Below are 144,179 nucleotides of genomic sequence, written 5' to 3' on the forward strand. Positions count from 1 at the left end.
GCCACCAAGAAAGGGGTGGGGTCCACTTAGAGAGGGAATAGTGAACATCAGTCAAAGAGAAAATGATGGCACATCAATACCGTGTGCCAGGCAAGAGCCCCTTATATATTCTCGAAGTGGTTTCTTTTTTTTTTCTTTTCTTTTCTTTTTTTTTCGGAGCTGAGGACCTAACCCAGGGTTGCTAGGCAAGCACTCTACCACTGAGCTAAATCCCTAACCCTTCAAAGTGGTTTCTTCATTGGACTTCCTGTTCTGTAGATTTTTATTTTAACTTTGTTGTTTCTATTGTTGGACATGTAGATTTAGTCCTGCTTGTCCTCTGTATTTTGTTTTATTTTTTTTGTACTTTGAAGGTCCTGATATCTATCTATCTATCTATCTATCTATCTATCTATCTATCTATCTATGTATCATCTATCTATCTATCTATCTATCTATCTATCTATCTATCTATCATCTATTATCTATCATCTATCTATCTATCTATCTATCTATCATCTATCTATCTATCTATCTATCTATCTATCTATCATCTATTATCTATCTTCTATCTATCTATTTATCTATCTATCTATCATCTATCTATTATCTATCTATATCTACTTATCTATCTATCTATCTATCATCTAGCTATGTATCTATCTATATCTATCTACTTATCTATCAATCACCATCTATCACTATCTACCTATTATCATCACCATTTATCTATTAATCATCTTTGTATCTATCAATCATCTATCTATCTATCATCTATTATCTATCATCTATCATCTATCTATTATCTATCAATCTATCTATCTATCTATCATCTATCTATCATCTATTATCTATCTATCTATCTATCTATCTATCATCTATCTATCTGTCTATCATCTATCTATCATCTATCTATTATCTATCTATCATCTATGTTTCTATATTTCTATCTATCATCTATGTTTCTATGTTTCTATCTATCATCTATGTTTCTATGTTTCTATCTATCTATCTATCTATCTATCTATCTATCTATCTATCATCTATGTTTCTATGTTTCTATCTATCTATACGAAAACATCTGCATTTCTGTAGTTGACGTACCTACCAGTCATCAAGTCACATCTGGCTACCCTCTACCTCACTCACTCAATGCCACTGATTTCACCCATACCGGAGGCTAACAAACATATATCACCCTTTTCTTTTCTTTTTTTTTTTTGGCTCTGCATTGGGATGGCTCAGATCTGCATGAAAGCGTCCATCCCTCTCCTTTCCTTGGAACGCTACTGCTCTGTGTGGAATAGTTGGGGACTTACTCCCTCCAATGAGTGAGCTCTGCACACACAGGACCTCAGATCCCTTCATCTAATCATTACCTGTTTCTGGGGGACAAATGAGGTCAACCGTTCTGGTGGTTGAGAAAGATTTAGTTATATATTAGCCAGTGCAGATGATGCCTCAGTCTTACAGTACAATGGAGAAAGGCACTGGAAAAATCCAAACCATATCCAGGTACTTGATTTAGAGTCAGGATAGGAGATCTTCAAGAAAACCTTGCAAGTCAGTGGCATTTGGGTGACAGGTTATGAGTGGGGTGATGACTTTAGTCTAGAGGAATCGATAAGAATTTTGGCTGAGGAAGTAATACTTTTTCTGAAGCTTAAAATGCACAGTTGGGACACAGCGAGAAAAGTGAATGGAAAGGCAGAGTGCTTTCGCACAGGTGCAAATGTCCTGTAGCAGAAAGAGGCTTGGGCATTTTGAAGAACTGGAAGAGGGCAGCTGTAGTTGAGTGATCAGCAAAGAAAGAGGCATGGACAAGCCAGAGAAGTGGGCAAAGACTGTGATACAAGACCTTCTATATCAGCTTGTGCCAACTTCATAATAGCAATAGAAAAAAATGTCGGAAGGATTTCAGTAAGACAATTATGGACAAGCAGGTACATTTCCCAAAGATTGTTTCACTGATTTTGAAAATGTCTTGATGTGAGGCACAGTGGGTGGGAGGAGTCTTGCTAGTGAGGGTGTTTTAGCTGTACCAAGGTAACGTGTTCTCTTTCTAGTTCTGAAGAGAAAGCAGCAGGGAGTTGGGAGATTCAGGGACTTAGAAGGCATACACCGAAAGTGTTGTTTCGGCCACAACAGAAAGTGCTGTGACACTAGAGAAGGAGTAATGGGGAGACTAATGTGGTTATGAAATGAGGAAAGAAACTTAGAGGCAAGCATGAGGTTCAGTTTCAATACTACTGAGAAACTTATGAAGAACCCAGGTAGTAAAGCCTTCTGGGATATGTAGTTTTGTTATTCAAAACGTAGGTAAGATAAGAAGGATGAACTCTGGCTGGTGGTAGAAATTAACAGCACCATCTCTCAAAAGTAGGCTGAAGAGTGATCTCAAAGGGGAACAGAATCTTCATTGCCTGAGGAAGTGCTGGTTTTGAAGGTCAGAGAAGAAGGAACTGAGAAATGGTCACCAGTAACATGGGAGAGAACCAGGGAGTTTTCCCTACTTAAGCATCTACTCAGCAGTGGAGACAACCAGGGAAGGGAGAAGCTGCTGTTTTTAACAGCGGTAAGGGTTTTGAAAAGCCTGCTTCAGGAAGTTGTGAAGGAAACAGGAAGGTAAAGTTAACATACACTGAAGGGGGCAGGAGTACAATGTAGGGAGAAAATCTGGCCTTAATGTCACAAGCTCCTTAAAAACACAGAGGAAGGGAGAAATGGTCTCCATCTGTTATGTGAGTCCAGCATTAACCTGTTAACCAAAGTGGATAGTGAATAGAAATAGAAATCCCCAATAAAATGCAAACAAATTGGACTCAGCAATCATATATAAAGACTATCATATATGAAGGTGTGCTAAATGTATATAATTCAAAGTAATAATATTATTGGTAAAGAGGTACTTTATCTTATGATCCTTAATATATAAAAGTCTGATATCCTTCCAAAATGAAAACCCAAAGGTAGGAATTGAACTCCCTCAATAGGAAGATGGTATCTGCAAAGAAATAGAAACAAAACAATCAATTAAAACAAAACATGCAAACAAAACTAAAACATAAACCAACAAGAATAACAACAACAGCAACAACCTGAGAAACTAGACTGCCTAAGGCCCTTGCCTAACACTTCCATTCAACATTGTAGTAGAGGTGCTACCTAAGTGATCTTGACACTTTGGAGTCTCCTATATTGGAAAGGAGGTCCCTTATCATAGACATTCATTCCCCATCTCTGTGCTTGACCTAACGCCTCTGTGACTAACAGGTAGATTGTTTAGAAATTCACTAAGAGACTACTAGTGTCCACCACACCTGGTTGATCTGACACTTGGTGCGTGGAAAAGGCTGGGTTGGAACTAATTTCCAGAGATTGTTCCTCCTGTGCCTTTCGAATGCTGGGAGTAAAGGCATGTACCATCACGCCCAATCGTATTTACATTTTTGATGTTCCACTTTAAGTAGTTTTCAAATCGTATATCATCTAACAATTAAGGTTGTGATTATTATCACAAATACTTTTTGCCTGGGTGCTTTTGCATCGAAGCCGTGAGGACTTGCCACGTGCTGCCGTCAGGAATGTGACCCTCTAACTTTATAACAAGCTGAGCACTTTTACTCCTGCTCTCCTTCCATTGTAAGGAATTCCCTTCACCGTTCCTTGTAACGAGCATCTCAGGGTCATGAACCTAGTTAGCTTTATGTATCTGGGAAAGTGTTTTTCCTCTCTACTTATAGAATATTGAGAGGAGAAAATATGTGTGAGTTTACATTAGGCTCAGGAAAAGAAACATTTGCATGACAAAAATCTGAAGAGAATGCATCTGTTTAGAAGTGAATCGTCACAGTCAAATTAGTTTGCAACTTTTAAGACCAGGTTCACAGGCTTTGGTGTATTTCGGTGGTAGAGTGGCTAGTTATTTAGTCCTAGATTTTATCGTCAGCAATTCATACACACATACATGTACACACACATATGCACATACACACATACATGCACACTCACAAACATGCACACACACCTGCACACATGGACACATTCGCACATTCACACATGTGTGCACATACATGCATGCACACATGTATGCAGAGGCACCCACACATGCACACACACACATATACATAGACATAAATACTTATTTACACGGGCACCAACAATGAAGGAAAATAACAAAAATTATCTTCAGATTTAGGAATCCTCATGAATTTTACATTAAAGTTTAGAATACATTTTTATACTTAAATATAAATGTAATAAAAGATAAAAGTATATCTCACAGACCTTTATATTTAATATTTACCCATGTCTGGCCAATATGGCACATGCCTGTAATTCCATCACTTACAGACAGAGACAAGTGAATATATGAGTTCAAGACCAGCCTAGCCTACACAACAAGTTAGAGGCTAACCAGAGCAACATTACTACATGCATGTATATTTTAAAGTTTTCATTTAAATTTAAGAGTCATAAGGTGAATACATTTTAAAGCTATTTACATTTAACTTTATGATTTCTTGTGACAATCACTCAGAACTCTAAACTTTCAATTATTAGTTTAATTTCGATGAGTTTATTTTGTATCTTATTGTTTTCTTTCTTTTAGCATTTATCTTGGAATTACACATTCTAAAGCCATATTTGTGTTTCCTCTCAACACCAAATGGTACTGATGACTATTTTTGATATTTATAATATTTTAAAAATAGACTTCTAAAATAGTTCTAATAACCCGTAAGTAAATGATGACTAATGTGAAGTGTATTTGAATGATGATTTTGAAACACAGTAGTGTTGTAAGACAGCAGGATCAAACTTTAAAGGTCTTGATCATTCTTAAACTTTGAGATTTTAATAATAAACAAAGAATTATAGTCACTCTTTTGACTCCTTTATCTTTGTAACCAGAAACAAGGTTGGGGGTTATTATGTCATTTTATTTCTTTTCGATTTCCTGGAAATGCAGCTCTTTCTTTACACATCAAGCATGTTCTCATTCATTTTCTCTTCAGTTGATGGAAATCCTTTTATAGAGGGATAGAAATGGCTAGGATGTCTCTGGGAACCTTTTCAGTTTAGAGGTAGAGGCAGGCATATAAACATACATTAGTAATGAAAGAGGAAGGGACTATGACATTTGATATATATAGTCCAAAGGGTCATGACATTTGATATATACAGTCCAAAGGGTCAAGAAATGTCACAACTTGGAGTAAGATGAATAACACTAAAGTCTTGGCATGGGTGGCATTGAGCAGAGGATTCTGACACAATCAGGGAAGTTGGACAGAGAACAGAGCACGCCAGCCAGCCGGCAATGTGTCAGCAACACTTTAATGCAGAAAGAGTAACAGACATACATTTTCAAGAGTGCCAACTAGAAAATGAACCTGTGAAAGAACACAGAGGAACACACGCAGATATCCAAATGGGTAGTTCAGACTTATTCATGAAAATATCAAAGGAACTGCATAGGAAAAAAATTATGTTTACTCAATTTGAATCTTGATGTGCCCTCTGTCCCTTAGGAGAAGTAAATGCCAAGACCAGAGGTCATTACAGCATCACTGGGGCCATTAAATCAGAATTCAGGATATAATGAAATACTCTGACTTAAAATAAAATAAAACCATATCAATTAAGGCGAGTATTAAAGAGAGTAATTGATGGGACATCTGCCAGCAATGAATTAATTAAATTGAGCCTTGATTTAAGAAAGTGCTGCTCGAAGCAGAAAGAGCCCATCTCTTTACTGAGGCAGAGCATTTAAAACCTGAGCTTTTTCCAACTTTCTTTTTCTTCGGGTGGGTTAAGAATGCAATGGTGTTTGTGCTACTAGTAAGAAAATAATCGCTTTTCTTAAAATATGACAAATTGGTCCCACTTTTACCATCTTTCTATGTTCTCAACCTTAGCATTGTAAGGATCTCAGGACAAGTAATCCTATATAATGAGGAAAATAAACAAAAGTTTATGGTTGGCCAACGTACACTTTCTATTTCCCGAGTAACTGCTTTGGACTTGTGCATGTGTTTGATTGTGTGAGTCTGCATGAGAATGTCTGCATTTAGTGAAATGGGCAGGTACGAGATGTATCGATCTGGCTCTTCCTGCCATTGAATGTGTAGCCAATCCATCACTTCTCCGGACAGTGAATCATGTTGACAGGATGCATTACATTTTATAAATGTCTTCCCTTATCTAGAAGACTCATAACTGAAGCACACTCGCTTTTTAAAGGCCGGCTTTGCTGCACTCCACAGCCATTGAACTATCTGTCTTGACTTGAAAATTTGGTTTCTCTGTTAGGACTGGAAGAGATTTTTAACATGAAGTTCTTCTCCACCTCTCTCTGCTTTGGACTCCTGGCTTTGTTGTCTGTGATGAACCTTTTACATTCTGTACGTGGACGGCCGCATCTGAGCTCAGGTACGTGTGCCTGCTTTGAAAGCCTTACAGGTGGGTGAATAATCCTTTGTCTGTTTATTTCATTTATTTTTCTGCCATTAGTGAAATAACTCCATAACGCAGTAATGGAAGTTAATCACTGAATTCTCCTTAAGTAGCTGATGTTGTGAAGTGAGCTTACTCTCTGAAGCTTTTCTGGTAAATTGTGCCAAATTGGTCCAATATAATACTATAGGAACTTCAGTTCTATTTTTTCTAGTCATGAGTATATATTTTATATTTGTCCTATATGGTTAGGGATTTGAATGGGGAACAAGCTGTAGTCAGCCATGTTCCAGGAGTACCTTGGAGAGAGGAAAAGGCTTCGGTCATGTGAGATTATAAGTTTTGCTGCCCATGAAAGGAACATTTCAGAGAAAGTAGAAAACAGCAATGTGTTTGCAGAACTGTGGGCAGCTAACCCAATGGGTTGGCAATGGGTGCCAACCCTGGAATTAGATATTTATATTTCACGTATGCATGAAGCCAGAGTTACAATGACCAGTGATACATGCGATTGTTAGGAAGTGCACCACAGATCACAACAGTTTCTCCCATACGTTTATGATCTGCCAGAATGACGAGAAATCACCCTATTTTGCAGAGAGAACAATAGATCCTTCTCTGCCATAGAGCAGTACAAAGGCAGTGCCTCTGTGTCACTTTTTGTCTGTGTCACTGCATTCAGAGTAGGCACACTAAGTAAATGATTTTTAACTGTGGTGTCATTACAAATATACCAGTTTTAGAATGAGCAAAAGTGGCTTTCTGTGCTTACTATATTATAACACATTCTACTTTGAAATGTCACTGCACTGTATACAAGCATCCTTTTCTCAACTTACGTGGAGTGCTTGTTTATTAGGCAACCGAGTTAACTTGTGATACTTTTGTACTTGTCCTTGTTTTAAAAGGAGTGACTGAAAATACTGCTCTTAAGACAGTATTTCTTTCTGCTTGAAACTGTGGGGTTTTCTTTTCTTTTATCTAACCTACCTCCTGGTCAGGAAGGAACTAGACATTTTATCATACACAGCTGAAAGTCGGAGGGGATTTAATTAATGTTATGTGACCTGAAGGTAAGAAAAAAAGATCAGGTTTCTCACATCTGGATCTAATTCACCTTTACTCGACCTTGTTACCCCTAATGTGGATTTAAAAGCAAACGAAATCAAAGTTGTGTTCTGGCTATAGAAAGGAAATTATAAAGCTTACTAATGAAGATTTTCCTATTGACAGATGAGTGCTATCAGAAAAGTCAGTTCAAGGGTGGGACGTACACATTCTGTCTTCTATTCACAGCACTCAAATTTGTTCTCTCCCTCTGAGGCACTGCCTTTGTATGGCTCTAAGGCAGAGAGGGTCCTATTGCTCTCTCTGCAAAGTAAGGGGATTTCTGATGGTTCTGGCAGAGCAAAAACATATGAGCAAAACTGTTGTGATCTGTGGTACACTTGGTAACAGTCATATGTAATACTGGTCATTGTCACTCTGGCTTCATGCATATGTGAAATATAAACATACACGCATGGCTCTAAAGCATTGATAAGATTTATAAATCACACATATAACCTCAGGATTCCACAGGGTATCTTTAGCTGCATAGTGGAAAGGCAAGGCACCGTGACTCTCTTTGATCTCAGGATCATTGAACATTCAAGAAGTTGCTTAATTTTTAAGTAGAGTTTATTTTCTGTTGTAAATATTTCAAGGGTAAAATGAGCTTTTTGCCTATGCACATTAAATATCCATAACAACCAGAACAATAATGCTAGCTTTTATTCATGGGGCAAATATTAAACCACGCCTCAGGGAAAGGTGTAGAAGTGGGAAACAGGTTCCCAGAAGAGCAATGATGGACAAAAATCCAGGATAGCTACGGAGGGATTATTTTGTTACATTACTATCTGAGACCTTTGTAGGCTTCCTTTTGGAAGAATTTCTTGTTTCTGTTTATTAGAAGTTTCACATGTTCCCATGAGCAAGACACGAGCTGTTTTTAGTCCTGACCCCATGAGTAGCCATGAATGCGTGCTTTTTGTGCCTTTGTTTACCATTCATTCTCTCCACCCATACAGTTTATCCTCCTTTCTTCATCTACATTCAGATGTTTAATATGCCTCATCCACTGAGCAAGAGACAGAAAGTGTATTTTTTAAGAGAGAGAGAGAGAGAGAGAGAGAGAGAGAGAGAGAGAGAGAGAGATTGATTCAGAGGTCAGCATCAAATCCCCCAGAGTTGGAATTACAGGAGCTCATAAGAAGATTCATGTGTGTGCTAGAACTGAACATGGGTCTTTTTCAAGAGCAGCATGTATGTAGCCATTGAATTCTCACTCCAGCCCCCAAGAGCTTTAAGCTGCATGTGCAGGACCATGGTCAGGATTCAGATTGCCCCCAAAATACTTTATTCAAAGTGACAACAGGTTCATGAAGGTTTTTTTCTTTTTAAATTTACTTCTTACAATATTTTTAAAAAGTATGTTACATAAAATCAATCTCTCTCTCTCTCTCTCTCTCTCTCTCTCTCTCTCTCTCTCTCTCTCTGGAACTATAACACTAAATTACATTTTCAGCGACTGAGGTCAGCCCAGTTAGCAATCTACTGCAGAGAACCCTTATCAATCTACTTCTGCCCACACAGTAACAATGACATTTGGGAGATGGGGGTGGGGGGAGATGGACTGGAGAGGATATAAGAAACAACTTTTTATTTTTTTTAGGCTCTCATTTAAGTTCATTGTATGATACTAATTACTACTCTGATGGCATCATTGTTGTTAACCAAAAAGGGTTTGAATAGTCATAGTTCACAGATTGAATGAAGTCTGCTCTCCCAATTTATAGTTTAGAGTCTAACATTTATAATGCTGAGGCATGTGGAGAGCTAAGTCCTAAATGCCTGTGGGGTAAATCAAGGACAGTGAGAAGAAGTAGACACACAAGTAGGCAGCTTTCTAACCCTTCCTTGAGGTCTTTAAAGTGAAGCCTGTAGAACAGATTGTCTCATATTTAAATACAACGTATCAACTGTAATCACAAAATGAAAGGCTATGTTTCTCTTTTAAATCTTACTTTAGTTTGTACTTCTTGTGTCCAAAGCAATTGCAGATACTGAACAATTAAACCCACACAAAAGAAAGTGAAACGCCCCTGCAATCCCTCCACCTCTCAGGTGTATCTCTCAGAATGCTTGTACACATCCACTTGGCTTTAGAATAGCTTGTCTTTTGAATCATATACTTCCCTTTCCCTCCGACATTGGTGAATGTATACATTAAGAGTTGACTGCCAATCCCAATGACCGAGAAGCATTCAATGACTCACTAAACATGTCCATGTCGCATTTGTTTATTACAGGACATGAGTTATTTCCAGCTGAAGAACACACGACTCAGGAGAAACTACGGCTGGGTCTGCTGACCCGAAACCCTGGTTTCCAGAGGCCCGCCCACGCTGGTGAGTCATGAGCAAGGCATACCACGTCTGTTAAAAACAATAGGACCACAGTCTCTCAGGAGACTCCGATTCTCCAGCTCTTACAGTATTTCTGCCCCTCTGACACACTTCCCTGTGTCTTAGACTTGGATTTGTGTTGTAGGAATATCCATGGCGATTGGGCTTCACAACTCTACATTGGTTGTTTTCTGTGGTAGACTTCACCTATTACAACAAGAAGTTTCCTTGTTGAGGAGTGAGGACTGACTTATCTATGGTATAAAGACAAATACTTCCAATGTGGTTAGTAATTATGCTGGGTTGGTAAAGTGAGAATTTGTAAGTTTTCCTCCAAGATCCATGACTTCACTAGAACATATTTGATATACAAAAGTCTTCAATTAAAGATCAATGTTATACATTCATGATACAAGTCATGGAGTTATTTACAATATTAAAAGCGTATTTTATTTCATATGAGAGTTCTAACAGGTTGGTAAATGCTGAGGAAAAGAACATTTATCCTACTTCATATTACTCTTCCCCATGTGTGATTCTCCAGGTACTATTTTCTACATGAAACATTTTGAGAGTATTCTGTCCATAGGTTTCCACTAAGAATTTCACCAATTAACTGAAGTTCTGTGCTGTGTTCCTTTGATTTCTGAAATGGAAACAGAGATTACAAGTTGATCATCTAGGCTGCATCAACAGGGACACAATAGTCCTTTGAGCAACAAGATATGATCCCATAAACTGTCAAGATCCTGTCATAAATATAGAGAGGACAACCCATGAGAAAGCATGATGGCTGACACAGTGGTGCCTTCTCAGACATCATCTGACACATTGTTTTAAAAAGTGTTTATATTGGTTGGATAAAATATTGGTTTAAAAATATATACAGAGTGGGGATATTTCTTAGATCTTGTGCTTAGCACACCCAAGTACATGGCTTGAGCTTTTGCCAGAGCTTTAAAACAAACAAACAACAAACACAAAACCCTCAGAAAGTATTAATTCATTTAAAAAGCTGATTACACAAACATTACACAATTAAAAGACATTATTATTTGAGAAATAAGTAAAATTATAAATTGGAGAAAAATCCATACCCAAGAAGAAAAAACTTGGAGATTGACCATTAATTTTTTTTTAATTTTTCTTTCTTGCTTCAGATTTTATGAAGAATTTTTGTTTTGTCTTTTTCTTTATTTTACATCGTTTCATGATGTCCCTATGTCAATAAAATATTATGATTTATTTTTAAACATACATGATGATAGAGCTATAGTGTACTTTAAAAAGAACTTTCTGCTTGTTGATGGACATAGGTACTTTCTCATGATATAGATTATCAGTATTTGAGCATTAGAAATACATTCAGTGTTCAGCATTAGTAAATGGAGGGCAGCCTCAAATCATATGAGAAAGGTGTGAGAGAATAAATGCATATTCTGAAGTCAATTAAACACTGCCCTTGGTGTGTTTTTCACTTACCAATGTCTCTTACAGGTGTAGATTTGCCCAGCAAACTGGAAGAACTTAGACAGGTAAGAGTGCAAAATAGTTCAATACTCTAGTGAACTATTATTGGATAAATCTTTGACACATTATTTTCAATGAGTATTAATATTACAGTGTAAAACTTCAGATTCTGCTGGAGAAAGAATAAAGTGCTTCTCCAATAACAGAAAACAAACTAACTGGCACACACACACACACACACACACACACACACAGAAGTCAAGGTGATACATGATTGGACAGTAGAGAGTGGAGTGGGATAGGGACAGAGTTTGTGTAAGACAGGAGAGAGGGGATCAAGAGGGAGTCTACTGAGGAAGATGGTTCAGATTTAGGTGAACTGGATCGATTTTATCTCGTCTAGGTGGGCGGTTTATATCTTTATCAATTGGCAGTGAATTTATTGTGTGGATGAATTGTGGATTGAGAATTTAACATGTAAATCTAATGGCTAAATTACAAGTTTCTGGAACTTTGATTCTACCGGGCTAAAGAGGACAGCGGTGTGAAAGAAATGGCTGAGAGGCAGTTGGAGCGTGCGGATGTGGTTCTGTTGTCTGTGCAGAGTGAAACTATGCAGGACCCCCAGAACGAGATATGTGTGTGTGTGTGTGTGTGTGTGTGTGTGTGTGTGTCTGTGTGTCTGTGTGTCTGTGTGTCTGTGTGTCTGGTGTGGTAACTACTGCCTAGGGGACCACACGAAGAGGGCAGCTAAAAGGGAGACAGCCGGGAGTGGGCAGCTTGCAGACTGAGTGGATGAGTAGCAGCCAGAACAAGCAGATCCGCTTCTCGGAAACTGATAGCACAGGATCCTTTCTCATTTTTACCACAACACACACACACACACACACACACACACACACACACACACACACACACACACACACACCCCATAGCAAATGTGATACTAGTGACATCATCTGACAGTTAAGTGGTTTCAGAAAAGGAAACTCGTAAGAATGCAGCCAGTTGGCTTCAAGCAGCTGGCTTGAAGAGAGTGAAGATCCGCCATTTTGACAGGGAGCCCCCATCTTCTCCATCAGCCTCATGTTCTCTACTCCTAAATATCCTAATATCTCATAAAAGCATTTTAATGTCTGGGTTATACGATGTCTAAACTCTTTCAAATACAACATGGCGGTGTTCCATCATTGTGCAAGCAGGTTGGCCACTTGGCAACAGAATTAGGCCCGTCATTCTCTTTTGAGGAGCAGGAACATGGGGTATGCAACAGGCAGGCCAACCCTACCTTGATAGAGGTGGTTTGTCGGGGTTAGATAGTTGGGGAGCTCGTGAAATCTTAAGGTTGTGTGGAATAATGAGCAAAATATAGAGAACCTGAGACACTTTTTGTCTTCTAGGAAATAAAAGGACTCCTGGAAGTCCAAGTAACCGCATAGTTCTCTGGCGTTTATTTGAGGAGACTGATCGTATGGGGGGCCATAATGTTAAGCCTAGCTACCTAGGCTATACCCAAGGTGACTCGGTTTGTAAATGATGTGTGTCTGAATTACAGTTCTATTGCTATGAAGAGATACCATGACTAAAGCAACTTATAGAAGGAAGCATTTAGTATGGGGTTTAGTTGAGAGGGTGATTGGTTAATTGGGGGCCTGGTTAGGAGGGTCCATGAACATTATGTCAGGGAGTGTGTTAGCAGGCAGGCCGGCAGGCAGGAGGCAGGCAGGCAGGCAGGCAGGCAGGCAGGCGTGGCACTGGGATGGTAGCTGAGAGCTGACTTCTGATTCATAAACAGGAGGCAGACAGAGAGTAAGACTAGGCCGGGCATGGGCTTTGAAATCTCAAAGTCTACCCCCAAGGGGCACCCCTTCTCCAATGTCACGCCTACTAATATTGGTGCTTTTTTGTGTTTATTTTTTCTTTTAGCTCTTCTTTTTTTTTTTTTTTTTTTTTTTTTTTTTTTTTTTTTTGAGCTGGGGACCCGAACCCAGGGCCTTGTGCTTGCTAGGCAAGTGCTCTACCACTGAGCTAAATCCCCAACCCCAGCTCTTCTTTTCTAAACTTACTTTCCTTCCTCCCTCCCTCCCTCCTCCCTCCCTCCTCCCTCCTCCTTCCTTCCTTCCTTCCTTCCCTCCTTTCTTTGTTCACTGTCTTTCTGTTCTTTAATTCCTTATAGCTAAAGAAGCTGAGAGAATGGTTTATGGAGGCAAAGAGTGCTGAGCTGTCCAACGCTTTAGACAAGCTATCCTCTTCCCACCCTAATAAACGAGGTAAGTTTTTTTTTTTTTCAAATCTCATTCTCTTTAATTCTTTTTTTTTTTTTTTATTAACTTGCATATTTCTTATATACATTTCGAGTGTTATTCCCTTTCCCGGTTTCCGGGCAAACATCCCCCTCCCCCCTCCCCTTCCTTATGGGTGTTCCCCTCCCCACCCTCCCCCCATTGCCGCCCTCCCCCCAACAGTCTAGTTCACTGGGGGTTCAGTATTAGCAGGACCCAGGGCTTCCCCTTCCACTGGTGCTCTTACTAGGATATTCATTGCTACCTATGAGGTCAGAGTCCAGGGTCAGTCCATGTATAGTCTTTAGGTAATGGCTTAGTCCCTGGAAGCTCTGGTTGCTTGGCATTGTTGTACATATGGGGTCTCGAGCCCCTTCAAGCTCTTCCAGTTCTTTCTCTGATTCCTTCAACGGGGGTCCTATTCTCAGTTCAGTGGTTTGCTGCTGACATTCGCCTCTGTATTTGCTGTATTCTGGCTGTGTCTCTCAGGAGCGATCTACACTTCTGCACTTCTTTGCTTCATCCATCTTGTCTAATTGGGTGGCTGTATATATATGGGCCACATGTGGGGCAGGCTCTGAATGGGTGTTCCTTCAGTCTCTGTTTTAATCTTTGCCTCTCTCTTCCCTGCCAAGGGTATTCTTGTTCCCCTTTTAAAGAAGGAGTGAAGCCTTCACATTTTGATCATCCGTCTTGAGTTTCATTTGTTCTAGGCATCTAGGGTAATTCAGGCATTTGGGCTAATAGCCACTTATCAATGAGTGCATACCATGTATGTCTTTCTGTGATTGGGTTAGCTCACTCAGGATGATATTTTCAGTTCAACCACTTGCCTCACAATTTCATAAACTTCGTTGTTTTTGATAGCTGAGTAATATTCCATTGTGTAGATGTACCACATTTCTGTATCCATTCCTCTGTTGAAGGGCATCTGGGTTCTTTCCAGCTTCTGGCTATTATAAATAAGGCTGCTATGAACATAGTGGAGCACGTGTCTTTTTTATATGTTGGGGCATCTTTTGGGTATATGCCCAAGAGAGGTATAGCTGGGTCCTCAGGCAGTTTAATGTCCAATTTTCTGAGGAACCTCCAGACTGATTTTCAGAATGGTTGTACCAGTCTGCAATCCCACCAACAATGGAGGAGTGTTCCTCTTTACGAGGTAAGTTTTAACTTTAGTTGTAAAACTTATTTTTAAAGGGCTCTTTTGGTAAATTTCTCTATGAATAAAGGGATGATATTGAATCTTTTCAGTCCTCGGGTTAAGGTAAAATAAAAAATTACGGTTTTTGTTTTTTGAGAAGTATTGCAGGACCAATGTACCTGAGGCACTAATGATGTCAACTGTGGTTAACTAACTCAAACTTTCCAGTTTGAAAGGAAAGACATCCTCAGTGATTAAAACTTCCGTCTACCCATCTACTCTCCAATTTTTGACCTAAAGATTGAAACCAGAAGGATGGAAGTAGAAATAACCAAGTTTTAAAAAAGTTAATATTTTACTTTACACAAATACTCTTAGGAAATTAATCTTTGAATGGCTAGTTTCCATAGTTTTATAATATTTTCTTGTTTTCTGACTTTTTCTTTTTTTATTAGATATATCTCTTTACTTACATTTCGAATGTTATTCCTTTTCCTGGTTTCCTGTCTATAAGCTCCCCTTCCCTCCCCCATACAGGTAATTCCCCCATCCATCCTCTTTACTGCCCCCCCCATACTCCCCTGTTCTGGGGGTCCAACTTGGCAGGACCCAGGGCTTCCCCTTCCACTGGTGCCCCAACAAGGCTATTCTCTGCTACATATGCAGTTGGAGCCCAGGGTCAGTCCATGTATAGTCTTTGGGTAGTGGTTTAGTCCCTGGAAGCTCTGGTTGGCATTGTTGTTCTTATGGGGTTGCAAGCTCCTTCAACTCTTTCAATTACTTCCTCTAATTCCCACTAGGGGGGTCCTGTTCATTTTAATATTTGACGGTCAAACCTTAAAGCTCTAGATGGCTCGATTTCAAATATTAACTGATAATTCCTATCTCTGTGACCACAGACAAGAAATTTCTTATGAATTGGATTTTTGTCCATATGTATAATTATATTTAATATATATTAAAGATAATTTTATGTTTTTTAAAAACTAAATTAATCTAAGTCACAATGCTACACAACATATGATAACTACTCTATGAACTTCACATTTCAGTAATTGTCCCATAATTATTATTTTATTCTTTAGTATTGCTATGCCTATTTTACATAGGAAAAAACTGTATCTTATAGAAACGAGATCACATATCCCAAATAACACAACTAGTAATGAAGGTAAAATGAAAAGTAGTATGGGGTGGAGGAAGGATAGAAAGGAAGGTAACCTTAACTTTTTAAAAGATTGTTACAGGGGCTAGAGGGATGGCTCAGTGGTTAAGAGCACTGACTGCTCTTCCAGAGGTCCTGAGTTCAAATCCCAGCAACCACATGGTGGCTCACAACCATCTATAAAGCAATCAGATGCCTTCTTCTGGTGTGTCTGAAGACAGCTACAGAGTACTCATATAAATAAATTAATATTTAAAAGATTGTTACAATACTCCTTTCTAGTTCACATCACAGAAAATAACGGAAAATTCTGAGAAAATCAGTGATTACTTATGATACGAATGCAACAGAACCATTCTTGGTGTCACGTGTTATATGTCCCCCAAAATAGGAACAGAAGGGAAGCAGAGAACAGACGGAGGCTCCTCTGTGGCGATTCCTACCACACGTTTGGGAGAAGCAAATTACAAAGGGATTAAACGATGCATACGCATTGAGCAGTATATCAAGAAAGCTTTTGGTGAAATTACATCCAAGGTGTAAATAAAAATGCTGGGTATTCAAATGACCCTACAGGTGCCTATCTGAGAAAGTAGGAAATGAGGCTACTTTACATTTAACAAGCCAATGAGAGGTTAAGGAAGAGAAAGCATGGAAGAGGAAAATATTGAAAACGTAGAAGTGGAGATTGGCTGGACTCTTCCTTAAGGCAATTTAGACTGTGCTATGTATCTGGTGGTAATCTAAGTCTCAGATACGTAGTGTCATGATGTTCAATGCATATAGTTTCGTACCTTCGTATTTTGCCACTATATCAGCTATAAATATTTTACCTGCTTCCAGGGTGGTCATGGCAGAGTAGGGACTCGGAAGAGTGTTTGGGTTATGAACCACCTCGGTTCCAAGGTTACACCTACCACTTCTACTGGCAGGGTTAGTTACAGGCTCTCACCAACACACTGACACTTCAAGATGGTAAATACCGGGAAGTCCCCAGGTTACCTGGTTAGCACACCAGCAGATCCTTGTCTTTCTTTAAAATAGAGACAGCATTCATCCCATTCCCGAAAGGATCGCAGAGCCCTAACTCCAGTAACCCAAAGTATACACAACTGGATTTCCTAGGAATGTCTGGTCAGGAGCAACGTAGTAACTCTTTGTATTATTTTAAATCTCGAAATAAAAAAACCAAGTTACTCACCTGATACTAACCTTCATAATTGCTAGAGGAAGAGGGAAATGATAAATGCCACCACCTGTCCCCTTATTGAAGATAAATAGGAGACAGTGACATCTGGAATGATATTCCTAGTAAGAAAAGAAAATGAAAAGAAAGAAAGGAAGAGAGTAAGAAGGAAAAGAAAAGAAATCAAGACACTCGAAATGTAAATAAGAAATACTCAAGTTAATAAAAAAAAAAGAAAAGAAATCAAGGAAACTTATCAGTTATTTTTACGTACAAATATTTCCTTAAAATATTTTAACTATTTTTTATTATCATCTACAACTAATATCAACTTCCTTGAAAATAGCTGAAATATTCCTTAAAGTCCATATTCTGGGTTTGATTTCTTCCATGAGCTATTTATTACATCTGTTACTTAATACAACTTTAAAACCTACTTATTTCACTTAAAACGATGATCTCCAGTTTCATCCATTTATGTGGAAATGATGGAATTTTCACATTTATGGCTAAATACAATTGTGTATTCGCTTTCTTCCTCTCCTTCCATCGCCGTGTGTGTGTGTGTGTGTGTGTGTGTGTGTGTGTGTGTGTGTGTGTGTGTGAGAGAGAGAGAGAGAGAGAGAGAGCAAGTACTTAATTTGATTTATGAAGTGAAAACCTCAGCTGACTCCATAATTGGTATCTCGTGAGCATTGCAGTGATACACAAAGGTTTATAAGCCTTTCTAGAGTATGCTGAGTTTGATGTTTTGAATGTGGACTTAGAAGCGATATAGCTGTATCATATGATATATCTATATGCATTTTTTAAATTACCCTGTGTACATGCTTGAGTCTCTCTGTGACTGTTCAGGGAACTGCAGGTACCCACAGTTCAAAAGGGGATACCAAATCCATAAGATCTCAACTTATAAGGGATTGTAAGCTTTACAGGCTCAGGTATTTTTTAAGAACACCGCTCTTAATTGCTAAACCTTCTGCAGCCCTTAACTTTAATTTTTGAGGAAGCGCCATAATGGTTTCCATAGGAAGCAGACTGACTTATACCCTCAGCCATGAATAAGAATTCCTCCCCCCTTTTTTGCATCCAAAATGATTGTTTGTTATTTTTGTTTCTTTGATGATACCTCTTCTGACTAGGATGGGATTCGGTAAGGGACCCACATGATTTCTCTGTAGTGATTTCCAACTTTCTTGAAAATCAAAACTTGCTCTAACACAAAATGCTCATTTAAAAGGCTCAGACAAAGCATCCCAGTTTGTCATGTTTGGCCTCCAGAGCGTTAGCTTCATCAATGTGTTATGCGTGACACAGTGTCCAGTGACCTCATAATAGGATAGGAAAAGGCAAAGGAGGGCGGCAGGTGTTTTCATTTAGAACCTATTATCGAGTGGCCCTGATTCTGACGGAATGAGGTTGTGTACAGTCGAGAACATCAAGGAACATGAGCGACAGACGGAGAGTCTCTGCCACTGATACTTTGGCCTTATTATTATTATATGGATAGCAAATGCGTGCTGATAGCGATTTCAGTGAATAAATAAATTTCAGAAAAGCAGCTCAAATGGAACTTATAAATTTGAAATTTACCAACAAATTCACATGTGGCATTTTGATGAGACCATCCATAGAGTGATTCTGTATATATATCAGGAAACTATTCAAGGGTTGAGTTATAGACCAGTTAAAGAGCAATGCTGTGAGTATGGGGAAGAATTAGTAACGAGGGTTGAGAAGAAGCAGATACCAAGGAAGGAAACATTATGAAACGAGTTCAAGGAAGCCAAGGACAAAGACATTTCAAGCAACTTCACAGCATCTGAGCTATGAAAGCATCAGTAAGGAGAGAGCCAAGACCTGCTGAGTAAACCCAGTCACAAAACATTATTCATAAGTGGGTCAGCATTTTATGAAAAGGGTTATGATTAAACAATTGGAACCACAGATAGCAGGCATGTCTTATGTGTATTCGTTTGTATGTGTATCTGTGTATGAGTGTATGTAGATAAAAGGCCAGAGGACAATTTCAGTTGTCATTTCCTCAGACACTGTCAACCCTATTTTTGATACAATGTCTCTCACTGGGGTGCAAGTTTGCCCATTAGGCAAGTCAGCCATGTGTTGAATTCTGCCTGTAAGACAGTTCTTTCATTGAACACTTTTCTGATGAAGCACATGCCATTAACTAGAATGGTTTAATCATCAAGGAAAGGTTTTTTGTTGTTTTTTTTTTTTTAAAGATATGAAAGCATGCTCCTATGTGGTAGCAGCTAAAAGGTTCTTTAACAATGGCTACATGAGGTAGTCAGCAAGGTTGGCTCATGAAACAATGCATATTCCTCATGACGTCAGGATTATTGACACCTAAAAAGTAATCATCATAAACAAGCACGTATGAAGGCGAAATGCACCCCCATCCAGCTGACGGCAGTAAGACTCTTCCTTTACTGACATAATCTTCCTTATAAATGTAACACAGTCTGTAGATAGCTGCTCTAAACCGAAGTGCACGGTATTGAACACGAGTGTGAGTTAGGCAGACATCCAGGGCAGCAGCAGTCGAGCTGGCTTCCTGAAGCTGAAAGATGATTTGTATGCTTGGGAGGAACCAACTCTATTTTGCAGTCCCACACATGGTTAGTCCCTTTCAACCAGGCCCAAAATATATCTTCAAGCTATATTCTACTGCACACTTAACTGCTCATGCGATGGAAATCTTGCCTCCGTGTCAGCTTTTATTTTTGTGCCAGACAGCGATATCCAAAGATATCTGAAGGAACAAACTGCACGATGATGAGACGGAGTTTCCATAACAAACTATTAAAGGAAGACTGGACTCAAGGGACACGTTCTCAGCTCAGATCTGGAAATAGACCGCAGCCTTCACAGGAGTTGAACACGATACTTCAGAAGGAGGGTTACAGCTCCCCTTACTGAAGGTTTACCGTGACTCACCGATGCATCTGAAGACTGTAATGCTGCCACATTTGCCTTGTGTTTTTCTGAAGGAGTGTAATGTGATCAGAATATTAAGGTTCAATACAATGAAGACTGATTTACCTAATATCATTGGGTAGTTTGCAAGGTGATAGTTAAGCTTCCTTTTTATTCCCAGCATAAATAGAAGATCATTAGCTCCTCTCTTTTATATACATAACCGCCTCTTTAGCATTTCAGTTCCACAAAATGTAAAATGCAAGTGCGAGTCTCCTCGGTCAGCCCCTGTGGTCCTCAGACTGTAAGCAATACATTATAATGCACAGGAGTGCTGTCCAATGAACTTGTATAATGGGACTGCTCTCTAATTCACACTGCCCATAGTCTCTGTCCTCGGGTGCTTTGGGAATCTTACATGTGGCTAGATAGTATGATGAAGAATTTGAATGATTTACTTATGTAATTTTAAGTACACATAAAGCCAGCAGCTCAATACAGGACATAGTTTTTTTTTTTTTATTTTAAGGAAATGGTTTCTATTTCTTATTCAAGAACATAGAATGTTTTATTCAAATGCAAGATTTAACATAATTCTAACAATTTGCTTTGTTTTCTTCTTTAGCTTGCTTTTGGAAATACTGTGTCTGAGACTTTTCTGAATATACCGAAGAAAGGAACACCAAAAAATTACATGTGTATACACGTATATTATATGTATACATATATGTATACATATATACATATTGAAGTTTACGTTTGCTTCAAGTGTTAAGAAACTGGCCTTTGTTCTGCACATCATTTTCTCATGTTGTGAGCCTGCGCCCGCCTGGTTATGGCTTGCTTAATGCTTGTATGGTGAACAATGACACTGGCTGAACTCTGGAATGGAACTGAGAACTGCGTGTCAAAATGGCTTTGGTGCCGAAACTGGGTGGTTTGATCTGTTGTATGCTTGCCTGAAGTCCGCCGTCCTCTCTCAATGTTTTGTTGTTGGCTGTCAATAAAAATATTTTGAAAAATAATCTTAGAGAGTTAAAATAAACCACACGGTCTCAACTCACGAGGAAAATGTGCGTTATGCTTCTTTCTCATTTTTACGACTGCACTTTGCATTTTTTTTTTGTATTAATTAGGACAGTTGCCATTGACAGCACTAAGAATGGGTACATTACTGAGGAACAGAGATGCATAGTTTATCTAGATATGGAAGAAAGTGATACTAGATTTCCAAGACATAGTATGTGAAGAGAATATTAATAAAATGACTTGTTATGGGGGTTCGTATTTCTCACATTTGCCTCCTTCAGAGGGTTAAGAACTCTTTGACACACGCCTCAAACAGACGAGACTCGGAATGCTCAGAAACAAAACTCCTCAGAGAAGCATTGGATTTCCCTTGTATGTTTTAGTTTCCCGTTGCTGTATTGTTTGTCTTGTCTTGTTTTCTTATAGCTGCATAAGCCTCAGAGTTTAAACTTAGTTTTGCCCGACATCCATACTGGCACAGAAGCATTCTCAAAGTAACTTTAGAGTTAAATGCTGATGACGGCACTGTTATGTAGTCCACATGACACTCTTTTTCTATATAATATCGAGAAGTGTCCTTTTTATCTCTCTGCTTGTGTGGTGTTTAATCGTAAAGGACAGGGTGGTAGCATACAAAGCCCTGTGATAAGAGTGAAAGCGCGGGAGTAGTAAGGACCACTTGTAGCCTAGAAACCCGAGCAAGTCCACTGCAGATCATGACAAAGAACATTATCACGAGTACAGGTAGGATAGAGGAACTCAGCTTACTGTACGCCAATATGTCTGCGGTCCTTCCAAAATGTGACATTTTTGGGGGCTGAATTCTGTGAGGGTCATGCACGGTGTTTGAAGAAAAGGAGTAATCCCTCAAGGTGCTGGAGGAAAGGGGACGTTCAAAAATTTCAAAATATTTCAAAACGGCATATTCAAAAGCCAAGGTAGGAAGAACCTGGCATCCTCGCAAAAAAAAAAAAAAAAAAAAAAAAAAAAAAAAAAAAAAAAAGAATCAGTATGCTTGGGTTCAATGAGCAAAACTAAAAAGTGCACTAATTAGGCAGAAGGGTTATAGAGCACTAGGCAAAGATAACATGCTGGATTTAAATCTAAACAAACAAACATCTCTGATGGATGCTAAGCAGAGCAAGGTCTGCACAAGCTACAGATCGTTGAGACAGTGTTTTCCACTCTGGAAACACAAAGAATGTGGTTTTCCTTCATCCATCACCAAAGACAAGCTATGGTGCACAAACTAGGTCCGTTTCATCACAGCGCACTTATTCTCCCCCCATTTGCCCTGGAATGGGCTTGGCTCCATTCCAGAGAACAATGTTCAATGTTTATTAACCAAGTGTTTAGGTAGAAGATTTACCCATAAATGGTGCTGTTTTATTAAAACTCTCAAAAACCTGGAAATGCAGATAACAGATTGGATTAAAGGTAGATTCCATGTTGAAAAGAGGGGAGAGTGAGAAGAAAACCAACTTAGCAGCTTACGCGCCATGCCTATGGTGTCTGTGTGCCCTTCCTTGGCAGCCGAAAAATGCACAGGAATTAGCCTGAGGGACAAGAACTGAGGATGCTCCTGTGTACAAGACTGAACGTGAGCACCAACTCCACGCTTAAAAAGACTAAAACCCCTACTTACCTTTTCTCAGATTTATTTTCTTTGGAAGAATTGAATGATATTTTCATACATCGAGACATAGGCATTCCATAGAATGCCATTGGTACTTTTCAGAAGATTCCATTCAGCTTTTAATAATTTAAGAAATTTAATTTCCAAGTAATACGAGGATAAAAAGTACAATTTGGTAAATTTTGTGTAGTATAAACTTTAAGGTACTGTAGCCTAGATTGCACCCTCATATGCAATGGTTATGTAGTTAACGGTAGAACTCTGAAATTCATATTTACATATTCATTTGTTCTAGGATCTCTAGAAACAAAGAGGAAAAGGGTAATACATATTTTTAAAATCATAACCATTAAAATTGATGGTTTCCCAGGGACATAGAGTTTAATTTACTGATACATTGGATTAAAAATAAAGAGATAGGACATCTTATTATTAACATAACTGATGTCTTAATTTATGTGTAAGAAGACCCCCATTTCAACTAGAATATTGCTATTTATTTTTCTATTCTTTCCAACGTGGTGGTAAAAACTAACATATATGAATTGAAGTACCTTTAAGTTGGACAGGTGTTTTTCTCTTTTTCTTCATTAGAGACAGGAGACAAATGCACGCACTGCACAGAATGGAGCTCAGATCAAAATGTAGTGTGATCTCTTTAAACTGTGATATGATTGCATAACTGTCTTCTTTTTCCTCCCTCCCTCCCTCCCTCTCTCCCTTCCCCTCTCTTCTTTTCCTTCCTTCCTTCCTTCCTTCCTTCCTTCCTTCCTTCCCTCCTTCCTTCCTTCCTTCCTTCCTTCCCTCCTTCCTTTTCTTTCTTTTGTTCCATGTTTCTTTTCTCCTTTTGAAACAGAAGACTCAAGTTGCTAGGCCTGACCTCAAATCTTCTACTTAGCTGAGGGAGGCCTTGATTTCCTGATCCTCCTGCCCTTCCCTCCAAGGGCTGGGATGACAGGCACGAGCCACCGTACCAATTATACAGGAAGTGTATCTTTTTCATGTTAGGCAGGCATTGTACTGTTGATCTGGATTCCTTGCCCTCATAGCTTAATTCTAATTAAAATAACGCAGAAAATCTGTGTGTCAAGCTAAATTTCAAACTTTGAATATGAGAGATTGTAGACTAATATTGATTTTAATACCTTTTTAAAAACACAAAGCACTATTTGGTTGGGATTTTAGCTTAAAATCACTGAAGGCTGAAAAAAAGAAAAAAGAGAAAAGCTGCTAGCGAGGAAACATTTGCACAATTCACACTTAGGCTAGTAAAAATAAACAAGAGAGGCAGTAACTTCTTTTCAAATGAGTCCTTTAAATTCAGAGCTTGTCAGAATATTACACACGGGGCAATTATGTAGCTTTCCCTATATTAACATTTAATTATTAGTTACTAAAAAACACAAATGCTCAGGTTTCTCAAAATTTATTTGTCTTTGCTGTAGCCTTCTGTCACAGTTGAAGCAAACACTCATTTACTGTCTCTTTTCTAAGCTTGGAGTTGAAGTTTTCAACAATTTGACAAACTTCAGAAAAACTAAAAAAAAAAATCCGATATAAATCACTATGTGTTCATTTCTTATTTCTTTACATCATCAGACCTTTAAACACTAGGTTACTAGAAAGCACATTGGATAACTGAAATGTGAAAATATTAATGGCAAGAAAATACATTATATTTGACTGCTGTTTTAAAAAGTAGGATCGAGGGCCATGTTACAATGTGTGAATCATGGAAAAATACGTTCAAAGGTATCCATGCACAACTCAGTTGAATAGCAACACCAGGACATGACGGGCTGAGGAGGATCAGGCTTTGGGAAGGTTTGCAGAAGGCAGTTCCTTGACAAAAGGGGTAGGAAAGAACTTCACTGAAGTGTCTTCTATCCTTCGGTGGCATCTCACGCAAGTGAGTCATATCTGTAAAAGTGAAATTGGAAGGTGTTAGAAGTGTTCTTGCACTTGGTAGATCATAGGAAAACTCACAACATTAACAGAGATGCAGTCTTTTCACCACATGCACTTCATGGTAGCTTTTAGTTACACAGCATATTTTATACCGTAATATAAATAGTAATTTCAAATACTAATGAGTTTAAAGAGCATTTGTGATATATATAGCTAAAAGCCTAGGTTCAAGTTTTAGTGAAAATTCTATTTGTTAGTTTTTCAGATATCAACTTTATCTAATTTCTTTTTTTTTTTTTTTCTTTTTTTTTCGGAGCTGGGGACTGAACCCAGGGCCTTGTGCTTGCTAGGCAAGCGCTCTACCACTGAGCTAAATCCCCAACCCTAATTTCTTTTAGTTTTATATCTTAGTTAAAAGGAGGTTGTCAAGAAAAAACAAAAGGAAGACAAGGCAAGATTGACCAATGCTTGCTTAATTTTTGGATACACATTGATAACCGTACTTTGCTCCTTAAAACAAGAATTTGTGAGATTCATGTTGCATTTCAGAGTTCTATCATCAACAACATCCTATGATAAAATTATCAATTTAAAACAGTGATATGTGAGTCACATAATTGAAGAAAGTCATAATTCAGGTCCTAGCAAGAGACGGCTGCATCAAGGCTGTTTCTAATGTCATCAATCCTGAATTCAATCCCGAAGTTTCTAATTCCACCTACAAAAGCTTTGAATGTGAGTTGCTTAAGCCAAGGCTTCTACGATCTTAAAACTTTAGCATGATGCAGTGCTTGTAGGGATCAAAACATATAAATATCAGACGATATTCCTTTCCGAAATACAACAGAGAAGCAATTGGTATTTCCCCGGGAAAATTTGTTAGTTCCTAGCAGCAGTATGTTGCCTTGGCCTTAAACCAAGATATTTTTCTTTGACTAGAGAGCAGTTTCGCTTTTAGTGTGTGAACTCAAAGTGAAACCCAGAAGGTCAAAACACATAGCCAAGCCTCTTGCAAGGGAAAGCACCTCAGCCCTACCGGAAGTGTAGCCGACGGTTCGAGCATACTTTCTCTGTGGCTTGCCGCCATTACAGGTTAGGGCTGGAGGTATAGCTAAGGGGCATTACACTTGCCCGGTATGAGAAAGACATTTGGCTTGATCCCATTTACCAACTGAATGTTAAAAAACATGACCAGTGAGGCTTACAACCAACGTCAATAGCTAGGAACCAAGAAAACTTGATGAACTGCACAGAAAACATTAACCCAGAGTGCAGAACACCTGATGTCTCCATCGTGCTACGAACAAGATCTATAAAATGTCATTTACACCAATATCCAGCAACAACTGTAATTTTTAAACTGTTTGGGTTAAAAAGACTTCACGTCCTTAAACCTGTAATTAATTGTCTGTGTGAACGTCATTTAACAATGCTTGCTTGTCAATACCATGCTGTGCAAGTTACTCTCATTCAATTCAAAGGTATACGGCAACAATAAGAAAAATGGATTAGAAATGAGAGAAGTTTAAATAAAAATGATGTTATTTTATAGGTTTTGTTATCCACTCAAGTGTCAAATGTTCACACGGGGAAATAAATGTCTGGGAAATATTAGTGGCAATGCTGGGAAATTACAAAGACACAAGAACTAAGCAGGTGGACCCATGGACTCATGGATAAGAGAGAAATGTGTCATATCAAAGTTTCCTTTTAAACCTTCTCTTCTGGTATCATTGTCTCCAGGTCTGACTAGTACGGACCATACTTGCGAAGACACAGGCTGGGTTTTGTTAAGTGTACACTAAGTGGACGTGGTAACAGTTGAGCTGTCTTCTTTCTGTCCAGAGGTCTAGTGTGTTAATGTTCATATGAAAATGAGTTTCTTATGTTGGCTGTCATGTACAGTTTGGGGGGAATTCAGAACTACAAAAGCATGTGATATGGCAACGCAGAGTGGAATAGATAGAAATCAGTGAGATTTCTATCAGTCTCTGGGCCATGAGAATGTATCAGGAAGTTGGAGGATGTGCCCTTGTTTCCAGGAAGTACTTGGCTTTTTATAGGCATTACTAATTCCCACTCAAATATAAATGCGGGAGTTCTTAGCAGACCCAAGGAGTGGTCGCATTTAGTCTATTTCTAGATATGAGAGAAGCAGCTTCAGGCGGGTTTGAAGGTGGTGCTGTTCAAAAGGCAGTGCTCCTCCTTGCAGTCAGCACAGACTGATTTGTATGCGTACTCAATGTCTTGTGCTTGCAGAACATCAACTTCAACAGACTCATGGGCATCTGTAATTCTCTTAGCTAAGTCATTATCAGAAAATATTGACCCTCATAATAAGTTTGGAGTATTTGAGGGGAAAGAAAAATATTATAATTTAAACTATGAAAGGTCAATGTCATGAAAAAAAGTAGAAAACACAACTCTTATGTCTCCGTATGTAGATGGTGAGAGAGGTCGCAGGTCGCTAGAACTATTTGCGGGGAAGGATGGAATTTCATAAGCTTTACTGGAAGAAAGCGTTGTGCTTAGATTTCAAAGTTAACGAACAATTTGCCATTTTTATGGCATATTTTAAGGAAATAAAAGGGCTTTATTGTGCTCTTCTGTTTTCCTCCTATTGCTGTCTGACCAAAAGAGACTGGAGAAGACTTGGCTTTTACTTCCAGCTCACAGGCCATCACTGAGGGAAGGTAGGGCAGGAACTCCAGGCAGGAAGCTGGAGGTTGAAACCGAGACAAGCTGTTTGCTGGCCCATGTCTGGCTCGCTCCCATGCTCGCACTTACCTAATTTTCTTATAAAGTCCAAGCCCTGAGGGATGTTTTTGCTCACCGTAGACTTGGACCTCATGCATCATTTAACAGACAAGACAGTCACCCACGCACATGCCCACAGGTCAATCTGATTCAGGCCGTTTCTCAGCCAGGTTTTCCTCTCAAAATAGTTTTGTACTATGCCAGGTTAACAATTCAAGTTGACTAGGACATGTGTTAATTAGAATCTTAACCTATACATGCATATGAACGGATAATTGCACAGGATTATGTGAAAACAGCTACATTTATTTTATAAAGCATTGGAATGAGTGACTTTTCTATTTGAAAGATAAAACCTAGTTGTTTCTCAAGTGTTTCCAAGCACAGCCTTTGACTTGGGGTATCTATGAATGCAGCCCAATACAAACTGTAAACTTGCTTCAACTATTATAAGATTGTGTGTGTGTGTGTGTGTGTGTGTGTGTGTGAATTTTTAAAACTTGATTGTATGTTGATTGTGAACTTTGCAGATAGGTAAAAATATCATGTTGCAATCTTGAAAGTTTCGGCACTCTTGGTAGGACTATTTCCTGTCTAATGGTCTCTTGAATGATTTAACATGAATATGTTAACTGACTAAAGAAATATTTGCCAATGTGTATTATATAAACTAAAAAAAATCCCCAAATAAACATTTGCAAGTAGACACGAGTCTATTCAGCTAGTGTAAAATCTTTTTGGGCACTTGCCCATAGTACACTTGTTGGGACTGTACTCACAATGAGAATCCATCAGCCCCTGGAACTGGAGAGACGGTTTCTACCAATTCGATCCATGGGAATACCAAATCGCTTTTTTGAATGATCAACTACTCTCCTGTAACAAACCATAAAGAACATTTTAAACCAACGTCCAAGTTATCAACCATTGCTCTTGTTTTTGATGTAATGCTGGGCTTTCTTCAGAAGTAGAAGCAAAACATGATAGATATTATTTACCAGTTGCCATTCTCATCTCTGCCCATATGTTAAGAAAATTAAAATTGGAGAGGCTGATTCAAATCAGTTGGATCCCATAAAAACCCAGGTCTTGTCAGCATATTAAACTGTCAATGATCCAGTTGATAAATCCTGCTCCCTTAGCGGGTTTCATTCTCTTGTTGGTCTTATGCCTCTAAATGGATCCTGTTAAAACCCGTTTATATTTCAGCAAGGATAATGGTTGGAGAAAGGAAAATGTACAGATGTTAAAATTGAAGTGGTGGAAGCCTGCCTCTCATGCCTTCTCCTAGAGATCTAGGACCAAGTCACCATCTACGTCTGCTTTGGTGTTTTCTATGTTAAGTATTGGTTGAAGGAATGAACTGTAATGATACAGTAACTTTTGTATTAGTTGCTTTTCTATTGCTGTGAGAAAAAACCATGGTGAAGGCAACTTGTAGAAGGAAGGGTTTATTTGGGATTAGGGTTCCAGAAGGATAAGAATTTATCACCACACAGCAGTGAGCAGGCATGTCACCTGGAGAGGCAAGCCGCGAGTTTACAAGCTGTACCTCAAGCAGTTAGAATGGGCTAGGAATGGTGGGAGGTTTTGAACCTCAAAGCCCATCCTCAGCAAAACCATACTTCCTAGACCTACCCAAGCAGCAGTGTCACCGACTGGGGACTAAAACGCCACCATTTGAGTCCATGGGGCACACTCTCTTTCAAGCTATCGTTACTTCTGTGAGGTGAAGTGAATTCCCTTATGTGACGACTCTCAGTGTTCAACAACTCAGAACAGTAAACAAAGGTTTGCTTCACAATGTCTTCTGTCTTAGTTAGGGTATCATTGCTCTGAAGAGACACTATGACCATGGTGTCTCTTATAAAGAAAAGCATTTGATTGGGGCTGGCTTTTAGAGGTTTGGTCCCTTATCATCATGTCAGAAAGCATGGCGGCATGGTGCTGGAGGAGCTGTGGGCTCTACAATTGATCTTCAGGCAGGAGACGGAGGCTGTGTGCCATACTAGGCTTAGCTTGAGCATGAGATCTTAAAGTCCACCTCCACAGGGGCACACTTCCTCCAACAAGGCCACACCTCCTGATTGTGCCATTCCCAAAGGGCTAAGCATTCAATCCCATGATTCTCTGGGGGCCTTTCCTATCCAAAGCCCCATAGCTGCTATTACATTTTCCCTCCTATGTTTACTGCATATATCTACATCTTTACTTCCCCTTTAATTTTTAATTTTCTATTAGGAGGTGTCTTCTGTCTGAATGTCTTGATTTCCTCATTACCAATTGGGCACATATATTTCAACTTAATAAATAATCTGAAACACATAATTTGTAGAATTAGCTTAAAGTCAATATCCAAGAGTTATATGACACTGACGTACTAGCCATGCTTTAAAAGTTTGGTGTAATTGTAAATAATGTATGCCGGAATAAAAAATTCTCCTCTGTATTTAACTTAATTTTGCTTTTTTACTATTTTGTAGAGTGGGTGTTGAGACGAGGTCTCCTAAAAGTAGCTCTGGCTGTCCTGGAATTCACTATGTAGACCAGGCTGGCCTGGAGCTCAGAAAGATCCATCTGCCCTTTGCCTAACGAGAGCTGGAATTAAAGGTGTATACCGCTATGCCTGGCTCTGTTCTGTGTTTTAAATTAACTACGTTTACCCATTCTAACATAAATATACTCTTGATTCAACATTATTTTCTTGTACTAATCAGAATAATGGGTTCCCACCAGTGTTCACTCTACAGTTCTCAGAACCATACTATGTAATTTTACATTGTCCAAATGGTTTTCTGATAAAATTAAAGATTGGAAGATTATACTGGGTTAACCGAGTAAACCCGACACCTTTGCACAGTTGCTCTTAAAACCAGCTGATAGCCACAGCTCAGTGCATCAGGCACCACAGTAAGAGCAGTCTGAGGAGGACTACAGCTACCAAGAACAACCTGAAGACACCGAGAGTCAGGACTGAAGAAATGCCGTGGCTCCTTGAGGTTTTAGCAAAGAAAATGAGACCCCAGTTCTTCAAGCATCAGAGTTAAATTTTCTCAGCAATTTAAAAGACGTGAAAATGCTTCCCCAGAAGCTGGAAAGATCACAGTAGGCTGACACTCTCATGTCATCTGCGTCCTGGTGGAAGACAAGGCAAGAGAGTGCAGGGACAAAGGGGACTTTATAGACCGCCCATTGGCCAGAGATTAGGCACGCCCCACCTAACCGAAGATAAGCCTGTGAAAACTGGGCTGAAGAGACAGGGAGTGCATGATGAACAAGATTATGAGATAGTTGACTGTAACTTAGTGTGGTATCACCGTGAATAGGTACATGTCTGTGTATGATTTAGGGTTGATGTCTTTATGCTACTGGGCTAATGATTACACAGTGTTAAACTGAGGTCATCCCTTATTTCTTTAAATTGATTTCTTCGCTAACTATCCATCAATAAAACTCCAGGGTCTGGGCCGACAGAAGCCAATATTGGACAGCAGAGAATGCTCAGAGCGACAAGAAATAAGGAAGTGAAGAATCAATTCTTCCCAGGTTTTAAAAGGGGAAGAAAATGGCAGCTGAGACTTAAATGCTATGTTTACTGCTCCCAAACCCACTTCAGGGTCACGTGCTGTGAAAAAAATGAGTTCTATTAGGTTTTTTATATAAAAAGTGTACTATTCTTATAGAGTATATACATCACAATGGAACATTTATTGGTTATTATACTTGTTTTCTAAAACTAAGGTAAAATAACTGTAGGTAACAGTTTTCTTGCTTTGCTCTAGTTAACGATTTCCTGCTTAAACAAATGAGCAAAGCTACCCTTGTGGAAAAAGCAAAACAACTAACTTTCCTCTGTCCAAACCGCACACCTATTGTTCCCTCTGACAGTTCCCAAGTCTGATCTGAGCTGTGTTTGGAATTGTGAAATAGGAATGGTCATTTATCATCTTTATCTACTGTTTCTGGCATCCTCTACAGTTCTGTTTTGCTAAACAACTCCATATTTTCTGATAAAATTCCAATAGTAGCTGTTGGAATTGTTCATTAATTCAACACCCTTATTAGTTAGGTACTACGTGGTTATATTTTTATCTTTCCATGTGCCCAGTTTATGTTGAAAACACAGCAACTCTCTCTCTCTCTCTCTCTCTCTCTCTCTCTCTCTCTCTCTCTCTCTCTGTGTGTGTGTGTGTGTGTGTGTGTGTGTGTATGTGTGTGTGTTTGAGACAGAGAGACAGAGAGACAGAGACAGAGACAGAGACAGAGTGACACGCACACATACACACACACAACACACACACACACACACACAGAGAGAGAGAGAGAGAGAGAGGTTTACACACATCTTTAGTTGATGTTCTTCTCAGCTCCATTGAATTATTTATGACAATTTGAGCTATTTCAGAGCAGAGGACCAGACTCAGGGGTCAGAACCAAGTGAAAAGAATTGGCCATTTTCATAGATAAATATCCTGTTAGAAATTGAAAGAGATGGCTTCTCTGTCACACAATATAAGCATGTTTTGGGGTTCTTTAGTTTCAACATCCTTTTATTTTGGTAATAAAATATAGTTTTCATGACAAATAAGACTTTATTTGATCTCTATATCCATCCTTCTTTCTAAAGCTGGCTCACCATTGTGAAAGGGCAGTAGAAAAATTGTATTTAAACATTTTATTTCGTTTTGCCCCACACAAGCCAGTGGGCCCACCAATTATCACTGCCTGATTAAAGAAAATGAAAAACAGTATCCAAACTTGCTGTCCAGCAAACAATACCGACTTTTACTTGTACAGTAGACATCCCACTGTCCCCTCCCACGTAGCAGGCCTCTGGTGGCTAAGTCCCAGGGGTTCTTTGTGCACTCAAGCTTGGTGCAGCTATGTTCTTGCCTCTCGTTATCTCATTATCATGTGTATTGTTCAAAATGACACTTATTTCAGGCAGGTTTAGAATTTTGTGTGCTGCAGACCCAAGGTACAAACTAATACTGGTTATTGTTGGTAGTGTTACCAGTGCGAATAATACTGTTATTAAAAATAACTGCATTAATAATTATGCCTGTAGAATGCATTAGAAGTTTGTTAAATGAGAAAATCCTGTGCTTTCATTATAAGATCAGATACAACGCGAGGCAATGGGAGCCAGCTTTAGTCAATTAGCTTGACTAGAGCAAATTTCAAAATGTATCTATATATTAAAATCATTTTTGTTTTATATTTAAAATCTCTCTCTCTCTCTCTCTCTCTCTCTCTCTCTCTTCATGTGCGTGTGTGCATGTGCATGTGCATGTGTGTGTTGTGCAGTGTAGGTGAGAGAAGAATTTGGGGAGTCAGTTCCCTTGGGTCTCAGGAATCCAACCAAATGTTAGGCAAGCACTTTTACTCACTGGGTCATTTCATCAACCCAAGTCTGTTTCTGTAGAGAAACTTTATTTTTTGCCAACCATACCTCACTAAATCTGTATAAAAATAAAAGGCATCATATATAAATTCTCCGTTTCAGCAAAGCTATGTATTTTGAAATGTGTTTGTGTTATTGTGTATAGCTGCTTTTCTTTTTCTTTTCTTTCTTTTCTGAGTTCTACTGGATGCTTATCTAGCATTTGTCTGTTCATCCTGCCTCCCAGGAAAGTCTGGGAATTGAATTGTTTGGCATTAGCATGTACTGTTCAGTTGAAAACTACCTCACACATCTTTTAATTTTAGGGATTTCTGGACAGTGTATTTTCAAAATTGGAAATGCCACCTATGGCCACATTTAATTTTATTATTTAGTATCACATTGTCTTCTGCATTTGTATCTATTTACATCCCGATGTCTATGTGTCACAGTTTCTGTTATTTCAAGAGTGTACCAGATCCCTGGGGCATGTCTTTACAGTTTTGACAGTCTGATAGCTTATATCATATACTGCTTATAATTGGCTCATATATTACTACTGTAGCTCCCTGTGTTTTCATCTGCTCATTACCCACTTAGATCTTTTTCTTTTGAAAGTGTCTGCTTAGATATGCTATTTTTTCATATTAATCTGATTTTCTTTCAAATTTGATGGTAGCTGACCTTTGATACACTGAATATGACACTTTGTCAGTTTTATGTCTTTGAGTATCTTTTACCTCTGCCCTTAACTTTCCTTTTTCATAAAGATAATCTTTAATGTTGCCTCAATGTATATACATATTTTCATCTTATTTAATGAGTTCTTTCTCACTTGTAATAACAGATTCAGCTGACTGAGTTACTTACAAACGTTATTGCGGCGTTGACTAGAATTGCATTGACTGTATGGTGTAAGTCAATCTGTAGGAAACTAAATTGTTATAACTGTGTCTTGCTATTCCAGATAATGTATCACTTAAGCAATTCTGATGTCTTTGAAAAACTGTCATAGTTGTTACCATAAAGACTACATACTTTGTTGAATTTGGTTTGTTGTAGAGATTATATATATATATATATATATATATATATATAGAGAGAGAGAGAGAGAGAGAGAGAGAGAGACAGAGAGAGAGAGAGAGAGAGACAGAGAGACAGAGAGACAGAGAGAAACAGAGAGACAGAGACACAGAGACACAGAGAGAGAGACAGAGAGAGAGACAGAGGGACAGAAACAAAAAGGCAGACAGAGAGAATGTTCTTTTCAATAAGTTCATAATTTCAGTCATCAAAACAACAAATTATATTATAGTAAAAATATTAACAAGGCTGAAGCAACCAGCTTCCAATTTAGGTTCCAATAATTTCCTCAGTGTGTAGTCTTCTACACTGGACAAATTCACCTTCTATATTCAGTGTGTGAATGGCCTTTAAACTACTAGGCTTTTGCCTTTCTTAGCTAGACCACTAGTTTTGGTGGGTATCTAGCTGCCATTTTCCTAAGAGCCCCATAAAATGTCCACATGGCAAAATACAGAAATCTCCTGCCAATATCCTAAGAGAAACAGGGACATTCTAGCCATGTGAGCGAGCCATTTTGGAAGTAGATTCTCTGGCCTCCAGGGAACCTCAAATAAAAGGGTTAGCCAAGTATATGTGTTGATTATTTACATCCTATTTTTATAGTAATCCTAGATGTGGTTTTGAAGAAAAAAATACATTATATGCTGACTACTCAAAACAACTTAATGACTCAAATTGAAATTTTTTTTCTTGACCCTACATAATATTGAAAGCCTGCTCAATTCTTTATTTTCAAATTTAACCATGAATTGTGGGCATTTTCTTTTATGTGTCTCAGGTCTCGCTGGGGTCTTTTTCAGTCTGCCATCATGTGACATACCATTCATTCCAAGTGGATTAGTTACATTTGAACATGACCCTCATTCTTTCTGTATTCTTCACTTTGGAAATGAAATTGTAGAATTCAGGGGTGACTGACTATAGACTACTGTATGGTCCCTACAGTGTTTGGAGACACATATCCCAATTGGAGTGCTTTCTTATCACAAGTATCAAAGTAGTAGACAACGAATTGCTAGACAAATAAGTATCTAAAATTGAGTACCCCAAGACCTTTTTCTCACATAGTTTCTGTGCATATCGAGGGAAAGAAACATGCTCAGATTTTTCTTCAAAGAAAATGAAGAAAAACATGGCAGTCCACCGGCATGTCAAGGACCTCCATGCCTTAGATAGACTTGCATGGAAAGGACTTGTTACCCCATAAAGACGGGAAGCAAGTAGATATGGGGAGCATATTCAGTTCCTCCTGCTCAAACGACCAAGCCACTAAGGCTATTCTTCCCCTGGGAAGGAGAGATTAAGGGGTAGGGCAAGGTTTCAGTCATTTTCTAATGGAGAGCTTTCTTAAGTTGTGGGTTCACAGGTGGTTTAGACCATAAAGGGAAGTGCTGCTTCAGTGAGAAAGGTTACATCTGATTTAGCATGCTATCTCAAAAGTAGTCATTTAGCTTACACAGAGTCTATTACATTTGTGATGGTGGTTCTGCCCTGGTAGTGTTATCTTCTAAAATATTCTGTACAAGGAATGAGCTGTGTGAACACACAAGCATTCAGATAAAAACCCGAGCACTGAATAAATACTGAACCGTAAGCAACCAAGATAATGTAGTCCCAGCTCACTAGGAATGCTATACAGTGTTGTAGGCTCTGACGCAGTGATCCTTCCTGGCTTGACTTATGACCTTCTTGAGGATGTAATGAAACTTTTTCTTTTAAACTTCTACCTTTTCGTTTTCTACTTTGTACTGTTTATTTTTTTAAATTTTAATTCTTATTCTTTATGTACATTATATCCCTATCTCACTTCTACCTAGCAAATAGTTGAACACTAAAATACTGCACTGAACTTTCTTTTTGCAAGTGATAATAAAGCACACTGCAATCTGTCTTTCAACTAAGCATTATCCTTTTGAAAGTTATTGACCTTCATATGTAAGTTAGGTAAGGCTGACAAACATGTGGTGCTGGGCTGAGGTGAGAAGAGACGGGCAATAAAAAAGCAAGCCCTGGCAAGCAGGGTCCAAAATCATTATGCTCGATGGCATTTCCCAGTGAATAGACAGGCCTTTTAACAAGGACCACAGGGGCCTATAAAAGGGGCACTACCCTCTGAATCCTATCCTGTGTTCCAACATCTGAAATAGAGCCTACTTGAATTAATTCCTCCAGGCATCACTAAATAGAAGTTGAAAAAATTGGCATGGACTGTGGGGGACTCAGCTGGCCCAGGTCTGTCACATTGTCTCACAGTGCATCAAAAAGGGTATAAAATGTTAAGCTGTTCATCCTTTTTTTGGAACTGTCATTGAGAAGTACAATCACACTAATAAATTGAATCTGACCCCACTATTCTCCACTTTAGTCTGGATCTCCAACGTGTTAGGGTAAGGCCCTACTCATCATTGGTATGGAATGCTGAGAATTTATTTAATGTATCAAAGTTAACTTTATTATTCCTGGCCTTTGATAAGCACATTATTCCTGTAGAGTTTTATGTTCTATGTAGCAAATAATTTTAAGGGGAATGCCATTTGACTTGAAGTTAAATGAAAACACACAATTCATAACTAGATCATGTCAGGGAAGTATAAAATGAAGATCACAATATCTCCATCCTTTGACATGAATCAGTTTCTTAGCATGATATTCTTAAACTGAAAATAGACTAGGTAGCAAATATTTTTTCTTTTGCATTCTCAAGTAAGGCCATGGGTTATGTAGTATTTAGAAGGATGTTAATACAACTGTATTGTTTCCAATCTTAAATCTCAAAGGAAGTATTGTCAGATGAGTCAGGAGGAATTTCTTGGGATCAAGGTACTGGGTAATAGAAATGCTTTTCTTCTACTTTTCAAGAAAAGAAGGCCTTTGAGAACACCACTGAGAGAATCTGGTGGTAGACAATATCTAAGAGCAAAAAACTGAGGGGTTGGGGATTTAGCTCAGTGATAGAGTGCTTGCCTAGCAAGCGCAAGGCCCTGGGTTCCATCCCAAGCTAAAAAAAAAAAAAAAAAAAAAAAAAAGCAAAAAACTGAGACCCTGACTCCATGCAGCCAGGACGGGACTGTTCACGAAACAACTTTACTTGTTTACATGTAGCCTATGGTTAGAATTGCCTCGGGTTATTATGATGGGGGAATTTCTGAGAGCTTTCCAACAGCTGTGACGGGTGCCCCCTCTGCAGGAATGCTGGTGGTGGCACTGAATGGAAAAGCCAGGAATCCGGGACAAAGATGAAAAATATACTTGGCTTCCCAGAGGGAAAGGACTGTTTGGGGCAAGGCTGTTGAAAACAGTTCCAGTAGATACTATGCTGGTCAGAAGAAACATCCCCCTTTAAGGGGATTTCAGAAGCCACAGGTGCTAACAAAGGTAGGTTTTGACCATGCTTGTCAGTCTTGCTTTACTGCCCGTTTGGTTGGAAGAGAGAACAAAGAAACCTAGTGCAGGAACGTGATGGAGAACATAGAGTAAAGGTAACACATCATGGCCCCTTCCCCGGTAAACTGCCCTGCTTCAATGGGCTGAAGCCAAGTAAAGGACAGTTTTTATAAGACTGTAGGTTGGATGAAGGAACATAAATGGGTATTTAATTAATTACTTTTTAAAAAGACAAGTTAAAGGAAACACGTTAGCAGGGGTATCATCATACCTGCCTTTGATATCACCTGAGAGAGGGAGACAATCTTCCCAGGTTGATCTGAATATACGTGGGTGAGGTATAAGTCTTCTTTTCTAATTACATCTTACAGAGTTCTTCTGTCCCAAATTTATAAGAGTAATGCTCTAGGACCAGTGTTTACTGACCCAGATCTGTGGCAGGTGAGTAATTGAATTAAGCATTTTTCATCTTCTCTTCCTACTTGTCTGTTTATATTTTCTCATAAAGCTTTAAGCCCTGGGGGATTGAACTATTTGAACTATTTGAAATACATAACTGTTCTATTACTTCTTGGTTTGCTGTTGAGTCCAACGACAGGTGGCCTTGGCTAGAGAGAGGGGAGGAAGAAGAAAAATCTTGGAATTACTTTTTCCCTGTCCCCCTCAAACTCCCTCGTGAAGGTTTTCAATGAGTTATGTTCTTGAATGACACCCACTGAACTCTAATTTCTTAATCTTATCCTGATTTGCAGACCCCTCTTTCTTTGTGTGCTCAGGCCAGGCCCTTGGGCTACTGTGTCTCTACCATCTTTAGACTATATTTATAGTTTCTATACAGCCTTCTGGTGAAATAGTCCCTTCAAAAATGTATATTTCTGAAGTGTCGCCTAATTCTTCCTGTAACATTACTTGGTTTGCTGACCTCAAAATATTAATGGGATTATGTGAATAATACCTGCAAAAATGTTCAAATGTAGAGTAATATTATTGGGTTTGCAAGATAAATTCAATATTGTCTAACATCATTCTTCAGAAAATGTCCAGGTCAATCATCAGTAGCATTAAAGGGCCATTCTGTATACTGAGAATGCAATCATGCTTGTTTCTTGTGATTTACACAAACGGTATGGACAGTCATTAATGTCAGACGTTAAATAAGTGCGCTCGAATGGGAAAAATAGTTAAAATCAAATCATAGTTGAATTTTCCTTATAAGTTAAAGTAATTTTCCCAAGCACCTAAAAATAAATTTGGTATCATATTTAAATGAAAAATACGTCAAACAGCAGAAAATGAGAAGGATTAGACCCCTCCCCCCATTACTTCAGAAGCTCTGACTTGCACTCTGGTCTGTTTAACTCATTTTTCTTTCTGTTTTTTCTTCATCTTTCTGGTTACATCGTTAAGGAGATCTTTCCAAAGCATATAGTTTTTCCTTCCTAAATATTGTTTAACAGGTATACAATTATGTGCATAATGTATTCAGAACTCTGTTTGCTCAGACCAGACCATACACTCATGTAAACCGAACCTACTAATGTGGACAGAAATGACTTTCTCAGTTTTATCACCATATAACTGAAACACAGCCTTTACTTTAATGGTCAGTGCAAAGAACAAGTCAGGAATGCTCGTAACCTTGCCATACATAGAAAACCTTGAGTTGAAATGTAAATACGTTCAAAGTCCAGGCTTATAGAAATGCAGTAGTTACAATCTACCTCCCTTGTTTTCGACCTGTCTTGTGTACAAATCTCTTAATATATGCTTTACAGGTAAGAACACGAATTCCTGTGACCTTCCCTTGACAATGAATGATGCCAGAAAACCTTAGAGGGGATACTCTTGAAATCTAATTCTAATGCATAAAATATTATATTTCAAGTTAAATATAAATAATTTAAGACTTTAAGCTAGAACAAATCTTAAATTCCTCAAAAACAAAGGTCAGCCACTGTGTGAACCGTGCATTTGTTCCCTCTCTTTAGCATGGACAAACTTTTGGAAAGAGTTGGAGGTGGAGAGCAGCTCATGAAAAGAGGCAAAGCTAAAGACCTCCCACTTAGCTTCTCAAGGGGATCAATTCTATGAGGTCCTCTTTTATTTTATATAGCAATGGCCGCTGCCCCCACAACTTAGCTCCAGGAATACTGACTGGCTGCGGCAGATGGCACATCCCTGTTTCTCCCATCATTCTCTCTCTATACCAACCCTTGTAATTTGTTTATTGAAAAAATCCAAGCTATTTGGTTTTTAGTTTTCCGCAGTCAGGATTTTGTGCTTGCTTGCTTCACCAAAGTGTCTCTGAGGGATTTCTGACTTCATGTTTGCTGAATATTGGTATTTAGATCAAGAGTCAAAATTAATTTTAGCTACTTGTTCTTTCGGCTGTTTTTCAACAATGCCATTTTCCTGGTACTTTCACCAGGGGCCCTTGATGACCTTTCCCTCTGTAGCAATAGCAGAAGTTGGTGACAGTGTCCGGATCCAGCACAATATTAGAGTTTTAGGTTATAGAAGCTGTATTATTCCATTCTCACCTTTTAGCCATAATAATTGCATAAAAGAAATTTTCTTCCTCATCTATCAACTCATCATTTATGTTCTTCATACAATAAGAGAATAAATAGGAATGAATAGAAAAAGTTTACATCCATTAGTGGTAGAGTTCATGCAAACAAGGTAGGCTTAAGGCTTTCTTCACGTACAAGCTTTCACACTGTGAGCTGGAAAATGGCATTCAAACAGTTTAAAACAGCAGTCTTCGTTCACGGACTTAAACAATTAACAGTGTTGCTTGTGTTTCAAGCACAGCTCGGAGTATTCCTCAGCAGGAAAGCTTCCAAGTGTGTGCCCGGGTCCCGTGGCTAGGCAGTCTTACCAGGAAGCTCTCTCATATCAGCCACACAAAGATCTTGAAGGCAATTAGTACTGCTTTGTCTCTGAGGAGTCTCACATGTTTCTTCAGTGAGAAGTGACCTTCCTCGGTGGCAGTATCAGCACTCAGGCTGCCTGTTAAATTGCTAACTTTTTTTGGAGGAATTTTCAATATATTCAAATTAAATACAGTTTTTTTTTTGTAGTTCAGACCAATATAATTATTTCATAAGCTGTTTGAAATCTTGTCGTATCTGGGGTTAAATTTTTATTTGATAGGTTTGTGTAATGACTTTATCTTGTTTTTTTTCTCTCTGTGAACCTCAGTTCTTGTTACCATCACTGGAACAAGATTATGAAATATGTTTTTACATGTTATCTCATGATAGCAGATCAATACTGTTAGGATAGAAATATCAATATCATCAGCCATAACATAATTTCTTTTCTTGAATATTGCATTTATTTACATTTTAAATGTTATCCCCTTTCCTCCTTTCCCCTCTGGATACCAGGGTGATTTCCCATCCACCCACCCACCCACACATTCCCTGACCCCTGCCCTGGAATTTCCCTACACTGGTGCATAAAGCCTTCACAGGATCAAGGGCTTCTCCTCCAGTTGATGTCTGACTAGGCCATCCTCTGCTACACATGTGGCTGGGTTCCTCTTTGGTTGGTGGTTTAGTCCCTGGGAGCTCTGGTGTGTGTGTGAGGGGTGGGCTGATAATGTTATTCTTCCTATGGGTTGTCAACTCCTTCAGCTCCATCAGTACTTTTTCTAATTCCTCCTTTGGGGAGCCTGTTCTCAGTTCAATGGTTTCCTACAAGCATCTGCCTCCATATTTGTCAGACTCTGGCACATCCTCTCAGGAGACAGCTAGATCAGGCTCCTGTCAGCAAGCACTTCTTGTCATCTGCAATAGTGTTTCAGTTTGGTATCTGTATATGGGATTGATCCCTAGGTGGGGCAGTCTCTGGATGGCCTTTTCTTCAGTTTCTGCTCCATACTTTGTCTCCGAATTTCCTCTCTTGAGTATTTTGTTCTCTCTTCTAAGCAGAACTGAAGCATCCATACTTTGGTCTTTCTTCTTCTTGAGCTTCCTGTGGTCTCTGAATTGTATGTTGGCTATTCCAAGCTTTCAGGAAAATATCCATTTATCAGTAAGTGCTTACCATGTGTGTTCTTTTGTGTCCGTGTTACCTCACTCAGGATGATATTTTCTAATTCCATCCATTTGCCTATGAATTTCATGAAATCATTGTTTTTAATAGCTGAGTAGTACTCCATTGTGTAAATGTATTACATTTTCTGTATCCATTCCTCTGTTGAAGGACATCTGGGTTCTTTCCAGCTTCTGGTTATTATAAGTAAGGCTGCTATGAACATAGTGGAGCATATGTCCTTGTTATATGTCAGAGCATCTTTTGGGTATATGCCCAGGAGGGGTATAGCTGGGTCAGGTAGTACTATGTCCAATTTTCTAAGGAACCACCAGACTATTTTCCAGAGTGGTTTTAACAGTTTGTAATCCCTCCAACAATGGAGGAGTGTTCATCATTCTCCACATCCTCGCCAGCATCTGCTGTCATCTGAGTTTTCTATCTTAGACATTCTGACTGGTGTGAGGTGGAATCTCAGAGTTGTTTTGATTTGCATTTCCCTGTTGTCTAAGGATATTGAACATTTCTTTAGGTGCTTCTCAGTCATTCAGTATTCTGTTTAGAATTCTGTTTAGCTCTGTTGCCCACTTTTAATCTGGTTATTTGGCTTTCTGGAGTCTAACTTCTTGAGTTCTTCGTATATATTTGATATTAGCCCTCTATCAGATTGGTAAAGACCTTTTCCAAATCTGTTGGTTACCATTTGTCTTAGTGACAGTGTCTTTTGCTTTACAAAAGCTTTGCAAATTTTTGAGGTCCCATTTGTCAATTCTTGATCTTAGAGCATAAGCCATTGGTTTTCCTGTTCAGGAAAATTTCCCCGGTGCCCATATGTTTGAGGACTTTCCCCCAATTTCTCTTCTATTATTTTTTCTGTATTTGGTTTTATGTGGTGGTCCTTGATCCACTCGGACTTGAGATTTGTAGGACAGAAGAATGGGTCAATTTGCATTCTTCTACATGCTGACCTCCAGTTGAACCAGATCTATTTGTTGAAAATGCTAACTTTTTCCCACTAGATGGTTTTAGCTCCTTTGTCAAAGATCAAGCGACCATAGGTGTATCAGTTCATTCTGGTTCTTCAATTCTATTCCACTGATCTACCTGCCTGTCTCTGTACCAATACCATACAGTTTTTATCACTATTGCTCTGTAATACTGCTTGAGGTCAGGGATGGTGATTCCTCCAGAAGTTCTTTTATTGTTGAGGATAGTTTTTGCTATCCTGGGTTTTTTGTTGTTCCAAATGAATTTGCAGATTGCTTTTTCTAACTCTATGAAGAATTGAGTTGGAATTTTGATATGGATTGCATTGAATCTGTAGATTGCTTTTGGTAAGATGGCCATTTTTACAATATTAATCCCATCAATCCATGAGCATGTGAGATCTTTCCATCTGAGATCTTCGATTTCTTTCTTCAGAGGCTTTAAGTTCTTGTCACACAGATCTTTCACTTGCTTGGTTAGAGTCACACTGAGGTATTTTATGTTATTTGGGACTATTGTGAAGGGTGTTATTTCCCTAATTTCTTTCTCAGCTTGTTTACCCTTTGAGTAGAGGAAGGCTACTGATTTGTTTGAGTTAATTTTATACCCCGACACTTTGCTAAAGTTGTTTATCAGGTTTAGTAGTTCTCTGTTGGAATTTTGGGGGTCACTTAAGTATACTATCATATTATCTGCAAATAGTGATATTTTGACTTCTTCCTTTCCAATTTGTATCCCTTTGACCTCCTTTTGTTGTCTAATTGCTTTGGCTAGGACTTCGAGTACTATATTGAATAGGTAGGAAGAGAATGGGCAGCCTTGTCTAGTCCCTGATTTTAGTGGGATTTCTTCACATTTCTCTCATAATATGATTTCTGAAGAGAGTTTTAAGGTTTATTGTTTTCATTATTTTCCTTGGTGCTAGACATCTAACCCAGAACCGCATGCATCTAAATGCGAACTTTTACTACTGATAGACATTTCTCATATCCTTCTTCCCAGAACTGTGTGGTAAAATTATTCCTTGCAGTTGCTCGGTGTAAATCTCTTTTGTGTAGTAACTGTATTACCAACTGAAATATATAATTTCATTCATTTCAGTTCGTGAACTCGTCATATGATCTCTTAGTATTTTAAGTTACATGTTGCATAAATGCTTTAAATATTCAAATATCAGAATCTAATGATTTAATTTTATACACCCTACCCTTTCTATGTTTCCTTCTACATGAATGCTGTTGAATGCTTTCCATTTTAATTAATTAAATAATATCGTTTGAGTATGGGTGTTTCTCCTGCTTATATGCCTATGCATCACATGTATGCCTGGTGCCTGTAAAGTTTCAAAGACGGCATCATATCTGCTAGGGCTGACTAGGGTTACACATGGTTGTCATCTGCTACTTGGGTGCTCAGAACCAAACCCAGGTCTTCTACAAGAGTAGCAAGTGCGCTTAACCACTGAACCATCCTCCCGGTCCTTCATTAATTTATTTTTTTAATTATATAATTTGTACTTGTCAATTTCTTTTTCTGTGCCCTTGTAAATTGTCTTTCTTCTAATCTTATTCCTTAAATACAAAATGGAATTGGATTTTCTCTTTATCAGTCCACCTGAGAAAACATAATTTATGACTTCAGTTTTAGTTTTGGAGAATGGCACAGGGTTTCACAGGCCATGTACTTTGCTCTGCCATACGCCATATCCTAATATGTGCTCAGATCTTAATAGACAAGTCATCACCATTAGCATACTGTCTGTAGTTGATTTTAATACAATTTTCACAGCTGTGTTTATGAGGACGGGGCATAGTGGGTTTTAGGGTTCTCGGGCCTGGAGGTTCAGAGAACCAGGAGAAGAGAAGGCGAGGAGGAAGGAGAAGCCGCCATAGTTTAGGTGAATTCTTGAAAATGTGGCCCTGAGGGCTGTCCAGTTGGAGTTAAGAGCAGCCCAGATGGAACATAGTAAGTAATAACGTGGGGTTATCTATAAAAAGTAGATTCTAATAGCCTAGAGGGGAGATATCTCCTCAGCTCTTATACTGTTTAAGGCTTATTATAAATATATATGTGTATTTTATCCAGGAACTAAGCGATTAAATGTAGGACAGAAACCTTGGTTTGGGATTAAAGATTTCTATAACACTAATTTTTTAAAATAACTTTGAATTTCTCTCTTTTAAGTATTATCTACTATTCTTATTAATATTCTTTTTATTTATTTATAATTTATTATTATTACTACTACTATTATTATTATTTTCTTGATTTTTCATTTCAGATCAATAAGTATCTAGTCACAAAATACTTTTATTTCCATTTAACAACCATAAAATAATAAGATTTAATTATGAATTTTATCTGCCATCATCATTACCCCTGAATGTTTGCTAACTATACATATAAATAATATCAGGTCATAAACTTAAAATAACCATTTTAACTTAGTTTTAAAAGTAGTGATGTAGCTGATTCTTATGACAATGCGTCGCTTGTTGCTTTGGTCATCTGAAATTGAAAAATTTTCATTCTCAGAGAAGTTCTCCAGACATGAAGTAAACACTCACGAATAGCATCAGGAAGTTTCAGAAACCAACCAGATGTAGTAGGCCCCTTCCTTTCCCAAGAGTATATAAATAGTAGGGACATATGGAGAGAGACAAGTGGTTTAGATGATTTACAAACCAACCAAGCAAAGAGAAGCTGAGCTGCTTTAAAGAAGCTCAGAACAACTGAGGAACTTGGAAAGGACAAGTTTCGATCTGTTGATCTGCCTGTAGGCTGTGCAGTGTGTTTCAAGATCCCATATTTGTGTTCTGTCACCCATGCCGGGGTGGACTTCGGTGATGCAGCCCTCCCTTTCTACTCCTGTATGTGACTCTTCACCCACATTTCTGTAAGTAACCCCAATAAACTCATTGGTTCGTAAAATTGGTTTCTGGTGATGTCTACACTTTGGATCTAGGATGAGTAAGTGTGTGTGTGTGTGTGTGTGTGTGTGTGTGTGTGTGTGTGTGTGTGTGTGGTGTGTGTCTTCCTTCTCCTTCCCCCTGGGAGACATCATACTTAGACTCTATATGTAACTAAATCTGTATTTGCCTGTTCTAGAGTATATAGATTTCAAAACAGGTAATAAATTGATTTTCAATTACAGTTTAAATGAAATTCAATCTCTAACAGATGGCTTCATTCCTAGTAGAAATTTGAGAGTCTTTCAGGAATGGAAGACATTGTTTTCTGCATCTTTATTATCAACATAGTCATGGAATCAGCAAACGGAGAGCCAGTCATGAAACTGAGCAATGGGTAATGTTTCATACAAGCATTTTTATGTAGATGATCATAATCAAGGGATAGAGAAGAGGGTGTGCTTGTGATAAAATGGTGGAAATAGTATAAAGATATGAACAAAAGACCAGAGGGAAAAAATCAGTTTGAAAAGCAAATAATTTTAATCAGAGAATTTTAGTGAGGGGAAAATACTTAATGTAATATAAAAACTTTGGGCTTAGAGGACAGTGCAAACATGGAAGGCCACTCACTATGAGATGTGGCACGAGGGGATTATTATGCCACTATAAAATGCAATATGCAACAAGAGGACCAGATACGATAGAAAATGAATTCATGTGTAGATTTGTGGTTTAATTTATGGAAAGTAATTCAGTGATTCTTTAACCATTAATTAAGGGAGGGCATTGAGGAATATTTTCTAATCATGTTGTAACTATTAGTAGCTTACAAAACACTTCCGTTTGACTATGTCATCTAATTATATATTGGTAAGTACTTAGAGAGAAGTAATCCGAAGATTATGGAGGATTTTGTGTGAAATATGATTTAAACATAAGTGTTTCAAAACAAATTTTGAGCATCTTTTGCTACATCTCACTGTAGGAAATGAATTAATACATATTATTTTATAAAGCTCTGTATTAAAAATAACCTGAAAATACTGCTCTGCCTATACCTTTGAAATATCAATCTCAAGTGACTGAGTACTCATCATATACATATTGCCTTTACCTGCCACAAATAATAATATCTTAAAGCGGTTTTTTAAGCTCTATGTAAGAAGGTCTCCCTTGAGAAGCACACTAAGATATTCAAGCACGCCACATTGTCCTGCTGCTTCCAAATCATCTTTTGGCCCACAAGTTGTTCAGCACACACAGGTTCTGTCCACATCTAAGTTTTACATGATGTTTTAACTGTGAGATCCTGTTGCAGAACTTAGAATGGAAGACATTTGGGCAGTGGGGTAATTTTTCTTGTTCACCTACCTTTGTTTCCCTCTATGCTCTACAGACCCAGCCGAGAGTCTGTCAAGGGGAGACCCGAAGCCAGAGAAGCTTCTCTTCTTCTTGGTCTCAAACACATCATTCTCCAAGGACACCAGATCATCAAGAAGCAGGAGCTTAGCTGCAAGCTCCGTGGCCGACTTCTCTTCTCTGGTTGTGGGTGGGGACTGCAAGCTTTCTGCTCCAAACTCGGAGGCCTACGAGGCAGATAAAGGTGTTCTCATTCACTTAGATCATGAAAAATAAACGCGCACAAGACTGGCAATAACCATCTTCTACCACTAGATGGCATGCCTGTGGATCATTTTATGATCTCTCACGGTTTTGATTCAGAAAGAAAACTAGACTTTGTGGGACTAAAACATACAGAGATAGAATACACCCAAGAGAAGAATAAAGAACCCCCCTTCCCCCAGCTGTTTCTAAACTTTAACATATCTACCGAGTAGACTTCCAGACTCAGCCCCAGAACAGCTGCATCCTTCCTTATCCACCATAGCACCACCCCTGTATCTCTTCTCATTGCTACACTCATCACAATTTACTTTAAATATCCGTTACAACAAATTTACACTTCTTATTAAAATAAAAGTAACATGAGAATTGTGGCTATCTAAGTTTTCCTTTCTTCTATGCAATGCCCATCTCGATAGTTTGCTCATAACAAATATCTGAGATTTTTTTCTTCTGAAAGCAAAAAAAAAAAAAAAAAGTGTAAATGTCCTTCTATTTTACTTCCATGACTCATTCTTCGGCCATTGACATTCCATTGTGCCCCAGGTTCTGCATTGGAGTTAAGGGAAGTAAAAATAAACAAAATCCTGTTTCTGTGCCCCAGGAAACTAAGATCTCAGTCCCTTGTCCATTGGTTTATAAACAATGTATACAGCTACCCCCGTCCATTGGTTTATGAAAAGTGTATAGAGCTACCCGAGTCCATTGGGTTATAAACAATGTATACAGTTACCCCAGTCCATTGGTTTATGAAAAGTGTATAGAACTACCCTAAGAGTAGCACTGTTCCAGGCATTGCTTATCTACTAGGTATGGTTTTTCTTTGTTCTTCCTGCCAAGTACAAAAGCATAAAATGTTCTTCCCCTCTCCCTTTAGTCGCATGCTTCCTTGTACCACAAGGTAGATCATGGCAGAGAGTTGAGGAGGAAGGGTGCTAAATCCCACTAAAGACTCCCCAAAGGGGGAGAAATACTTTGGAGGTAACGACGCTTTATTATGGACCAGAGTGTGACTGACTGGGGAGGCTACATCTCTGCTGGATTCTAATCAGGTGTTGAGCATCGTTAGCGCTGCTAACGTTACTTTTAATATGTTCTTATTGTAGATTCTCTCTTTGATGTTTATTTCCTTTTGAGTTGTTCAAGATAATGGTGGGAAAGCATGACTCAATTCCTTAAGTGGCAGTTCATAAACTTTACCTTAGTGGCCTTGGGCAACCTTTATTTGGAGTACCCATCACCCTTACCCTTGGTGTACGTCACCCTTACCTTCCACAAACAATAATGTCAACCATTTAACCACTTCAGATACTACAGAGGTGGCTGGAGAAAGCTGTTTGACAGTGGGAATTTCTGGCTGCCGAGTCTTGGCTTCTGAAGATATGTTATTACTCATGATCATTTCAAACCAGCTGGGCTGGATTTCCTTTGCAATTATTCCTAACAGGAATTATTCCTAACAGGGTCAGAGGAGTGGTCTAGCAGATGTCTTTGTGTAAAACCAGTAATGTCATGATTGGTGAAAACACGTCATCATTTGCATGAAGCTTTTCTGTACACAGTCTGTATTACTGGTTGTACTAGCTCATTGAGCTCATCTGGTAAGCTGACAGGTAGAAATCCTCTTCTGCCCAGGCAACGTTAGGTCCACTGCAAAGCTTCTTCTTCCCTGCCAGTGGCTTTTCCTGCCTGCTTTATTGTTATAGGGGCAAGGCAGAGCTTCAGAAACAGTTGACGATTTTAACAGTAAAGACAGGAGCTCACAGCAGGCACTGAGGTAGCAGAGGTACAAATGAATGATGGTTATTTTCTTTCCAATGGCAGCTGTGACAACCACAGCAGAAATAGGTAGCTGGAGAGTTCTGCCAGAGAGCGGCCAAGGCAGACACAAAATAAATGGCGGAAGCCAAGAGAAGGTGTGAATGATCAGGGACTTAAGTCTGAAGGTGGGATGATTCTAAACAGCCAGAAAAGTAAAACCATAGTCTTTGGAATTATACCAGAGACATTTGGCAGGCTTTATGGACCAAAGATCTCAGACACTTTAATACCAGGACTTGTACTACTCCCTGCTGTTAAGGGCTGGGGAATCTGAACACCCTAGGGCAATGCCAGGGGTGTGACAGTTGCCATTTTAGGGAAAGCATTCTATACTCGTAGCCTGCTAGAATGTTGGAACATTAGTCAGTTAGCACAATCTGGATGCATTACTCTTCACTACTGTATGAAGCTGACGGTCCCAACTTACCAAGCCCTAAAAAAGCTTCTCCTTGGGAGAACAAAAGACTACAGTCAAAATAATGGGAACTAAAACATTTGGAAAGTGTTTTTATTCTTCCAACTAACACAGTATAAAAAGCATAATTTTGTGTCCTATTGGAATAAAAGGTTTAGCGAAAACTATGTAAAATTCACCATGTGACCAACTTTACATACTATGTAGTGATAAGTTGATGCAATGATGAAATTACAACATATTTGTAGTGATAACAAAATAATTTTTATTTATTTCTTACTGGTTGAGGAATATAAATCTTATTAACTTTAAAAATATCTAAAGTCACTTGCTCTGAATTCTCTTGACTCAATAGTCATTATCATTTGTATATTTGAAGTTTTAGAACTTGGATGTCATTGGCAATGAAACTAAGTAGCAGAAAAAATGTTTATCTTTTTGATTTTGTGTTCTGAAGATGTTTGTCCGTTGTGTCTTCTGATTGTAGTAGAAAAAGCTTATGCTTCTTAAAGTATAATCATGGTCTCTGTGTGTTCGTGTGTGTGTGTGCATGTGCATGTGAGTGTCTCTCTCTCTCTCTCTCTCTCTCTGTGTGTGTGTGTGTGTGTGTGTGTGTGTGTGTGTGTGAAAGGAGGTTAGAGGCTATCATCAAGTATTTTACTTTATTTTATTTTTTAAGTTAGGGACTCTTGTGAATCTGGAGCTCACCGACAAGGCTAGGCTGGCCAGCTAAAAAGCCCCAGAAGGTCACATCTCCAGCATTGGAATCAAGGGTGCCTGTTGCTGTAGCCCACTTGTCCATGGGTACTGGGGGTCTGAATTCCTATTCTCGTGCTTACTTGGATAGCGTTTTAATGACTGAGCCATCGACTGCGCCTTTTCCTGTGACATCCTAAGCTGGTTTCCATTACCTCTGATGCTAAGTCCATGGAGAACACCTTTCCTGAGCCCCACAGCATCAGGATCATAGCCAGGAGGAAGTGTGCACTTGCCAATCTCCAGTCCAGCATCTAGGATCAGATTCATCAGAGTTGATATGAATTAGTTTGAAATATGAATACAGGAAACAGAAGCTAATGAAAAGTTTCCTAGAAGTAAAGCCATTCACTTCTGTGTGCTGCAGTGCATGTCTACCAACCTAAATAAATGCCTAATAAAACCTGTCAATCTCCTGTAATGACATACATAAAGGATTTATTTCCAAGGTAACATACATTTTATTTATGGAACTATAATAATAACTTAGTTAAAGCAAGCCAAATATCTGAGACTCTATTATGATATAACTTTATTACTGGGGTAATAGAGAGATTACAACTTCATTTTGACAAAAATGTGAGAGAATAAAGCATTGGGCCTCTCTCTGAAACAGGATCACTCGAAAGCATTTAAATGAAAAATTTTGAAAATACTGAAGATATTCAATAAGAGAATATCTTAATATTCTTGTGCTGGGTCAGGATTCCTTAAGCAAGAATCAAAAAGTGAATATGTTATTTTAAAAAATGTCAAAATTTAATATTCTAAAACTAGAAACTTATGTAGGTTGAGATTCAACAAAATCAGAATGACAAAATTAAGAAACTTATAACATAGATGACATTTCTAACACGTACAAATAAGAAAAAAGCTACTAGGACACATAATTAACTCTGATTAGTAAAGTATAGAAACCAGGCAATCAATAAATAAAAATAGGCCTAAGTTATTATAAACAGATATAGCATAGAAAAGAGATAACACATGGTAAATAAAAACCACACAGTACAAATACTATTGCATTTTATGCACATCACATTAAGAGTTCTTCACTGCAAGTGTTAGAATAGTATTTGGGGAAAAATATTGCAAAAATTCTTGGTGGATTTGGAACTGTATGCAATTCTTTGACAGAAATTGGGCAAAACAAAGAGAAGCTGAAAATAGTCATGTTTCAACAACTATTCCTTTATTTTACTTCTAAGTTTCTATCCCTGTGAAATGTCCACATGCTTGTAAGGATATAGCTGTTGGAGTGTTCATAACCTCACTATTTTTAGTAGCACAAATATAAATCAATTGAGGTGCTTTCATTCAAGAGAGGATGACTTGGGCTGAATGAGAGACATTCAAATTATGGGTTTAAGTTATATTTCTCAAATGGATATTTAATTCTTTTAGGTAAATAAGAAAATGTAAAATATATATTTGTCATAAAATCATCGACATAATATATACTATTACACAAATTGCTATGTAAATATTAAAAATATTTCTTATGTTGTGTTCTATCTGTCTGTCAGTCTGTCTATTTATCTTCTATCTGTCTATCTATCTATCTATCTATCTATCTATCTATCTATCTATCTATCTATCTATCCATCCATCTATCCATCTATCTGTGTGTGTATGTATGTGTGTATCTCAACAGAACTTCATTTTTGATTATGGTTGCCTCTGAGAAGGGAAGGGAGGAGCAAAATGACTAAGATTTTGAAGAAACATAAGGAAGTTAATTTCAGAAAGTAAACACACATGAGTATACTATGTTGCTTAGCTCTGAGTAGTAAGGATTAAAACATTTCTAAATTTCAGAGTTTTTACGTTAAAACATGACATGGCTAATTATAACCCGTAACTGATTCCATTAGATGTGTTGCCTGGAGGTTTGATATGACCACCGTAAAATACCGCATAGTAAAGGGGGAGACATTGCCACTGAAGTGATGGAAGACCGCAAACAGATGTTAATCACCTCATAAACTATCTCTTAGAACACTTTCTAGGACAAAGAGACTGAATTTTGAAGATCGGTTTCTGAGTCCCATTTTGCTTTAGTATTGCCGTGATCTTGGATATGGGTTATTTAACTCACCTGAGCTTTAGTTTTCTAATGTCTGAAGTGGAAAATAATTCCTACTTCAAAAAGTTCCTGGAGGGTGGAATTGATTGTCCCATGAGGCCTTTTTTTCATATGCTCTCTATTATTTGCACATGAAGAAATGTCTATGTGTCATCATGCAACATTGCTTTAGTAACTGCATATGTGTTGATGTGTCTCCTGGCTTTACACTTCCTTATTATTATTGTAAAACTTGACAGTAGATCTTAGTAATTTGTGTCCTATGCTATAACATGACTGATTATTTCGTATAGACAGAACAGCATCGCCATTACATATGGCTTAAGATTTGAAATGAAGAAAAAGATCTTCATTATGTCTACAATGTTTGTTTTATCAGATGCAATAATAATTTAGCTTAAGTTACTTGTTCATTGTGGAATTAATTATTATCTTTTGGAAAATGTAGCTAGCGCCGGTCTCCAGCATCTTGTCTCCATTCTACCATTTCATGAAAAGGAAAAGTGTGTTTTTTCTGTTTGCTGTTATTGAGTTGATGCATTCAGTGTGGATTAGAAAATGATAAATGAGATTTTATCTCCAAATATAGAAAACATACACTTTTAAAGAGCACACAGTGCTCATTTGATTAAAATATTTAGTTAAAATATCAATAAAAGCATTGGCTTTTCCTTCAGAAAACTAGCCACTTCTTTGTTTATAATTTTCTCCAGATTTTGCTTATGTTTCTTTTACTTTCATGTATACAAAGAAAAATACTTAAAAAGTAGAGGTGCATTTAAAAATAATCTCATATTTCTTCTATAGCTACTATTAAAAGTAACACTCACATTTAATCAAAGGTAAATTACAATCTTGGTGTTTATCTTCCTTAGTTTTTATTATTCTAAAAATAGTTTTTAAAGTGCCAAAAAGACCTGTTTTACAAGCCTTTCCATGTGGATTTTCTTTACCTATTTTTACAAATATCTTACCAACCAAAGTTCCCTTCATGCCCGCAGGCCTTTAAATGTAACAGAATGATTGTGTTTTCAATATTGATGATTACATCTGACACATGTATTTTGGAGCTGGGGTGTATGTACAAAAACAGTTTTAATATATCCTCTAACAGATAGCCACATCCTGATCATTTGGATAGGAAGGTGTAAAAATAAACGCTGGGTTTAAATACAGGTATTTAATGTTTTAAAGCCGTGCTTGTATCCAGTAAACCAACAGACTGAGCTCCTAAATATGGCTTTGTACATGAACATAAACAAGCACTCTGGCACCTGCCGAACAAGAGACATTTGATTAACTCATTCAATCTTGATTGCTACAAAGTTAGAAACAGAGGAAATTATAGGGAGGAAAGAAAATGACTGGGTTTAGCCTCATTTCTCTATTTTGTTGATAGTGAATAAATATAGCCCATGATTTAAAGGTTTCCTAGGACCAATGTGCTCTCCAAATCACAGAAGGAGCCCTCAATGAATATTCTTTCACTGTATGAATTCGCCAAAAGTAGAATTTTATTTATACATTAAAAAAAACCCTAACACATCAACTGTTTTCTTTCTTTTCTTTTAAGGCATATAGCCCAGGGTAAACCCAAATTCATAATTATTCTGCATTAGTTTCCCAAGTGCCAAGATTGTGGTTGAATACCACCCCATATTCCTTATTTTAACCGAGGAGCTTTTTGAGTTATATTTCTTGGAGTAATAAAGAATTCCAAAACAGACAGAGGGCATGGAATATACCTTTTAAGATTTTGTAGGTGTCTTATTTGTTAGCAATCGGGACATTACTATTACATTTTGCATAGTACATTTTAGTATCCTATATTAAATATTTATAATAAAATTTATATCATTTATTAAACACTCCATCCTATTTTATGTATTACAACTGGACTATTAAATACATCTTGATAAATATTTCACTATGAGATATTTGAAGCTGTGTTTTAGACTTTCTACATGTGACAATGTCTTACATCTGGAAAGGGTCCTCCAACCCTAGGTTGCATCAATGGAGCATATATCCAAAGATATTGGAGAGATACAAAGTGTTGTAATCTATACTGAGGAAACAAAACATATATTCATTCTTTTAAAACATAACAAACTGTGGAAGTTCAGCAGTACAGAGCTTGTCTTAATTTTTTTTGAAGTCCAAAATAGAGAATTGAGTGTGAAGAAAGGTGTTTTCGTTTTAATAATAGTCAGTGAACAAAGGACTCAGAATGTTGGTGGGTCAGCAGGAGCAGAACAGAAGGCAATAGGGAGAAAGTCTCTCATCTACAGGCTACAAAGGACTGGATTATCGTAATGAATGAGACATTCTGTTACATAGACAGGTAAGAGGGGAAGCTCAGGAAGGAGATGATGGCTGACTAGATGCACTTTTGAACGAGTAAGACTTTTAAAACATCAGTGTTTGAAGGCTAGTGATGCAATACACTCTCCAGGTCATTAAAATTCTTTCTAGTTGGCAAGTTTACGATAATCACCTAACTTTAAGGAGAGTTGACCCAAACATCTGAAATTCACATTGGTACTAGTTTTGTGAGTACATTTGAGTAGGATCTGATAATTTTTAATTTTCTATAATATCTAGAGTGAAAACATTTAACCCATCATCCATCCACCCTCATTTTCAGTAGAAAATTAAATTAAAAATTGAATACAGTCAATTAAAAATAGTGGATTTATTAACTGACTATATTTGCACCTTTTCTTAACCTCTTCCCACTATGATGGAGGACAAAGCCTTTACCAGGCTTAACATTTTGCCAATAAGGACTAGCACGGACTCTCTGTAACTGCCAGTTGTCCCTTCTCCTTATGTCACAGTTATGCCTTGTTAGTACTGAAGAACTCAAGAGCAGGAGAGACCAGAGGGACAAGAGCTCATCATTCTGAAAGTGAGAACAACAGGGCATTGATTTACTCAAAGTCTGAGGCTCACCACCACGGTAGAGCAGATGCTGGACATCTGTCTCCATTCTAGCTGAGCTGTCACCTAAGGATTTGGTTTTGGGCAAATCTTTTCCTATCTATATCAAGTGCCATGGTGACATGGTTATGTGTGTGTGTGTGTGTGTGTGTGTGTGTGTGTGTGTGTGTGTGTGTGTGTGTCTGTATTGCTAATATTATATAATGTATATATATGAAAATGCAAAATATATTTCCATTTCTAATAATGTATATAATTATATATAATTACATATATATATATTTATAAGCTGATTTTCTTTAGGTTGATACCACTTTATCTACTGTTGGTTTCCAATATTACCATTGAGTGTCTCAGGAACTAAAAAAAAGATCTCAATCATAATCTTTAAAAATTAGTAAAGAAGATTTAAAGAAAGATTTCAGTAATACCACCACCAAAATGTCTAAATGTATTTACAAAGTTTGGCTGCGTTCATAAGCTCCTCAGGCGCAATGGCTGTTTGATAGTCACCAGTCCATGTTTGCACCATGAAAAATGCCTGGCAGGCCACACTGTATATTTAAGAAAACAGTCTTAATGGGTAGGCAAACATGAATGCGTGGTAAATATTAATAGCCCAGTTTAAATGATATGGCAGCTAACGCATATCAATATGCTAAGTTAGGTTAAGGGAAACAGACAATTTTTACACTAACAGTGAAGTTTGATTAAATCCACACTAGAGTCTTGTCACATTCCACATTCTCATCCTGTGGAAGTGATGTACAGCACAATGCCCGAGAATCACCCTGTAGCTAGCTTCAGACAACCAATTAAATGCCAACTGGCGATTAGACCTCTGCGTAGCTAAATGATGGTGTGAAACAATGCTTCCCACAACCCGAAAAAAAACTTTGGCCTGTGATTGTAGCCAAATCTTTGAATGAAATTAGTTTCTTCATTCTGATATTCATCAATAGGACAAAATACAGCCTTTGACACTGTGGATAGAGAAAAGGCTGACAGAACTGCCTATGAACACACAGGTTTGATGGATGCGAACTATGACATGAGAAGGTCTTCAGAAGGTCAAGGTAGATCAGTGGAATGATCTTATATTGGACATATAAGTGTCAGGAGGAAGTAGGCTGTTGCCACTCTATCCTTTTTCCTCCCTTCTACATATACAACATGTAATGTTAATCTTATACTTACGTGACATAAAATTAGCCACTAGAACAATGAAAAAATCCTCTATAAAATTTAAATAAAAGGGTAAGTATGAATTTTATCCTACTTAACAACAAGATGTAATCATTAATCATATTTTTTATGTTGGGAATGTGGGATTTAGACACAGACACCTGCCCAACCCTAGTTGCCTACTTAAGGTGTCCACAAATTTCTTCTTTCAAGAGCATATTCTCTCTTCAATATTTGGATAATCTTGAAAGTAATTTTGCACAGTTTGATAAAATCATTCATATTTTAAAAATTATCTTGCATCCTTTACAGCAGTCATGTTGGATCAGTGGGGAATGCATTACAGTTCTGTTTGAAGTTGATAAGCTAAGATAAGCCAAGTTTCCACAGGTCCAGGACATCCCAATTCCTTTGCAGCTCCTGCACTTCCTCCTAGGACAAAGCGAAGGAGTGGAAATGTGCAAGCCCTCGAGTTAAGAGAGCTGAGCTCCAGCCGGACCTGTTATTTATTCTTGTTCATTGGCGTTTGCATTTGGAAATGAGATAGAGACTGAATGCAGATTTATTGTGACGATTAGAAATACTTCATGTGATTCTCCAGCAACGGATCATTCAATAAACAATAGTTCTTTTATCCTTTAAAATGTGGGAACTTTAAAAAAAATGCCTATTACTACACAGTTTTAAGAAAACTGTGATCCTTGGATTTAAATTTTAAGGGATAACTTTAGTTCCTAGAATTTAGAAACATGGTACAGTGGTAGAAACACCAAGACATTAATGAAAATAGGATTAAGTGCTGAGAGACAGAGAACTAGCATCTCCCAGGGGTGAGATCACTAATTGGTTATTTAGTACAAAGTGGTCGGCCCTCAAAAGTATGCACACAGACAACCATGATGATCTCAGCACAATAGGTTTATATCTATGTGTCTGTAAATACAGAACACTTATATAGCGATCATCAAGGAAACCTTGGCCATCAATTTAGCAGGGAGGCTGGGGCCTGTATGAGACAGGTTGGGGGTAAGGAAAGGAAGGCAGGAAGTGATGTAATTGTATTTTAGTTAAGAACATAATCATTAAAAGAAGAAGAATGAAACCAAAATCGCTTTTTCTGTGCATCAGTCATGGTAACATCTGAAACATCTGATTCACTGTTGCTACTTTGAGTGGTAGCATTTCTATGGAAATGTTAGCATTCCGTTTTAAACAGTCAGTTCTCAGTTCTCCTGAGTGGAAGATAAAGGGAAGAACTCTCGTTTGTACACAAACCATAAGTACTTTTCAAATTCTGACTCATTAAACAAAGTGAATTTTTAATATTACATGCTTTTTAAAATATAGTTTTCCTATGGTCAGGGCTTTAAGTTCCATAGGAATCTGGGGTTTCAGGAAAAGAAGAGGGGGATGTTAGATGTCTTTGAATTTAACCACCAATACCTGGGAAAGTAAGGCTTGGAGAGAAAGAAATGAACTTCACCCAAGGAGAGGATGCCTGTGTGAGCAAGGGCTCTGCTGGTGGAGGAGGGGAAGAGGTATAGCATTGATGGAGAAGGGAGGGGGAGGGGAAGAGGCATAGCATTGTTGGAGAAGGGAGGGGGAGGGGGAAGAGGTATATTGTTGGAGAAGGGAGGGGAGGAGAAGAGGCATAGCATTGTTGGAGAAGGGGAGAGGGAGGGAAGAGGTATAGCATTGATGGAGAAGAGAGGGGGAGGGGAAGAGGTATAGCATTGATGGAGAAGGGAGGGGGAGGGGAGGCAGAGCACTGTTGGAGGAGGGAAGGGAAGGTAGGGCATTATTGCTGGGGGCAGGGGTGCTTAGTTCTTAGTTGATGGGGTGTCTAGAACAAATGATAGTACTGAACTAAACCAGCCCACGCCAGCCAAAGCAATGACCAGCTGTTTGCAAGCATTGCTGACCATTGCTCCACAGTGCAGCTCTAGATTTATCTGGGAAAGTGTGTGGGGTACAACCTGAAAATTGACCTACACCAAAGCCACTGAGCAGCTTAAGTGTCCTCTCCTAACAATGGCCAGGGTTAGGCGAGGACCTTTACTTCCGGATGGCATCTCTGCAGACTTTATTTTTAGTAGGAAAAGTCCCAGGGACTGGGACTAGAAGACTGGTTTCCAGAATCTAAGGCTGTATTCCTTTGTCTGAACCAATGGATCCATGTAAGACTTGTCTAGAGGGGTAGGAACACAGTAGGCGACACATTGATAGAAGTTACATTAGATCCCGTCTAAAGATTAGCCTCAAGATTTTTGTGGTACTGAGACTTATTCTTTAATGTGGGCAAAGTAATTGGTAAAGGAGCTCCCTGGCCATTCTATCGTGGCATGGTTTTACCACTTGTATTTATTTTTGTCTGCTCGATAAGAAAATATTACCAAGTCCTATGTTATGCTCAAAGCTTACCTGAAGTGAAGAAGGGACAGAACTATAATAGTATCTTTTTATTTATTTTCATTTGTGACAAACTGAATTGATTGAAGTTGACTAAACAAATATCAAAATCATTAAGAGGATTTGAACAAGAACTAGAAATAAAGTATAAGCCAGTGTTTTCTATATCTAGTCACACAAAGGTGCCTTCTCCTTTATGGCTCATTTTAAAAGAATTCTTTAAAACCCTGTGAAATAAGAAGGAGAAAGCAAATGCCTTTTACTGCTTGACTGAGGCTGGGGAACAATAGAATTATAGGGGAGACACGAACTCTGTGCAGAGGATGCCCTTGGAGAAAGTCCCTAAAGAATTTGAAGAATTGTACCAAAGTAAAGAGAAAGGACAAATAAGCACTGTTGATTTGGGAATAGAACAATCTAGATGGTTCTGTTAATTCAGTAACTACATGAACATTTAAAGTGCTATAATTTATTTCTAGAAGGATGGACCAGAAATGTAGTAACCACATATTTAAAAATTAATAATAGTTTTTCCACACCTACATAATCTACCCATACAATCCAGAGCTTAATATTATACTGTTAGAGCTCAATTTATTGAATACATCATTCTGGTTACGTTAATGATCAAAACCTGAAGCAGAATTTTTAATCGTGTCTCAAACACAAAAATACGTGTTAGATTATTAATACTTACTTCAGTAAGTAGCAAGAAAATCTCAAATATTGTAGTAAAAACATTATACAAGTCTACGGTAACTTCGTTGCTATTGTATTTAATTCTTCTAATAAGAGAATTAAGATGCTTTAGAATTTACAAATAGAGAACTTTATTTCTTTAGGGTTACTCTTAAGCTCTAATGTTTTTTCGAAATATAGATGAAAGAAAAAACCTTCTTATCTATCTAAATTATTTAAGCTTGATCATTTGTATGAAAAGCATTTCTTGATATTGGACATCTGTGGTGAAAGACAAATAAAACCATGAACATTTCTCCTGAGTTTTAACTCTCTCTCTCTCTCTCTCGTTTGAAATAAAAAAGACTAACAAGCCACAAATCAATATAATAAATATGAAGTGTCTGCCAATTATCTCTTTGAAATTTGTTTTACAAAATATGCTAGATTTTCCACTCCTCACATTAAAGAGAAAAACTTATCAGAAGCCAATTCTAATTTTAGCAAATCCAAGGCATACATGAAATAGTTAAGAAGGATGTGGAAATAAAAGCAACAGTTAGAAAGAAACCTAAAGCTGAGATCTTTATCAGTTTTCACATTTGGCTTACCTTGTGAGAAGTCAGAGCTCCTAACTTTAGAGTCCTGCCTGCAGCTTATCCCAAACTTAGCCCTGATCCAAGTTTCTTTCTGTGTTTTTATAGTCTCAGTTCTACTCCACTTACTCCGACCCCTGTCGGTGCTTTCTCTTACATCAGTTCTACAGATTTTCCACGGAACGGTTCACCAACACACACACACACACACACACACACACACACACACACACACACACTCTCTCTCTCTCTCTCTCTCTCTCTCTCTCCCTCTCCCCCTCCCTCCCCTCCCCTCTAAACACCCCCTCCAGCCTTCCTTCTTGGCCACTCCCCTTTTTCCAGTCTCTCCCCTCCTCTGTCACCCCTCCCTTTCCCCATTTCTCCCTTTTCCCTTTCACAGTTGTTCTATCTATTGCTTTGGTTGTGGGATTTGAGTAGCGATAGTCGCTTAACTCTGGACAAACTTAAGTACACACTTAGCTTCCGCAGCAGCATCTCTACCAGAGGTTTTAGTCGAGCTCTGAGTATTAAAGAAACGTATTTGGGAAACTAAATGGACAAAGGTTGGCAAAGGTCACCAACAAGGTTTAAAAAGTCACAGCAAGATTTTAAAAGGTTATAATCAGTCATGTACTGATTTATTGGTGGAGTTTAGGACCTTGAAATCACATGATCATCTACAGAAATGATGAGTGGTTTGTGCCTCAGGTACACTGTGCTGTGTCCCTGAAATGGACAGGTGCTTCTTAACTGACATGGTTATCCTAGGAACCCTGCCCTTAACAGACCTATAAATAAAGCCGCGTTTTATGTGGCTATAAATGCAGTGGTGTTAGCCACCCTTATCTTACTCTTGTCTTTTATTTCAACCAAAATATTCCCTGTTCTGTTTGAAAGTTTTCGTTTCCGGGAAATCACATTTTTTTCTGCATATGTGCATTAGTTAAAAATGATTGACCTTATAAGCACCTTCTATAGTTATTAGATCATCATCAGATTATTTGATTCACCTTGGCTCTCCATTTATCAGATACAGTAACTGAGGCTAGAAAAATTCACAGACTTAGAGAGGACACACACCTAAGGGCACTTCCAGAGCTAGAATACAAGTTCATATCATATTTCCATATCCAGTTCTTTGCCCACGGTTGCATTCTGACGAGTTTAAAAACTACCAAAGAGATTCTAAACCAGATTATATTTTTGCACAAATAGAAATAAAATTGTTCTTCTTTGGTTTTGCTTACAAGCCATGTAAAACACTATTCACTAGCATAGGGACTATTGCATGGTTAATTTGGAGTTACACAGGCGAGCCAACCAGAGCACACTGAATTGGTGGGACAGTAAAATGCTTTGTTTGTACGAAGGGCTTCCAGGGATAACATATGTCTCAACGAGCCTGAAATCCAAGCAGTTGGCAGCAGTGGTTCCCAAGTCAAGATAAAAATATAACCTAATTGTGGAACCTTGTTTAGACATTACTGCCATAACACGATTATGTTAAGCTTGAATCCACATGATGGGAAACTCTCAATATAGTTTTAATGGACGCATCATGATGCTACCACAGCCGGGATCTGTGACGTCCCACCCGCCCCAGCATTCTGACAAATGATATCTACAGCTGATTTATTCCAGATCTGTCCCTGTAATGCAGTCCAAAGATTCCAGACTATTTGTGGATTTTGTTGACCTAATTTAAAAGTTTAACTTAACCGTTCTGCAGCAGAAAAAAATAGCAGCAGTTTATTCCAGGACCAGAGCCATGGTACATTGGAGTCATTTATTTGAACAGCCTTTTGTACATTGCACACTTCTGTGTGACTTACTTATATGCTTTAAATAATGTTACAAAAGAAAGGGGAGAGGGGACATGTAAAGGTATATAAAGATGAAGAAAATAGTCACCCCATGACAACTGGGGGATTAAGAGAAGAGAGAGAAATATTAATGAAATCTTTTCAGCAAATAGATCCTTATTTCATTCAGACAGCAACCTTGCCGAGAAGGAATTATTCACACTTAATAGGAAGCAAACAAACAAACCACAACAACACTGCACATCTTGTAAAAAAAAAAAAATAGCCCAAGTCCTCATAGCTTGAAAGCAATGGGGTCAGGGATTGGATATTGCTGATTTTAATAGTTGGCATTCCCATAGTAAGGAGAAGACACATTCAAACTGATCAATTGATAAAAATGTCCATTTATCAGGGTGCACATGCTAGAAGGGTTTGTCAAGAAGCGATCCAGTAGAAGGCAGGCAACCTAAGTCCTGAAGCCTAAATGTTCTGTTATTGATTATAGGGGCTCTAAAACAGAAGAATCCAGGGAAGGCTGTGACCTTCTAAAAAAAAAACAAAAAACAAAAAAAAACAAATACAGAAACAAAAGAAACAAACAAAAAAATCCCTGACCAATCAAAAACAAAACAAAATAAAACAAAACCCACAAAGACATATTAAGTGCAGTACTTTTTACAATAGACAATTTATAAACTCAATGAATGATAGATAAATACGATGTGGTGTGTACCCACCATGGAGTACTATTTAGACATAAAGAAGAAGGAAGTTATATTGATGTGGGAAAATGGCTGCAGCCAGTGACCATGATATTAAGTAAGATAACCCAGTCTCAGAGATCCATTAGCCATTTCCTGTCGTATGTGGAGTGTAGGATAATTACGGGGTAGAAGAAGGAAATGGAAGAGGTTGATCAATGAGAGGGGAAGAGGGAGGCGAGAGGAAAATGGGATGATCAAAGTCTATTATATCCATACATGCGAATACCAAAACAAATGCAATGACTTTGTATAATTAATATACCTTAATTAACAGCAAAATTTACATTAAAATATAAATGCAAGTCAAGCATAGATCAATTGAGAAGTGCTTTTAAAGCCTTGGACTTGATCTCAAGGAATATCTAGGTAGAAACACAGCTCTCTAACTTCACACTTAGACAGGAATGAGCCTCTGCAAAGACTGTTGGGGTTACAGTAGCCATCTTTAACCGTTTTATTACCTGATTCACCCTGCTTGGCCAAGTGAGGTTCACTGAAGTATGTATAGTGGGTATAGACAGATCTCAGTCTTTCACGGCACACGGTCCAATGAGTTTTGACAAATGCCAGCACGATTTAACTTTTTTAAGATTCAGGGTTTTTTTTTATGGATTTGATAGTCAACAGCAATTTTTGAGCATTGTATACAAGAACTGTCCTTTTATGTTTGAGATCAGAGAGAATAGAGTGCAAGTCCAAATCCGCTTGCTATTTTTCTACACCACAGCAATCGATATAAAATTGCTTCCCCACAGGTATGGTCTAGCTTATGTGCTCAAGAAATGACCATTTAACTTTTTTTTTTAAAGCTTATTTATTTACTATATTTAAGTACACTGTCGCTGTCTTCAGACACACCAGAAGAGGGCATCAGATTTCATTACAGATGGCTGTGAGCCACCATGTGGTTGCTGGGATTTGAACTCAGGACCTCTGGAAGAGCAGTCAGTGCTCTTAACCACTGAGCCATCTCTCCAGCCCCCGACCAATTAACTCTTAATAAAAGATACAGAACATTTCTAAACCTCCACACAGTTTCCTGGTACCCCCTTTTGGTCAACCTCTACCTCCACCTCCACTCCTGACCCCATAGAGCTGAAGGCTGTCCTGACAGCATAGTGTTCCAAAGGTTAAAGAATAACCTACACAATATGTGGTTCTCTTACCTGGCTTCTTTCACTTAGAGTAATACATTTAGAGATTTACTCATGCTGTGAAGTACTTCTTATCTTTTCGCTTCATTACTGAACTGGTTTTCATTTTAATTTACAGGGTGCATTCCACCTTTGCTCTGGAGACAAGCTCCACATAATTGTGTTGTATTGTCCTTTGGTTGCCCACTGCGAATGCTTGGCTTTTAAAACACTTAAAACAATTTTCATTCATAAGAGACATAGGAAGGCGCGTCACTTTTTAATGGCAGGTTGCAAAGTCTCATGTCATTGTAGTGCTCGTCTTAATAATGGTTGCAGAAAGTTACAACCTTACCCACTTTGTGAGAAACTTAATTATATTTGTATCACTTCTCAAATATTTGGAAAACCCTGCAGTAAATAATTATGAAATCCAACAGTAAATCCACCTAAGCCATTTGTTTCTTTGAGGGAAATTTTTTACTAAGCTTTCAAATTCTTTAGCTTTTGATAATCATTTGTATAGTATTTCCTAAGAAACTGTCACAGTTTTGCAATCGACAACCATAAATTTCATTAACCATTGAGTCAATGTTCTTCATACAATGGCTTCTTTTTCTTTTGTCATCTGGAGGACTATTTTAATGTCACTGTTTTCTTCCTGACTGTAGGATTATTTTGTGCATTCTTTCGACTTGATTGTTCGATCTGATATTGTATCTGTTCAATTTATTTGGATTGTTACTCTCTGGTGTTACTAATTTTTCTCTTCTATTTCATCATTTAATTAGCTGATATCTGCATTATGCCATTACTTTCCTTTTCCATATGGATTTAACTTATATATTATTTTTAATTTTCTTAAGGTGAGAGCTAAAAGAGTTGATTATGCTTCTTTTCATATAATTATTACAATTCATTTTCAAAATTTCATTACTTTAGTGGCATTTTGTATCCTTTGATATACTTTGAAACTATTATGGAATTTGAAATATATTTGATTAAGAAACTGCTGGTTAGTTTAATATCTTATTACTTTTTAAACATTTGGTAATAATTTTACTATTTATTATTTTATTATTGATGTATAGCTTGTCGGCAAGCATATTTTCTATTATTTATTTCTTTTAAAAATTTTAAGCATTTTATAGCTAACAATACTATATTTTACTGTATTCCCTGCAAACTTTAAAAAACAGTACTAGATCATTATTATTGAATAGGGAGTTATTCAAATCTTAACTTATGTAACCAATAATGGTCTAATCTATATTTTAAGACATTTTTCTACTTAATTCTCACAATTACTAAAAAAGGAACTCCTGATGTATATAAGGACACAGTCTATTTCTTTTTCAGTACTGTTTGCTTTGATACACTTCTTGGCTTTTACATGATTGGGAACATTTTCTTTAATTATGATACAATTTATCATTTCTATCTCAGAAAACTTCAGTCTTTTGAAATTCAGTTTGTCTGTAGTGAATTTGTTTATTATGGCCGTGTGTGTGTGTGTGTGTGTGTGTGTGTGTGTGTGTGTGTGTGTTTATTAGCAATTATGTTATGTGTTTATGAGTGTGAACATTCATATGGAGGTCTCACACAACCTTATGTGTTCTACTTAGACATGCCATGTATTTCCCTAGTGTAGAGTCTCTTTAATTGGCCTTGAGCTCATGTCTGTCCAGTGAGTCCCATGTTTCTTTTTGTCCCCAGTGTCATGGTCATACGTGCACCTGCCATAAATTCTGGGAATTAAGCTCAGGCCATCATTCTCAGGAAGCAAACACTTTGGTGGCTAAGCCACCTGCATTGTCCTTTCTTTCCATTGTTGTTAACATGTTATAACTTTCTTTCCCATTACTTTTATTTTTATTTAATTTATATGATATGTAGTAAAAAGGTTCCTATAGGCATGGCAGAATTGGCTCATTTTTATTTCCCCAATCTTACAACAACTCTTCAACCACTCTGCTCTAACTCTTAGTCATGAATGGTGCTATAACACCTATCTAGAAAACTGGTTTCCTTTTATCTCATTTTCTTTATTTTCCTTTTGCTTATTATAGATTGACTTGTCCTGCTTTTCAAAAAAAAACTCATTTTCATTTTAATTATGTGTATTTATGTGGCTTTATGTATATGAATGTAGGTGCCGAAAGGTCTCGGCAGAGGATGTCAGATCCCTGTGGACTGATGTTACAGCAGCAAGAGGCTGCCTAACAACTGATGGGAAAAAACTCAGCAAGAGCAATGTGTACTCTTAACCACTGAACCATCTTACCCTCCATCACAGCTCTGTAAGCTTTTTCATATCCTAGTCTTTCTTCCGCATGTATTCTAACAATCTTTCCACAGTACATACCCACTGTCTCTCAGAAACCCTTTACAATGTTGTTATCCAATTTAATTTTACATGTTCTGTCCTTGCAGTCATCATTATTTCACAACACTTCATTTTAGTGTGTGTGTATGTGTGTCTCTGTGTGTGAGTGTGTCTCTGTCTCTCTGTCCCTGTCTCTGTCTCTTTGTCTCTGTCTGTCTCTCTGTCTCTGTCTCTCTGTCTCTGTCTCTGTCTGTCTCTGTCTCTGTGTGTGTGTATGTGTGTATCTGTGTCTATCTGTCTCTCTCTCTCTATGTGTGAATCTGTGTGTGTGTGTCTGTCTGTCTGTCTCTGTGTGTGTGTGTGTGTGTGTGATAGATGTGGGTGCCTACATTGGTCTGTAGAGAGCATGGAGCATGGCTACTCTGGAACTGGAGTTACAGTTGCTTGCAGGTTCTGGGAACCAAACAAAACCTGGGTCCTCTTCACCACTGAGCCATATCTCCAGCACCTTACAATTCTTCTTTTAACTAACGTAGTTATTTGCAGCAAAAAACTACATGTTTAAGAGTTTGCATTTGTCACAACATTTACCAATGGTTTTATGTGAACATGGCACTTACATTTAGACTGACATTTCAGAGTAAGGCTATCCTTTTGTCTACATAGCTGAGGGAGTTTACTCTTTCTGTCCTTGTAGGTTGGTTCTGTCACCTGTCTTTTGGATTGTATACTAATAGGAGCACTGCTGTAATCTGGATGTGATGCATTTGGTTTTAGTAATTTTAATATTCAGCTTGGGCCTTTATTTTGTATTATTGGAAAACATAGTTCTGCATATTATATTTTGACCACATTTACCCCATTACTCTTTAATGTCTCTCTCCTTCTGTTGAATCCTCTCTTATATGCAAGCACACCTTCTCCTGCTTTCGGTTTTATTCTGACCCACTGAGTTTAATTATGGGTGATCCTCTGAGAACTAATATGGAGCAAATTGCTGGCTTTTATGTAATTTGCCAGTGGCTATATGCACAAGAAATGTCCCCATCTCCCTGGCAACCAATAACTTCCTATAGCTGCTGAAGGAAGAGAAAGCCTCATAAGCCCCTCTCACTTCCTTGACGGAGCTTTGAAGACTACTAAAGATAGACTTGTTTAGCCATCCAAGCCACTGTGAGTCTTTTTTAATTCCATTTGCCTTGTCATATCAATGGAAGTAGTTTCACAGTATTCGTCACCACCCTCTAACTCTTATATTCTTTCTGCACCTTCTTCTGCAATGTTCCCGGGGCATCATCAGAAGGTCTGATAGAGATGTGCTTAGCACTTAACTGTGATTTATTAGCAACACCTGGATCACTTAGGCGTCTCCCTATACCCACTGCTCACTGCAATGAGATGCTTCTCTGATTAATGCTGAAAGTCACACTGACCCATTGGAAATATTCATAAATATTTAGGAGGGAACTATTGTAGATTCCTTGCTAGGGCTTATGACACAGCTAGCAATGGGCCTTTGCATGGATTTTCCATACTGGGCATTAGTTACATAGGGCAGACCTCAGGGACAAGCAGAGGATGGTTGATTACCCTGTAACTGTCATACTACTGTTGTACTAGTGAACATATCCTGCCTAGAAGGCCAACACTACAGCATGTAGTGTTGCGATCCAGATAAAGTTGTTGGTGTTTTTCTCCCGCAGAAGTCTGCATAGCATCTTCCAACATTATGAATGATGGTCAACAGGGAGGGGGCTTCTAGTTCAGTCCCAGCTTGATAATTTAGCACTGATTGGCAACAAAGGGGAATGGCTGGGTTTTTTGGAGACTCTCAGGCTTTCCTAATTAACAACTCATAAGGAGGTATTTGGGGAAAAACTTTCTACTACGTCTTCAAATATGTTCCTCATTCTTTACTTCAGTTTTACCTATGCTATATTAAACATTTCTTGAAGAACATGATATTTCTAGCATACTTTCTTCATGTATTTCAGTTTGATACTTTTCTTGATTAAGCTTAACACATATGCATTGTTTTCTCCTCTGAATCCAGACTTCACCTGTGTTTAGTTTTGCATGTTGCACACCTCTAGAATGATTATGCGTTTTACTTACATCTCTGGCTTTCAACAAGTCTTTACTCTGCAACAGTCTACCATTTATTTTTTAGTCATAATTTCAATAGTTTAACTCCTTCAATTGTGGCTAGATTATAACCATAATTCTCTCTTTCTTAAGTTACTATCCAGTGGGAAACAACTTCTATGCACTTATTCCTTTGGATACACAATGATCTGAACCACCTCTTGTCTAGTGACATTTGTAATTCATTAAAAATTGTTATTATATATTATATAAATATATATCAAATATATGTATTTCATGGATTTGTGGAAGTGATTGTCTTAAAGCTCTCAACTCACTAAGGGAAAGCACAAATTTTCTGAATATTTTTATAGTTATTTGTAGCACAAGGTATCTTGATAGCATCTCTATTCCAATCTGAGGGACAATAAATAGATTCAAGGCCATTTATGTAGAAACAAGTCCTACAGTGTGTCTTTTACCTGACATTCACTGTGGCCACCACCTGTTTCACTGCATAAATTATACAATAAGAAAGAGATTCTAAAGTGGGACAGGCCTCCTCATGTTTCCCTGTGCGTGTATCCTGCAGTAAAGGTCAGAGGCTACATTTCAATTTCAACCTGATGCCTATGGCTTAGGGACCAACTTCTGTCTCTGCAGTACCTTGCAACTTCTCAGTGCCTGCCCACTTTGTGCTGAGGTTCTAAAAAAGTATTCTTTTTTATTTTCTAAAATTAGAATATATATCATCTCCCCTTTACTTTTCTCCCTCCAAATATTCCTATACACCTCCTCTTTATTTTTTATCAAATTTATAGTTTCCTTTTACTTTACATAAATGTGCATTAAATATATTATTATACAAGTAAATACAACCTGCTCCGTCTGTACGATGATCCTTCGTGAACGTCATGTCTGAGCACACAGAGCCTCTGAAGCCACAGTAGCAGGGGCTTTCCCAACGGACACTATATTCATCCAAAGAATATTTGTTTTCATCTTTGTTTTTATAGAGATGGAGCTTCAGTTGGCCCGAGTAGCCTTATTCCAGCACTGTTTTTACAGCCTCACTCTTTGCTGACTCTAATGGAACGGCCTTGCCATCTGATACCTCCATAAGTTCATGCTTACTAGTTATAGTTACATGAACTACAAAATTTTACTACTTGATTCTAGTTAAAGGTTACAGACTTTCTGGGGACATTAGAATTCAGTGTCACACACACACACATGCACACACACAGACATATGCACACACACATAGTGTGCATATGTGCACACATACATACATATGTACACACATATATGCACATCTATACACAAAGAAGGGTCCATACTCATATGTGCCTATGCATGTATGTACATATGCATATAGTCAGGTACACATATGTGAAGACTACATACATATGGGCATAAAAATGTGCACACACTCATGCATACACAAAGATATACAAGTTCACACATGTGTACATGCCTAAATATAGGTAAGGTATCCTGGAAAGTCAGTTGCTTACACTGGAGGAATTAAATAAAGAACAATAGTAATAACCTTTCAGAATGCAAAACCAAAGCTTAATCTTCTTCTTGTGATTTATATGATAGTTTAATCTTTTGGTGATAGATTACTTGTTATTAATATTTTAAAAATTAAAATGTAGTTCTAATTCTTTAAGTTTCTCTTGCTTTAGTTTGCTTTATCTTATTCCAATGAAATATTGAAAAGGTTAATTTCAACTTACAGACTACAGCCTCTAATAGAGAGAAGTCAGGGAAGGAATTCAAGGCAGGAACACTCAGAGGCAGAAACTGAGGCCGAGTCCATGGAGGACCATTGCCTCCTGACTTGCTTTCCATTGTTCACTCTAATTGGATTTTATCCAAGACAGAATAGGGATGCATAGGAGTGGCACCACCCGCAGTGAATTGGGCCCTTCCATGACAATTATTAATCAAGAAAATACCTCACAGACTTACCTACAAGTCTGCTGGAGACATTTTCTCAATTGGGATTCCCTTTTTCAGGTATGTTTGGCTTGGTTAGTGTCAAGTTGACAAAAAGCAGCAATCAGGACTCATTTCCTTTTCCTATCTCTAACCATCTCATAACCACCTCTTACGTCTCCCTCATCTCATCCCCCCATGCTGTCCTTACTTTATCTCTAATTTTTGATAGAATATTCTTCAAAAAACATTTTAAAATAGATTTATAAATTGAATAGCAGCATTACATTAGTTTCCTGTTTCTTTTCATCCTTCCGGTCCTTACCAGGTATCTTTCTTTCCATTTGCTCTACTCTCAAACTGATAATCTCTTTTTGTTTGATTATCATTCACACACACACACACACACACACACACACACACACACACACACACGCGTGCACACACTTATGTAACTACAAACTGCTAGATAATATTTTTGTTTGCACCTATATGATTTCAAGGCTGATCACATTATATTGGATAACAACATCTCTGGAAAATGCTTATTCTGCCTGCTTATCAGCCAGAGCTTGACTGTAGTTTTTTGTTTAGGAGCGTGACCAAGTAAAAATTCCCTCCTACTAAGTTAATATGGCTATTGTTCTGGTCTTGTTAATCCAGATATTTCTAGGAGATTCTATTTCACTCCAGGCTTACCAGCGTTCTGAATCTTACAATATTTTCATCTCTCTTTCATGATCACACCCTGGTCCATAGATGCATGAGAATATACATGATGTATTTTATGGATCTCTGCAATGTGCTCAGATATGTGTGTACATATACTTATGGTTTACGTATAATTTCATAAATATAAAATATTATGATTCCTTCATGTTCAGACAATCTTGGTGTTATTGTTTTCTTCTTTCCCTTCTTTCCTCCCTATTTGGAGTTCCTCCCCATTTTTTCATTTCTCACTTCATGTTACTTGTATCCTACTATTCTTCAGTCTACCAAACTTTCAAAGGAAGACATTATTCCCAATCTCCTAAGAAACACTTAAATCGATTTCCAGATTGGTTGTATAAGTTTGTGCTCCCATCTGCAGTGGAGGAGTGGTTCCCTTTCTTCACAACCTCATCAGTATGTGCTGCCCTTTGAGATTTTTATCTTAGCTATTCTGATGGGTATAAGGTAGAATCTCAGAGTCATTTTGATTTGCTTTTCTCTGATGACAAAGAATGCCAAATATTTCTTTAAGGGCTTCTTAGCCATTCAATATTCATCTGTTGAGATTCTTGTTTAGCTCTGCACCCCATTTTTAATTGGGCTATTTATATTTTTGGAGTATAACTTCTTGAGCTCTTTATATAGTTTGGATGTTAACCCTCTATCAGATGTAGAGTTATCAAGAATTTTTTTTCCCAATCTATATGTTGCCGTGTTGTCCTTTTGACAGTGTCCTTTGTCTTACAGAGACATTTAAGCTTGAAGAGGTCCCATTCATTAATTCTTGACCTTAGTGCCTAAGCCCACCTATTAATTTGTGATGTTAGTGACTGAGCCACTGGTGTTCTGTTCAGGAAGTGGCTTGCAATACAGAGAAGTTTCAAGCTATTTCCTACCTTTTGTTTTAGTAGATTTTGGACTTGAATTTTGTGCAGATGAATAAATATGGGTCTATTTGCAGTCTTCTACATGCAGACATCCAGTTAGACCAGCACCATTTGTTTAAGATACTTTCTCTTTGCCATTGTATGGTTTTGGCTTCTTTGGAAAAAATCAGTGTCCATATATGTATTATCAGTTTATTTCTGGGTATTTGATTTGATTCCTTTGATCCACCTATCTGAATATCAAACAGTTATTATTATTACTATTATTATTATTATTATTAATTATTCTGTAGTACAGCTTGAAGTCAGGGATAGTGACTTTTATTGTTCAGGATTTGTTTGTTTTGGGTTTGTTTTTCCATATGTAGTAGAGAATTGTTCTTTCAAGAACTGTGAGGAATTGTGTTGTAATTTTGATGGGGATTGCATTGGATCAATCCTTTATAACTCTTCAAGAACAAAAATAAATAGGTACAGAAGGATAACTTAAAAACTCACTGAAGCCACCAGTGTTACACTATACACCAAACCAGGTAAAGGCACATCAAAAACACACTATAGCTTGATATCACTGATGGACATAGATGCAAAAATCCCCAGTAAAATAATAACAAATCAAATATAAGCACAAATTAACAAGACTATCTATCAAGATGAACTTGGATTTATGTCTGAAATGTAGGTTTGACAACACATGTAAGTCAATAAATGTAATAAGTCAGGTGAAATATTCAAAGACAAAAATCACCTGCTCATTTCAAGAGATGCAGAAAAAACCTTTGACAAAATTCAATGCGCTTTCATGGTAGAGGTCTTAGATATAGTACGTCTGGTGGCAACATATCCCCTCATAATAAAGAAAATCAATATTTTCCTAAAAACCTGAAGCAATCCCATTAAAATCAGGAGTAAGACATGGCTTCCTACTATTCCCACTCCTTTTTACTCCAGTGCTGGGTGCAGTAGCTGAACCAAAGAGACAGGAAGTGGAGATTAAACAGATACAAATAGGAAAAGAATAAGTCGAATTATTCCTATTTGCAGAAGACATGCTAATATATAAGATTGCTCAAATATTTCTCCAGAAAACTTGTAGTAACAATCAACCAAAGTGTCGGGTACAAAATTTCAGCAAAGCATCAGGTATGAAATCAACCTACACACTCAGTAGCCTTTTTATATACTTCCAGGAAACAACTAAGAAAAAGATCATGGACATGTGTCCATTTATAAGAGCATCAAATACAACCGAACAACATGGAATAGATATAACAAAAAGAGTGAAAGAATTACACAATGAAAACTTCAAATCTCCAAAAGAAATATAGCAAGAAAGACCCTGGAAATGGAAAAAAATATATCGCATTCATGGATTGGTAGAATATATATTTCGAAAATGACTATCCTACCCAAAGCAATTTCTGTATTCAATGCAGTCACAACAAAAATACCCACACCATTTTCACAGAAATATAAAAACATTCTAAAATTCATACAGAAGCAGAAAATACCCTGGATGGCCATTTGAACACAATGAGTTCCACAAGGATTACTGTTTCAGACTTCAAAATATATCATAGAGCAAATGCAATAGAAACATGGATAGCACTGGCTCAGAACAGACAGACATGTAGAGAACACAAATCCAAGTATTAGTAACTACCACCCTCTGATATTTTATAAATAGGCAACAAATAGACAGTGGAGAAAAGACAGTGCCTTCAGCAATTGGTTCTGGGAAAACTGGAATGTCTATATGCAGAAGAGCCAAATTAGTCCTGCATCTGTCACCCTGCATAAAAGTTTGATTCAAGTCCTGCAGAGACTGCCATTTGAAATCTGCAACACTGAAACTGCAAGAACAATCTAGAAGAACTAACCTGTGAGATGGGATTTCATAAAACTATAAAGTTTCTGTACAGCAAAACGATCTAGAGGGAAAAAGCACCTCACAGAGTGGAAAAGAAGCTTTGCCACATACGCATCAGACAACCTTCAAAGGAATAGTATACAGAGAACTAAGTAAAGAAAGAACCAAGTCAAAACATATCACCCCATCTAAAAAATATGCTAGGGACCTTAACCGATAGTCCTCAAAGAAAAAAATGACTGAGAAAGACCTCAAATAGTATTTATTATCTTTAGCAAACAGGAAAATGCGAAGTAGAGCATCTTTGAGATTTCATTTCAATCAAGCTAGAGGGACTGAGATCAACAAAGCAAGTGAAATCCAATGCTGGTAAAGTTGTAGAGAAAGGAATCCTCATTCATTGCTGACATAGGAAGCAAAGATGGGCAGACACTCTGGAAATCACTATGGAGAATTCTCAAAGAAAAATAAAAACAAGTCAACTACATGACTGACCTATATTGTTTGTCGGCACATGCCTAGAGAACTCAGCATTCTGCTCCATAAATAATTGCTCAGCAATGCTCATTACCACCTTATTCACAATAACCAGGATATAGAAATAATCTAAACGTCACTCAACAGATACACATTTACATATAAACAATGAAATAATGACTATTTCATATAACTATTCAGCTATAAAGTAAAATGGAATGATGACAAAGTTCAATTAACTTGACCTAGAAAATACTATATTGAACGAGGTTGCTCAAATCCAGAAAAACAAATGCCACATGGTCTCTCTCATCTGTGGTCCCTAGTTTCTAACCATTGGGTTAAGTATACGATACTCTTGGAGCAGTGATTATATGCATCACTGTGCAGATGAAGAACCAGTTTGAAGGCACTTGCCTGATTTTCTAGGTTCCCAACGTCTCATTTTTCAATGAGCTGTATCACTTTTTATTCTCAGGGCCTCTTCTAAAGTTCAAGTCTCCTTGTCTACTAAGTCAGGCAGTTGCTTACTTGAGGACAACCATGCAGAGTGAGAAATCCTGGATTGTTCAATTGTAAATGGTGTGTCTTCATTAATTCTCTCTCCTTATGGTTCAGGGAACCCAGCTTAATAAGTGGCAGAGAGATTGTAATATCCAACGGGTTGGAGAACTCCAAGGAAACAAGAAAATCACACAGATGAGCTGACAGAGACTGGCATCATGCACATGGCCCACACAGGCTGGAGTCAAATGCATTTCCAGTGCTGAGAAGAAAAGGACATAAGCTCAAGCCCACATCCTTAACCCAGAAGCTGTCTCCAAACGATAATCACCCACAAACGAAAGATTAGTTTCCTTCAACAGAGTTTCACTGGGTGTATAAACCATACTTAACACCAGGTCCTATGGCCAGCAGTAGATAGCCAACGCAAATGATCTCAATGGCATTTTGGAGATTTTTTCGATTCATAATGATTTGTTTACTTTTATTCTCATAAGTCATTTGTATAGATATTGTAGTTCCTGACTTTATATTTTTAGGGGATGTCTGTGGGTGTGAATGTGTGTGTGTGAGTGTCTATATATGTTTCATGTTTCTCAGAGTCTATACTTGCTTCCAGAGATTTATCTTTGGCCTTTTTTATTCTTTTCTTCTTTGTTCTGCTCTGGTTCATTTGTTTTTACTTTCTCCAATCTTTTCTTTCTTCCTTTCTTCCTTCCTTCCTTCCTTCCTTTCTTTCTTTCTTTCTTTCTTTCTTTCTTTCTGTCTTCCTTTCTTTCTTCCTTTCTTTCTTTCTGTCTTCCTTTCTTTCTTCCTTTCTTTCTTTCTTTCTTTCTTTCTTTCTTTCTTTCTTTCTTTCTTTCTTTCTTTTCTAGTCCACCAACCAGAGGTAAGAGAAAAGAAGGTTAATAGGGAAAGGGGTTGTGGGCCAGTTTAGAAGTAGTTTCTTAGGGCAGTTAGTTGTCTACCTGAAGTCCAGTTCAATAGCAAACAACACTGAACATGAATAAGTAGTGCCTGCTCAAAACAACAGAAACAGCAAGACTCTATCAAATCAGTATGAATTAGTGGAAGTATCCAGAATCAGATGGAATACCATGAGTTCTTTCTATCTTTGAAGTGAAGACCAGAGAACACCAGAAAGACCAGCGAAGAAGTGAAACTGGTGAAGACTAGAGAAGACCAGCAAAGAAGCAGAGCATTGCATTGTGATGTAAGAGCATCCTCCCACTGTTTGTGGGGTTCCATTTATATTCTTTCTAACCCTCACATACCCTTTCAAGTGTCTGTTCTCAACAAGGCATCACATGCTTTTGCACAAGGCAGCTTCCAGAAAAATATGACGTGACTGAGTTGCTAAAGAAATCAGAAATTTCCACTTCACCTGTTTGTATGCCAATGAGAAGAAAAGAATTTGATTTGGGAGGAGCTTGGAGAAGGGGCATGATACTCAGGATATATTGCATTAAAATCTATTTCCATAAATAAGGATAAGAAAAAATTGTAAACTCAAGTAACCAAGTTATTGATGATTGGATTGAAAAAAATATTTCCACATTAACTTCTTTCTTGTATGTGTCATTTCCAAAGATGTTTGCCAGTGCCCTTTATAAACTGGGCCCTGAGAAAGTCATTTGTAGGATAAAGAGTTTTCAAGGAGAGGTGGGTCTGGAGAGATAACTCAACGGTTAAGCGCATGAACTGATCTTTCATGGGAGTTGAGTTCAGTTCCCAGTACCTAAGTCCAACAATTCATAAGTACCCCTGACTCTAGATTCAGGAGACCCCATGCATCTGATCTTTATAGGCATCTACATGCCCATGCACATAAAGCCCCCACATATGCTTCCCGCACAGGTTAGAGTCAGATGCAATCCCAGTCTCCCCATATATGCATGATCAAAAGTTAAGAAAAATGAAATTAGAAGAAATCGCTCCTTTTACACAACTTGGTCTTACAAAGAAAAAAGTTAATTTAAAAGATAATAGTAGTGTGTGTGTGTGTGTGTGTGTGTGTTGTGTGTGTGTGTGTGTGTGTGTGTGTGTGTGTGTTGGTGTCTGTGTTGTAATAGAGATAGGAAAATGTTTCAGTGGCCAGGATAGCTAGCAAGTGATAAAGAAATAAGTTCATGAGTTTAGGTAAACACATGCATAGGTTTTGAATCAGGATGCAACCTATTATCCAAAGGTTAAGACTGGAAAAGCCTTAAAACCGTAAAAGGACAAAAGTAACTTTTCTAGACATCTGAGATGAACATTCTCTTTCAGCATCAATGGTGCCTAAAAGAAAATACAAAGCAAAGTTCAGGCTTAAAGTGACCTCAGTTACCATTGTCTCCACAAACTTTCCATGACTAAAATCGTACCTTCTAAGCTTTGTTTTACTAAATTTCATCACACACACACACACACACACACACACACACACACACACACACACACACACACACACGCACACCAGTTCTGGCTCCATAAGAGGAGAGTAACCCTTTAACCAAATGTCAGCTTTTGTTCGAACTCTAATATTATGAAGCTGACAATGTGGTATTAATGTAAGATTAGGGATTGACCTTTCACTACGCTGTCACATGAAGACTAGGCAAATAAAGCCAACTTCTCCCAGTGCACCCCACGGTCCTCCCTAAATTCACCCCTCCCTTTCGGAGATCTCTACATTTGTAATATCTTGGGTTTTTTGTTGTTGTTTTTTGTTTGTCTGTTTTTCATGGAGTCACAAATTTATGTTACATTATTGGAAAATTCTTTTCTTTACATAAGACAGAGAAAGACAAAGTTAAAAATCCTCAAACCAAAAAAAAAAAAAAAAGATTCTGATTTCACTGAGCTATTAAATATTCCAAAACTAATTACCTGAATTATTTTTGTTTCAAGAAAATGTGTAACCTGTAGATACACGCATCCATACATACACAGACATGTACAATGAAAAAGACTTTGACTCCACTAAGCAACTGGACGTACAATAACTAATTACTTCAATTATTTTTGTTTAAGAAAATTGAAATAATATTATCATGTAGTTACAATTTAGTGAAATGTTGTTACGAACAATGACATCATGAAATTTGTCAGCAAATGGATGGAACTAGAAAAGATCATCTTGAGTAAGGTAACCCCAGCCCAGAAAGGCAAACATGTATACATGTACTCACTTACAAGTAGATATTAGCTATAGAGGATAACCATGCTACAATCCACAGACCCAGAGAAGCTAAGTAACAAGGAGTGCTCAAGGGGGCAGGGCATACGAATCTCACTGGGAAGTGGAATAGAATAGACAGACGTTGTGAGTAGACGTAGAGAAGGGAGCCTGGATGGAGGTGAAATGTATGGGAACAGGGAGTTCAGGTAGGGGGAAGATGAAGGGAGAGAGTACTGGGAGAGAAAACTGGAAAGAGGGGGGCATGTCTGGAGTGACCTAGAAATGTAAGGCAATGGAAACTCCCAGGAATCTATGAGGGTGACCCTAATTAAGACTCCTAGCAATGGGGAATATGGAGCCCGAACTGGCCATCTCCTGTAGTCAGGCAAAATTCCAGGGAAGGGATTGCAACACCAACCTGTTGTGGGTTTGGTCTAACATTTGTATTATGTTAATTGAGTTCCCAAAATTACACGAGAATCCAAATGGAAGACACTGAGTGTCCCTGTTCCCAGTTGGTTTTGATTGGTAAATAAACTTAGTGGTGGCCAATGGCTGGGCAGAGAGACAGAGGGAGGACTTTACGATTCCCGGGCAAGGAACCAAGGGAGGAAGAAGAAGACAGAGCCATGCTAGGAAAGGAGTAAAGAGCTAACCTGTAAGAGTTGGGGATTGTAGCCCGGGAGGGATACAGGTCTGTGTCTGAGGCAAGCAAGATGGAATATAAATTTAGTGATGAATCGGGAATATCAGAGGGGAGAGTGGGTTATCTGCGTGGAGGTTAGAAAATGGCCCAGCCACTGAGACGTTTAGGGCATATTAAAATATAAGGCGGGTTGGGGATTTGGCTCAGTGGTAGAGTGCTTGCCTAGCGAGCGCAAGGCCCTGGGTTCGGTCCCCAGCTCCGAAAAAAAGAAAAGAAAAAAAAAAGATTACATTAAAAATATAAGGCTGTGGGCACGTTTGTGTGTGTGTGTGTGTGTGTGTGTGTGTGTGTGTGTGTGTGTATGTGTGTGCGGATTTCATTCAGCAACCCAGAACTTTGGGGCGGGTAGCAATGACTGCAGAGCCACTGATGGGTTGATCAGAGAAAAGATTAGTTGACAGCTACAATAATAACCCAGCTACAATGCCTTCAATCAACAATTTATTCTTCACACAAATGCACTGGGTAAAGGAATTGTGGGAGTGGCCAACCAGACACTGTGTGGAGGGCCAGGAACCAGGGGTTGGATAACCCAGAGACCTAAGATACACTCACATGACAGGCAGATAAAAAAGCTTCACCCAGTTACTGATGGAAACAGAGCCAGTGGCTCATAGCCAAACATTAGGCAGGACTTGGACCATCCTGTAGAAGAATGGGAGGATGAATCGTAGGTGCCAGAGGGGTCAAGGAAACTCATGGTTCACTGAATGCAAGAATCATTTACTTATTTACTCAGTTTCATCATCTTCTCTAAATAAGTTCATGAATCTCCATTCCTATGAACTCCAGAATTATGACTTGGTTAAAGGAAAGGAAGTTGGGACATACAATGGCACATTCCACATTCAAAATCTCCAAAATTTTAGTCTAGTAGTGATGACCTTGACCATAGTCATAACTACAGTCAAGTACCTTTTGGAAGCCAGAATTCTGCCCCTTCTGTTTTTTTTTTTTTCTTTTTCCATCCTATTTAGCTTGTTTAACTGTGACGTAATTAAAAGAGGTGTAGAAGGGGATGGGTCACTTTTCTTCAGTGGTGAGGATTCTTTGATCCTACACCCATGCACATACAGGCAGCACTAGTGAACTCAGTTTTGTTTTTGTTTTTGTATTTTTAAGAGTTTTTCCTATGGGGGGAGGGAAAGTGGTAGGCGGTCTAATGGAGGGAATCAGTGGGGTAGGAATTGGGGATAAATGAAGTATGTACATGGATAACAGTCTCAATTAAAAGAAAGAAGAAATAGTAAGTGGACGTCACTGTTGCCTACAAACTCAGAAGTAAATAGGTAACTCCCGTATAAATTTCCTGTGGGACTTTTTCAGCCATTGTCTCTGATAAAGATGTGCATGCAATGTGTTCAGAACTCACCCTCAACTGTGTGTTAAATATCTTAACTGTAGCTATATTTTTCTAATGAGAACATGTTATCGATAGCTTGATCTCTCTCTCCTCTTTCTTTTGTTTTTCTTTTTTCTTCTGATAATTTTAAAGAACCTCTCAGTTGGAGTGAAAATAAAAACTATAGAAAAATTCAGATATTTAAAAAAAAACATCAAAAGAGTATATACTGGCCACACAATTAAATTTTTGAGACAGCACTAATTAGGATAGGGGAAAGGGCCCTAGAATAGCCTGGTAACTTCCATGTTGGCCTCCTGACCCCAATTCAAACTCCCTAGAAGGAAGTTTTACCCAGTACTGAGAAATTAAAATAAAGATTTTGCTGGCGTATTATACTAATATGAAGCAGGAGTATATGCAAAACAAACAAATATCTCTAAAACTACTCATTTATAGACAGCCATTTTGATTTAATGAACTCAATAATTCCAGGTGATTCTGTGAATAGAGTATTAAAATTTATGCTTAAATTCAAATGTATGGAAAGTGGATTTAAACATGAAAACCATCTTCTATCATGGCATCTGTTTAGACTACTCTAAAGCAGCCATTGCCTTCTCACAGACCCATTTTCTCTTCTGTAACAAACCATGCTGGAGCTTCCGTGGCTTTCCCCTTACATTTATCTGCTGTAAGAAGAGATCTCCTTCTAGGATTCTGATAACAGAGTGGGAAGACTGAGGATGACTGTCAGGGTTCAGTCAATGAAGGTGTGTGAGTTGTCACTGCAGCCGTTCCAATCAGGGTCTCCTCAGGTCAGACTTGCTTTTTCCCTGCATTCGTAATACAGACACAAAGCTGACTCTGGCTTGTGTGTGGCAGTGGGAACACGTCTTTGCCATCTTGGCAATATCCATTTTGCTTTTTGTGGTTATTGTTGTTCTTGTCTTTGCCACTTCTGCCTTCAGTTTTTCTGGTTTCTTGGTTCAGCTTTTCATCTCTTTGGTTTTTGATTTTTGTTTTTCATCACCATGCTCAGTACTTTAATGCCTAGATTCAGGATTAAATTTTGTGATTACTATTAGTTTTTTTTAAACTTATTTGTTTATTTATTTATTTATTTACTTTTACACTCCAGATTTTATTCACCTTCCGGTTCACCACTCCCTCCAACCCACATTCCCTACCTCCTCCCCACCCTACCTCTGTCTCCACAAGGATGTTCCCACCCCACCAGACCTCTAAACTCCCTGGGGCTCCAGTCTCTTGAGGGTTAGGAGCATCTTCTCTGACTGAACCCAGACCCCAGAATCCTCTAGTGTAAAAGTGTTGGGAGGCCTCATATCAGCTGGTGTAAGCTGCCTGGTTGGTGACCCAGTGTCTGAGAGATCTCAGGTGTCCAGGTTAATTGAGCCTGCTGGTCCTCCTACAGGGTCGCCCTCCTCCTCAGCTTCCTCCAGCTTTTCCCTAATTCAGCTAGAGGGGTCAGCAGCTTCTGTTCATTGGGTGGGTGCACATATCTGCATCTGACTTTTTCAGTTACTTGTTGGGTCTTTGGGAGGGCAGCCATGATAGCTCCCTTTTGGTGAACACCCCATAGCCTCAGTAATGGTGTCTGGTCTTGGGGCCTCCCTTTGATCTGGATCCCACTTTGGGTCTGTCACTGGGCTTTCTTTTCCCCAGGCTTTTCTCCATTTCCTTCCCTGCATTTCTTTCAGACAGGAAGAATTATGGGTCCGAGCTTTGGCTGTGGGATGGCAACCCCATCCCTCACTTGATGCCCTGTCTTTCTGCTGGAGGTGGGTTCATTAAGTTCCCTCTCCCCACTGTAGGGCATTTCATCTAGGATCCTCCTTTTGAGTCCTAAGGATCTCTCACTTCCCAAGTCTCTGGTACTTTCTAGAGGGTCTCCCAACCTCCTTCCTCCCAAGGTCACCTGTTTCTATTTTTTCTGCTGGCCCTCAGGACTTCAGTCCTTTTCCCCAACCCAGTACCAAATCATGTTCCCCTCCCCCCTCACCCCCATCCCCCTTCCCTCCCATCCATCCCTCCCTTCCCCCTGTGGTTGCTTCCTTTTCCCTCCCTAATGGGACTGAGGGGACTGGGTTGTCATCACTTGGGTCCTTCAGCTTGTGACCTTTTACAGTTCTGTGGACTGTATCGTGGGTATTTCCTTTTTCAGCTTATTAGTGAGAACATACTGTGCATGTCCTTCTGGGTCTGAGTTACCTCACTCAGGATGACATTTTGTAGTTCCTTTCATTTGCCCGAAAAACTCAGGATGTCCTCATTCCTAGTAGCTGAGTACTATTAGCTTTTTTAATTTTAGTGAATACTTCTGGCATCACCCTACTATTCGCAGGAAACCAAGATAAAATGCATGTAACATCTGATTTTCATTTTACCTTTACATGACAAACCCTAAGTGGTATAGTGTCTCACTTTTCCTATACTTGGTGAGGGGATGGCTAATATTATTTTTTCCCCACCAAGATGAAGTAGAAGAAAGGAAATGGTCAGAATACTGTGATTGTAAAGATGAGTTCCTATGGGATTGGGATGAAAAGCAATGGGCTTCCTCTTGGTCTCAGTAGTTTAACTTCACACCTAAATTGTAGTAAGCCAATGGTAAGTCTTAATTTGAACTGATGATGCTGGGTTTTATTTTTGTTGTTGTTGTTATATTGTTTGTTTGTTTTTACCATTTCCAGTGCTATATGGGCTATTTTTCAGGTTCTGGCTAGGATTTCTAGCTTATGTTTGTTAAAAGAGTCTTAGCTTTGTGTCAAATGTGTTAGTTTCTGCTTGAAAATAGACCATGGGTTTATTATCATAGCAATCTTAATATAATTCATGATAAAAATCCACAGTAGGCAAGTGATCCATTCTGTTTTACCAACCAGTTTCTCACTTGGCATAGTTCAGTTCTATTTTCAGGCTTAAGATACCCAAATACCCTACTGCAGCACATATACATGTATACACACAGACACACAGAAACATAGACACAGCACACACACACACAGACACACACACACTCACACTCAAACATCCATGACTATGAATAAATTTCCCATTCAAAGTAACCATGCTTATTTATTCTTCAGTATTATAAGTATAATTAAGTTTAATTATTTATGTAAAGGCATATATAACATTCGATAAATAGTGACATCACGATTTCAATGTAATTATGCTTTAGAAAATTGTTCCATTGTGACATGATAATTTTTCTCATTGATTTTTCAGTCCAGGACCTGATAGTGAAATAGTTCTAAAAGTTCTCCTCTAACTCACACATCTAATCCAGTAACGCATCGTCTTGACCTCCATAAAATATGGTTCTCTCCTTTTCCAATAACTCTACAATGAACAGTACCAAACTCTCACACGCAGAGAAGTGTGTTCTTGATCATCCAGAACTAGATGAATGTTAAAACAGGGCTTGACTGAAAAGCAGGAAAACCACTCAGTTGGTGAATGTTCTGGCACAAAAACGGTTCTCAAAAATTCCTTAAAATACCACAGAGAGTGATTTCTGAATTGTATATTTACAGATATTTCTTGTTTCAGGCATGAGATGATACAGCTTCAACAAACCATTGTAATAAAAATCTGAATGGCTTTACAATCCCAGAATGCCCTGCATGGCTGAAGTTCACTGATGTCCCTGGAGTGAGGACAGGTGAGGTAAGATCCAGGAGGTATTGCTACTTACTTTATGGATCACCGATATCCCCCACCCTGTTGATTCCATCACTACTTGGTGATGGAGGTAGAAAGACTGTGACAGGCCATCTGGGCCTGTGCACCCTCAGAGAGAAGGAAATGTAGAAATTATTTATTCCTGACCTGGGGGTTCTATCCTGGCTTTGACCCTTTAGCCCTGGATAACACACACACACACACACACACACACACACACACACACACACACACACACACACACACACTCACACAACCTTTATATGTACAATAAACCTTAATAGCACAAGAGCTGGGCAAATACCTACCTTCCATGCTATTAGAATAATAGACTTTCCTATCGACAACCCCAAATTGTTACTTACTAAAACTGTTTCATCTGAGCTGCTCTTAACTCCAATAGGCCAGCCCTCAGGGCCATACATAGTGCTTTCTCCTACCTCCTCCACCTTCTTCTCTTACTGGTTCTCTGACACCATGTCTGTGAAATGTAAACACCATCCATGTCTCTTCTGCCCAGCTACAGAAATAAATGGGGGACAGGATCATTTAGCATCTATGTATGGACTCTCTTCTTTGGGGTAACCAGTCTTGGGGACCCAATGTTAGCAATAGAATACAAGCTGCATCAGGCCAATGTACTAAAAGGAAGAAAATAAGTAAGTCATTATAGCGAGCATAATCAATGCTGGCAGTCCACAGGACAGAAGGAAGCCATAGCTGGCTCACTACAGGGGACTCAAACAAGATTCCACAATAAACAGAAACTTGAGTTTGGAACTGAAGGATATGAAAATGCCATGTGTAAGTACTAGAGAAAATGTTCACAGATACAAACGATGTATCTTAGGTAAAGAAAGATACACATTAGGGCCAGGAAATAAAATAATTGAGGATGTAACCTTAGAAATGGAAAAACAAGAACGATATTTTCTTAACGAGTGGAAGATAAAAATGTCATATGTTTAAAATAAAATTATTGTATGTCTCCTACAATCTCTAAATGTAGGTTTCCCACTCAAGTTTGTTATTAGAGCATTTTATTGTAAAATCTGAGCTTTTTAACTGACAGATGAGCAGTGAACCGTTAGGCACAACCTGTTTATTTTCATCGAGCTTTTCACTAAACCCCATTCTTAAATAAGAAGAATAGAGAAACATGAGTTACACACATTCAGAAAAGTAAAAACTTGACCATAGGAAAGAGATTTGCTCGCTGGCATGGGGACACTGAGGCTGGCTCTCCTGGTTACTGACATGTCAGGGTTTTTAACAGATGTTATTAAGGCGCCACAGTAACGCAGGGCTCTATGTAAGCTGAGAGTATAATCACTAAGGACAGAGCTGGTGATCTGACAGTGTTGAAATCATTTGAACCGTCCTCTAATTTGTCACATGACCTAATGGTTACCTCTTTTGTATGGTTTTAAAGATCCTGGTTCTTGATGATTTTCTTCTTCTTCTTCTCCTTTTTTTTTCACAAAGAGGATAATGGTTTGTAAACCGACTCTTCATGTCCTAAACCACTGAGTATTTTCAAAATTAGTTTCCATGAACTTGAAGTGGTTTCAGAGGAAGTCTTGGCTCAAGTGGCTTCTGTTTGGGGAGTTTGAATGCCAGGATATCCATTCAAAGAAAGATGGTGATTTCTGAATTATTCTATTTTTGCTGTGATGTTCTCCCTGTAACTGTACAATTTTCTCCATGCTGCTTCCCATGATCCCCCTCCTGTTTGTCCTCAGGATGTGTTACCATTGGCAACAGCAATTCTGCCTTGGCCATTCCATCAACCACCAATGCTTAGTGGGAAACTGGAAAACTTTGCAAAAGTGATAGCTTAGGGCAATAGCGTATACATAATTGAAGTCATCTTTTGCGTTCTTCACTCTAATAGTATAAAAAGCAAGTGAGAATAAAGAAAATTAAGTATTTAATAATAAAGCAAGACAAAATGAGTAATCTTTTTTGTAGGAACCACAGTTTTTAATTATAACCACAATTTAAACAGGCACACCTATTATTTTAACTCTATAAGGCTTGCTACAATATTATTCATAATAATCTTTCTTAACCTTAGCTACACAGAATTCATTCCAAATGAACTTTGAAATGTCCATTCACAAAAGCCATGGAAGAAGGCCTGGACCATGATGTCATCTGAGAAATAAGAGGAGCAACAAGCTCTTATGCACCTTATTGGTGGCTGTGAATTGACTTTGGTAGAAGGACTTGGTGGTTTGAAAGGATGAAAGCAAGTGGTTGGACTTGGTGATCAACCAGAGTCATCCTTTTTCTGAATTTAGTGCACTTACCCCAAGTTTCTAGGTTCCTTCCCCGAGTGAAGGGGCACTAACAGCTTAATAAAAGGTTTATTGCTTACATGCTCACATGCCAAACAAAATCAGAAATAAGAGTAAGTTTGGAAGGTTAAATGCTTCCATGGTAGAAGTCAAAATAGAAGTGGTACCAAGTAGTGTCTTAGCGTATTCAACTAACCATGCCCCCGAACCCCCACACACACCCTGGGCTGAGATGTGTGCTTTTATAAGAATGGGAAGGAGAGGTTCTAGATCCAGCTTTGAGAATGAGAAGATCCCCAGCTCCTTGGCTAAAACCTACATTCCAAAAGCACAAAGAACTATTCTTGTAAAACAGAAGGGTCTGAAGTCCAAGGAACGTGGGACAACATAGTGAGACACCATCTCCCAAACAAAGGCAAAAACCAAACGGGACAAAGAGAAGAGATGAGACAAACAGATTCAATGTGTTCTCATATTTTTATCATTGTCCCCCAAATAATAGACACCAAGTAATAGGTACATTAAATAATATAGACTTAAGCAGAGCAAGGAATTTTCTGCAAAATTATGTGTCTGGGACTTGTGATCCTGATACTATGCTAGAGCGTTTTGAGAGAATGCACTACAGCAATATCAGGTCAACATTTTATAGCTTTGAGTAATGTGGTGGTGGTGGTGGTGGTGGTGGTGGTGGTGGTGGTGGTGGTGATGGTGGTGATGGTGGTGGTGGTGGTGGTGGTGGTGGTGGTGGTGATGGTGGTGGTGGTGGTGGTGGTGGTGGTGGTGGTGGTGGTGGTGGTGGTGGTGGTGGTCATGGTGGTGGTGGTAGGATGTAAGGATAAAAGCATGTCTGTTTTTCTTGACTACATGAATGACGGAGCAATGAAGCATCAATCTTCACTAAGGATTTGTCAATTATATGCATGTAGCTCCAGAAACAAACATGTCTTGAGATTTATTTTCCATATTAAATAATTAACCAACTATAGAATCAGAAGTAACATTGTCTCTCCTACCAACATCAGTGGAACACTGAGCTACATAGTGTGACAGCATGTGTTTCTGAAGAGCAGGATAGAGAAGAAAACAAGTGAGGATACAAAATGAAATGGACTGAGTTATTACACTGTTGGTCATCTCTACCTTATTTACTGGTTTATTCTCTCTCTCTCTCTCTCTCTCTCTCTCTCTCTCTTTCTCTCTCTCTCTGTATGATGCATATGTGTTGTGTTCATATGTGTGCATGTATCCACATGTGTACACGTGTGCATATAGGACCACATGTGTGTGCATATGTTTTGAGGACAGAGATCAACTTCCGTTGTCTCCCTCTATGTTCTGTACCTTAATGTTTTGTTTGGTTTTTGTTTTTGTCTTTGTTTTAAGACAGGGTTTCTCACTGAATGTGGAGTCCACCAATTGGCTGGGCTGCCTGGCCTGTAGTCTATCAGGCCTTGTCAAACCTTGGCATTACAGACATGAACCAGCATGTTTAACTTTTTACATGGGTGCTGGTGATCTGAACTCAGGTTCTCATATACTTTTATCAAACTCAACTCACTCTATCTTTTCTGTACAATATTTTGGTGGATAGCATCTCTCAATGTCCAAACAAAAAACCTGGGTGTTAATCCATTTATCCTTCCTCTCTTCCCCTTTACATCTAATCCACTGCTAGGTTATCATTTCTAATGCTCTGTACATTTCAAATCTATCCTCTCCTCCCCATCTTTTTTTAAATCATAAACCTTGTGCAGAATCTTTCTAAATTCCTTTATCAGCCTTCAAATGGGTCTCCCTGCTGCTAGTTCCAGAACTTTATTGATGAGGGAATTGAAGCAATATGACTCCAGGCAAAGTACTAAAATTTCTAATAAGATAGAACCAAGAGCAGCCAAGCCTCAATTTATGCTTCCATATATCAAGTTTAAATCAGAACTTATAACCTCCTCTATTTTATGATTCATCCCTCTAACAATAATTCTACTCTCAGTAAAAATACATCTAATTCATGCATTATCCTTTGAACTTATGGGTTTTAATGACATAGGTAGCCAGTCATAGGTAGAAAGACTTTTATTGGTTATTTTATTTATTTACAGTTCAAATGTTATTCCCCTTCTGATTTTCCCCTCCTCAAGCCACCTAGCCTCTCTCCTCCTCACTACCTCTATGAGGGTGCTCCCCCAGCTGCCTACCCATTCCTGCCTCAGAGGCCTAGTGTTCCCCTCTCCTGGGTAATCAAGCCTCCACAGGGCCAAGGGGCTGCCCTTCCAGTGATGCCAGAAAAAGCAATCCTCTGCTTTATTTCCAGCTAGAGCCATGGGTACCCCCTACTCTTTGGTTGGTAGTTTAGTCCCTGGGAGCTTTGGGGGTGTGGTTGTTTGATGTTGTAATTCTTCCTTTGAGCAAAAACCCTCAGTTCCTACAGTCTTTGCCGTAACTTCCCTCTTGGGGTCCCTGCACTTACTCCAATATTTGGCTGTGTACATCTGTATCTGAATTTGTCTGGCTCTGGCAGAGCCTCTCAGGGGACAGCTACAACAGACTCCTGCCAGCATGCACTTCTTGGCATCTGCAATAGTGCAACACACACACACACACACACACACACACACAAACACACAGACACATGCACCACTACCACGACCACCACCATCATATATATATATATATATATATATATATATATCAAAAGATGCCTTTTTACAAGGATAAAGGTACTAGACAAATTCATAAGGTACAATGCTAAGTGTCTCTCTTTCACTGAGGTGTGAAGTACACATAACTTTTGTTTTCGGAATTCACTGTTCTTAGCATTATCACTTATCAGATGGTTTAGGTAAGCCTGGGCTCTTCTGTCATTTCACAAGATGGGATTTACTTAGCATTTCTTATCATGAGAGATGAAAAGTTTTGGGGAAAGAATTCCTAGTGCAGAGTAGAAGGGATGGATCACTGGCAGTGGGATATGTTAGGTTTCTCTACCTTTTGTTGGGGATGCAAGTTGGGATGATGTCTTGCTGGTTAGTGTAGGACTGAATCTGGAACGCACCATGTAAATGATATCATTTCCAAATTTTTTGAGTGTACAGGCGTCCTTTGCCTGTCAATCAATCATTGAACCTTCTGAGCTTACAGGCACCCTTTGCCTGTCAATCAATCATTGAACTTTCTGAGCTTACAGGCACCCTTTGCCTGTCAATCAATCATTGAACTTCCTGAGCTTACAGGCACCCTTTTCCTGTCAATCTTTGAACTTTCTGAGATTACAGGCACCCTTGCCTTCTTTTTCCAGAGGTTTGCACATGTCTCCCAAAGTGGGAAAATGCAAAAAGAAAGATCTGAATTATGATGCTTCCCCTTGAGGAATTATTTATGATACACAGCATATGGAAATTCCACAGGAGAAATAAGGTCAGTAGGCTGAGATCCACACTTTCTAGGCAATTGGTAAGAATAAAATCAGTGAAGGATACCTTACTCTTTACAGGCAGTTTTACGACAGCACAGAGACGATATCTTCTGCATCAGGCACCAGAAAATTGAACATGACTTCCAGGAACCTTGGCTACTGCAATCTTTGCAACAAATTTTACTTAGAGGAGAGATCAGGGAGGTGGGCAGATGAGTCATCATTGCTCTGAGGAATTATGCTCTTTCTGGGAATGTGTACTACAGTTCTTCGTGAACATGGAGAACTGGGTTGGTAGCATTCGAGGAGCTCTGGAAATATTCAGAAGGCTGGATGAAGATAGAACAGGGGGCATTGTGTATCCCTGTGATATAGCACTGCCTTTCCCCACTGAAAATTTCTTTCAAGTGAATAATATTCTAGAAACTAGAATATAGAAACTATATTTACAATTCATCTCTAGTATCTTAAAATCAGTGTCCTATCATCAACTTGGATATGTAAGAAGCAGCGAATGAATGTCTTAAAAATTTAAACTTTTCCTAGAAATAAACTACATTTCAGTTGAAACCACTAAGAAATTCATAAAAAATATATGTGTGTTTTCTGTAAATTTGTTCTCTACAGATGCTTACAATATCAACCTGCCAGATTTTGAATATAGACTCTTTGCAAGTGCTATGAAACTTGGGTTGGAACATGTGAATGGTGCCAGCAGGTGGAGTGTAAACCCTCAGCTACAGAGGGGACAAGAGTGAACTCTCAGAGCGTGGAGGGGTAAAGCAGGCTCCTTTCTGATTGATCTTTAATTACTATTAAATGAAGAACGTTCAGCTTTATCCTCAGACCACACTTCCCCAGAAGAAATCACCAGGAGCTGACACCTAAAATGAGTTGTTCTGCCCTCTCTATACTTCAAGGTACAAGTTATTTCCTCAGACACAGCTGGGCTGAACTCACTTGTCAGCTGCCTTGTTATTCCCAGACAGGGAGATCTGAGTTTCATCATGGACCTGGGCTTTTCTGATAATCTGATAAATTCCTGCAGTGGATACAGTGTTTTAGGCAAGAGCTTATAGCTGTTTCTTTCACTTGTTTTCTCTTGAACTTGTCCAACCCATCCTCATTTCTTTTAGCATTTAATATTCCTTTATATTATCTTTTCTCTGTGTTAGTAAGGGGCATGGTTCTGAACTTCTGACTGTACTCCAAAAATATGCCTCTTTCTGTTGTTCTATTGTTCCAAATATTCTACCAAATATGTATCAAAATATCGTTTGATACATAACAAATGATACGTTGGGCATCACAAATAAAAATAAAGTTTATTTTTTCCCTTCTTGTACATAGAAATTCATTTTATTTCAATTTAATTTTGGTGTGTGGGGAGGCTAAGCGAATGTACTTATGTATCGATGAAAAGAATAAAATCCATATACTAAGTTTGGAAAACTTTTCTATGAAGAACCAGAGAGTAAGTATATCTGGATTTGTAGTTCATGCTATATCTCTTTCTATAGCAGCAGTAGATAATGCAATGGGTCAACAATATACCTTTAAAACTTTAGTTACAGAAATAGGCATCTGATTAGTTTTAATATTAGGTCTGTAGACTACTAACATTCATTCTAGATAATAGTTGAATTACACAGGTACATAATAAATATATTGCATTAGGAAGCCATTCTAATTAAGGGTGGGATTGCAAGAAACAGATACTGTAGGGTTAGAGATTTGAATAGACTTTCAATTTAATTTTACAAGTTTTTAGCTGCATCAAGACTGGTAGTCTCATTCTTGCCATTTTACAGGTATTTGCCATTTTCGTGTTTATCTTTGTTTTATTCGTTAATGAGTAACTTACATTAAGAAATCCTCGTGTGGATTAATCTGGTAATTTTCAAACCTCTGCTATTATTTCTTCATGATTTGAGTTTCAGCTTGCTAGATAGATCTTTAGCATTTGAATTATGTTAGCTTGTCACCTCCTGTCTCTGCTACTCTAGGCAAATTAAGATAATAGGTAATATATATTAATAATACTAATATACTAATATACTAATATTAATAATATTAATATACTAATATATTAATATATAGGTAATATATTTTTGATAGTACAAACAACATGGAGAGTTATGTAGAAGCCCCCTCACTTCAAAGAATATTAGGGATTTGAGGAAGCAGAAACCCAGATAGATGCTGTACAGAGACAAGTGGGCCGGGAAGTATATAGTACAATGTCTATCTCTTTAGCTGGCCCACTCTCAATTCTTTATGTACTTGTTCAATATTAATTGAGTGGAGTCACCAGACACTGTGTTGGGAAAAGAATCTGAGAGGACAGCTGGTGCTATATGTAGTCTAGCTGCCTAATTTGGTCTATTTTTAAAACAAAGAGACAAATAATTCATTCATCAAGGTCAAGTGCTTTCATTCGTCAGACCATGGTGGCTAAGGGAGTAAAATTACTTTGTTAGAGAAAGTTGTGCGTCATCCAACTCCAACTGAATGTGTGCATACATAGTTTTGAGCCAGAGACATTAGGCACATAGAAGTATACACTTTAAGTATTTATTTCATATGGGCTTTGTGGGACAATCTTTTACCTTCTAGCATATCCAACTTTATTTCTGGTAATCTTTTACTTTCTATTAAGATTTCTCTGAAACTCAGAATTTAAAAGCTTCACTTTACTGTGTATATTCTCTTTCTTTCAGCTTTAGGTTCTGTCTTATTGTCCTTTGATGATTTAGGTATTGTGTAAATAGCATATTATTTTTAATATTGTCATATTTTCTTTAGAACATTTAATTCAGATGTAATTATTCATATTTAGAATTATCACACTTTTATTTATACTTCAGCCTTTATTGATATTTGGTTGCAACCTCAAAAATCTAGGGGATTCAGTGTGTAGCTTTCTTATATTGCTATATTTGTAACTATTAGTGATAATATATGCATACATTTGTGTACACATATATGTATATATGATGAGTTTATGCACCAGGTAAAACAAATGTGCTGTTTTGCATATGAAACAAGTCAGAAATTTTTGATGTGTATATATTTAAAAAAAATACACGTCTTAGAGTAAAGGAACATGGAGATTCCACCTTCATCCAAGGAAGGAGGTCATAAACAGCTGTAGTAAATGAAAGACCTCTTTAGAAAGAAATTGAAGTCCCCAGCTTGAATTAATCAATTTTATTTACAGCCATGGAACACACCTGCAGAACTCATGGGTGACATTTTCTCTAAGCCAGTCGCAGTGGAGAGCAGTCTACACGGACTGATCACGCTGATAAACTCCATGGTCTTTGAGAAGAGAGGACTTTACTATCTGGCATATCCATATTATTTTGTCAAGTGCAATATCTACAAAAAGGCATTCTCAAGGCTTTCTACGTCCACAAATCTAACAGCCACTCTACTATTCGTTTTAGTGGACAATTTTACCTTATGGTTTAAATGTTTTTATATCATTTTATTTTGTACTTATTTTTCAGTGTACTTTAGTTTTCATAATTAAAAACATATCCATGAAATTTGAGATCACATTTCCTCTTGCTTGCTTGTATGTTACCTAACCTGAAAGAGACTTTGGCAGGTAGAAAATATTTGTATAGTGCTTTTGAATGAATGAATGATTTCATTACACACATAGAAGCATTTAAAAGAGAGCTTTAGTGGAAATTGGGGAAAAGGTGTTGAATAGGAATTATACAATCCCACAGACTTTCTTAATGACACAATAACAAACAATAGCTCTGGTGATTTGATAATATATACAATCTGTCTGTCTGTCTGTCTCTGTGTTGCAGTAGTTGATTAATCTGCTCTAATCTTCACAGTGGCCACAGCACACATTCCTCATTACCTGCCCCAATGTTCTGCGCTCCTGAACGAAGCACACAGACACACACACACACACAGACACACACACACACACACACACACACACACACACACACACACACACACAGAGCCTTATATTTAATATGCCTTAATCAGCTCAATGGTTGGGCACTTCCAATCCTCCCTGTGGTTAAAACACTCTCCCCTCCAATATTTCTGAATTATTTCTTACTAAAACTTATATTTCATCCAGGCCACCCTCGACCCAGGCCTGCAGCCCTCCAGCGCCACAATTTCCAACAACTCTTACCTGTTTGCTGTTTCCTTGTCCTGCGTGTCTCAGGCCTGATCTTTCTGCTTTCCTGGAATTGTGGTTCTAACTGGTTCTTCTCTTCATTTGCTCACTGGCAAATCCTCAAGTCCCACCTCTGTCTGCTTGCCCACTCATTGGCCTCCATCAACTTCATTTACCAATCAGAACTAACTGGGGGCAGGGACCCTCAGCATCTAACATGTGAGATTCTCGGGCAATTTTGGGAACCCAATTAACATAATACAAGCATCAAACCCCATCTGCAACACACACATATCATGATTGTATACATTATGAAATCACCAGAGCTATTATTAGTTATTAGTGTCATTAAGAAAGTCATTTATGAATAGATCCACAGCATTTCAAATTCTTCCGTGTCAACGAAATATGGTGGGCTTGGATGTTGTTAACTTTTCATGCTGAAGACACTGATAAACAGGAACAAATTAGTTAATGTGAGGAAACAATTGTCCTATATGGAGGAATCTCAAGATGAGTGTGGGAAAACGAGGAGAAAGAGGAAGGGCAGAAGGAAAGGAAGACAGGCAAATAAACAGATAGACAGGGAGACAGACAGAGTTGACAGAGGACACACACACACACACACACACACACACACACACACACAAAGGTGGGAAAATTAAAAACAGCTGGTAGATAATTTGATGAGGAATCTCTTGTTTGTTTGTTATGTGCAATTTCAGTCATTGCATCTCCCATACATGTACAACAGAACTACTAAGGTTAGAACAAGTAAGCAGGTGTGCGTGTTCCTGTGTATGTGATTTCAATTGGATTTCATTTTGCTCATCTGCTGTTTCTACTGTGACGTTTGACACTGGACTACAGAGAAGAGTCAGGTTCTGCGAAGACGACTCACATTAACTTCGTAGCTATTTCTCTACCGTAAATCACGTATTTAATTGAAACAGAAAATAAAGCAAAATCTCAACATTTGCAGGAAGTGTATCTCAGCAGATGGAGGTCAAGAATTTAAGAGTAAATTCCCAAGTGCATTTTATTTGTGCAGTCACTTATTAATTCCATGCCCTAGAGATTATACACAGCACACATATGGTATGAAGAAATATTACAGCTTTGTGACAAAAAATTAGAGTTGAGCATAAGTTAGATATTTCAAACACCACATTAATGAACTTATTGACATGGTAAGAAATATTCAGAATAATCTACAGAGATCCTATTACTACTCTGATTAAAGTAGGAGAGTAATGGATGTGAAAATTAGCAAGGAAAAGCTTAAATGATTGGACAAGTTTTACATCATATGTACATAGCAATATATTCATATAGGTCTATCTTGTTCAGATTATATAGACATAACAAATTTATGCTCTATTTATATTGAACCATAACTTTAACTTAAAAATTATCTGAATGTTCTTTTAAATTTTTACTTTCATTTTTAATTTTATAATATAATTTTATCATTTTCCCTTTCCTTGCTTCATACCCTGTCATACATTCTTCCTTGTTCTCTTTCAAATTCATGCCCTTGTTTTAATTAACTGTTGCTCTATGTTCATAAACATCACACACACATACACGCATACACATATGCACACACATGCACATATTCACATGTACTCACACATGTACACATACACATGTGCACATACACACATGCACACATATGGACACATATGGACACACATGCACATTCACACATGCACATACACATGAACATACATACATGCACACACTCACATATGCACACACACACACACACACACAAACACACACTGATAGTTTCAGATATAACCTACTCATTCTGTATAATGCTGATATATGTATTTTCAGGACTGACCATTTGGTCTTGGATCACCAGTTGGATGGCTTTTTCCTAGGGAAAGACTATATACCCCACTCCCAGAATTCCATAGTTACCTGTTGTTCTTTTGTAGGCTTCAAAACTTGTGGCCTTTCCCCTGTGTGCTTTAGCATGTCTATTGTTCATCTCATGTTTAGGCAATCAGATTGGGGAGACTGTATGAGTGTAACTAGTGTTATGTGACCTACTATGTGCATGCAATTAGTTAAGCTTTTTTTTTCTTTTACTTGAATGAGGTAGAGTGAACTACAAACAGGTTAAAATATGTATACCATGTGTTTTATAAGGTAGCTACTAAAGTTAAATGAAGATGTATATGAAAGTACTTGATAAATGTTCCAGGATTGTGCGATTACTGTCACAGTAATTTTTTGTGAAACTCAAGCTGTAGACAGGCAGCTCCATATAGCATGTTGACAGATAAGAGAATTAAATCTACTATTGATAATTAAATAATACTTAACACTTATTGAGTGCTTACTGTCTATGCACACAAATGATTAATCTGATTATGCATCCAAAATTGTACTAAATTCTTTTCTGCTGTATGTCTCTAATCCTTTCCAAACATTAAATTGGTTTACATAGGTAAGAAAACCGATTAAGACCACCTGAGAACATTTTAGCCCTAGAAATCATTACTATAACTTGGTTTAATTTTCATGAAGAGTAAAGAGAAAAGAAAAGAAAGAAAGGACAGGAGAAAAGATAAATTTCAAATGATTATGTCAAATTGGGGAAGTCCTGTTATTTAAATTATTCTTGGTTTCAGAAATATTATTTTCCAGACCTATTTCTACATTTGTTTCAGGATATCATATATATATATATATCCATTCAACCAATTATTAACAATATTTTCCTTGTGCCAGATGGAGAGACATGTTTTATTTGCTTGTTTGGTTCCTTTAAAAGTCTGTTTGAGACAAAGTGTTGTGTCCAGAGTGTTCTAGAACTTATAATAGCTCCAACCGTCCTTGAACTCCCAGCCATCTACATACTTCAGGCTCACAAGTACTATACTATTACCAGGCTAAAGAAGACTTCATCTCAGTGAGAATATTTACCACAAAATATGCACAAGTTAATGTATTAATGGTAGACAATTATAAAGTATCTTTATGATAGATGAGTTTTATTTTACAGGAAATAAAATATGCTGAGGGATTGAAGTTGAAGAATATCTCCATTGCAAATGAGACAGATAAATTAGCCCCAAAGGTAGAACTGGGCGATATGTGCAGTCAGTAGAAGAATCAATGTACAAAGACTCAAAGGTGAAAGCGTGGTACATTTAAGAGCTTTAGTGAGGTCAATGATTCTCTATCTGAGAGCTTTGACGAGGACAAGCATTGCCACAGGATAGTATGAGAGAAGGGTGGTTTTAAATATTTAAAAAGAGGTAACTGGGGACTAGAAAGATGGCTCAGTGACTGAGAATACTTGCCCATGAATAGGAACTGGGTTCTAGCCCTAGAGTCCACATGCAGGTAACAACTACCTGTTAACTCTTGGCAACATTTTCTTCTAACCTCTGTGGTCACCTGGGATGCACATGGTGCATAGACATACTCGCAAGTAAAACACCCCTGTTCATAAAAAGTTAAATAAATACATTTTTAAAATTTACAGATTCATGTAGACAGATGCTTATAGCTTTATTGGTGACAGGAAGCTGACATGTTATTGTAAAGGAAATAGGATCTAGTGACTTAACCAGAGGAGAGTGCTAGACCAATATGTAATTTATAATGATCATACACCATCATAGGAAGTAAATTGGAAAAGCAACAATATAATAGATATAGAGATAACTTCTATGATCCATTTGTAAAGTTATTGTGAGGAACAATATTTGGCTTTAAGTAAATTTTTCAAAGATGAGAAGTCATAGAAAGCTATCAGGTTACCTTCTTTGGACTGGAGTGCAAAGGTTCAATTAATTAGTGAAAATATACTTAATGTGTTGGAAAATGAGTTACTAACTTTCCCTCCCACTCACTATCATACTCTTCTTGACTTTAAGCCTGGTAAAATAATATGCTAGAAAGCTCCAGTTTAATCACCTAAGTGGGACCAGGAAAACATTGCAAGACACCTGACAGGACCATAATGGAAGAATGCATCTCAAAAGTAATGGCTTTGTATGAAAAAATAATTCTGCAAAATGAACTTTGATTCTGTCTTTTATACTCAGGCACATACTCTTGGTTTTTGTCTGATCCTCAATTCAAAGCATATGCACTTAATGGCATGATGAAAAATGGATCATGTAACAGCTGGCAACCAAAGACTTAGTTATTCTAAACAACAATGCAGAAGACATTGTGTAGGTGTTGATTTGTGTCTGCTTTGTGGAGAAGTAACTGTATATGTTACACTGAAAATTGCTTGGTCAGAAAATTGCTGAACACCATCTCTGTCACTCATCACTTAAGTTTTATTGGCAAAAACCTGAATCATAAACCCAAGTTCCTGATCCAGAGAAAAATGAAACCTGACCTGTGGCCTAGAGTTCTTTGTCTAAGAGTATGGAATGCCATTTTGATCTAATTTAAATGATGTTAAGTGTACAGAGAGAGGCCATTCTATTTATGGTCACACAGAAGCTTGAAATTAGAACATCAATCATTATCTACCTCCAAGAGAAGAACTGTGGCCAGAGGTCATTTTCTCACAGTTGGTGAGTAAGCCTTTGTGCTGGGCATTCTCTGTTTGTCAGTCCAAAGCATCCTCCAACTTTTCTCTCCACACACTTCACTGAGTAGAAGACCTTGTAAAGTGCCTCCACTCCATCTGATTCCCTATGGCTATTCCAAGCACTCCCAGTGTATCTGAAGAAAGGAAGCCTACAGATTGGGAAAAGATCTTCACCAACCCTACATCTGACAGAGAGCAAATATCTAATATATATGCTTACAGATCCCAGAGTTTAGGACAGGTAGAGAGGATGAATAGAACCCTAAAAGAGGCTCTACTAAAGTGACCTTGGAGACTGACAGTGACTGGATTACTTTTCTCCCCTTTGACCTGTAGAGTGTAGAACTCCTCATACCAGATGGGAATCACCCACTTTGAAAATATGTTTGGTTAACCTTCAATTATCCCCAACCTACAAGCAGAGGTTATTACAGAAACAGACAAGTGTCAATTATTGGATGATCTCCAAGATATCCAATGGCTACACAAACATATTTGGTTTAAACTTCATGCTCTTTTAAAATAGGTCCATCTCCAGAGCCTCACTGATTCTACCCTGGAGACTGGGTCCTAGTCAAGAGACACTGCCAGAGGTCAGTAGAACCTCCTTGGAAAAGCCCTCATGTCATCCTGACAACATCTATCACCTTGAAGGTTGATAGAATTGTAGCATGGATTCATTGTACTCAATCTAAAATTGTAGACAAAGAAGAAATGGAAGACTGTCAAGCAACCTTCCAACCCTCGCAAGCTCAAATTACAATGATCTTAATGGGAAGGCTCCTCTCTGCATGTACTACAGAACCCGGTCCCCACCAGACCCTTAATCTTACCTGGGCCCTCATCAAAATGGCCACAGGGAGGATTGTCAATTCTACTTTCCAGTTTACATCCCCAGGTACCAGGTTCCCCAATCTCCATGTTGACCTCTGTTATCTGGTAGATAAAGAACGGGACCTCCTCCTCTAGAGCAAGCTTGCAAGATTACCTACCAGCTTATGCCTGTAACACATGCTTGGTGTACTGGGAAGCTAAACACCAAGTCTTTTACATTTGTCTGGAACATTCCCAGAGCCATAACCAATGCAGCTTCTGTGCAGCCTGGGCATGTGAATCTACTATTTGGACATACTGGTACCTAGTAAGGACTCATCACCATGACTAGGCTCAATACCCAGGGCTGTGGGGAGAAATACAACCCTATTATTATTAGATTCACAGATGGTGGCTGGAAGACTGAGTGGGCTATCTGTGAAAGTTGGGGGACTAAGACTTTGTTATTGGTAAGGATCCTGAGTCCTATTCACCATCCAACTCTATGTTCAGACACCACTAATTGCTCTTGGCCCCAATATCCTGTTGGCTAAACCCTCACCTCACCACCTCTGTGGGCCCAGACACCAATCCTATCTCAGGGCCCACTCCCATCTTCCCCTAGCAAGGCTTCCACTCAAGCCCCAGGGACACCACAAAGACTGAGTAATGAGAACCCTGAACACCTCTGGAATATGTTTATCTAGTCTTTTCAGGTCACCAGTGCCTCCAGACCTGAGTTGACTGAATTATGCTGGCTGTGCTATTAGATAAGACTGCCCTATCTTGAAGGCATAGCCCTGATTTGAAACTTTACTGAAACTGATAACCCTAATGAATGCAGATGGCAATGAGGTGAGACTAGGCTAACCTTATATGTCAGAGCACTTGTATAGGGACAGTCCCCAGGGCCTATAGCCACCTTTGCAACCAGACCTACAAGATAAGTCCAGATAATGATAAATACCCATTACCATCCATCAATGCCTGGTGGGAACACTTCAGTAATTACCCCATGCACCCACAGGACAAAGAATTCTGTATTCATGTCCATTTGTTACCTAGGAATATTTATCACACTGTCGACCAAGTCCAACATTTTCTAGATGGAACTTCAGGTTTAATCCCCACAAGAGCCAACAGAGAACCAATTTTGGCAGTAATTTGGGTGGTTCTCATAGGATTAGGTGTGGACAGCACAGAAATAGGATGGCTTCCTTAGTGTTACAAAACAAACATTATGATGGTTAAGAGAGGACATAGACATGATATAGAGAGATTAGAGAAAGGGGTCTCTCTCCTCAAAGATCCTCTGGGCTACCTGGCAGAGGTAGCACTCCAAAATAGAAAGGGGGCTGGATCTCCTGTCCATGAAACAGGGTGTATCCCTCAGAGAAGAATGTTGTTTATATGTTGCCCCTCCAGAGTGGTCAGTGAGTTGATGGCCAAAGTTAGAGAAGACCTGGCCAAGAGAAAAAGAGAATGAGAACAGGCACAAGGTTGGTTTGAACCACGGTTCAACAATCCCAATGGCTGACCACCTTCATATACACTCTGTTGGGTGCCCTGCTCATTTTACTTCTGCTCCTTAACTTTGGCCTCTGCATTCTAAACAAATTAGTCCAGTTAATAAAAGAAAGACTTGGAACTATTCAATTTATGGTGATGAAAAGTTATTAGCAGTCCCTCCATAATAAAACCTATGAACTTCAGGAAGTCCCATGATTGGGCTTTCTAGTTACCAGAGAAAAGGGGATAGTGAGAGACCAAATTTTGGGTTCAGATTCTGTCTTAGAGAACCTGACCTAAGTTTGAACTCAAGGCCAGTACCTAGCATTAGTTTTCCAAGTTACCCTCCAATAAAATCTGAGCCTAGCTCAACCCAACAAAGCCTATGTTAAGGTTAATCTGCCACAATAAATCTGCATCTAGCACCAGTCTCCAGGTTATTTCTGACAATAAATGTGCTCCTCCAGGTTACAAGCCCACCCTTGCCTAACAGCCACCGATTAGGAAGAAATTAGAAATTAAGTTTACGGTTTTGCTCCCAGCAGCAGCCATTTATGCTAAAGGCCACAGTAGCTCACCAACTAGATGGTTGCTAGGCTAGAAACACTGACCTCTCGCTTGCTGCTTTCTGTAAAACCTTGTCTTGATGAATGTTCAGGTCTTTTTCCTCCACAGGAACCATCCTGCAGGGCAGCAGCAAGGTAAGCCTGAGCTAGCTCAAAAAATCCTGGTATGATTGCATTGGATTGGCTCCTGACTGGTCTTTTGGGGTTCACCAACACTTCCTTGGTACAAGAGATCTATCTCAAGTCCAAGATATACCTCTCCTGGGAATATACCCAAAAGATGAGGAGATGTTCATACCACAAGGACATGCTCCACTATTTTTATAGCAGCATTATTCATAATATCTAGAAAGTTGAAACTACCTTGAAGAATGGGTACAGAAATATGGTTCATCCACACAATGGGATACTATTCAGCTATTAAAAACAAGGGCATCATGAGTTTTACAGGCAAATAGATAGAGCTAGAAAATATTATTCTGAGTAAAGTAATCCAGACCCAAAAGGAAATGCAAGGTATTAATCACTTATAACTGGATATTACCCCAAAAATACAGGATACCCATGCTACAATCTATGGATGCAAGGAGACAAACAAAAAAGCAGCCCAAATGAGGATACCTAAATGTTATTTAGAAGGGAAAATAAAATAATCATAAGAGGCAGATGGAAGAAGGGAATTGTGTGGGAGGGGATGGGTGGGGCTCAGAATTAGGTGTGGGGAGAGCCTGGAGAATGAGTAGAAATTGGCAGTTGGCACGATGGGGACTGGGGGCATCTCTAGGACATGCCATAAGCCTGGGACGGGACTGGATCCCAAAAGCCAATGGAGGTGACTTTAGCTGAGACTCATAGCAGTCAGGATATGGAACTTCAAGTGGCCATCACCTCCTGTAGCCAGGCACTGCCCCCAGTGGAGAGATGAAAACACCCACCATTTACAAAACTTTTGACCCAAAACTTGTCCTGGCCAAAGAAGTGCAGGGACAGAGGTAGAACAGAGACTGAGTGAACGGCCAACAAATAACTGACCCAACTTGAGACCCATCCCATGGGCAAGCACCAATCCCTGACATTATTAATGATACTCTGTTTTGCTTGCAGACAGGAGCCTAGCATAATTGTCCTCTGAAAGGCTCTACCCAACTGCTGACTGATATATATTCAAAGACCCACACTTACAGACATCTATTTTACTAGTTCAAATCTCCTTGTAGTTTAAGTTTATTAACACCTTTTGATTTTGTTGTTACCAGTGTTTTTCTTGATCTTTCCTGGTTTACCTTTTCTAATCTACTGTCCAACCATCTTTATTCATTTCTTACATTTCCTTGGGAATAATCAACAGTCTGCCTCACTAGAATGAGTCAAATAATTTATGTTTGGAAATTAAACTTTGTATGACCGTTCATATCTCTTTATGGCTTTATTGCTTTATTTTGTGTTAATGTCTCCTATAGCATACTTGTTTTATTGCTGATTTTATAATATAGTTAAAATGTAATCATGGAGTATAATTCTTGCTAATTTTTCACAGTGATTTCCAGAATTATTTTAGCTCAGCGATTTGGCAAAGGAAATAGTGTGGAAGGAGTAAGTGATGGAAGTTAATGATAACTTTCAGATTATAATTTCACATAATAATGGTATATATTATGTACTCTATGCATGTGTAGTCTCAGTCTTCCCAGGATGAATAGACTTCACTGGTCAAAGCCATCTTAGTTCAAGTGCTTGGACATGGATCCTAGTGTAATGACTTGTTTACTTAATGGCTAGTTTCACATCTCAAGTCACTTAGTTCCAAAGAGTGGATATGAATCAAGCAGATAGTGACATGCCAATGCTATCTTAATTCCTACTGAATGAAAATAGGAAATCAGGGAGAATTTTTTATTGTCTGTAGGCCATTGATATTTATGACTAAATATTATCTCAGTTGAAATAATTTTGATTCATATGATGTAAGACTCAGAGATTTAATTAAATTAGCAAATTGCTTAATACCAGAAATTGATGTTTTTCCTGGAATTATTTTATAATTTAGTTCAATTATCACAACATTTGATGAGAATTTTTCTTTATAGCATGTGTCATATAGCAAGAGTCATTTTCTTGTATTATTAAAGTTAAATGTATCTGCTTATAGTGCAAAAACATAATTACTTGCTTCATTTCTCAGGAATCCTTCCAAGTATAAGAAATCAGGAAAACACATTCATATAAGTGGTTTCAGTAAACTGAAGATATAGAGTTAAATCTTACTTTTTCCCACATCAGAGATCTGTCTAGATTCTGAAGGAAATCTTTTCCCCATATTTTCAGGTACTCTTTCTTCCATTCCATAGGCCTACCTGGCAAGTTTATCAGGCATCTGACTTCTTGTGACCACCAGATAGACTCTGGTCCTTATCATATAACAGTCTTCTTGGCTACACACGAAATTTACTGAGATCTCCAGGTCCCAACCAGTAAAACAGAGTTTGCAGAAGTTATGGCAGGCACATGTGGACAGTCACATCAGAATCCATGGGCCAGAGAAGGCCGGCAAGTGTGGCCTTGTAACCTGTGGGTTTTTTCCCCAGCATAGAGCAGAAGACTCTTAAAAGTAATCTAGGGTTAGAATCTTCACCATTGAATACTAATTCTTCTGAGAAAAAACATTTTTTAAAAAATATTTCTTTGTGTACATGTGTGTATGTCTGCAGGTGTGTGTGTGTGTGTGTGTGTGTGTGTGCACATGTGTGTGTGTATGAGAGAGCAAAACAAAGAAAGAAACAGAAAAAATAGAAACAGACATAATCATACACACACACAAACACACACACACACACACACACACACAGTATGGGGTGGGGGGGATTTTATGTGACCATATACAAACAAGAGCCTATGGAGGCCAAATGGTCACAGATCACTCTAAGTGGGTAGTAAGGACTGAACATTGATACTGTACAAGAGCACAAAGCCCTCTTAAATGTGGAGCCATCCTTCAAGCTCCAAAACTGACATTTTTCATTCATTCATTAATTTATTTCCTTTACATCCCAATTGCATTCCCTCCTTCCTTTTTTCCCAGCCCCATTCTTTCACCCCATTACCACATTGCCCTTTCCCATTCTCCTCAGAGAAAGGAAGGTCCCTGTCTGGCTACTAATCCTTTCTAGCACATCAAGTCTGCATCAGGAGTAGTGCATACTCACCCTCTGAGGCCAGAGAAGGCAATCCAGCTAGGGGAAAGGGAACCAAAGATAGGCAACTGAGTCAGAGTCAGCAACAGGCCCCACTGCAAGGATTAGGGGATCTACATGAAGGGCAAGCTGCATACCTGATATATATGTGTTAGGAGCCTAAGTCCAGTTCATGCATGGTTTTGTGTTGGTGGTTCAGTCTCTGTGAGTGAATCCCATGTGTCCACCCAGGTTAGTTGGCTCTGTACATCTTCTTGTGGTATCCTTGTCCCATCTGATTGCCTCAATTCTACCCCCAACTCTTCCACAAAACTTTGAGCTCTGTCTAATATTTGTGGGTCTCTGCATATATTTCCATCAGCTTTTGGATGAAGCCTATCAGATGACAGCTGTTGTAGGCTTCTGTCTTTGGCCATAACAGAGTATCATTGATAGTGTCAGGGGGTTGGCTCTCTCCTATGTGGTAAGTCTTAAACCTCTTACAACTTAACATCCCTTGAACATTATACATACTTTCACTGAAAGAAGAAAGGTATGCTGAAAAAAACAAGACCACTTCCCCTGTCTGTGCTGGGATTAGAGTTGGATTGAGTTTGCATAGATCTTGTGCATGCTGTCAAAACTGCTGTGCATTCATATATGTAGTTTCCCTGTGTGTTCAGAAGATATAATTTTCTTGAAGTTATCCAAAACCTCTGTTTCTTACACCCTTTCTACCACTTTTCACAAAAACAATTGTCTGAGGAAAAGGGGTGTGATACAGATGTACCACTTATGGCTATGTCTTTCATTGTGTGCACCTTGGCCAGCATGGGTCTCAGCTTTAATCACTGTCTGCTGCAAATAGAAACTTCTTTAATGATGGTTCAGAGGTGCATTAATCTACTGCTAATTGATAACAGTGAGTTTAGCAACATGTCCATGTATTATCATCTTCTATTTTTCGAGAGTGTTTTAGAGTTTTCATAGCAGAGTTCTTTCACTTCTTGATTAGACTAATTCAATAGTACTGTTTTTACTGTGAATGATAGCATATCCATAGTTACTTCTGTGGCCTGTTCATTGCTGGTTCTTATGAAAGCTGCTGAGTTTTGTGTTAATTTTGTTTCCTGCAACACTGTTATTTGCTCTTTGACTTTTCTGGTAACTTGTCTATCTCTACTATATAAAACCAGAGCATTTGAAAGAAACATATCTTGGCTTCTTCCTTTTCTAGCTGTATTTTATGCACTGACTTCTTAATTGACTTTTTCTGTACCAGAATTTGCATTACTATATTGAGTAAGAGAGGGGGAAGTAGACAGGCTTATTTCTGATTTCAGTGCAAGCATTTCTTTCCCATTTAGTATAATGTTGGGTATAGACTTGGATGTCTAGGCTTTGACACATTAAGCATCCCAGTGCTTTAGGACTCTTGTCATCAAGAATTGTTGGATATTTTCTATATCTATTAGGATGACTCATGTAATTTCTAGCCTTGAGTTCTTCTATGTGATAATATTACATTTACTGATTTGTATGTGTTTCTTGCAAATCACTGTAGCAAAGCAAAATTTTTCAGGGTGAATGATCTCTTTTTACATTTTCTGAGAATTTTGAATAGAATGTATTGAGTGTATTTACTCTCTTTTCCCGAAATCTTCCCACATCTACCCTCATTCCATTTCCACTTAACATTGTGTCCTTTCTAAAACTTTTTAGGCCAATTTGTGCTGCCAAAATATTATTAGATATGTAGTTTTCCACTTAAATGTAGTTAATTTATCAGGATTACACTTTTTTACAGAAAATTGACCTTCCTTTTCTTAACAGTTAAGGATTGTTAATATCTCTTTGGCTAGCACTGAAATGCTATGCCCAATTCCCATCTCCATGCTAGGGTTTGGCCTGTATTAAACTTTCACATGTCTTGTCCATGATGGTACAATTTCTTTGAGTTCATTTGTGAAGATAGTCTGATGTGTGCAGAAGACACTGTTTTTTCCCCATCCACAGCCTCTGGCTATAACATCTTTTCTGTGATCTCTTCTGCAGTAATCCATGCAAATTTGGGGGAAAGAGCAAAGTATGTATATTCCGTTTAGAGTTAGACATTCTGTAGTCCTTTATACTTTGAAACCTGGCCAATAGTATAATTGTCATTATACAGAAACTCCTCTAATATGGGTTAATAGATGCCTTATGTGTGGATATGCTGATTCATCAAAAAGAGTTGACTTAGTGCTCTTTTTTGTTTAATGTACATTTTGAAAAATGATAGTATTAACTTTTCTTCTAAAGTCTCTTAAGGTCTCTAGTCAGAGGTTCTTGGCCTGGCAGTGGTGCTGAGCATGGGTTTCATCTTGTAGAACAGGACTAAAATTTCTGACATCTCTTTTACCATTGTAGGGTTATCTTGCCTAGCTGGTCATGACTGTAGCTCACAGGGTCCACAGCTTGGTAAAAATGGTGATTGCTTCTCTCTTCAGGTAGTATTCACAGCACATTCCAGCATTTTGAAGCAGTCCAGTGGGAAACAAGTTTAGAAGTCTGTACAAGATTAATTTCTTTATGTTTTATAACTCAAGTATATGGTGTCTTCTGTCTTGCCATCAAATCCATGAGGGAAACCAAGAGCTTGGAAAATATTCTGTAATGTTTAGGGTCTAGAATTAGTTTGGATAAAGGGCTATCAATCTTGTTAATCTTTTTAAATAAACAAGGAATGGTATCATTGATGTTTTGTAATGTATTTTTTGTTCCTATCTTATTAATATCAGCCCTTGTTTTAATTATCTTTTCCAATCTATTTCTTAAAAATTATTGTTTTATTTGTTAGAAGCCTTCAAATACATTATTAACTTATTAATTTGAAATTTCTCAATTGTTTTTTGATGCAGGCCTATACTTGTAGTGACAATTTGGGGATCATGGTTTATTGAATTAAAATTAAATTAATAAATAAACCCCAGTAGCACATTTGCTACCTGCCTCAATGCTTTATTTCCCCAAATGAAGAGCAATTTGCAAATTCATTTTGAATAGCAAAAAACCCCGGATGGCAAAAACTATTCTCAACAATAAAAGAACTTCTGGAGGAATCACCATCAATGACCTCAAGCTATATTACAGAACAATAGTGATAAAAACTGTATAGTATTGGTACAGAGACAGGCAGGTAGATCAGTGGAATAGAATTGAAAACCCAGAAATGAACCCACACACATACAGTCACTGGATCTTGGACAAAGGAGTAAAAACCATCCAGTGGAAAAAAGACAGCATTTTCAACTGCCAGATCGATATCCTGAGCGGTTGTACAAGGTTGCACTTCCCCCAACAGTGGAGGAGTTTTCTTCTTTCTCCACATCCTCGCCAGCACTCGTTGTCACTTGTGCTTTTAATCTTAGCTATTTTGATTGGTATGAGGTGGAATCTCAGGGTCATTTTGACTTGCATCTCCCTGACGACTAAGGATGTTGAACATTTCCTTAAGTACTTCTGAGTCGTTCAAGATACCTCTGTTGAGATCCTCTGTTTAGCTCTGCACCCCATTTTTAAATCGGGTTATTTGTTACTGTTGAGTCTAACTTCCTTACTTCTCTGTATAGTTTAGATATTAGATCTTTATCAGATATATGGTTAGTGAAGATTTTTTTCCCAGTCTGTAGGTTTGTTTTGTCCTGTTGACAGTGTCCTTTGTTTTATAAAAGCTTTTCAGTTTCATGAGGTCCCATTTGTCAATTGTTGATCTTCAAGCCTGAGCCACTGGTGTTATGTTCAGGACATTAGTTAAAACTCTAGTACAAACATTAAAAACCAAGAATGGTCACAGGTATTCATAACGACATTGTTAGAGAGCAAAGAAGGCCCGATTCAAAATACTTTTCGGCCAGCCTGAGTAGTCAACACGACAGGCAAGCTTCAGGTTCATTGAAGAATCTTGTAAAATACAAAGGGGTGAACAATAGAAGTGGATACTCTTGATTTGCCACTAGAATTGACTTCTCTCTTTGTTAAAATATCAAAAGTTGAAATAAATTTTCGATAAAACTATGAATCAAAATCAATCCTTGTGCCGCCCTCCTAGTAACATCCTCCACATTCCTAGATATCGCTATGGAAAGTGATCCGGGTTGGAGCAACCTTAAATACAAGTCAAATTAGATAATTTGCAAGAAGACAATTTAACACATTTGAACTTGTGTTTCTTTAAGGATAATATACCCCAAAGCTCAGGATGCCTCGTACATCACTAGGCACAACATTTTTTTTTTCCATCTTTATTATCTTGGGTGTTTCTTATTTACATTTCTATTGTTATTCCCCTTCCGGGTTTCCGGGCCAACATCCCCCTAACCCCTCCCCCTCCTCTTCTCTTTGTTCTCCTCCCCATCCTACCCCCATTACCACCCTCCCTCCAACAATCACGTTCACTGGGGGTTCAGTCTTAGCAGGAACAAGAGCTTCCCCTTCCACTGGTGCTCTTACTAGGATATTCATTGCTACCTATGAGGTTGGAGCCCAGGGTCAGTCCATGTACAGTCTTTGGGCAGTGTCAGCACAACATTTTAAACTTCCATGAAATAGAATATTCCAGTCACATAAAGCAAAAGACTCCATAAGGAAACCAAGGCTTGCTCCACCCCAATCCACCTCTCTCTCCCTCTCTCTCTCTCTCTCTCTCTCTCTCTCTCTCTCTCTCTCTCTCTCTCTGTTCCCATTTGAATGGAATTGACATACTACATCAAAGGTATATCTTGTTTGATTCAAGAAAGTCTGAAGTCACTGGGTTTCCTTTTAAAATGGTTTCCTTCTGTATTTGAAAACACTATTTTAACACTTTAATTGCACCGGGTCTCAACCAATTAGTTACTATGCCACGATCAAGTACTCTTTCCTGATAACCTTTTGATCAAGCATCATTTTTCCAGCTTACTCCACTTTGAGTGAAAACATGGTTTCCCTTTAGTAGTTAAAATTCTGCAACTAGCGGTTAGAGCATTCCTGTATTCCATGTTAACCATTTATGTGTATGTAGAGTCTGATCTGTGCTGAAGCTGAGAATCTGACTTCTGTTTCTAATTCTGCGGTAAATATCTGTTTCTTAAATTACCATTTTCCTCCTTGAGGACTATATGGTCATACATGAAACATAGAACATGAACGACTTCCTGCTCTTAATTTTTGGTATATAGGTTTAGTGTACAAATAGTATGTATAATCTCAGGAAGAAAGTAAAAACCTTGTCATTTTTCCTTTAAAACTCAATGGTCATAATTTTTATGTGGCTTGTACAAGATTTCGAGTGAGCAGGCAATTGCCTGGAACATTTAGCACACTGGTTTAGCTATCAAAATGGCATGACGAGATTTTCCTGGAATAATATCTACCCGAAGAAGTTTCCAAAGAGCTCTATGGGATTTTGATCTGATGGCTATAAATTATGTGACAGACCTAAGTATTTAAGAGTCCAAGTTATTTTTACAAGTTGAGATGACATTCAAAAGTGTGCCATGTTTGCAAGCCAGTCGGCTCAATGGGGATTTGCTTGCACACAATTTTTATTAACCCCTTTGACTCATCATTTAGACAAACAAAATATTTGCATCTTAAGTGAAGTATATGACTCTCTGAGAACGATTTAGGCTAACCTCTATTACTGAAAGAAAATAATTAAAATATGGGGGTTAAATGGCTTCCTTATAAAATTGTTTTCTTGGGTAGACATGTTCTTCTGGCTTCCAACAACTTGTCAAATAAGCTGGCTATCAAACTTAGGCATGAAAGTTTGCTGCAGATAGAACTAGAGTCCAAAACATTCTAGATAATTTAAGAACTAAGTTTAAGGCAGAAAACTGTAGTTGCTGTTTAAAAGATAGTAGCTGCATTGTTTGAAAACTCACACAGGCTCTGTGATTTTTGTCTGACGTGAAGGTGTCAAGGTCACCTGAGGGTCACAGGATTCAGTGAGTTCTATACCAGGTACCTTCGTAGTTCTTAAATGTAGGATAGAGTGAGAATAAGGTGAACTAAACTTAGAATAACCTAATTACTGACCCTCTTTTCAAGCAAATTTCCAGGTTGTGTCCTAAGTCACAAAGATAATGAAGCTTGAAAAAGTGGCTTTGTTAGGACCTCTAGCTTTGTAGTTCTAGATAATTAAGAACATTTTTAAATTATGGTTTTAGGACTAACTGATCTATTTTTCAAAAAAGGTTTGAAACTCATCTCTTTTCAAAAGGCTTATTTTGGGGCCGGCAGGGGAGGGGTTGGAGATGATGTCACATGATTCCATGTGTGTGAATGTGCGTGCATGCATGTGTGTGTGTATGTGTGTGTGTGTGTGTGTGTGTGCGCACGTGTGTGTTATCTTCAGTAATATAGTCAAGTTCACAGGATGCAACAAATGGAATGTAACAGCCAGTTCTGTTTTGGTGTCTCTTGAACTCCCCTGCCTGAAAACGTGAGTAGATTTAACCATATTAGGCACCGAAGATTTTGTCAGATAGACTACGGCTGTTAGGGGACGTATCCTATTTCTGTTTGGCATGATTCCCCTTGATATATACATACATATATGTGTATGTATATGGAAACCTTTAACATAGTATTTCCCTATGGCTTTCCAAGTGTTATTTATTTCTCCTTTCTCTCTGTCCTTCTATATTACACCCCCTTTCACTCCCCGCAATGCCTCTTCCATTTCCCCTTTCCCATTTCTACCACTTAGATCCTAAACCCTGTCTGCCTCTCTAGAGTTCTTCCTCCCTCGTCAGTGTTATGAGAATTCTATGACAGCGTAATGGGGCTTTCACCAGTGACATTATCGTAACCACTATCTTGTTAAACACATGGTGAGACGGTTCAGTTGCTATCAGTGTGTTTTGCTTTTACAGAGGACCTAAGTCCAGTTACCAGTATCCATACCACGTGATTCGCAGCTGTCTGCAGTAACAGGGCAAGTGAATACAATTCCCTATTGTCTGTGAGGGCACCCGTAAACACATGCACCTCACACACATAATTAAAAATAAATATTAAAAAGACATTTTGATCACTGATGATGATGAAGGAGATCAGTTTAATGGGCTGGGATGTATACACTTGAGAAAATCATCCCACTGCATCGCCCCATGATAGCAAATGTGCAGGAAAAGAAATGTGTAGTTGAAAAATTACGGAAATTGTAGACGATGGATAATAGTGGAAATAAGCCAGGAGCAAGTTGCAACCCACGCAACTCTTAAGCAGTGGGAGATGATGAACAGAGCACTTCTCTTTAACGAGGGATTCGAAAATTTATGATGTTCACCGTTATCCACTTTTCCTAAAACTGAAGCAATATAGAACACAAAACGATATATTGCACAATGACACTTATTTGATTTAAAGAACGAGCTGTATATTGCTTGATGTTGGTACATTCTTAGATACAATGATTACAGTGAGGCTGAGAGATATACAAGATGTTGGTTAGAAAGGACGCACCATGTTTGTTTTCTAGTTGTGTATTCTCAGAATCTGACACAGTACCTGGTGAACAGTAGGTAATATATGTATGGTTATAATTTGGACTATAGTTTATTTGATTATAGGATCAATATATGACTTTTTATTTGGTGAGTAACAGTGAATATGTTGAGTGTAGTTTTATTTTACTGCCTTTGCTCTGGGATCGGCTGCCACCAGCCTCTGCCAGGCTACCCTTTTTTCCTTTTGTTCTACCCTCTGTTAGTTCCTGGACGTGTCTGCACAGTTAGTCCTCTCAGGGGTTCCCTGAATCTGTGGATAACAGACACACACACACACACACACACACACACACACACACACACACAGAGTTTGTTACTTTACAACTTGCCTTCTAGGCACAATTGCTGGGCATTACTCTCTCCCACCTGGAAAAGTGTGCCTTTAACACTTTATTATCTCTGTCTCTCCACTTGCCTGAAACTTCAGTGACTACTCCCTCCTAGCAACTACCAAACATCCTTGGCCACCCGCTTGTAGTGGAGGCTACAGGCCCCAGCTCCCCATCCCCGAAATAATGACTGGAAAAAAAAACCCTTCTCTTCCACCCTGCGCCTGTCTTTTTTACCCTCACAAGGCAAATTGTAATGGACAAACTGTCTTTTCTCCGCGGATACAAAGGTCATGGGAGGGAGCTGGTAGCGATCCCCAGTGTTCCAGTGTTGTTCTTACAAGTTGAGATTTCAGGTAACTATTCAGTTACTTCCACCCTGTGAGGACATAGCAAGAAGGTGCCATCTGCATGTTAAGAGTCCTTACCACCACTATATTGGCACAGTGATCAGGTCTTTGCAGCTTTAAGAATCATGGGAATTAATTGTTTTTAATTATAAACTATCCAATTTATAACAATTTGACACAACAGCCCAGATGCAATATGACACCGTGCTGATAAAGGTCGAAACTTTTTGTTCGTGTATCGTGGGTAATAATAGAGAATCTGCCAGCCTAAACTGCTATGTTCAGAGGTTGGCATTATTTTAGAAGACATTTGAGTAACCAATGCTACTTCCTCCTATATCTACAGACCCTCTAAGGAACCTGTCAGGAAGGTACAGACTGCAACATTCAGGGCACAGTTCTTACACCCTAGGTCCTTGAATGTTTAGCCTCTTAAATATTCATTGCATGTTTATATTCTCAGGACATTTGATATTCATACCTGGAGATATTGTCTCTAATTCCTATTAATATATATTTTATACATATCTGAAGGTCTAGTGAACAAACAAGCCACGTGACTTTATTGAACATTTTAATCTGTGCTACACACCTTCCCTGTTGTTAGATGAGAATATTTCATGGGGACACTCCTGTCTCCAAAGAATAGAGTTTAGTGTTTTGATATTACCATACAGATGAAAAAGAGTAGGCATGTTAGTGGCAGCAGTAAAGAAGCTGTTGGGTTTAAAGTAGAAAATGGTCTCCGTGCTATCTCCTGATTTCTGACCACACTGCATAGAGAACAGTGAAATATCTTCACATGATTGTCAGGCTCTACTTGAGAAAAGCATCTAACTGTGTCTCATTTGGATTTCATGAGGCAAATATTTTACCCCTATTATGATGATTTAGCCCTTTGCCTAGCTTAGATTGAATAATAAACCCTACAAGAGACAAGTCTCATTGAGATCTTTGTTTATCCTTGAGGCACATAATCTTTGTGCTCTGCAAAGAGAAAGACATTGAGCCGTGGTTTTCTTTTGTTTTGTTTTGGTAATATGGCATTGCTAACACTACCACCCTTACATCTGGATCCAGTTTGTAATGAAACCACTTAAACCCCATGTACACAACTGAAAGTTGTGGTTTTGTCAAACAATTATATAAATATATAAACAGATGAAGAGCTTGCTGATTCCATTTCAAAATGTTGGTTTTATTTCTACGTATTGAAGTGAAATACATTTAGTAAGTAGAGGAAATAACAAACTTACGCTACTTGAACTAGAGAGTAAGCATCTTTGAAAATCATCTTAGATATACACTAACATTGTATGGAACCCTTGACATTCTAGATGTTGACGTATTAGTGTCTTGACCAAGTTCTATTTGGAGCAATGAAATTTTATACTTTTTATTTGTATTGGGAAGAATGAATAGTCTTTTTACTTTTGATATATTCATGTAATATTTAACTTTTTATGTCTTTTAGCCTAGTAGTCATATTCTTAGAAATTGGAAAGAAATGGAAAATGTCAAGTAGCTCAATCCTATAATCCCCTCTCTGGCAAAGATCTAGAGCTAGGAGTAAAGCCCATGGTATGGGCTTTTATATAATTTCTATTACACAATTGTGTATCAATGCTTTTTTAAATGTAAGTGTCATGGGTCAACTGTTTCTAATGTGGCTAGGTAGAGGCACATACTGTTGCCCCATTCTAGATCATTCATCTTCTCGTGGGAGCTGAAACCACAACCAAATAAGCGCAGACATGCTCACGACAGAAGAATGATGCAGTGGCAGCATCCATCCACATACACCTGCTCATGGTTCCTAGCATAATCTATGAGCATCTCCATCTAACACTGTCCCAGGTCCTCAACATTTAGGAGGGAGTGCAAATCCTATAGCTCATTCATTTGCAACCGCCTTCAACCTCCAAGACTAGCTTATTTCTTTTCTTTTTTCTTTTTTTCGGAGCTGGGGACTAAACCCAGGGTCTTGCGCTTGCTAGGCAACGGCTCTACCACTGAGCTAAATCCCCAACCCCGACTAGCCTATTTCTTACTGTGTGCTCTTTCGTATCTGCATTGAGTCATTGGCTGTCTATGCTTCTTGACACTCTTTATTCTTCTCTTGTATGCACACTTGGTCCTTGGCCTATAAAACTGACCTTTCAGATGAAATAGATACATATTCTATTTAAAAAGCCAGAGGCATAGTTACTTGATTCCTTCCTTTCTTCCTTCCTTCCTTTCTTCCTTCCTTTCTTTATTTGCAATTATGTGACCTTTGGGGAGTAATTCCAACATAGCTTTTTTTAAAAAAGTCACACCTGATAAAATTATTACCCATCTCCTCTGTTTAAGTACTCTGTTCTTGAAGTAATCCTTCCTGTTCATATGTTTTACCCACAGAACAGAATATAATTCACCTCTACATCTGTCTTCAACTACTTGTGACAACAAATCAATGCTTGTTTTTTTCTGCTGTCCCTGTCTACATATCTCTGCCTGTCTTCTATGCTACCCCATGAACACTGCTCTAGATTGCTGTTCACACCTTTCCTTACAAGTTTCAGAACATGGCCAGCTGCCCTGGAGTAAGCACATGCCCCATATTCCTCATGTTGGCATTTGCAAAGTTTAGCCTCACTTCTGTCTTTAAAGTTAAGGAAAAGGATGTTATGATGTTTTTCTACTTTGATCCTCCTCCTAATGAATAACTACACTTTATCAATTAGGGTTCTCGTGCTTATTTTATATACATCCCACACGTACCTTCCCAGAATAGAACCCAGTCATGCATCATCTCACCGCCCTCAGCATGTTCTTACAGAGTTAGAATTGACCAAATTTGAAGCACCTGCTTGCTCATCTTGCGGCCCTCAGGAGGAAAGCACACTTGTTGGCACCACTGATAAGGCATACTCGCTAGTGTCCCACAGGTATTTATTTTGTCCTGACCCACAATTGTCTTTAAATAGATGCATTTTTCTTTTTCTTCTTTTCTACCCGTCATCTATAACCCCGGTTTTTTTAAGTTACTACAAATATCCTCTTCCCTAGTGAGATTTTCACTGATAACTTCTCTTTAATGGAAAACATAAAATGTATAAGTAAAGAATTAGAATTCACATACATTTATGTCTCATAGCTGATCACTTGAAGATATTAGTGCCAATATTCTGCTTTCCTCCTTATTGGTATAAATAAACCCCAAGCATACACAAGTACAAAGTAATTTTTCGGCAGTTTTCTCCTAACAATCTATTTCTGTGCATCAGAACAGCATATATGTAGGTGAACAGGCAGACTCACTCTCAGGTTAGTGGTTTCTTGAACAGATCTTCCCCCAAACTATCTCATTAAAGAAAAAAAAAACTATAATAGACCCAAAGGAGCCAATCTCAGTTGATTCTCATTTTCTCTCCTTTTAGCTTGCTGTTGTGTAATCTGCTGACCACCCTTCAGTACTGAATAACTTAAAAGAATTCATCACACTTGGTCACACTGCTTGACTTAGTTTCTGAAACAAGATGAAAACTTGCTTTTCCTGTTTCTTCCCTCTTTATATATTAGCATTTCTCTCATTTGCTGATTCTCCTACATCTTTTGGGCTTTTAAGATTCTTTTTCCACAAAATTAAATTTCCCATCCCTATCCCCCTCTGTATCTCCTTCCGGTTACTCAGTCTCTATGTTCAGTTATGTTAGCGTTAACAAGAAGACTTTCATGTTTGGGTCTTCTATTGCATTCCATTGATCTACATGTCTGTTTTTATGTCAGTATGATGTTGGTTTTATTACTAAAGCTCCGTAATATGTCTCTGGGTCTGGAATGGTATATATCCATAATGAAATTCTACTCAACTGTAAAGAAAAATTAAGTCATGAAATATTTCAGGTAAGTGGATAGAATTAGGACATATTATACTGTGTGAAGTAGCCAAGATGCAAAAAGGCATACTTGGCATGCTTTGCTCTTGGTTGAGATTCTTAGCTCTTAATCTCTAAATGTGAACATAAAAACTTGAATAATCAAAGAAACAAGGGAAGGAAAAAGGGACTGAGTAGGAGGGGTACTCTAGAATTGGAAATGTAAATTAGACCAAGCACTATGGAAATTTTTTGTGGATGTTCCTCAGAAAGCTAAAAGTAGAACTACTAGATGATCTTGATGTGCCATTTCTGGGAATATATTTAAAAAATTTTAGGTTAGCCTGCTATAGATGTATTACACATCTGCTTAACTAAAGCAATTTCGACAGTAGCTCAGTGGAAGAGTCATCCTGGGTATTCATCAGCAGACAAATAGATAACAAGCATGTACTGTGAGTATATAATTAATTATTATTTATCTATAAAGAAAAATTACATGTCACTTGCAAGGTATGGATGAAACTGAAAGCTATCATATTGAGATAAGTCAGGCTTAAATAGTTAAAGATTTCATGTAGAACATGGATTATGCACTTGGGAGGTTCTTTTAATCATTATTTGTTCCCTTTTGTTATGTTATTGGATAGTGTACCTAGAACCGTGTACATATTAGTCAAGTGGTCCATCAGCTAACAGTGTCCTGGGCCTATAAATTCTAAAGATAAGTATGGATGTCCGTTGTTGTATATAGATGTTGTGTCCTGATAAACCTGCCATAAGTTGAAAGTATCCTAAGTGGAAAATATAGGCATTATATCTAGTCTGTTGAACACTGTCGGATTTTTTTTTTCATTTACTTTTAAGACTAGCATTCTAGTTGGAACTTTAGCTTGCTACCACTGTTCATAAGTTCACTTCAAATTGCTAGCTTTAACGAATTCTAGAAATAGGGAGTGAGACAGAAGATTATTGTGATCTTTTACTATTCCCCTCCCTACATCTACCACCAACACACACCCACCATGGTCCTTTTCTACTTTTCTTATTTCTGCAGACACTCTGGGTTATATATTGAGACCTAAGGATTTGGAGCTAGGAACCACAAATAAAAGAAAACTTTATGCAGTGCACTATTTCCTAGTTTTATCAATCCCTACACAATTCATGACCTAATTTTTTTCTTCTAGATAAATAGAATTCTATTCCTCAGCCTTGCCTTGTAATTTCTTCAAATTTAACCCCATCTATGCTATCTTGATTCTTCTGGGCATAACTTGATTGCACACTATAGATTCTATGCCAGCATCAGAAGATCGAAATATTTATCTCATTCATATATTTTTGTTTGTGTTTTATTGCTGAATTGGAGTTCCTCTAAGGAAAAAAATCAACATGGAATATCTAAAGAATTGACCTACCAACTCCTCATACTCGACCTGAAACCAACCATGTGTGGAAAACAACAAAGATAAAACCAAACTTCTACTCAAGAGAGACAGTCTAGAATCTCACATCATACCCAGAGCCACGAGAGATGCCTATTTGACCAGATCTCATTGCAAAATGCAAGAAATATGAAGAGCCAAGTATTTCTCCTTCCAAAGGCACCAGTCTTTTAAAATCATTCTTTAATGAGAACTACCTGGATAAATGCCAGAACACATAACCCAAAAAAGAATCATGATCTTCACTGATCATGATCTTCATTGATCATGATCTTCATTGATGGTCTTCAAAGTTTAAAGAATCAAAAGACTACTGAACATATAGAGCAGTAGGGTATCATAACTAATCCCTTTGAGGGTAAATGGACAATCAGAAAACAAAGACATTTATAGTGTAATATCAAAGTTACAATATTAAGTAGCAACGAAAACAATTTTATAGTTAGAACTCACCACAGCATGAGAAACAGTATTAAAGAGTCATAGCATTAGGACTAGCGATCAAGGCATGAGAGAAAACAACAGTTCAATGAAATAACAAAGAAGCTTGAAGATAAATCCAATAAAATGGTAGTAACGTTGAAGTGAATTCAAGATAAAATGAAGGATGAACAGAATAACTCAATTAGAAAACTCATCCCAAAGAGATTTGAGACATCTGAGAGATGGAATCAGTGATCAGATGCCATTAAAAAGAATCATAGAGTTCTTCTTATAGCCTGTGCCATATTTCTGAAGATCCAATTGTGATAACTCCACCCCCTAGAGTTCTGTCTTGACCTATGAGCTCTCTTTTATCCACACGACCATGTGCTAGAATGCACATTATAATAGTACACATTATAGTGTCATGTTGTTTTAACGTTTTCCTCCCAAAATCTGAGCTAATGAAATCCTTTCTTATAATGCAAAATCCAGTTATGGTTTTCAGAGAGCAGCCCTCTATCTTAGCAACAGCCATATTTATCTTTTGGGATCTGGGTTACTTCACTTGGGATTTTTTTCTCGTTCCATCCATTTGCCTCCAATTTTGCTATTTTTTGACAACTGAGTAATACTCCATTGTATAAAGGAATTCATTTGTTGTTGTTGTTGTTACTTGTTCTTTGTTTAAAGGACATTTAGGTTGATTACAGCTTCTGGATATTATGAAAGCCACAGTGAACACAGAGAGGTCAAACTGGTACCTTTATTCAGTCTTTACCCCTATGTTCTAGACTATTTAGTACCAGAAGTTACTCTGAAGGCTATGGAAAGAAAAATCTAGATACTAACTCAGCCATAATTCCCTCAACTTACAATCTGTCCTACATGCAAGATTTGCTGAGGAAATGGAAGTGCAAAACTTGTGAGATTGGCCAACCAATGTCTGGTTAGCTTGAGGCCCATGCCCTGAAAGGAAGTCCCTGCTCTACACTGACTGGATGTCCATGAGTTAGAGAATGGCCAGCCCAGAGACCTAGAGTAGAACCAAGCACAACTGGCACAAAAGGGAAAAAACAGTGAAATGATTTCTAATGATATCCTGCTATAGTCAAATCTTGTCTGGTCATTAAAGAGCCTTCCTCCAGCAGCAGATGAAAGCCAGTTCGGACTCATGACCAAACATTATGCTAAAAGAGAGTCTAAATTGGAGGTCTCTATTGGGCCTTACTTCTTGGAGATTGGGAAACCCTGCCCCAGATGTGGAAGAAAGATTATAGGAGTCAGAAGGCATGGAGGATACCAGAAGATTGTGGCCCATTAACTCAACTAAGCAGGGCTCACATGGTCTCATAAAGAATGAAGTGGCAAGCATGTACCTTGCATTGGTGTGCCCCAGGTCCTCTGCTTATATATAATGGCTCTTAGTTTGGTGGTTTGGGCGACTCCTAACAGTGGGAGCCTGCGTGTCTCTAAATATTTTGCCCACTCTTGGGACCCTTTTCATCCTAGTGAGTTCTTTTATCCAGCCTTGATTTGAGCATGTTTGCCTTGTCTTCCTCTATCCCTTTTTTTCTTGTCTCTTGGAGGTCTGGTTTTTCTGAAGGCAAATTTAGGATCAGTGGATCTCAGGGAGAGGGAAAGTAGCAGGAACCTGGGAGAATAGGAGAGAGGAGAAACTGTGGTCAGAATGTATTATATGGGAGAAAAATCTACCTTCAATAGAAAAGAATCTAGTACTAAGTATATTATTATAGTAGCAGAAAATGGACTAATAAGATTCCTAGCATGAAAATATTACATCTAGATCCTAACTCAAGATTGGTTAAAAAAATGGGAAAGTTGAAAGGCTGCATAGCAGGATCCCAGGTGGAGATGTTTGCCTTTTACTGGATCCTATGATCATGGAAATGGGGAAACAGATTATTATTATTAGAGTGAATTATTTTTAAAACTCAGGAGGCAAGAAATGTCAGCTAAAGTATGTGAAACTTTAAAATTTACAGATGGCAATATCAAGTGTTCCACAAATACTTTCAAACTCTAATCAAGACAGTTTACTAAATGCTTCTGTTCTTATGTCATTGGTGTTTAGCTCATTGAATGGAAGTTTATACCAAAAATCACCAGAACATGAACTAAAAGCAAAGAAGATAAACAACTAGCAAATGTATCTGAACAGCTTGACAGCTCCAGATCATGGAGACAATTGTAAAGAGCTTGACATTTAAGTTTACAGAAAGGCCATTGTATCTATTTGAGCAAGGAAATGACATGACATGATTTGTGCTTCACCTGCAGGAGAGATGTATAAAGGTAGATGTAGAGTAGGAAAAAGCATTGAAAACATCAAGAACAATTAGGAAGTGATTGCAATAGTCCAAGCTGCAGATATGACTCAGTGAAGGTGAAGAGAGATCATAAAATCAGTATATATTTTAAAGTGTTTACTGCAAAATGTGTTGCAACCAGGGTAGTAGTCAGGATAGTGGGGAATAGAGGACTCAGGAATGAGCAAATTAAAAGAAATCTAGATGAATCACAGGTATCTGAAAAGAATGAATGATCAAAAGTTAAACATTTATTTTACTAAAATTTTGAATTTATTTTTTTGTTTAGAAAAGTAGTTCTCAACATCCTAAGGCTGTAACCCTTTAGTACAGTACCACATGTTGTGGTGACCCCAACCATAAAATTATTTTCTTTGCTACTTGAAAACTGTAATTTTGCTAGTGTTATGAATCATAATGTAAATATCCATGTTTTCTGATGGTCTTAGGTGACCCTTGTGAAAAGGTTTTTCAACTCCCAAAGGGCTCATAACCCTTAGGTTGGAAACTGCTGGTTTAGTGCATATAAATATTCACTATTCCATAAATCTGTATATTTTATTGATTAATGCATATAAACATTTACTGAAGATGTATACCTTATTCTATTTTTATGAAAAATAATGCACGGTCTAAATAATATGATGATCGTCGGTTTATGGGACTGAAAGCAACAAGTCATTAGTAGGCTTATAAATCTTTCGTTGATTTTGGCTCTGCCTGACTTTCTAGTCTCATGCTCTGTTATGGTGAGGTTTCTCCTGATACCAGTATTAAGAATTAGGAGTGGGAAAGATTTATTGGGCAGTAATACTTAGAAAAGAGAAAGAGAAGAAGCAAGAAATGAGCAGGACGCAGACTTGCCACGGCCTTTGCCAGCACAGCAGGAACTGGAGGAAACCCTTGTTGGGCAGAAATGACTCTGCCTTGGCAGAACCGCGAGGCTGCCTTGTAAATTCATAGGCCAGGGTACCTTGAGATAGCATGCGTTCTGCTCAAAAGCCAACAGCATCCTGAAGGAGTGGACACAACTGAAGTAGCTGCAAGAACGTCAGTATCCTGAAGGGTGACCTGAGAGTTGCATGTGTCTGTTGTCCTAAGGCTAGTCCTTCTGTCCCCAACAGTCACTTATCTTGTCCAATGTCTTTTTGCCAGGAGATTTAAACTTCCCCATTCTCTTCATACAGATTAAATGACTAAATTGCAGCTAGCACTTGGGCTCAAAACTCAACTGTTTGTTGATTGTATGGGTTTGGGCCAATTACTAAACTTCTTTCTATGTCTGTAGATGATTGTTTAAGCTTTCTCAACTGTTAGTTAGAATGACTGAGAATCTAACAGAGCATTGTCATGAGAGAGTAAAAGTGTTGTGTTAAAAAATTGATTCAAAGGGTTTTGGAAAAAGGGATCAGAGGCTCAGAGCTTTTCTTTATAAAAGACTCGGGTTCAGGTCTCAGTGACCATTTGGTGGTTCATAGCCACCTGTAATTCCAGTTCCAGGAAAAATAATACCTTTTTTCTGGTCTTTGCATATGTGCAAAGTGCATATACACACATGGAGGGCAAACCCACATATACAGAAAATAAATTCTTAAAAGCAAATATATAGTAGCTACTGAGTAAGATATTGACTGCTATAATATATATTTAATGAAATCTGCAATAGAATATCATCAACTATGTTTGCATTAAACCATTTTTTATCTAAAAAATTCAATAAAGTATATTGATTGACATACACAAATTGACAATATACCATCGTCTTTGCGAGACAATAAATTTCATATTTCGTGTATTTACTGCAGGCAGTAATGTGTGGCGGTTGGGAGGGAGGAAAGAATTAAAAAGGTTCTGATTAGTTAGTTATGGGTACTGCTTCATACGCCTAAGGACTGGGATGATTAAAAACAATAGTCATTAATTCAGTTGAACACTCTGTAAGTTTGGAAAATATCTGCTTTGCATGACACTAGCTGGGTCAGCTCCTGTCAGCCGGCTTACTCACAGGTCTGTAATTGAAGGCTGACGGTCAGCTCACTCAAAACTTGCTGTGTCTTGCATGCCCATGTGAATCTTTCTGGGAGATGGCTGAACTTCCTTTTATGTGACAGCCGAAAAGTCACATTGCATCACATTTTCAGTAACTATGGCCTTTCTAATGTATCTATATACCTCTGTAGACCTTAGGGGAATGAGTTAAAAAGTCCCATTGTAAGAGCTCCATATCATTGGAATCAGTTTTGGAAAACTCAGTTTACCCTTAGCACGGTAATAGTGCTGGTACTTTCCTGCTGTTCGTGCAAAAAAACAAAACATGAATATAAGGATAAATAAGTAAATATGGATGAGATAATTATCAGAATAGATAATAACAGAGGTTTGAAGCTTTAAAAAAATTGTGACATAAAAATATCCCTACCTCTCGTTGATCACATGAATCTGATTTTAAGGACACATTTAGTATGCACCCCAGCTGTTTATAGAGTGCTTGGGTGGGCAAAAACAAATAAAAAGATCCAGTCTATGTTCTCATTGCCATAATGTCCCAAGCTTTCAAGCACTGTTTTTATGTGTCTAAGCCCCACTAAATTTTTCTCAACTTTTAGTGTAACCAAGTATCTGAGATAAATCCAGGGTTTCTGGCTGTTTTTTTCTAACAGTGGCTCCCTGCAAGTCACTCAGCCCTATCCTTTAATGGCTCTGCCTCTGGTTAGCCCTTGCTTGGTAAGCACTTGCTTTCTGCTGCCGAATGATTTCTGAAGTGGATGATTCTACAAACTCCTATCTGACTAATCTGATAGCAACTCAAAAAGAAAAGGGCACTGGCAATTAATTTAGTGAGGAAATCATAGAGATCCAATTTATTAAAAAGTAAAGTAATTATTATATATTATATAAAGTATAATGTATTATAATACATTACATATACATTATATATGCATTGTATGTAAATTGTACACACACAAACATATATATGTGATATATATATATATACATTATATATAATATATATTACTAAGTGGGTAGTCAAAATATTTGGGGTCTCACTAGATTTTGCTATTTAATAGCCATGAACCTCTTGGACAAGTTAAATATATTGAATCATATGTTGTGGTAATATATGTGAATATATATTCCTATGTTGTGATAATTAAGTGGCTTCTACAATGCCAATAAAGCGTGGATGGAACACAGACAAGCATTACTTTTGCAGTTGCCAATTTTCCCTTGGTGCCACCGTGCTTTATCGCTGTATCCATCCAAACTTTCCATGGGAAGATTTCAATTACAGATTTTAAGTTTAATTTGGAAAACATAATGCTAACTCAGGTCTTCTCTCCTTGTATTCTTGATTCCGTTAAGAGTGTTTGAGAGCTTCATCCACTATCTTTGATCATATTCACCTCCCTCATTAGCTCTCTTACGTATGAGGGTGACTTGTGCTTGTGCCCAGAAAAGGCTACTCATTGTTAGGCTTGCATTTACATCAAGATTTTAGTTATAAAATCTACTGCTGGGGAAATTTTCAGGGCATATTTTTTTTCTCTGTGATACAGAATGGTGACCAACATGGGAGACATAGTTCACAGATTTTCCACATTTTGCTGTTTTTGATTGATTTCCCTTTTGGTTTTTGCAGAAGGGTAAGTTTGCAAACCCTGGCAGTGGTCACACTTTTCTTTGCTTTGTTTAATGGAGTGTTAAACCCAGTCTCAGTTACAGACTTTGGAAAAAGATAAATTCCCTGTACAAACTAAAAATATTGGAGTCTGTCTCACTTTTTGGAGAGGGAAATTATTAACCCATGTATATTTAATTTTTAATCAGAGTGTCTTCAATGTTTGCTCTGACCTGCTCTTAGAGATAACAATGGCTGGGATGAAAGATAAAGCCCTCCTTTTTAGAAAGTTAGATTAGTGAGAAAGGCTTAAAAATTCACACATCTCAGCCTCCATTTATGGAAATGAGTGAACGCTAAGTAAGACAAACACTCTAGCATTTTAGTTTGGTGCAGAAATGGAACAGGAAGCTGGGCAGATCTGGAGTATAAACCTAGAGGGTGGGCTGCTCACGCGGTCAGTCTTCATTTGCTGTGCCTCTGAAACTTCAGCTTCATTCATGTGCTGGGCTCGTTTCTTGTGTATAATGATCTTTACATTTCCCTTCAGGGATAAGTAAATATATTCTTGACAACCTAGTTCAACAACCAGAATGCATACAGTAGGAGAAAAAAAAACTTCTGTAAGTTTTCCTGTAATCTCTGCATGTGAGCACTTGCACAGGTGCATGTGCATACACACACACACACACACACACACACACACACGACAGAGAGAGAGAGAGAGAGAGAGAGAGAGAGAGAGAGAGAGAGAGAGAGGAGACTCACACAGAGAAACATACACACACGATAAAAAAATAACTAAAAAATATTCAGATGGTCAACACACTCCAAATTCTGTACCTTTGTCTTCATTTTCTCTCACTCTAGGGAACCTATGTTCATAATTCTTACACGAGGCAGCCACATCATACTCCAATAGCAAACCTGTATCTCATTCTGAGTCACTTCACTTCTCTTGTGTTCTCCATTGAAGTTCGTCTCTTCTGTTAAAGCATTCTCTTTTGTCCTCTTTCATTAACCATAACCATGACACTTATCAAAATTACATATTTATTGAACTTTCTGTTGAAGGGAGGCCAAGAGACTCCAAATGCAATAAGGCAGCCAGACGAGGTAATCCTCATGTCTCCAGTCAGCTCTTCTTTCTCTTACACTACTTTTTAATTTAGTACTCAGTATCCGTTTAGGAAGACAGGTTCTGCTCTATTTTTTACCCATATATGTTCTTTTATTCCTTACATATATGCCTCATTTCACTGACATTTAACCAAAACTCACATTATCTCTCCTCTGCTTTTTCCTAGCAGGTTTACACATGGACAGTGACTGTTTTCTCTGGAAGTATTCTACTTGGTGATGACTGGAAAATGAGCACAGTGCTATCCGTATTAGTCCAGCAATGGAAAATAATACCCCACCTTCCTGAATATTGTAAATGCTTCTACTGAATCAGAAAGGTGTCTTTATGGAAATCGGCCATGATTCTAGCTTTTGGTGTACAAATTGACACTGGGAACATAAAAATAAAACAAGATGTTATATCCCCTCTAAAAGTTTACAGCACTGCAGTAATGTCCCAAATAAGACTGGCTTAGATGATATTCTGGAGCCAGAATTAATATGAGTAATTCTAAATATGTCCAAAGAAATCAAGAGGACATGAAAAAAGTTAAGAATAATTTAAAGAGGAAGAATACGAACCACTGAATGGAATAAGAGTGTCAATGCAAGATATAAATAAGAAATTCAATAAAGAGGCGAAATATATAAGAAGACACACTTTGAAATGATGGAAATAAAAAATGCTGTGAGTCAAATAAAAACTGAGAAGTGAGCCTCATATACCATGAATGTAGTTGGCAACAGATTATTCATGTTTGAAGACAAGATGGAGCGATTGGATCATTCAGCCAAGGACAAAAACAAAGAACTATTAGTTATTGAGTAAAGCTGGAAGCAGGAGATGAGGACCTTCTCAGAGAAAGGAGGTTTAACACCAACTGTCAGCCCTGAAAACATAGACAAGTAACTCAAGGTTGACTGCACACGCTGTATTTAGGAATACATATGTATATACACATAGGTATGTACATATAATAATGATCAATTAATAAAAAAAGCCATAGATTTGAAGGAGAGTGAAGAGAGGGATATATGGGAGGTTTGGGGGGAAGAAAATGAGAGAAAAAAACAAAGAAAATGATAGGGAATTAACATTTTATCATTACTTACAGATGTGAGGACTGAACTTCAAGAGAGAAATTCTCATATTAAATTAGAAACAACAAGAAACATCACTCATGATTTCTGAGCCATGTTTTTAATTTCAAAGTATACACAGTTTGAAAAGTGTCTGTAGAAAACTATGTCAAAGAGTTTATCACTAAACATATGTTCATCATCAAATGCTTGGGCCTTTGACAGTAAAGGTGATTTTCTGCTTTTGTATACAATTACTGTTTTGACAAAACCTAAATTTTAGATAATTATAAAATAATATTGCTTCCAAGATGAAGTGACTCACCCATATGAGATGTATATCTGTTCTGGGAAGGAAAGAGTCACTTTAATGAATCAAAATGAAAAAAGGGGGTGACATAAATCTTGTCTAATACATTGTGTAAACAATTCTTAACTTTAGAGCTACAAAACTAATGTGAATTCTTCTGCCGACAAAGGGGTGTCTCAACATTATTTGAAAGCTTTTTTTGTAAGAATTGCATTTACACTTTTATATTTATCATTTTATTATTACATTTATCATTTTTATTCATGTATTATTCATATTATTTATCACTCTTATCATTATCCTGCATAAATGTTTGTGGTCATACACGTGTTTCAGCATGAATAGGGAAGTCAGCGGACAACTCATAAGAATGGAGATTGCACTCAGGGCACCAGGCTTGGCACCTAATACCCTTACTTACTGACTCGTTTACCTGCTCAACAGATGCATTTTTTAACAGCATGATTTTAAAATCTTTAGAAGTACACTTTTGACTTACACACACACACAGACACACACACACACACACACACACACACACAAACTCATCAGAAAACATTCTTTTGTAGTATAAGTCTGTAACATCTGAATCAACCAGTGAGTGAATCCTGTTTTAATAAGACGTGCTTTGGAAATTGACTGGGTTAGAGTTTTGTGATCCAACTAAAGCCAGTACTGAAACATGGTGCTTATAGAAGCTATCAACAATACTGGCACCTCAGGGGGAAAGATTTGGTCTGACTCATCCCTGATACTTTGATTCATTGCTACTTTCGGTCTCATATTTTTCCTAATTGTCATGGGACAGAATTATTTTTAATGACAAGTGCCCTTCTGGCAAGAGTTCAGAGATAAGAGAAATATAGTAATTTAGTTTCAGCTGATTATTTTAGATGAGGACAGAATGTGTTTGTAACTATAATTAATATGCTAAAGAAATAACGTGGTAATTTAAGTGTCAATGTTAATGACAGCTTATACAGAAGCAGATGTTCTGAGGCTGACTGTACTTTCAAGGGAGAAGGGAAAGAGTAAACAACAAAAGAATGACAAAACCAGACTGACTGGGGTCTGTGTGAGCACTGCTCACAGCCATACCTGACTATGGATAGACCTTGGACATGGTTTTCCTCTTTACTACTAAGACAGTACATCCCCTTTATATGTTACAATTGCTTTTTAAAAAAATTACTATATTCAGTTATTGTATGTCCATGTGAGCATATGTGCCACAGCACATGTTGAGGTCAATGAGTAACCATCAGGGTCATTTATCTCTTTCCATCATGTGGCACCTGGAGATCAATATCAGGCCACCAGACTTGGCGTTAAGTGCACAACTGAGCCATCTTGTGAGCCCATACGATTGCTTTAGTGTGCACAACTTTCAAAGGAAAGCCCAGCTACTTAAAATGATTACTGTAAATAATGTAACTGGGAGGTTGCAGAGGAGCACCCCGTGCCGCACCCCACAGCTGTGCCTGGCTCCCAAGAGGCCAGCTCTGACCTTAAACACACAGCTCTGCCTCTCACAGGAGGCCTGCTCAAATCTGAGGCATACGGTTCCACCTACCTCTAAGGAGGGCTGCTCCAAGCTGAGACACTCAGGCCAGTTAAACACCAGAGAAAAACAGATAGTGAGAAGCAAGTACAAGAGAATAAGCAACAGAAGCCAATGCAACTTGGCACTATCATAACTTACTTCTTCTACTATAGCAAGCCCTGGATATGCTAGCAAACCAGAAGATCAAGATTCTGACTTAAAATTTTATCTCATGAAGATGATAGAGGCCTTTAAGGAAGATATAATTGCTTTAAAGAAATACAGAAAACACAGGCAAATAAGTAGAAGCCATTACATAGGAAATATGTAAGTCCCTTAAATAATTACAGAAAAATACAATGAAAAGGAAATGAATAAAACAGTCTAAGACCTAAAAAATGAAATAGACACAATTAAAAAAAAACATGCATGGAGGCAAACTTAAAGATGGAAAACCAAGGAAAGAGAACAGGAACTAAGGCATGAGCATCACTAACAGAGAACAAAAGATGGAGAAAGAGTGTTAGACAGAAAATACCACAGAAAGAGTAGATATATAGATCAAAGAAAATACAAAATGTAAAATATCCCCATCTCTAAATATCCAGAAAATTTTTGGAAACTATGAAAAGACAAACCTAAGAATAACAGGAGTAGAAGAGAGTGAAGATTTCCAGTTCAAAGGGCCAGGAAATCCAACAAAATCATAGATGAAAACCTCCCCACCTAAAGAAAAAGGCGGCTATAAATGTTAAAGAAGCCTACAGAACACCACACAGATTGGACCAGAAAAGGAAATCCTTCTGCCTCATAATAATAAAAATACTAAATGTTCAGAACAAAGAAAGAATATTAAAAGCTGCGAAGAAAATAGGTACAATAACATATAAAGGCAGACCTATCAGAATTACACCCGACTTCTCAGGAAAGACTCTAAAAGCCAGAATATCCTGGACAAATGTCTTATAGACCCTAAGAGACTACAGATATCAACCCAGACAACGTACCCAACAAAACTTCAATCAACATAGATGGAGCAACCAAGGTATTCCATGACAAGACCAAATTCACACATTACCTTTTTACTATTCTAGCCCTACAGGGACTACCGGAAGAAAAACTCTGACATAGAGAGGGTAATTGCACCCATAAAACACAAGAAATTTATCATCTCACAGCAAAAACAAAAGAAGAAAATTATGTACACACATAAACACACATGCATACATACACACACACACACACACACAAATACACCCCCCCACACACACACAGCCACATACACATATGCATACACATACACAGCAATACCTCCCACATCAAAATAACAGGAACTAACACTCATTGGTCATTAATATTTCTCAACATCAACAAGTTCAATTCATCAATAAAAAGACACAGGTTAACAGTTTGGATAAGTAAACAGGATCCATTATTCTGATGGAGACAAGAAACGTAACTCAGTAACAAAGATAGACACTACCTCAGAGTAAAGGGTTTGAAAAAGGTTTTCCAAGCAAATGGACCCAAGAAACAATCTGGAGCAGCCTTTCTAATATCTAATAAAATAGACTTTCAAACAAAAGCTACCAAAAGAGATGGAGAAGGATGCAAACTAATTGAAAGAAAAATTCACCAACACAAAATCTCAATTCTGAACACCTATGCTCCAAATGCAAGGGCACTGATATTCATCAAAGAACCTCTACTAAACCTCAAATCACACATTTGACCACATAGAATAATAGTGGGATACTTCAACACCCAACTCTCGCCAACGGACAGATCATTGAGAAACAAAATAAACAGAGAAACAATGAAACTAACAGATGTTATGAAGCAAATGGATTTAACAGCTATCTGCAGAACCTTTCATCCCTAAACGAAAAATATACCTTCTTTTCAGGATCTCATGAGACCTTCTCTAAAATTGACCATATAATCAGTCACAAAGCAAGCTTCAACAGATACAAGAAGATTGAAATAACCCTTTGCAATTTATCAGATCACGATGGATTAAGGACAGACTTTAACAACAGAAACAATCAAAAGTGTACATAATCATGGAAATTGAACAACTGTCTCCTTAATGATCACTGGGTCAGGAAATAAACAACACAATTGAAGACTTTCTAGAATTCAATGAAAATGAAGACAAAACACTCAAACTTATGGGACACAGTGAAAGCAGTGGTAAGAGGAAAATTCATAGCTCTAAGTGGGTTAATAAGAAGATTGAAGAGATCTTATACTAACAAATTAACAGGACACCTGAGGGCTCTAGAAAGAAAAAAGAAGCAAATACACTCAATCCAGTAGACAACAGGAAATAATCAATCTCAGGGCTTAAATCAATGAACTAGAAAAAAAGAGAGCAATGCAAAGAATCATCAAAAGCAAGAGCTGGTTCTCTGAGAAAATCAAGACAGACAAACCCTTAGGAAAAGGCACAGAGACCATATCCAAATTAACTAAATCAGAAATGAAAAGGGAGACATAACAACAGAAACCGAGGAAATGCAAAAAATCATTAAGTCTTGCTTCAAAGTCTATTCTCCAGAAAAATGGAAAATCTAAATAAAATGGATCCATTTCTAGACAGATACCATATAGTAAAATGATATCAATATCAAGTAAACTATCTAAACATTCAGGTAACCCCTAAGAAACAGAGGCAGTCATTAAGTCTCCCAACCAAAAAGAAAAATAGCACAGGGCCATATGGTTTTACTGCACAATTCTACCAGACATTCAAAGAAGAGCTAATAGCAATTCTTCTCAAACTATTCCCCCAAAGCAGAAACAGAAGTAACACTACTGAATTCATACAAGGAGGCCACAGTGAAACCTAAGTACACAAAGACGCAACATTCTCTCTGCCATTTTCTTCCACAGAATTATCCACAGAGAATTGACTGGTTCTATTGTTTCTGTTAGTAAATAATCTGTTTGGAGACACTGTGCCCTATAAACACTAACTTTTCTTAGAAAACTTTACCCAATGATTTATGATCTGAAATGAACAGTTTTCTCTTAAAATGCACAGGTTGTTGTTTCTACCCTCTAAAATCTATGAAGAAGCTTATGCAAGCAACCTATGATGTTTGAACCTTGGCCCTCCTGGCCTCAGGGGTTGTGGTGAGACTAAACTCCCAACTCCATTTCTTTTGTAAATTGCTGAATCCTAGAGACAGGAGTCAGCAAGAATAAAGCTACCAACAGTGATTAGAAAGAGCCATCCCTTTTCACTCTGCCATTCCCAAGATTTTTTTCTTTTCAGAGTCCTACCTGTATTGGGTGGCAGGGTGATCATTATTGGAACTACCTGTTTTAGCTTTGAGGCATCTTTGACTTAGCAGTCAGCCATATTATTTTCATTTGTCGAGACAGAATATTGCAGGCTTGATCTTACTTGGAGTTGAATCATGTCTTAGTAGCTATGTAAAAGAAGCCATTTTCATGTGAGTCACTAGTGGCTTGCCCTTAGGATTTATCTTTTAATTCTACATCTGTTTCAATCATATCAAGACAGGGATATTTTTTCCAGTAGGTTATGTAGGTTATCTAAATTTTTTCATAGTGTCTCATTCACCTTACAAACACTGTAAATCTGTTCTAGGACAGTTGGAACTTTAAACTTGGCATTGCCATACCTATGATCACTGAGGGAGTACATCTGTATTGATTTCCAAAGAGAACCAAAGCTCTACCTGCAGTTAGCAGGATACAAAGGAAATCTCAGAAATCTGTTACTGCTGTCTCTTAAAGAATCTAAATTGTTCCAAGAGACTGCAGGAGGGCCTAAGCCCTAAGGAGTTGCATGCTTTTTTTTTGTTTGTTTTTGTTGTTTTAATACAAATTACATTTGTTCCCATCATATCACCTTTCATATAGCCCTGTTGTATATGGCATAATTTGCATTTTGTTACCTTCTAGGATGCACAATTTGAAACCCAGGCACACACACAGACACACAGACACACACACACACACACACACACACACACACACACACAGATATACACAAACACAATTAATATTAAAATAAACACGGAAAGAAAGTAAAGCCAGAGAAGGAGGGCCACAGGAAGCAAGGAGGTTTAAGAAAGTTGAGAAATCTTGACAGATAAAACATAATTTCTTCACTCTAGGTGAAGGCTTTCATCTCTGATCTCAGGATTTATTTACACAAAACTAATACACTTAAAGAGCATTTTGCCAGAAAGGGTTGCACAATGGATTACATAAATGCTTGCTCTGAGGCCCCTGAGTATCCAGTGTCAATCACCTTTAGCTCATTCTACACATCCATATCAGTAACATTTTGTCAAAACTTTGGTAAGTCCTTATAGCTTTCTATTACCTCTGTGCCAACCATGTTAGTGTCTTGTTCAGATGAGCCCGTAGGGATTCTCCTTGGTTCTGTATTCCATAGCAGCAATACTGAGAAAAGCAACATCCTACTCGTTGGCAGACCATGTCTTGCAAAGTGAAATTGGGAAAAATCACAGGACAAGATGAAGAAAACTGTTGGCTACACCGGCACTCTAAGTTCTGCAATTTGAAGATGCTGCTGAACTCCCCAGGGTCTTTACATTCTGTCCTCTTGGTTTACATACTCTTCAGGTTCTCTGCTCCTGGGCAGCCTCTAGGTTCCTTGGATCTCTAGGAAAGTGCATGTCCAGCAGCTCTCTAGCCTTGGAGGTCTCCCCAACATAACCTGATGGGGTTCAATGGCTTCTTGTGCAAATGGCATGTGGCAATCCATAATGTGAAGCCTCCATATACCACTTAACTTGGTATACAGGCCTAGAGGGAGGGCTAGAGGAAGGAATCATCTAAAACTGTCAGACATAGAGCTCTTAGTTCAGCCTCCGGCTTCATTAACCAATTCCTACATCTATCAAAATTACATAAATGGACAGTTGATCTGTTGCCATTGTCCAGGTGCCCTATGACCCACATGGAGCTAGCAGCATACCAGGCACTGAAGGCTTGGGTGGTCTCTTCCTTGTAGAGACTAAGTTCACGTGGATCTGCCTCCTGGGGCCAATTTCTTGAACTATCACGTTTATTTTACTGGTATCATGACCTCCTGAATCACTGTTATTAAGTTATTACTCCTTACTGGTCCCCACTGGTATAGACAAGCTAAACCCTTGTACTTTAGAGTCATTCACTGTGCATCTCTGTGACTTCACAGAAGATCCTAGCCTCCCATCTATCAATTCCATTACATAAGAGAATCAGAAGTTAACATGAGCATCAATAACCTGGCACCTTACAGTGGATCAGAGAATTTCCAAGGTGCCAAGTTCCTAACCATGATGCCACGACAAGTGATGGGGCCATGTAAATACTTTTGGGGGAAGTAATGACTGTGTACCGTCCACTTTCCTAGGGACAAAGTCTTTTTAAGTCTCCTGGGAAATATAAATAGAGAAGAAAGTGTTGGCCAAGTAATTCCGTAGTGATATCTACCTAGAGTCAGACTCAATTCGTTCATTAGATCTCCCATGAATGTCACGTCTACATGCAGGGTCTCTTCTCTCAGCTCTGGAAAATCCAAAACAGTTCTTCAAGTGCCATCTGGGTTCCATCCAGGTTCCATGGGAGCACTGCATTTTGTGTGTACTATCTCTATTGTGTCAGCCATTTCTAAATGCAAATAGTTTGATTGACTTCTTCCTTCCCATATCTGATTCTGGCATATTCTGATTCTGAACCACCATTCTTGAGGTTGTTAGTACTTGCAGGGGAGATGTAAGTTTCCACTCCATTGGGATCATACTCAGTTACTGTCTAAACTTCACTGGTGGTTGATTGAAGGGTTTTCCAACCCTTGAAAAATGTCCACACCTAGGATATACCTAATCACTAGACAAATATTCATCCATGTTCTGTATACATTGAATGGCTTACATTTGGAAAGCCCTGCATGCCCACAATACATGTCATAGCCTGAGAAGTGTCTCCACCTTCAGCATGCTAAGCAATAGTGCATGCTAGAAACTGAGTATTCTAGGGGCTCATTGTTTCGAAGGCAGGATATAATGACCTTGAAACACCCCAGATGATTTCCCCAAGTGCCTCTACAGCATCAACACCCACAAAATGTAGACTTGTGTACATAGGATCCATACAGTATCCTTTTCAGCCAGACATTATTCTTTTGATTATCAGTAGGATGTGTTCCTATCATTCTAGCCAATGGTTTCTTTCATTTTTATCTTTAGAAGGATCATCACCACAGCTCACAGCTTCCCTATAGTCTGCCAAGTTTTCAATGGAAGTATCTTGTTTTTTTTATATTTTTAAGGCTTATTTTTCAATAATTAATTTACTTTTATTCACTTTATATCCTGATTACGGTCCCTTTTTACTTCTGTCCTCTCAGTTCCATCCTTACAAATCCGTCCCACATTGCCCCTCCTCTTAACTTCAGAGAAGGGGGAGCCCCCTTGGGTATCGCCCTACCCTGGAATATCTGGTACTAGAACTAGACACGTGTTTCCCCATTGAGGATCAACCACACAGTCCAGGTAGAGGTAGGGGATTCAATGTCAGGCAACAGAAACTTAGCCCCAGCTCCACTTTTACAGGCCAAACTACACATTTGCTGCAAATGTACAGAGGGTCAAGATCTAGCCCCTCCATGCTTCCTGGTTGTTGGTTGACCCAGTCTCGGTGAGCTCCCATGGGTGCAGGACACTTAACTCTGTAAGTCTTCTTCTGGTGTTCTTGCTCAATTCTATCTCCAACTCTTCCAGTGACTCCTCAAGCTCTGAATGATATTGGCTGCTGGATGGAGCTAATAGTGTTAGGTGTTGCCTCTCTCAGGTGAGATGGGTCTCAAGTTGGAACAGTCATTGGTTGGCTGTTTTTCAATCTTTGCTTCATCTTTATCACTCCATATCTTGTGAGCAAGACAAATTTTGGGTTGAAGGTTTTGTGGGTAGATTTATGTTTCATATCACCTCTAGAAGCCCTGCCTGGCTACAAGAGGTGAGCACTTCAATCTCTATTTCATCCTCTGGTAGGAATTTCAGCTATGGTCACCTCCATAGATTCTGTTTATCCTCTTCTGCCTCAGGCCATCAGTTACTCCCAGGGATATGCCCCACGAATTTCCATTCTCACTCCTTCAGTTTCCCACTTCCCCTCTCTCCACACTTGATCATTATCCCATTCACTTCCTCACATCTCCTACGCAGTTTGCTTTCTCTATCCACCTCCAATGACTTGTTTCCCTCTTTGAGTGGGAGTCATGCATCCACCCTCGGGACCTCCTTATTACCCAATTTCTTTGGATTATAGCATGGTTATCCTACATTTAATGGCTAATATTCACTCAAAAATGAGTACATATCATTCATATTTTTCTGGTTCTACACAATCCATTGTGTAGATGTATCCATTCTTCAGTTGACGTGCAGCAAGGTTGTTTGAGTTTCTGACTATTATAAATAAAGGTGTCAAGAACATAGTTCATTCAGCAAGTGTCCTTGTGTTATCTTCATGACAGGTTCACTCCAAGTCATTTGCTTAAGCCTTCAGTTTCCTTTGTGTAGCTCACTATTTCAACATGATGGGTTCTTGCCCCAGATAATTCTCTTTGCCAGCATTCAACACAGTAAAAAAACAGGCAGTTTTACTTTCCCAGGTGTCCACTCCTTTCCTGGAAACATACCTGTCTGGAAACCAATTTCAAATATGCAGGAGTCACACCTCCTCCTCTTCTCTGCCATACAATTAATCTTGCCAACTGTGACAAATGTCAGGTTTGAATTCTATATTAAGAGATGGAGGGTCACCAGTAACTGCTGGAAGGTAAAAAAAAAAAAAAAAGAAAAGAAAAAAGAAAAAACGTGAGAAGCCACAGGTGAATGGAGTGTTCTTTATATACTCTATCTAGGCTGATGGTATTAACCACTGATATCAAGGGTATATTCACACAAAAATTTTACAAGGTAGCATTCTCCAAGGAATGTTTATGTAAAAGGTAATACTACTGCTGATTCAGTGTTCTCCACATGTCTCATGCGGGTCATATTTAACTAATTTTTATAGATTCTTAGATTCCAGCGTTGACCATCTTTTGTCTGTTCTACATATTCACAATGGTGCAATGTTATTGTATACCCCACATGCTTTAATTGCCTTCATGAACATACTTTGTAGTTGATTGAATTGTCTCAGTGTTCAATGGGCCAGTTTAAAAGTTTGAAGCATAAAATTGCTTCTGTAAACCATCCTAGGTTTCAAGTTGCACTACAGAGCTACAGTATAAAAACAGGAGAGTACATGGGCATAATAACAGACATGTAGATCAATGGAATAGATATGAAGAAGACCAGGAATAATTCCACACACTTTGGTAGTCCGAGTTTTTAAATAGATTCCAAAAATACATACCAATGAAAAGAAAGCATGTGTAACAAATAGTACTGGTCTAATTGGATAGCTGCTGTCAAAGAATGAAAATAGACATATCTGTAACTGCACAAAACTCAAGGATCAAGGATTTTTACATAAGACCCCTGAATCTGATAGAACAGAGGATGGGAAATTGGATTGAACTAATTTCACTGCAGAGGACCTTCTAAATAGGGCACCAGTAGCAAAGGTTCTGAGGGCAACAATACATGGAGTCTTATGAAGCTAAAGAGCTGCGATAAAGCAAAGGACACCATAATTTGGGCATACTGGTAGCCCACAGGATAGGAAACAAATCTGTACTAAATGTAAATCTGAAAAAAATTAGAATAAATATAAATCTGATAAAAGTAGAATACAGAATATATAAAAACTAAAAATAACTTAACATAAAACAAATAATAATTAACCAATTTAAATTGAGGCACAGAACCAAGCAGAAAGTTCTGACAAAAACAAAAAAACAAAAACAAAAGCAAAACAAACAAACTATTAAAACCAGAATAACTGAGAGAGATTTTTTAAAATGTTCAAAATCCGTAAGTATCAGAGAAATGCAAATTATAAATACATTGACATTTATAACTTATAAGAATGGTCCAGATAATTAAAACAAATGACAACTCATGTTGGCAAAGAGATGTGAGAAATGAAAAATTTATATTTTGAGGTTGAGATTGAAAACAGGAAGATTTACTATAAAAAAAACCATTGTAGAGGTTCTGCAAAAGGTTAAAATTGAGGCAAAATAATATCTAGCTCCCCTCCCTTCTCATGTGCACCTGCTTGGGGGTAGATCAGCTTTTCCCCCTTTCTTGACAGAAATGCAGATGTGGTAGAGTCTGCAAATCTCCCAGGAGACTGGCTTCCACCAGAGCCACAGATCCCTACAAGGTCTGATGCAAACCAGGGACACAGGAGGCAGGCTCCAGATAGTGCCACCCAGGTCAGCTATCACCAAAGATAACCAGATGGTGAGAGGTCAATGCAAGATCATAACCAACAAAAGTCAATAAACTTTGACAATTTCAGAACCTATCTTTCCCACTACAGCAAACCTTGGATACCCTAATGCATCTGAAAATCTTCTGGCTAACCTAAAATCCCATCTCATAAAGAAAATAGAGACCTTTAAGGAGGATATTAATAATTCACTTAAATAAATACAGGAAAAAACAGTTAAATAAGTAGAAGCCCTTAAAGAGGAAGCAAATAAATCCCTTAAAAATGCAGGAAAATACAATCAAACAGGTGAAAAAATTGAACAAAGTGGTCCAAGATCTAAAAATGGAAGTAGAAACAATAAAGAAATCACAAATAGAGGCAATCCTGGGAATGGAAAAACTAAGAAAAAAGTCAGGAACAAGAGATGCAGCATCACCAACAGAAAACAATAGATAGAGAGAGAATCTCAGGAATGAAAGAAACCATACAAGATATTGATACAACTGTCAAACATAATTCAAAACATAAAAACATCCTAATGCAAAACATCCAGGAAATCCAGGACACAATGAAAAAACAAAACCCGAGACTAATAGGAATAGAAGAGTGTGAAGATTCCACTAAAACTAATAGAAGAGAAAGCAGGCAAGAGCCTTGAACACATGGGCACAGGGGAAAATTTTTTCTAAACAGAACACCAATGGCTTACACTCTAAGATAAAGAATTTACAAATGGGACCTCATAAAATTGCAAAGCATTTGTAAGGAAAAGGACACTGTCTATAGGACAAAATGGCAAATAATAGATTGGGAAAAGATCTTTACCAATCCTATATCTGATGGGGCCTAATAACCAATATATACAAAGAACTCAAGACATTAGACTCCAAAGAATAAAATAACCCTTTAAAAAAATGAGGTACAGGGCTAAACAAATAATTCTCAACTAAGGAATCTCTAATGGCTGAGAAGTACCTAAAGAAATGTTCAACATCCTTAGTCATCGGGGAAATGCAAATCAAAGCAACACTGAGTGAGATTCCACCCCACACCAGTCAGAATGGCTAAGATCAAAAACTCAGGTGACAGCAGATGCTGGAGAGGATGAAGAGAAAGGGGAACACTCCGCCATTGTTGGTGGGATTGAAAGCTGATACAATCACTCTAGAAATTAGTCTGGTGGTTCCTTAAAAATTGGACTTAGTACTACCCGAGAACCCAGCTTTACCACTCCTGGGTGTATATCCAAAGATGCTCCAACATACAACAAAGACACATGCTCACTATGTTCATAGCAGCCTTATTTATAATAGCCACAGCTGGAAAGAACCCAGATGTCCTTCAAAAGAATAATGGATACAGAGAATGTGGTACATTTAACAATGGAATACTAATCAGCTATTAAAAATGATGACTTCATGAATTTTTTTGGCAAATGGATGGAACTAGAAAATATCATCCTGAATGAGGTAACCCAGTCACAAAAGAACACACATGGTATGCACTCACTGATAAGCAGATATTAGTCCAAAAGCTCAGAATACCAAAGATAAAATTCACAAACCACATGAAGCTCAAGAAGAACGAAGACCAACGTGTGGATGCTTCAGACCTTCATAGAAGGGGGAACAAAAGTACTCACAGAAGGAAATATGGAGACAAAGTGTGAAGCAGAGTCTGAAAGGCCATCCAGAGACTGCCTCACATGGGGACGCATTCCATATACAGCCACCAAGACCAGACAATATTGCAGATGCCAAGGATTGGATGCTGACAGGAGCCTGATATAGCTGTCTACTGAGAGGCTCTGCTAGAGTCTTACAAATACAGAGGCTGGTACTTGCAGCCAACCATATAACTGAGAACAGCATCCCCAATGGAGGAGTTAGAGAAATGACTGAAGTAGCTGAAGAGGTTTGCAACCCCATAAGAACAGAATATCAACCAACTAGACCCCCAGAACTCCTAGGGAAGAAACCACCATTCCAAGAGAGCACAGGGATGGACCTATGATTTCATCGGGCATCAATGGGCAGAGAGTCCCTTCTTCCTGTCGAGGCTCAATGCCTTAGTGTAGAGGAATGTCAGGGTAGGGAGGTGGGAGCAAATGCATGGGTAGGTGAGGGAGCACTGTCATAGAAATGGGGGTGGGGGTGGAGGTAGGGATGGGATAACAGGTTTCTGGATGTGAAACCAGGAAATGGGATATCATTTAAAATGCAAATAAAATTCAATTAAAAAAAGAGTGTGAAGATTTATATCTCAAAGCATTAGGAAAATATCTTCAACAAAATTATAGAAGAAAATTCTGAAAACTAAAGAGATGGCCATAAAAATACAAGAATCCTACAGAACACCAAATAGATTGAAACAGAAAAGAAAATCCATAACTAAATAATCAAAACAGTAAATGCACAGAACAAAGAAAGAATACTAAAAGCAGTAAAGGAAAAAGGTCAACCAACAAATAAAGGAAGACTTATGAAAATTATACCAGAATTCTTAACAGAGACTCTAAATGCCAGAAGATCCTGGACTGATGTCATGTAGACCCTAAGAGAACACAAATGTCAGCCCAGGCTACTATACTCAGGAAACCTCTCAATCATTATAGATGAAGAAACAAACAAAAATATTCCATGATAAAAACCAAATTTAATACATATATATCCAGTCCTATGTAGGATTACAGAAGGAAAACTCCAATACAAGAGATGATCTATACCAAAGAAAAAACAAAAAATTAATCATCTTACAGCAAACCCAAAAGGAGAAAATCATAGATATATAATTCCACCTCCAACAACAAACATAACAAGAAGTAACAATCATACGTCTTTAATATCTCTCAACATCAATGGGTTAAATTCCCCAATAAAAATAAGCTAACAAACTGGATATACATGCTGCATTCAAGAAACACACCTTATAACTCAATCACAGAAAAACACACTTGGTATGCACTCATTGATAAGTGGACATTAGTCAAAAAGCTTGAATTACCCAAGATGCAATCCACAGACCACAGGAAGCTCAAGAAGAAGGATGACCAAAATGCAAATGCTCCCACTCTTTCCTAAAAGGGGAAAAATATCCATAGGAGGGGATAGGGAAGCAAAGTTTAGAGCAGCAACTGAAGGAATGGCCATTCAGAGCCTGCTCCACATGTGGCCCATATATATATATATATATATATATATATATATATATATATATATATATATATATATACAGCCACCAAAACTAGATAGGATTGATGAAGCTAAAAAATGCACAAGCACAAGGCCCTGGGTTCGGTCCCCAGCTCCGGAAAAAAAAATGCATGCAGAAAGGGACCGGATATAGATCTCTCCTGAGAGACACATCCAGAGCATATCCAATACAGAGGTCAATGTTAGCAGCAAACCATGGAACTAAGAACAGGAACCCCTGGGGGGAATTAGAGGAAGGATTGAAAGAGGTGAAAAAGCTTGCAACCTGATCGGAACAACAATGCCAACCAATCAGAGCTTCCGGGGACTAAACCACTACCGAAAGACTATACATGGACTGACCCAGGGCTCCAACCGCATATGTAGCAGAGAATAGCCTTGTTGGGGCACCAGTGGAAGGGGAATCCCTTGGTCCTGCCAAGGTTGGACCCCAGTGCAGGGGAATGGGGGTAGTAAGGGGGATATATGGGGGAACACCCATATTGGGGAGGGGATTGGGAGGGGATGGGGGCTTATGGACAGGAAACCGGGAAGGGGAATAACATTTGAAATTTAAATAAAGAAATATATCTAATAAAAAATTTAAAAAAAAATAAAAGGAACACATCTCAATGACAAAGACAGACAATATCTCAGAGCCAAAAAGTGGAAAACAGGTTTTCAAGTCAGTGCTTCCCAGAAACAAGCATGATATCGATTCTAATATTCAGTAAAATAGACTTTCAACCTAAAGTTATCAAACAAGATGGGGAAGGACACTTTATATTCATCAAAGGAAACATACAACAAGAGGAAATCTCAAGATTGAACATCTACTTCCCAAATGCAAGGGCACCCACATTTGTAAAAGAAAATTTACTAAATCTAAAAAGACTCATTGACCCTCACAGAAACTAAACAGAGACACAGTGAAGGTAGTAATAGAAGTTATGAACCAAATGGATTTAACAGGTATGTACAGAACATTTCACACTAACACAAATAAATATACCTTCTTCTGAGCACCTCAGGTACCTTCTCTAAAATTGATCACATAATCAGTCACAAAAACAAGCCTCAACTGGTACAAGAAGATTGAAATAATCCTATGCACTCTATCAGATCACCATGGACTAAGGCTTGACTTAAAAAACAACAAAAATAACAGAAGGTCCACATACTCCTAGAAACTGAACAACGTTTTACTCAATGATAACTTGATCAGGAATGAAATAAAGAAAAAAAAGTAAAGACTTTCTAGAACTCAATGAAAACAAAGACTCAGGATATCTAAACTTATGGAACACAATGAAAGCAGCACTAAGGAGAAAATTTATAGCAGTAAGTCCCTCATAAAGAAACTGGAAAGACCCTACAGTAGCCACTTAATGGCACACTCAAACCCATTAGAAAAAAACAGAAGAAAGCATACCGAAGAGGAGTAGAAGGCAGGAAATAATCAAACTCAGGCTAGAAATAACTGATTAGAAGCAAAGAGAACAATACAAAGAATCAAAAGATCGAAAGCTGTTTCTTTGAGAAAATCAACAAGATGGGTAAACCCTTAGTCAAACTAATTTAAGGATACAGAGACAGTATTCAAACTAACAAAATCGAAAATGAAAAGGGAGACATAACAATAGAAACTGAGGAAATTCAAACAAATCATCAGATCCTACTACAGAAGCCTTTACTCAACAAAATCCGAAAATCTGGAGGAAATGGATGACTTTATTTTTTGACAGATACCGTGTATCAAAGTTAAATCAAATTACAGTCCCATATCACCCAAAGAAATAGAAGTCAACCAAAACCTCCCAACCAAAAAAGTACAGAAGCAGATGACTTTAGTACAGAATTCTACCAGACCTTCAAAGAAGAGCTAATACCAGCATTCCAACTGCTCTGTAGAATAGAAACAGAAGGAATACTTCCTAATTCATTCTATGTGGCCTCAATTACTATGATACCTAAACCACAGAAAGATAAAACTGTTGTGGTAATTTTTTTTTTTTGTCGGAGCTGAGGACTGAACCCAGGGCCTTGCACTTGCTAGGCAAGCGCTCTACCACTGAGCTAAATCCCCAACTGTTGTGGTAAAAATTAAAATGAGATGTTTTCTATCAGTTGCCGAGTGCTGATCTGCTCACTCCCGCTGTTACTCTGCCACACGGTCTGCAAGCCCTCTCCCAGCTGTCTACCTTTTAACTGCCCTCTCTGCGTGGTATCCTAAGCAGTAGTTAGCACACCTGGCACCCCCCACATCTTGTTCTGTGAGGCCTGTGCATTCTCACTCCATGTGGGCAACAGAACCAGATCCACACACACGCTCCAACTGCTTCTTAGCCATTTCTTTCACATACTATCCTCTTTAGTCCAGTAAAATCAAAGTTCCAGAAATTTGTAATTTACCAATTAGATTTATATGTTAGACTCTCAACTCACAGTTCACCCACCCAATAAATTCACTGCCAATTGCTAAAGATATAAACTGCCCACCTAGACAAGATAAAAACGAACTAGTTCACCTAAATCTGAATCATCCTCCTCTGTAGACTTCATTTTGAGGAATATATATATATATATATATATATAATCAGTTCTGAGGAATCTGGTTAGTTGATATTATTGTCCTTCCTATGGGGTTGCAGTCCCCTTCAGCTCCTTCAGTCCTTCCTTAATTCTTCCACTGGGGTCCCCATGCTCAGTCCAATGGTTGGCTGTGAGTGTATGCATTTGTCTTAGTCAGGTGCTGGCAAAGCCTCTCAGAGGACAGTTATACAGGGCAGGAAGTTCTTGGAACATAAATAAAAATAAATAATATATTTAAAACGTTGGAAAAGGAAAAACAGGATTTAGCTAGACCATTCTTGAACATATATTCTAAGAACTCTACACCTATGAACAAAATGGATACATGTAAATCTACCTTCATTGTTGCTCTATTCAAATATCTAGAAATTGTAAATACCCTAAATGTCTATCAATGAATGGATAATACAATGCAGTACATTTACACAGTAGTATATTATTCATCTGTCAAGAAAATATATTTACAAGAAATTTCTGGTAACGGTTGAAGCAAGAGACATAGTTATCCTAAATGAGGTAACTTGTAACTTTTCTGCAAATGGTGAATACTGGATATTTTCTCTTATATGTACATGTCAGCTTTTATACTTCAGAAATGTGTGTTTCAATTTGATATCCACAGAGGGAAAAAGAAAAGGAGGATTATATAAAGAGAGGTACAGGCAGGCATGGTGACAGAGAGAATATGGAGTCATACAAATAACACCAAAGGCTTTCTGAAAGTCATATTGGAAACCTACTACTATAGGAGCATCCTGTACATATAAACTTATATGAAAGAAATTTAAAGATGATCAGCATACAACCGTAGAGACAATGCTCCAACTAGACTTCTTCTTATTCTAGCAAGTAAATCCTTCAGTGCTAGGCTTGCACTATGCCTTGTTGAGTCATTGGTCTAAAGTGCTTCACTGACTCTAAAACAACACAACCTGGTGCTGAGGCTTTTGGCTACTATCCTTGACCACATGTTAAATCTCTGTTGCTGAAAACACCATTTATTTCCACGTCTTTACACCATCAAATATGGACAAGTCAAGCTGGTCACCAAATAAAAGTTTCACCTCTACTGACTATCTCTTATGGTGTTTTGGCATACTATCAGAGAAGAAAAGTAATTATCAGTATTACCAAGCTATAACACCTTTGACCTCTGACAGCTACCTGCCTATAAAATATACTTGTGCAATAGTAGCATATTATATAACCTACCAACCACTTTTACTGGATTTGATGCCATTCCATGAGATGGATTCTACACCTGTCACTACTCTAGTGGCCAAGAACTTGAGATAGTCATGGTCTCATGGGGAAAATTTAGTACTATTATATTGCTAAAGGAGCACAGTAATGAAATTACTTCTAGTCACATATCGTTATACCCATATAAAGTGCATTGTTTAAGCCTCACCATGTACTCTTCTTACAAT

At 38.1% G+C, this 144,179-nt stretch overlaps 2 protein-coding genes across 3 annotated transcripts; one reads left to right on the forward strand and one right to left on the reverse strand.

Annotated features, from left to right (window-relative positions):
• The first annotated feature begins 6,252 nt into the window (after positions 1-6,252).
• Uts2b (urotensin 2B) lies at positions 6,253-21,053 on the forward strand. Its single transcript, XM_032899252.1, has 5 exons — positions 6,253-6,414; positions 9,792-9,890; positions 11,385-11,422; positions 13,534-13,627; positions 20,697-21,053. The coding sequence occupies exons 1-5, from the start codon at positions 6,315-6,317 to the stop codon at positions 20,720-20,722; spliced, it is 357 nt and encodes a 118-aa protein (XP_032755143.1). The 5' UTR covers positions 6,253-6,314; the 3' UTR covers positions 20,723-21,053.
• A 3,093-nt stretch (positions 21,054-24,146) lies between these two features.
• On the reverse strand, positions 24,147-59,807 carry Ostn (osteocrin). Of its 2 annotated transcripts, none has more exons than XM_032899254.1 (4): positions 49,965-50,065; positions 46,566-46,780; positions 28,181-28,277; positions 24,147-24,656 (listed from the first exon to the last, which is right to left on the reverse strand). In XM_032899254.1, the coding sequence occupies exons 1-3, from the start codon at positions 50,061-50,063 to the stop codon at positions 28,193-28,195; spliced, it is 399 nt and encodes a 132-aa protein (XP_032755145.1). In that variant the 5' UTR covers positions 50,064-50,065; the 3' UTR covers positions 24,147-24,656; positions 28,181-28,192. The 2 variants fall into 2 exon arrangements, with proteins under 2 accessions (XP_032755145.1, XP_032755144.1); XM_032899253.1 differs by lacking the exon at positions 24,147-24,656 and adding an exon at positions 59,722-59,807 and having other exon boundaries at positions 28,182-28,277; positions 49,965-50,063.
• Between the last annotated feature and the right edge of the window lie 84,372 nt (positions 59,808-144,179).

The sequence above is a fragment of the Rattus rattus genome, chromosome 4 (genome assembly GCF_011064425.1).
Source record: "Rattus rattus isolate New Zealand chromosome 4, Rrattus_CSIRO_v1, whole genome shotgun sequence".
In the NCBI taxonomy this organism is placed as follows: domain Eukaryota; kingdom Metazoa; phylum Chordata; class Mammalia; order Rodentia; family Muridae; genus Rattus; species Rattus rattus.

Excerpts from the sequence above, each read along its gene's own strand:
- Uts2b (XM_032899252.1), top strand. The coding sequence starts at position 6,315 with ATGAAGTTCTTCTCCACCTCTCTCTGCTTTGGACTCCTGGCTTTGTTG. Across the intron at positions 9,891-11,384 it reads CCAGAGGCCCGCCCACGCTG|GTGTAGATTTGCCCAGCAAA; the intron begins GTGAGTCATGAG and ends TGTCTCTTACAG. Across the intron at positions 11,423-13,533 it reads AACTGGAAGAACTTAGACAG|CTAAAGAAGCTGAGAGAATG; the intron begins GTAAGAGTGCAA and ends AATTCCTTATAG.
- Ostn (XM_032899254.1), bottom strand. The coding sequence starts at position 50,063 with ATGCTGGACTGGAGATTGGCAAGTGCACACTTCCTCCTGGCTATGATC. Across the intron at positions 46,781-49,964 it reads CCATGGACTTAGCATCAGAG|GCCTCCGAGTTTGGAGCAGA; the intron begins GTAATGGAAACC and ends TCTGCCTCGTAG. Across the intron at positions 28,278-46,565 it reads GAGCATAGAGGGAAACAAAG|GAGAGTAGTTGATCATTCAA; the intron begins GTAGGTGAACAA and ends GGTTTGTTACAG.